Source organism: Lissotriton helveticus, chromosome 5_1 (genome assembly GCF_964261635.1).
Source record: "Lissotriton helveticus chromosome 5_1, aLisHel1.1, whole genome shotgun sequence".
Lineage (NCBI taxonomy): Eukaryota > Metazoa > Chordata > Amphibia > Caudata > Salamandridae > Lissotriton > Lissotriton helveticus.
The window spans coordinates 1914506551-1914647864 of NC_136065.1; the positions used below are offsets into that span (position 1 = coordinate 1914506551).

Consider the following 141314-nt stretch of genomic DNA (forward strand, 5'->3'; position numbering starts at 1 on the left):
TGCTGCTCCTTGGAAAAAACCCCTGCTACTGGAGCGAACACTGGTGGCCGTCCTTGCTTGGCCCCACTCCATCGCCAAAAACTGTGGTGAAGAATCTGGGTGTCTGGCTGGACTCCTCGCTCAATTTTCAGACCCACACAAAGAAAGTGGCAGCTACTTGTGTGGGTCTGCTGAGGAGCCTCAATCCGATACTTGGCTTCTTCGACTCCAAAACGCGCCAACTGATCGTTCAATCCATCATCCTTGCTCGGTTGGACTATGCCAATGTTCTATTCATAGGCACCAATAAAGCAGAAACGGCACGCCTGCAATGGGTACAAAACTCAGCAGCAAGAGCAGTGGTGGGCCTTCCCCGTAGGTGCTCTGCTAGAGCTACCATCCGGAAACTACATTGGCTGCCGATTGAGTCTCGAATTCAATTCAAGACTCTCACCACTGCCTTTAAAATTCTCAGATCAGAATGTCCTGGACTCCTACGCCCACTCCTGGTACCCTACACTCCCCAGCGTGCCCTGCGCTCCTTAGGACAGCACCTTGTGTCTGTCCCTCGAACTAGGCTTAGCAGAATGGGTGGCCGATCTTTCAAGGTTTTGGGGGCGAAACTTTGGAACTCCCTGCCGCTCCACATTCGCTCCATGACCAACTTGACGGCCTTTCGCAAGGCAATTAAAACCCATCTGTTCGCCCTGATCTAAACTCCTGTTGTTTCACCCTCTTCCCTCAGGTGTCTTTTATGGTTCAGCGCCGGGACGCCCCGTTGCCGGGGCAGCTGTTTTGCGCTATAACAAATTTTTAACATAACATAACATATCTTTCTGAATTTCTGCGGACACCCCCTTGTGCTATATGTCACCAATTCTGCCGCCATATAGAGGTCATGACTCCTCCTCCATTCTTTGAGGGACGGTATTTTTGAGCACCCCAATATTTTGCTATGTCCCGTTTGGCCACGACTAACCCGAAGTTGGCTAATAGGAGTTTGCGTCTTGAGATATCCACATCTGTGGGAATCCCCAGAAGAAGAAACCGTGGCTCCAATTCTAATTGGACTTCAAGGATATTATTAAGTTCCCTCACAATCTTTCCCCTGTATACCTGAATATTTGTACATTTCCACAAGGTATGTATGAACGCCCCATTTGCTACCTGACACATAATGCATTTTGGACTTTCAGCCCTCCCTATTTTATGCAATCGTGCCCCATCAAAGTAAATGTGATGTAGAATCTTATATTGGATAAGACATAGGCGAAGTTTGATTGCCACTTCTCTTGGATGCATGAGGGCTGTTTCCCAGTCAATATCTTCCAGCACCCCGGTGCACCACTCCAGGGATTCCTCAGGGCCGCCACAGCACAGCTGATCAGGGCGCGTCGCAGCTCTGGTGAAAGGCGCCTCGAGTGAAGGGCACCTCAGCTTCCGCTTCGCTCAGTATGTGGCAGCCCCTTCGGGGACAGCCCCTCCGCTCTGGCTCATCGTTCCGAGTGCAGCGCCCCGGCCGTCATCTTGAGAGACCGCGCGCTGCGGGCCGAAAAGGTCTCGATCGCCGGCTAAGCCTAACTCTCAGTCTCACAGTGGGCACTCCAGCACCCGCCCGTTCCTTCCGATCAGCGGCGGAATGTTTTGTTGGCAAAGAGTACCAGGATTAGTGCAGGATTTAATATCGAGCCAGCGGAGCTAGAGTTGGACGCAGCTACCCAGCCAGGCTATTAGCCACGCCCTGCCGATGTTCTGATATTCTTGACACAATATTATTGTATCACAATCTCTTTTTCCCGATATTCTCTCCAAACACCCCAGATGTTAGTTCCTCGTAATAACCCTTCCAAATATATAAAAACTGCAAACTCTTGATATAGCGAGTTTCCAGTGCCGCAGGGAGAGGTAGTATACACAATGGGTAACTATATAATATGACCCATACATTGCCATACATTTATTCTGGTGATATAATAAAGCATGAGGCCAAAGTTAATATCAAAACACATTCCACAAATTGTGTATTTCACCATTGATTTAGAAATTGCAGAAGGTAAAGACAGATATCCACTTACTTCACAGTCTGTATCCATGCGACCTAGTACCAATAAAAATGTAGAAACAGTGTGTGTTTGAAGTTCCTACAAAGTTCATAAGGTCAGGCTTCACAACAACTTCACTCCTTGTGGAGGATTCTATGAAATGAGTGTGAAACACTGAGGAGAGACAGAAATGGGTTAAAAAATGTAAGTGAGAGGAGGGAAATAGAAACTGTGAATATTATGCAATGTGTATTTGTATAGTCTACAACTCACCTGAGAGGGTATCCTGGCGCTGAAGCAGGAGCTGTTTAGGCCGAGCCATGGTCAGGGCTAGGTGAAGAACCAGGCCTTCAGTTTCTTGTGGAATTCAAGAACTAAGAAGGAAGCTGTGATGTGCCGGGGGCAGGTTAGGACAGACATCAGGCCCAAGGTAGGAGAAGGGATGATTGACGGGCATTGTTGTGCACATGAGGGGGGGTGAGAAGGACTTCTGTTGAGCTGAGCTGCTGGTGGGTTTGTGGAAGTTTATGCGGTTGTACTGGTATTTGGGGCCAATGTTGAGTAAAGCTTTATATGTGTTCATGAGGAATTTGAAGAGTGCTCGTTTGTGGATTGGGAGCCAGTGGAGCTCTGAGGAGCGGAGTGATGTGAGTATGGGGTTCGAGGTTGAGGGTGAGCCTAGGTGCTGATTTTGTAAGGTCTGGAGTCTTCTTTTCAGTTTAGCATTGTATGTTGCCATAGTCAAACTTGCTGACTATTTGGACTTGTGTGATGGCTCTGTGAGTTCTGGTGGGGAACGGTTTAAAGATCTTCTTGATTGTGTGGAAGCTGGCAAGAGAGACTGCATTCACTTGCCTAGTCATGGCGAACTGTTTATCAATAAGGTATTTATTTATCTTGAGTTTTCCATTCTGAGGTTCTTTGCATGAGTTGCTGGGAGAGGTGTGTGTGAGATTTCGACAAGCTACCAGGTGGAGTCCCAGACTAAGGTATCTTTGCCGCAGATTACTACTTTCAACATTGCTGTTTAACTTGAGGCAGTTGTTTTTCATCCATCTGGCGAATTCAGTCATTCAGGCAGAGAAATTGGCTTGGGTGCTTGGCATCTCTTCGGAGCGGAGGAGAATGAGATGGGTTTCATCAGCATAGGATTCCGGGTGCATGGATGATGCTGGTGAGAGGGGTCATTGTGGTATTCCATGACATGTCATGTAGAACCATGACATGTCATGTAGAATTCATGATGTCAGTAGAATCTGTGTGTGTGTTCGAGGCATTAGTTCTGGGTGGCTGTTGGAAGAAGACGTGCCTTTTCCTGTGGATGTTAAGCTGTTCTGCCATCCATTAAATCTACACGCTGGAACCCATATACTCTTGTGTTGATTTATAACACAATTACTGGCGACGATCGGGATCAGCTATTCCGCATGTGTATGGAAGCGGAATCACGGCGGAACAGCGTTCACGTGAAGCTACCACCTTCAACAGAAATTGACGGCTTTTCGCCGGTTTCGGTAACGTACTGCCACTCAACTGTTAATTTTTTTTCTCTTTTACTCGGCCTGCTTAGCGGAGTTTGTAAGATTTCCCTCGTACTGTTCACCCGCTCACCTGTTTGCCGTTTAGCCATTCAAATCGGCTGAGCGTTCCAGTGCGACTCGAGGAAGTCTCCCAGCCCGTCATTGTTTGACGCGCGCCTCTCTTCCCGCAGTAACAAGACGCAAGGCATTGTGGGCCATCACCTTCAACCCCAGTGACGCGCTGACGTCACAAGCGTACCACCATCTTGGAATTCTTCGAAATTCATCGGAGTACAGGGAAATTCTCCGACATCACAAGTTTTTGCATATTTGCGTGTTTTACTCACAGTTCGAGTGGGCAGTTACTCAACAACAATTTGAAGGTATTAAATACATATCTATATATTTACATATTTATAGAATCCGTATCATAAATTTTATTTTTGGAAAAAGAAATGTCGAACATTGCTGCTCCCCCTCATTTTTTACAAACAGCAGGAGATCCTAACATCGAATGGGACTTATGGTTTCCCATGTTCATAGCTTATGTAGATGTCCTGGAAAAGGAGGGGTGTTCTGCCAAACGCAAACTAGCTCTTTTACGACATTGTTTAGGAGGGGCAGGAATTAAAGAATTTGACAATCTTCCTCCAATTGAAGATGCTGGTGACATTGACGTTTTTGAAAAAGCAACTAGGCAAATGAAAATCCGTTTTGGCAGGAAAATAAACACTGTCATGGAGAGGTTCAAGTTTTACTCTCGCATTCAAAAACAGGATGAGTCCATAGAAGACTATGTTTCGGCACTACGCTCTTTAGCCTGTTATTGTTCATTCGAAACAATTTCCTACGAACAGGTTCTTAGAGACCAGATCATGATGCGAACAAAGAGCAAGAAAATTCAGGAGAGACTTTGGCTTGGAACAGAAACCACGCTTAACCACTTGGATGCTAAGGCATGCCGATCATGCCCATTGACTTTCCATTGAAATCAATGGAAACTCCATGACGAGTTACCCTTGTCATTAGCGCTGAAGGGGTTAATGCTGTTATTAACATAGCCAAGGGTATAGAACAGTCAGAGTTGTTTGTATCAGAAATTAGAGGTGCAAATGTCAAATCCTCGGTTCCCGAGCCTGAAGTTGCCTTAGTTAAAAACCAATCTAACCCCAATTTTTCTTCCAGGAACGTTTTGAGGAAAGATAGCGAAAAAAAATCCAGTGAAGTCAAAACCTATCCAGATAACAGATTTGGCCAAAGAAAAAACATTTCATGCTACCGTTGTTGTAGTCCCAACCATGTTGGCAATTATAAAGGTTGCCCTGCCTGGGATAGAGTTTGTGTGAAGTGTAAACGTAAAGGTCATTTTGGAAATGTCTGTCGTTCAACACAAAGAGTGAATTATATTTCGCAAGAAGAGGAGGAAGTTCTCAATAGTTTCAATTGCATCCTTTCAGTGGATGAGGTTGAACAAGATGAATTTCCCTCTTATCCCATTCTGGTTGATGGCATGTCCATTGAGCTAATGATGGATTCGTGTTCACGATACTCCATCATTGGGTTAGATTTGTTTAAAAACTTCTGGGACAATAGGGAACTCTGTATTCCGGATATTCATCCTGGAGGTTACTCAGGCAAGAAAATAGAATTGGAAGGGTACTTCTGGGCCAAACTTCAAGTTAAAGATCGTGTCACAAATGGGAAGGTGTATGTAGCCACTAAAGGAGTAGCTATTTTAGGATGGCCACACCAACGTGAATTAGGCATCAAACTAGATCCTAATGCCAATCCTCCTGTGTGTTTTATTGACCCTGAGGTGAATTTACTTTCTGATATGAATGATTCTTGTTTCATTAGCAATATCAAAAATAAGTTTCCAAATGTCTTTAGAGATACCCTTGGCAAGTACACAGACTTCAAACATAGAATAATTCTCAATGAGAATGCTGTGCCAGTTAGACACAGGGTAAGGAATGTCCTGTTAGCTTACAGAGATAAGCTCAAAGGAATTTTGGATGATCTTGTTTTAAAGCATATCATCGAACCTATTGAGTCTTCTCCTTGGGTTTCCCCCGTTGTTCTATCCCTCAAGAGTTCTGGGGATCTCCGTCTCTGTGTGGACCTTCGTAGCCTGAACCAGGAAATATGGGTTGATAAACATCCCTTACCGAATATTCATGAATTGATTTAATCTTTGTCTGGTGCCACTGTGTTCTCTACGATAGACTTGGCGAGTGCATATCACCAAGTGGAGCTCCATGAAGATTCCAGGAAATTGACAGCATTTGTGACTCCAGAGGGCATGTATCAATACTTGAGGATGCCCTTTGGACTGGCCAGTGCTGCATCCGTCTTTCAAAGACTCATGCGAGATGTACTAAAGAACTGCAGTGGTGCAGTGGCTTTCCAAGATGATATTTTGATTTTCGGAAAGGATTGTGAAGAGCATGATTTGAACTTGTATTCTGTTCTTAATTGTATTCAAGAGAAAGGTTTAACCTTAAAGTTTTCAAAATGTAAATTTAGACAGTTTAAAGTCGAATACTTAGGCCATGAGATTTCAGAGAGTGGTATTAAGCCCAAACTCAGCCATGTCAAAAGTATTCTGTCTGCTCCTATCCCTACTTCCAAGGAACAGTTACTATCCTTTCTAGGTCTTACAGAATTTTATGGGAAATTTGTTCAGAATTACTCCATGTTAGTACACTCTTTACGCTCCTTACTCAAGAAACAAGCAAAATTTGAATGGGGAAAAGACCAGCAGGAGTCTTTTGATACTCTTAAAAGGAAAATTGTAAGTGCTCCTTTTCTCAAACCTTTTTCAGTTAACAAGGAATGTATAATTTGTGTGGATGCCAGTAATGTGGGCCTTGGCGCAGTGTTAATGCAAAAAGATAATTCAGGTGAATATGTTGTCTCCTATGCTTCAAGGTCTCTTCGTGGTTCTGAAGTCAATTATTCCACGATAGAGAGGGAGTTACTTGCATGTACCTGGGCCACCCAACATTTCCGTCAGTTTATTTGGGGTACCAGATTTTCACTAAGGACTGACCACAAGCCTCTGGTCACTATGCTATCGGCTGGAGGTGGTAGGACTCTTACTGCTCGTTTAGCGAGGCTTGCTGCAAAGTTGCAGGAATATCGATGTGTTGTCACCTATGTTCCGGGTCGCCTAAATGTCCATGCAGATTGCATGTCTCGTTTTCCAGTTAAGGATAGTCCAGCTGTGGATCATTCTGAAGAATGCGATGTGGCTTTTACCATGTGTGATATAAACATCATTGTTAATGACAATCAGTCCAAACTGATTTCTCAGGCTGCTTGGACTAAAGCTTGGGATCAGGATGATGTTCTCAAGGATGTAAGGTTGTTTTTAAACAAAGGTTGGCCCGAAGAGAGGAAACTTAGTGGTGAACTAGCTTCTTTCTTTAAGGTGAAGGATGAGTTGATGGATGATGGTACTATGATCTTTAGGGATGATAAAATCATTCCCCCCTTGGGCATACGAGATATGATTTGTGATCTGGCTCATGAAGGTCATTTAGGGATGCCTTCCACTAAGAGAAGGATCAGAGAATTTTATTGGTGGCCTAGTATGGACAACATGATTGACACATGGGTAAGGAATTGTTTCCCTTGTTCGTTGAGTGACAAATCCGTGAAACCTATTTCTGTGAGTCCTACTCCTGTCGAGTTTGTTCAAGGTCCGTGGCGCAAACTTGGTGTAGACATCATTGGCCCCTTTAGTTATCAGTCGGGCAAAGAGATGTTTGCCATTGTTCTGGTAGATTATTTTTCCAAGTGGCCGGAATTGAAAATTGTGGAGAAGGTAAGTTCTGATGTTATTGTCGACTTCCTTAATGAAGTCTTTTCCAGAGAAGGTCTGCCTGAAGAACTTGTTACTGATAATGGTCCACAATTTGTTAGCGAATTTTTTTCATCATTCCTCTCCAGTTGTGGTATCAAACATAAAAGAGTTTCCAACTATTTTCCTCAAGCCAACGGACAAGTGGAACGCTTTAATAGAGTAATTAAAGAATCTTGTCAGTTGGCTTTGCGTAGTGGTTTGAAGTGGAGGAAAGCTCTCCAAGCAACTTTATTGACATATCGTTTTTCCCCCAATACTGTGACTGGATTGTCACCTTTTGAGATGTTGCGCTGTAGAAAACCTGATTCGAAGCTTATGCCTTGGTGGTTGCGTACTGAAAAAGGTGACTATCTAGAATTAGATTTGAAGGCTGTCAGAGAGAGAGTCAATAAATACCAAGCTAAGGTGTCTAGTGTTCCAGCACGTAATATGGGTCTACCCAAATTGAGTGTTGGTGACTTCGTGAGAGTGAAGTTTGGTGGACAAGTCCGTAAAGGTTCCCCTAGATGGTCTGGTCCTCTTCGAATCATTGAACTCTTCAGCAAAGCTGTTAGGGTGGAAGATGGGAAAATTTGGAATTTGAGACGCATATCTGTGTGTAGATCTGATGACCTGAGAAACTTCTCTGAACATAAGTCCACTGATTCTAATTCTTTCCCTTTACATTCTGGCGTTTCTCCTTCTAACGACTCACCTGTTGTGAATGAAAGTTCTGAGCTTTGTGGTACTCATGAAGCCTTTGATCATTTGTCTGTGAATAAGAATGTTAATGTTAACAATTTTACCAATGATGATGTCCTCAATGGTTCTACTTTTTGTGAAGATGCAACCAAGAATGTTATTCCTGTGAATGTTGATCAGGATATTGTTGCAGACAACTTGGTTAATATGGACCTTTCTGATTGTGTTCTTCCTGCCTGTGATCAAAGGTCAACTGCTTCACGGCGTAGTTCACGTGTCAGATGTTTTCCTATGAAATTTAAGGATTTTGTTCGGTTCTGATTTTTTTTTATTTTTTTTTCTCTTCCCTCTTCTCTCTATTTTTTTTTTCTGTTTTTTTTTGTTGTGTTTTTCTTTCGGTTAGTTTTTTTTGAAGGGGGGGAGGTGTGTGGTATTCCATGACATGTCATGTAGAACCATGACATGTCATGTAGAATTCATGATGTCAGTAGAATCTGTGTGTGTGTTCGAGGCATTAGTTCTGGGCGGCTGTTGGAAGAAGACGTGCCTTTTCCTGTGGATGTTAAGCTGTTCTGCCATCCATTAAATCTACACGCTGGAACCCATATACTCTCTTGTGTTGATTTATAACAGTCATGTAGACATTGAACAGAATGGGGAAGAATGTACTCATTGTGAAACTCTGCATGTAAATTTGACAGTACCCGAAGTAAAGGTTACCAGACCGACTGGGTGCGGCCCGTCAGGAAGGAGAAAACGCCGCAAAAAGTAGAACCGTAGATGCCAGCTTCATGCAGTCATTGAATAAGGATGGGGTAGGAGATGATGTCAAAGGCTGCAGAAAGATACGGTGGGAGGGGAGTCGTGGTGTAAACCTGTTCATCTGGTTTTAATCTGTGACAGTGGTGAGGGCAGTCTCTGTCCAATGGTTGGCCCTGAATCAAGATTGAGTGGGTTAAGGAGATGTTTTTTAGTGAGGTGAGTGGCTAGCCATTTGTTTATCATCTTTTCAATTATTGTTTATCATGTTTTCAATTACTTTTTTCAGTAGGATAGCAGGGAGATAGGTCTGTAGTTGGCTTGTGTCTTTGGGTCTGCTGAGCGTATCTTGAGTTGGCGGAATATTGTGGCCTGTTAACAGATGTCCGCGTAGGTAACTTTGATGATCGAGTCATGCAGGGTGAGGGTTGCACTGATGGGGTCCAGTCCCTCTGGTGAAGAATGGTGAGGGCTGTGTCCGAGGGTGCTCAGGAGTGTATTGATTGCATGGTCTTTGCAGTGAATGAGAGAGAAAGGTAAAAAAGAAAACCATGGAGGGCAAAACAAAGATAGATGGATAGACATAAAGGCAAAAAATAAGGCTAGAAGGAAGGGTGAAATGAAGGAAAACTGAAAGGAAGGAAACAAGGAAGAAAAGAGGTGTGAAAACAAGAAAGGGTGAAATGAAAGTAGGAAGTGTAAAAGTAAGGGTGACAAGAAGGAAGGGTAAAGGGGAAGAAGGTTGAAAAGGGAATTAACAGTGAGAATGGATGGAAAGTTCAAAGTATATATTAAAGGATGAAATGATCATTTTGTCAAAGATGGATGAATAAAAAGGTGAAAGGACAGATGGATAGGCAAAAGGATGGATAGATGGAGGGACAGGTGGATGAATAAATAGATGCATAGATGGCTGAAAGGTTGAATAGGTGTATAGATCCATGGATGGGTGAAATAATTGATGGATGGGAGACTAGGTTTATCGATGTATGGAAAGGTAAAGAGATGAATGGATGGATGGATGGATGGATGGAAGGATGGATGGATGGATGGAAGGATGAATGGATAGATCTTGTGTGAATGTAAGGATTAAACAAGCTCTTCTAGAAATGTTTAAATATGCTCACTTGGAACCATCAGTCCCATTAGTGGTGAGGGTTTAAGTAGATATATTCTAATTTTTTAGCTACCCCCTTAAGCCATATTCTCTGTCCATCTATCTTCTACAAAGCTATGGGTTGCCGCACAGAGTGTAGGAGTTAGTGAAGAAATCCCTTATGTTTAGGGGTGTGTGAAATCCGTGCAATTTCCATATGCCTAATTACATAACTTTTAGGAACATTACGTGAAATTACGCAAAATGTGAAATAGTAATTATCACTAGTGCCAGCCTAGTTTTAATACAATTCTCTGATATCTGGTTCCATTGTCTAAGTGTTTGGAGGGCAATCGGCCTGCTTGAATGTTGCTGTCCCCTGTCCCTCCACTTACGTTGGTGTTGGGAAGAAACTATTAGCCAATGGTTGGAAATTGCATCCAACACCTAGCTGCGCATGGACGTCACCTGTGACCGGTCTACTGAGACACAGGCTTTGCAAATTAGCCCTTGGGGCCACTGGGAAACCACAGAGGAGACTTAAGACACACTATTTAGAACCCCCAATGGATATGGCCTAACATCATGGACAATACATGCTGCATTGTACCAATCAAATATATCTGGAGGCGGGGTTTGGTGGCTCAGTAGAGTAATGCATACACTCCAGAGATCAGCGTTTGTCTCCATGATCACAAGTTTGAACCACAAAGGGAACTCTCATCCTTTCAGCCTTCTAAGGTTGATTAAAACCACTGAGTTAGGCTAAAATACAATCTGTCAATAGCGCCAAGAAATCATCTTTTGGGGTGAATATGCACTATACAACTATGCCTGTTATGTAAACAAGTGTAGGATGCAGCTGTGCATTACAAACCCTCAAAATAAATGTAAAATGTCAGTAAAGGAGAAAGAAAGGGAGGAATATCAAGCACAGTATACAGGGATATATTCCAGTGTAGGGGTGCTGCTAGTCTAAGCCACCACAAGATCAGACGTGTCCAGTGAGGCTCTAAGTAATAAGCATTTGTAATGCAATAGGTCTTGCATTAGGAAAGTTTGAGCTATTGGTATTGTAAATGACAAATTTTTTATTTATGTTTTGTTTTTGAAACTAGCGAAATTAATAGCTTTTTCATTTACAATGCCAATAGTTATGACTTTCGCAAATGTGACACCTATAGCATTTGTAATATAATATGTGTTGTATTTACGTGACTTACATGTATTGATATTACAATAGCCTTTAATTTTTTTAAATAATTAATACTTAAATACAAATTATTGTAATTTATAATGGCAATAGCTTAAACTTTTGTCAATAACTTTTGTGAAGATTATGTTCAGTGTATCCAAGAACAAAAGTGAAATATTAACATCTTCTTGTTACATTTGTAATAAAGCTTGAAATATTGAGAGAACATTTTTGAACCAGTTGTTGTTGAATGGTTGCACAGATTGATGCTGTGGTGGCGCTGAGTGATGTGATGGCGAACGAGTGATGCTGTAGCGTTCAGTGATGCTGTGGTAGCGCATAGTGATGTTGTGGTGCCCCCGAGTGATGTTGTATGCTATGCTATGCTTTGTTTTGCTATGCTATGTTTCGTTGTGTTTTATTATGCTATGCTTTGTTTTGCTATGCTATGTTTCGTTATGCTATGCTTTGTTATGCTATGTTTTGTTATGCTATGCTATGCTAAGCTTTGTTTTGTTATGCTATGCTATGTTGTGTTTTGTTATGTTATGCTATGTTTTGTTATGCTATGCTATGATTTGCTATGCTTTGCTATGCTATGTTTTGTTATGTATGCTATGTTTTGTTGTGTTTTGCTATGTTTTGTTATGCTATGCTATGTTTTGTTATGTTATCACCTTGCGTGCTGGTTACGGAACCACTCCGTCACCAGCCACGGACGTGCTGTGCTGGTGACGGAGTTGTTCTGTCACTGCCCGGCCGCCGCCCCTGCGCTGCTGTGGAAAATGACAATGTATATGTACATAAGCGGCGTTCATTTATGTTCACCCTCGCCACTGTTTAAAGTAAAGCGAAAGTCACGAAACAGTGGCCACGCCATCTTGTCCCCTTTTTAGGCCCCATCACGAACATAGATAGCAGCCATTTTGTGTGTCATGACCTCTCTGCCCACTGCCAATAGCCTGCGCGTCTCTCCCCGTCACTCCCCAGCCTCGCAAGTATTCCCCCGTGCCCTGACAGCCCCCGGTCTCTCCTGCTTGGGTCATAAACGCACCTCTAAACACGACCCTGTCTCAGAGCCACATCCCGTGCTGAAACCCCTGCCCCCTCGCTCTTTCATCCCACCCTTAGAACAGGCCCTTTGATAACCCCTTCCTCCTTGCCCGATTGTCCGGCCTGATCCCAGGCCATCACTTAGCCCAACAGATGCAGTTTATTGCCCCTACAGTAGGACCTCGCCTCACTTCAAAGAAACGGGGATTAATCAATGCCCTCACACCCTTAGATCCGACCGATCACCCGCATTTCTGTTCCCAGCGGAATGTCCAGCTGCGCGATAGCCATCATGCTGAGATTAGGGGCGGGGACTCCTACTGTAGATATGTGTGGGAACGGGCCTGAACCGGGGATTCCAAAGATGCCTTTTCCGTACTTCAAAGCAATACCACGGATGTCACAAATGTAATAAAGCCATAAAACTGTGTATAAGAGGCCAGGCCTCAGAGATGTGGTTAGAGCACCTCGAGAAGATACCCTGTTGTCTGATTTGACGTGTTCTGCTCTGTCGGAATAAACTCCTGTTTCCTGTCTTCCAGTCTCCAGCGCCTGCCTCTTTATTTGGTAACAGTAAGTTGGGTGAGAGGCGGCTAACGCCGGGCAAATCTTGAAAAGGGGTAATCGACCTGATCTGCCTGACCCTTTTTCATCAATTGGCGTCCCAAACGTGGGGCCCATCAGCGACACGTGGATCCAGTGGGAGAGGTCCCAACGACAGAGTGAACGACTGCAACGATCGGGAAGAGCTCCTGCCCGATAGACCCTTGTCTGGCAGCCGATCATCCGAACTTCACTGGTTCCGAGCAGAGCTCTCTCGAGTGATCTACGGTCCTGACTGGGAACCATCAGGAGTGCCACAGCAATTACGGAGAATAGAGGACGATCGGGCGCTGGAAGCGGAAGACGAGAAACTGTCCATACGGTCCGGGTAAGGTCGTGTAACACGACGAATTGCGAATTGATTGTTTGATTGTCATTGGAAAATACTAGTATTACGCATTTGATTGTTTTGTCCTGAGAGATTCTCTGTCTACAAACGGGGAAGGATAGGAGTATTCTCCCTTTGCAGATAGTGAAGGGTGGGTAGCGCAGGCTTTTGCCCCCGTTGTAACCCGTCGCGCCTACTTCCCTCTCCATTTGATTGATTGTTATCCAAGCATTTATTGTTTTGGAATTGGTTCTCTTTGGATCATTCTCTATTTGCAAACAAGCACAGAGTCGCAACACTCTGTTTAGTCTTTGCAGATAGTGAAGGATAGGTAACGGAGGCTTTTGCCCCCGTTGTAATCCGTCGTGCCTATTTTTATCCCTCATTGATTGATTGTTTGATCGAACATTGATCGTTCGGAATTGGTTCTCTGAAAGGATCTTCTCTGCCTACAAACAGGGAGGAACAGGAAGATCTCTCTCTTTGCAGATAGTGAAGGGTAGGTAGCGCAGGCTTTTGCCCCCGTTGTAACCCGTCGTGCCTATTTTTATTCCTCATATTGATTGATTGATTATTTGTCCGAACACTGACTGTTTGGAATTGGTTCTCTCTTTGGGTATTCCCTATTTGCGAATACTGTAGAATAGAAATAGTCTACCTAGTCTCCGCAAAGTAGTGAAGGATAGGTAGTGCAGACTTTTGTCCCCGTTGTAACCCGTCATGCCTATCTTCTCCCCATTGTTCAGTAGTTGGTTCAGCCCGGACCATTTATTAGAGGTAGATCATCTGGCTCCACCGGAGGACACCCCTAATAAAAAGGACATATAAAAAAAAAAAAATTGCGGATTAACCGCTGTATCGTGCTAGCAAACAATAACATAAAAATCGTTAGGAAAAACAAAAGGAATCGAGCAAAATCAGTAGGCCACTGATGAGATCTCCCTTTTTTTGACCTCGCTGAAATAGAAACATTAGGAACAACCCCTCAGGAGAAATATGAAACTAGTGAGAAGAGCCGAACTCAACGCCATGATGACTGCAAGACAGCCCGGCTCCACCGCCCACCCCGCCCAAATAACGACAAACCCTACGCAAATATTATAAATATACAACACTCCAGCAAAGTAACATGTTAAAACGTTTTCTTGTACAACTATATATTAAGCAACTATTTACATGGCAAACGGCTGCAACAACAAACCCACAATGCATTTCGCCGTCTGCTTGACGCCGTTCCTGTCCCTCCTTCCTCAAAGTAGCAATGTTGCGCTACTTTGGGCTACTTTTTAGTAGTTTTTTGGGCGTTAGAAAGTCTACAATAGCCATCAGCTGGCGAGGTAGCGTCGGTGGCGGCCTGGGGTGGAGGACCATTGCGCAAATAGCCCGGAGGCGACACCACGCGCCGAGGCCTGCCCCCAGGATATATCAGCGTTCCGCTCGACGAGCCCCGCGGTTGGCTGACCGGGGGACCCGCTCCTGTGGCCGTGGCAAAGAGCGGCTGGCCGCCATCGGCCGGAGAAGTCGTGGGGTGAATGGCCCGGCCCGGAATGTACTGGTTTTCCCATTCCCTTCTTCTTCCGGCGCCTTGCAGGCCACGGGGGGGGGGATGTCTTGCTTATGCCTCCGACCCCCCCCCCCTCTTTCATCGCCTGGTCCAGCCATAACGAATGTCAGCGAGACGGCGTGGGGTGCACTGGGAGGAAGAGGCGGCGCGGACGAGCCTCTCCCATCTCCTCAGGTGGAGGCCCCTCAGCTGCACCCCCAACGCTCCACTCACCCGACAAGGGTTCGTCCACTCTTGCAGTACAGCGACGCTCCACTCACCCAGCAGGGTCTCGTCCACTGTGGCGGTGCAACAACGCTTCGCCCGACAGGCTGGAGTCCGTCTGCTCTTGCGACCCAGTGACTGCCGGTAGCTGCAGAACTCCTAAAAATGGCGGTCGACTCTGCAGGAATGGGCCTGGCGTGAAAAGATGGCCTGGTCGCCTGTCAACCAGAAAATGGGCCCCCGTCCAGAAGCGTTCTCCTCAGCTTTGAAGATTCTATGAGAACTGCAGGGGCCCCAGGCCCCCCGATGGGGAACGACTGCCATGATTGCCCGCAGAACGACCAAGACGTAGCCACGAGACGTTGGCGCCCTCATGCTGACGCCAGCCTCAGTTTGAATGACCAAAAATACTGCAGACTACCGATTTGTTCAGTTCCGGTGGAACACCAGTATGACCCGGTAGGAAAGATTGTTGCCCCCCACCCCTTTTTTTTGATTGATGGTTCATGTCACCGGTCCCTTCTGTTGTCCTTTAACGAAACTTTTGGACTGCCGAAAGAGGCTCTGGTCCAACCATGAGTTGGTGGAGACATTTTGACTATACATAGACCTGCCTGACCCCACCCAAAATGGCGCCGGTACAAACGAAACTCGCAACTCCCTGTTGTGTTCCGGATGCTCAGCCTTGATATCATGGGATATGTATGCAGTTTTTGAAGCGCATGGCGGGAGGGGATGGTTACTGATTGAACATTCGGACAATGAATTGATATTAAGTTCTGACGTGTCATTGATTACAGTATTATTGAAAGTTCGAATTTCCGACACTTATGGTACTTGCCCACAATGAATTTTCGATATGATATTATTGCACTTATCGTACCTTAATGAAATCAACGACTACCGACTCCGTTACGTTTTCCTCAAATAAATATGCCCTCATGTACAGTTCCAGTCTGCTCCGTGGCCGGCCCACGTGGTTGTAGGCCCGCATTTGTACGCCAACACTTTTAAATAAAAGTTTTTTTGTGAAAAGCAAACATAGTTGTAGCACTTGGATTGGTAAGTTTCGAATAAATGGCCATTGTTTCCGATATACGTAAAATACAGGTGAAATAAAGCAATTCGATTACTTAAAGGTTAAAAAAAGCAAAGTACACAGAAATATTGCAAATGTGAATGGTCCAGGTTTGTTGCGTGTGTTTTTTATTTTGCTTTTGTGCAACGTAAAGCAATCGATAAAGGACCCGGTATTTAGCCTTTACTTTATATGCCACATATATCAGGGAAGTTGTTTCAGATGCCCCTAAGCCACTCCGAAGGAATGCTACCTAGCCCCTCTAGTTTCCGTGCACCCCCACTTTACACTGACTGCCCTTTTGTTTTGACCCTCCCCTACACACGATCCGCAATACCACACTTGGGCGATCTATGCAATACACAGTCCATCAATGATTATCTCTCCCGCACTACCAGTCCCTCTGGGCTTAAAACGCCGAGATGAAAGGGACTGCATCCCGTGGGGATAGGTCGAGTATGTGGTAAGTAAAAGCCTTTTCGGGTTTATGTGTGCGGATGTGTTTTAAAACGCTGCCCCCACCCCTTCTTTTCCCCTTCTTTCTGCAGGTCACATCGGAACATCGATTAAAGAATGGAGAAGACCTAAACAACACGCCATGGTTCCGCGGGAAAAATTATATATTATCCATGGAGACTGCCCCTGAGAACGTGACGAATTTGTGTGATATGAATGCACGCGTGTATGCCCGGATGTGTATAACTCGACTGGATACACGTTGCACACGTTTGACTTGATAAGAAAGATATTTTTGAGTGATGATCGAACGGCCGATGGAATGGGGAAAAGGGGTCTAAACATGGTGCCTATACACGACGAACAAACAAAGATATAACACTCCCTTACTTCGAAACGACTGTCTCTCTCTCTCTCTCTGAACCCAGCGACTGGAAGGGTGGCCTGAAGCAGAAACTTGGCGAGTTATTGCAGTATGGCAAAAATATGACTCCAACCGGCACCCCAAATAATGCAACCAAGAATGACGTGCACCTATGAGTAGATTCATACGGTAACTAAATAGGGGAAGGTTCAGGAATATTCCGGGGTGAGGTTTACCCAAGTACCCTCCTCCTGGAAGACTAGGAATATTGCCAATGCTTAAGATTTACCACCTCCTTCTTGCACCCTCATAGATGTGAAACTCAAAGCTGCCCATTGTTCTCCTGACTGACACCCTCCGTTGCCTCAGCCTGGATACCCATTCGCTAAAAACGATTAGAAGATCCCACCGTGAGTATTAGCCCGACCAGGTTAGTTCCCGAACAATTGACAAAGGTGTAAGTATTTGCAACCGAGGTCAACAGCAAAAGAGAGCCAGGTGAATTAAATAGGATACTAAGGATGCGCAGCATGCAGGAGGAAATCTCTTTGGCCAAGTACTGTTCTATGTTGTGTCTTGGGTTTTTGTATATAATACATGTACTACCCCCCCGCCTGAATTCATGTGTACGTAGTGTATGGATTTACGTCGTCCCTCAGTCTGTGTTTCTATATAACATGACCCCTACTGTTTTGTGTTGTGTGCGCACTAAATGGCCTATTATTGTACACGTTTCTCTCTCTCTTTCTCTCTCTCCATGTTGTACGTGTACCGAATAGGTCATTTAAAATGCGGACGACTCTCCCTCCGAGGGTCCCCCTGTTCCCTCTTCCTTTGTGTGGTAACGTTGTGCCCCGCCGGCACGAGCCTAATTGGTTTTCGAACACAAAGGTGTTCGGCAAATTGACAGAAACTAAAACAATTTTAATTTGCCATATTACTACCCCTCCTTTCTGTAAAATGATGGAACTTGAATTGGCTATGAAGGAAAGGACAGGTAAGACGACTGATGTCCCCTAATCTGGCCTTTTTATAGGAGGACTATATGTCAGTGGCTTTCTGTTCTCAGTTCGTTAGAAACATGATCCCCAATGCCCAGATTGCCCCACCTCTCTGCACCCAAACACGGATGTCCAAAACGTCCCCGTTTCTCCCGATTGACCCCAGCTCCATATCCTGAAGTATAACTGATGGCCCTGATTAACTGTTGCCCCCCGAGAAAAGAATGTTTAGCCTCTACCCCTCTCTCATGATGATGGAAGACTGCCAGGGCTTGGGTTAGAGAGACGAGTCTCTACCGAAGGATCCAATTTCGAGTTTGAGGGAATACACAGTTGATAGGAGTCTGACCTCTCTCCCTATACGTCATGAATGAACGCCAAATAGACTTAGTATGAGCTCAGTAGACATGCCTGTATACATGCTCCACAGTGGTAACTTCTGACCGTGACCGATGAACGTACCCCCAACTACTTAGATTTGGGGCGGAATTGAAATGTATAAATGTCCTCTCCTGCCAGTTCTCTAAAACCTGTTTTTTTACCCATTCAAAGATACACAGTCACCGGAGGAGAGGGGCCGGACGTGACGCACAACCTGGCCGCAGATCATGAGGCACGTGTGACCTCGACCTAAGGTGGAGCCGCAGAGCAACGGGACGCGGGACGAGGCACCACTCCCAAACGGGGAAAATGAAAGGATGGAGGGCTGCCTTGAAGCCCTCTGCTTGTTGACCCATGCGTGCCAGAAGTCCCCGCCCCTTCGAGCCCGATTGATGGACCTGCCTGCTCATCACCCTTTGCTCCCTTGGTTTGTCTCGAAGATCTGGTCCCACTCCGCCCTCTCTTCCCTCGATTATCCGACAAACGCCCCCCCTTTTTTCTTTTCACGTGGATTTTGACTCAGAGAAGAAGAACAGCATTTAGGTAGAGTAGGGTTTGCCGCGGAAGGAGAAAGAAATGCAGGTGCTCAGCATGAGGCACCCATAAAAAGATTAGTTAGGAAACAGGACTGTGGTCTAACAGCAGAGGACAGATCGCACCCTGCGACGTGTAAAGAAGGATCCAAGCTGGACCTATAGCTCCACCGCCGGTGCTCAACAGCGCCAACGGAAGAAAACGAACTACCAGAGCCTACCAGTGATGGCTCGCTACTAAAAAGACACTGTGGCGAAGACCCCCCCCCCCTTTCTGAACTTTCTACCCCCCTTTCTGACTAATTGCTTGTATTGGACAAAATCCCTCCCTCAACCACTTTTGTTGCCTTCAAAATGTTTCATCGGTCACTTTTAAACACAACAAATGTAAATTCATATGTATTCCACCTTGTATGTCGCATCGGCTACACATAGTTATATGCAATCCACCAGTACTGACAAACGCTATCTCATTGACCACACACGACTATATGTACACCCCGTTAGTTATGATAAACACGGAAATGAACTGACTTATGTTAAAAAGCGGCGACTGTGGAAAATGACAATGTATATGTACATAAGCGGCGTTCATTTATGTTCACCCTCGCCACTGTTGAAAGTAAAGCGAAAGTCACGAAACAGTGGCCCGCCATCTTGTCCCCTTTTTAGGCCCCATCACGAACATAGATAGCAGCCATTTTGTGTGTCATGACCTCTCTGCCCACTGCCAATAGCCTGCGCGTCTCTCCCCCTCACTCCCCAGCCTCGCAAGTATTCCCCGCGCCCTGACAGCCCCCGGTCTCTCCTGCTTGGGTCATAAACGCACCTCTAAACACGACCCTGTCTCAGAGCCACATCCCGTGCTGAAACCCCTGCCCCCTCGCTCTTTCATCCCACCCTTAGAACAGGCCCTTTTATAACCCCTTCCTCCTTGCCCGATTGTCCGGCCTGATCCCAGGCCATCACTTAGCCCAACAGATGCAGTTTATTGCCCCTACAGTAGGACCTCGCCTCACTTCAAAGGAACGGGGATTAATCAATGCCCTCACACCCTTAGATCCGACCGATCACCCGCATTTCTGTTCCCAGCGGAATGTCCAGCTGCGCGATAGCCATCATGCTGAGATTAGGGGTGGGGACTCCTACTGTAGATATGTGTGGGAACGGGCCTGAACCGGGGATTCCAAAGATGCCTTTTCCGTACTTCAAAGCAATACCACGGATGTCACAAATGTAATAAAGCCATAAAACTGTGTATAAGAGGCCAGGCCTCAGAGATGTGGTTAGAGCACCTCGAGAAGATACCCTGTTGTCTGATTTGACGTGTTCTGCTCCGTCGGAATAAACTCCTGTTTCCTGTCTTCCAGTCTCCAACGCCTGCCTCTTTATTTGGTAACAGTAAGTTGGGTGAGAGGCGGCTAACGCCGGGCAAATCTTGAAAAGGGGTAATCGACCTGATCTGCCTTACCCTTTTTCATCAATGCATCAATTTCGCGCCTGCGTGGCGTGTTCTATTGAGCGGGTGGGGCCGTGACGGAACCACTCCGTCACAAGCACAGCACACCCGTGGCTCGTGACGGAGTGGTTCCGTCACGAGCATGGCAGCGCCGCGACGGCCCCCCACTCCCCCCAGCGCCGCAGCGGAATTACCGCCGCGGCCAAGGGGTTAAGCTATGTTTTGTTATGTTATGCTATGTTTTGTTCTGCTATGTTTTGTTGTTTTTGTTATGCTATGCTATGTTTTGTTATACTATGCTAAGTTTTGTTTTGCTATGCTTTGTTATGTTATGCTATGCTTTTTTTTGTTATGCTATGTTTTCTTATGTTATGCTATGTTTTGTTGTGTTTAGTTTAGCTATGCTATGCTTTGTTGTGTTTTGCTATGCTATGTTTTGTTTTGTTATGCTATGTTTTGCTTTGCTATCCTATACTTTGTTTTGCTATGCTATGCTATGTTTTGCTATCCTATGCTTTTTTGTTATTCTATGCTATGCTGTGTTTTGTTATGCTATGCTATGTTTTGTTATGCTATGCTGGTGCTGGTGTGTGAGGGTGTGTGAGGGTGTATGAGGGTGAGTGAGGGTGAGGGTGTGTGAGGGTGAGGGTGTGTGAGGGTGAGAGGGTTGTGAGGGTGAGGTGTGTGAGGGTGTGGGTGTGAGGGTGAGTGAGGGTGTGTGAGGGTGAGGGGGTGTGAGGGTGAGGGGGTGTGAGGGTGAGGGGGGTGAGGGTGTGTGAGGGTGAGGGGGTGTGTGGGTGAAGGGGTGTGAGGGTGAGTGAGGATGAGGGGGTGTGAGGGTGAGGGTGTGTGAGGGTATGAGGGTGTGTGAGGGTGAGGGGGGTGAGGGGGTGTGAGGGTGAGTGAGGATGAAGGGGTGTGAGGGTGAGGGTGTGTGAGGGTGGGTGAGAGGGTGTGTGAGGTTGAGGGTGAGAGGGTGCATGAGGGTGAGAGGGTGTGAGGGTGTGTGAGGGTGAGGGGGTGTGAGGGTGTATGAGGGTGAGGGGGGTGAGGGGGTGAGGGTGTGTGAGGGTGAGGGTGTGTGAGGGTGAGGGGGTGTGAGGGTGAGTGAGGATGAGGGGGTGTGAGGGTGAGGGGGTGTGAGGGTGAGGGGGTGTGAGGTTGAGGGTGTGAGGGTGAGTGAGGGTGTGTGAGGGTGAGGGTGTGAGGGTGAGGGGGGTGAGGGGGTGTGAGGGTGAGGGGGGGTGTGAGGGTGAGGGGGTGTGAGGGCGAGGGTGTGAGGGTGTGTGAGGATGAGGGGGTGTGAGGGTGTGTGAGGGTGAGGGTGGGTGAGAGGGTGTGTGAGGGTGAGAGGGTGCGTGAGGGTAAGAGGGTGTGTGAGGGTGAGAGGGTGTGTGAGGGTGGGAGGTTGGGTGAGGGTGGGTGAGAGGGTGAGTGAGGGTGCAGGGGTGTGAGGGTGAGGGGGTGTGAGGGTGAGGGGGTGTGAGGGGTGAGGGTGAGGGTGTGAGGGAGGGTGAGGGGATGTGAGGGTGAGGGAATGTGAGGGGGTGTGAGGGTGAGGTTGTGTGAGGGTGTGTGGGGGTGTGTGAGGGTGAGGGTGTGTGAGGGTGTGAGGGTGAGAGAGGGTGAGGGTGTATGAGGGTGAGGGGGGTGAGGGTGAAAGGGTGAGTGAGGGTGTGTGAGGGTGAGGGGTGAGAGTGAGGCTGTGTGAGGGGGAGGGTGTGAGGGTGAGGATGTGAGGGTGAGTGAGGTTGTGAGGGTGAGTGAGGTTGGGCCACGGTGTCTCTGAAAACAGTTGTTTTCATTTACTTGGCGTGGGTTCAGGTCCGATAGAATGAAATGATACGGGCTAGGCGCATTCCTCCGCCGTGAAGCCATAAAAAAGCCGTTTTAAAGTTAACAGGAGAATTAACCCCATGCTGTTCTCATCTGTTATTCCGCAAGACGTCTGTTCTCCGAGCGCTCACTCCGTATATTCCTACACATTCGGGATTGCAAAATGTTATGTTTCCGTTCACACGGTAAGAGCACGCTGTCAATTAGGCACCTCTTGCTTGCACAACTCTTCCCCCCCACAAAAAAAGGTTTCTTGCGTGCCGTGATGTGACACATTGAACTTCCACCTAGCAAAAGCATTGTTGTTGTCATAGTGACTTTTAACATTTCACAATTCGTGCTCAAATTAAGTTATATTTTTTTGTAGCAAGTAGGATTTACGATTTTTTAAATGGTTGCTGCAAAATGACGTCACAGAAACTTTTCTTGATTCTTGAGACCAATTTTCTCACAGAGAGTTTTCGCCGCCAATTTCATCCGAAAAAGCTGTACTACTATTTAGGCACATGCATTGTCCACTTTAAATCAAAACAGTGTGAAATTTACCTTAAAATACTTTTAGACATGTTACAGTCAATGAACGCATTTTGCGTTTCCAGACCGAATTAAAGTGAAAGTGTCAGTGAAGCTCTTGGCAGTGCGTGGCGGGGGGGCGGGGTGTGTGTGTGTGTCTGTGGGCTGGGTTAAAGATGAGAGCTGAGTAAAATTAATGAAAAGAGCGTTATAGTGGAGAAGCCTGTGTTAGGGAGCAGGGAAAATGCACTCAGAGATAGGTGGTCAGGACTAGGTCATAACAAGCTCTCGGCATTGCGTGGGGGGGTCTTCCTTTGAAGTCTGATGCGGGGGGTGGGGGAGCGGCTACCTTTGAAGTCTGATGCTGAGGCTCCGACAGATGCTGTGCGATGTGGATGGGATGTGCACGCGCCTGGCTCACATGAACTGTACCTGATCCGCAGGCAGTTTGGGTAGACTTTTGAAAGCCCTTACTATAATGTTGACAAACAAGCATTGCTAAAGCAATGCTGTAGGTCGAGACCTAAAAAATAAGTCGTTCTTAGAAAAGATGATGATTGTGTGGGAATACAGAGTTGTACATAATTGTAACATTTTTTAAATAGAATTATGGCAGACTCATGGGAAGGATCATTTTCTCCCTCCGGCCTCCTCACCCCTTCCCCAGCAAAGAGAAAGCTGGAGACTGAGGTCACGAAGTATTTATCTATGAGTGTATTCCGAGAACCATAGTACACTCCCAACACACCATGTATGACCACCACGCCTCCTGAAGAGCTCCAGGTCGTTTTAGTTTGTCCCTGCTTTTTGCAATCAATGCCCATGTGTCCATATTTGTAACAACAAACAAAACCTGCATATAAGAGGGTTGTATTGAGAACCAAAAGTAACCCTTGAATATAAAGCCTCATGTTGCACCAAGCGAGAAAACCAAGCAAGCTGGACCTTCAGCCAGGGACTGTAAGTGGAAGTAATGCTGCCCTTTCACAAGAAGGACAATGACACACAGCCAATGGCAAAAATGGGCTGACCCACTGTCCCATGCTGTATGCTGTATGGACGGAAGAAAAATGTGAATGACACACAACAGACCCATGGATAAAGACAAGCTGAAAGCTCCTATAAGTATATTATCCAAAGGGTTTCAACGGGTAAAGATGTCACTCATCTATGTGGGCAGTGGCCCTTCAACACGGATCCTAAGGTGGGCGAGGGAAGTTTTTGAAATTCCATGCCTGTGGTGTAGGACCCACCCGCGGTTATGGACAGGTCCTCCTCTCCTTGTCCCATAACGAAAATGTACTCTAATAACTTCATACTTTGTACCCTCAGGAGCGGGGAATCCAAATAACAACTTTTGTTTTTGATGTATGTATATAAAATCTCAAAAATAAAATAAATTAAAAAAAAGTGTACCCTAGTGCCTCATTTGTAATGGAATGAGTGCCGGTGCCCAAAGCTGTGCTCTGAAACTCACAGACAGTTCAATTAAAGGTCGGTGCACCGAATACCAAGGTTGCATAGTCTTGAATTCACCTCAGGTCACTTAAATCCACTACCAAACTGTCCCTTCATCTTACGCTAGCAGGCGCCTCCTTTCTCCCTTTAGGACTGTGTTTCCGTCATTATCCTCCTCTACCTATCCGCTTTGTTTGTTTTAACATCTCTTATTCTCTTTTGCAGAAATATAAGTGCCTGTCTCCAAAAATAAGTGCTGGTCACCCCACTAGCCACCACCTGCTCAAATTAAGCACTGGAGGACCCTCACCTGTGATATAAGGAGACTAATCTGGCCAGAAAGATCATGGTGTATGAACTAGGAAGCAGTAGCATAGCAAGGTGGACAAGGGTTCTAATACTTGCAATGAACATGGATACTATGCTCTGGTCATGCAGTAAAAGACAACTACAACTGGGGCGCAATGGACCCTTCACACGCCTGTGGCCCCAGCGACACTACATCAGCAGCAGAAGTGATAGCTACTCCCCTGCTAAAAACCTCCAAATCTGAACAGTGGAAAGCCATTTGTTGTCTGTTGAGGGCCTTTGCAAAGCTGTAGTAAGTGGGCCTTCCTCTATGATGTCAGCTCCCACCACTATAAAGGGTCTAATATACATTTATATTAAGAAGCTCCTTATCAATGCAGTATGAGCCCTCGTCAATGACTTAAATGGCCCATCACCTGTGGTGCCTGTGATGTCACAAAGTGGTCTTCATTTGTGGTGTACAGGCTCTTATGTGAAGGAAGGGTCCGCCATGCTTGACATAAGAACATGTGCATCTGTGTAGAATGGGCCAGCTCACTTACGCAGTAAGAAGTGGTCCCTCTGTAGTGTTAGCAACACCTTATCTGCTGATGTAATAACGTAGCACCCTCATCTCTGGTGGATGGGTGTCACATCTGTGCAGTACCAATCTGCCATTTGTGATGTAATGGCCTTCCAGTGTGCAGTGCCAAGCCTTCATCTGTGGTGTAAGGGCTATCGCATCCATGCAGTAAGTGGTTCTTCTTCTGTGTAATATGTAAATGCATGTGATCGTCACAGTTTTAGGGCTAATCGGCGCCCTGACTTGCACCTGTATAGTCTGCACTCCCTCCTGGTTCCACTGGGTGAATCTGTAGTTCTGGGTTCGTTTCACCTGTAATTCAGCGCCTCTTGAAGTTTTCAGCTGTTTTGAACAACCAGACGCCTTTCGGGCCTCTTGATTCTGATAGGCCCATCGGAATTAGCAGGGTCAGGCCTGTGCATGTACCACGGACACATTTCATACTCACTTCAGATCAGCACGTGTTTCCAAAAGCTTGTCAAACCAGGTTTTTAGGAAACCACATGCAAATGTGGTTAGAACACAACATTATGTGTACTGTTAAACCACATTTGTGGGTTTGCTTTTGGATATTCACAAATGTTTTCCAAGACATTTCAATACTTAACTTCGCACGTAATGTACTCTAAACAGTGCAGGTAAAAAAAGCTCTGCAAAAACAAGTCACTGTGCTGAAGCTGGAAAGTTCTCGCTGCCATTCAATGGAACAGGTGCAATGCTAGGCCGCCAGTCATCATGGCTTCTAGCTGCAACGGTGGAAGTCCCAGGGCAGGATATCTGGCAGTTTGGAAATTAATCAACATGACTTCTATGTGACAGCTATAGTGTTTATCTGCTACTCATGGCTATGGTGGTTCTAAGTGACACACATAACATACAGCCTGATTTCCTGTTCATTCTGGGTGGAGAATCCAACTTCACAAGTTGGTTCAAACGAAAGTTTGGACTTAATGAAGTTCTTCAACTTTGCCCCATTTTATGGGCATAGAATTCAACTTCACCCGAGATCGTATATATGTAGAAAATCTGCTTTTCCTTCATGGTCACCCCAGATTGTCCCCTTCTGCTGGACCTTATTTTTGCTGTGCTGGCTTTAGAACTCTGCACTTTACTGATATTAACCAGTAATAGATTGCATGTGCACTCACTTTGAACACAGTGAGGGCCAGATGTAGGAGCCCTAATACCGGTCGGAAATGGCCGATTTTGGCCGTTTCGGACCGGTATTAGGGTTTTCAGATGTAGGGCATGCATTTACAGAATCGGTATTTTACCGATTCTGTATTTACCGATTCGGTAAAATTACCGAATCGGTAAATACAGACTCGGTAAAATACCGATTCTGTAAATGCAGATGTAGCTGGCACATGTCAGAGTGCCACAGGGCTTTAAGAATCGGTATTTTACCACCCAATCCAATTGGGTGGTAAAATACCGAATCCAGGTGTGCATGCACATGTGTGCACGCACACCTGTGCCATGTGACACACAAACATGCCCTTAGGGCATGTCTGTGTGCCACATGGCGCACATGCCTATTTGTGGGGGGCCAGAGGGTGTCAAAGTGACACCCCCTGCACCCTTGCTGAATTCGGTATTTACCGAATCTGTAAATACCGATTCGGTAATGCCCATTGATTCCTATGGGCTTCAATGCCCATAGGAATCAATGGGCATTACCGATTCGGTATTTACAGAATCGGTAAATACCAAATCTTAACGATTCGGTATTTACCGAATCTGAAATACCTACATCTCCCCTCCTCTTTTTTACCACTTCTTAAATACCGATTCGGTATGAATCGGTATTTAAGAAGTGGTAAAAAAGATTTACCTACATCGGGCCCTTAACCTGGATTATCCTTGATTGGCACATTTAATTTGCCCGTATGAGTCTCTAGTATATGGTGTATAAAATGCACCCAGGGCCTGGAAGGTAAATGTCAATTATGGACTGTAGTAACTACAAATGAGCAACCCAATATACCCTTGAGGGTTGTGGCAAAGGATATGGTAGGGTAGAGGTACCTTCAAGGGGTTTTGTTATTATATAATTCACATAGAATTTCAAACAGTACTTGAGGGCCTTATATATATAAGACCAATAGTGCAAAGCAACAATCTCAGATATTCAATCAATATATATAGGTCACTTCAAGTGATCCAAATAGAGAGGGAGAAGGTGTGTATGAAAAAAGTTTGTATTTAATACTCCAAAGATAAATTTAAAAAAAGGGTACAGAAATCTAACAATGTTATAGGAGGAATAATTCAGAAATAACAATCAAAAGAAAACTCTCTATAACAATTGTATGCGCTTGTCTGCTTCTTCACAGTTGATCGATTAATTAAACAGACAAAGCGTACATGTCGGCGTTTCGGTCTCTAGTCTTGAGTTGAAGAGACCATCCTCAGGACATATAAATCATATCTGGAAAACCCTAAAAAGACAGAGTTGTAATTAAAAAACAATCTCAATCGCCTATACTGGGACACATTTTTTTTTTATTAATCTTGTATACATATCACACCAAACCTCTCTATGTTGAAAGACAATCGTTCGACGTCTAACTAAATTCAAATGTGCATTGAACCAGCAATTTATACATTTGTTTTAAATTTGTTTTGGAGCTTCGATTCAAAATACATCTTAGTTTCGGAAAACTATACATTTATCACATATTTACATCACATACTGGGCGTGTCTATCCTAACACTGCTTTGTGTATCAACCCTCTTTTAATATTCATATATCTAAACATTATGTTAACAGGGTGTATTTACTTGTTTTGTGAACACTAGTGACTTATATGTTGCTACATAATCACTTTTATCTTACGCGAGCAGTCACCCACTGGAATTTCTACTTGAAAAGGCTTTTAACTCAGTAGCACAGATGTTGAAGAAGAATTTGTACATCTTGCATATAATGTGGTCTTGATCGCATTCTCTATGTATCTATTTGCACAACATTCTGGCAACTCTAAAGGGGGGGGGCTGAATGAAAAGTTGGACTTATGTCATGTCCCATTTTCAATGAGAAAGTCTTGGTATCCTAACACTCACTTTCCTTCGAAGTTTTCAGTTCAATTAACTATATAAGCAGGTATAAAAATTGTAAGATATACCTATTGTTAGCCAAATGCTAAAATCTCCAAACATTTAGATCAATATACCTGATAAGGTGAAGTCTTGTAGCCTCCAAATATACTCTATTGGTGATTAAAAAGGCGATCAATAGTGCCCTGTGTAGGAATTAGAACGACTCGATTAGCACTGTTAGAATTTCAGAGGTGCTTGAGTTGAAGATTAACTTAATTATGTTCATACCTACTATACAGTGAGTGGCATGTAAAATCTTCCGCTTGAGTAAATTTCGGTTGGTTCAGCTCAAAGTGCTCTCAAAGTTTAATGCGGATGATTGATAATTGTTAACCTGTGTAGAGAAAGTACCTGTGTCAATGCTATTTATAATATAGGGACAACTGGTTTTCTGAACTACTTGGTTGGTCAATACCTACTGCGCAAAATGATGTCGCACAACGTCTTCCCCTGTACTTTAATTCTTTATGGAAGACGAAAGATCTGTAAATTCAGAACAACAGAGATCTATAAAAATTATGTTGCAGCGTGCATATTGCCTGGTATGGCTAAGTCTTATTTCAAGCTCTCACCTGCATGAAGAACTCAGTGGGTCGTCAGCGTAGCTGCATGCATCCGAAATGAAGCAAGGATCAAGTGCAGCAAAGTGCTATGGTTATAGAGCCCGTCGTTTGGAGATCGAAACAGGACTAACGTTATATCATTCTTATGCCTCTCAAGTAGATAGGGCGAATTCGGCTGCCATCTTGGAGTGGGCAAGTTATTATGGCTTACTTAGGAATTAGATCTTAATGTAAATGTGTGTGTCTTGTAAAGCGCACTGCTACCCGGAGGCGTCCTGGCGCTATAGACCGCTGGGGAACCCGTCCTGGCTTTCCCTGTGAGATGTTCCCTACTGGGTATCTCCAAGGTGAAACCAGGCATCCCCGGCGTTTGTGGGGGGGCCGTTGTGGAGATGAGGCAAGCTAATGCCCAGAGTTGCCTGGTTCACGACCCTGCCGCGTCGGGAATTGAACCCTGGTCCCGGGCCGTCCTCTGCTTCCGGGTCTGCTGCCTCTAACCAGTGAGCCACACCACTCCACTCCCTAGTTCCAATCTTTATTGATCTTGTTATGTCATCTGAGATAGAACTCATGTTTACCATTGGTGTGTGTTGCATCATTAAATTCAGCTCCCTAGTTCCAATCTATTCATGTATTTATCATTCGCATATTATAAGATGTTTATATCCATTTTAACAGACACAAGCATGAATAGATTGGAACTAGGGAGTGGAGTGGTGTGGCTCACTGGTTAGAGGCAGCAGACTGGACTGAGGTGGCATGGTGTGCAAAATAATGGTTTGGCATGCGGCCGGATTAATTACCAGTGGCTGAGATTAATCTAAGCATGCCATCCATCACTTTTTTGTACGTGGGACGGGTATGTCCAGACGTGGGTCCCGTGTACATTGTGTCACAGGAACCAAGCAATATCTATCTAATGAGGCCTAATCAGGGCCTCTGTTGCTTGTGTTCTGGTCCAGGGTGGACCTGCCATGGCAGTTCAGGCTGAGCTGTTCCCACTGGAGCAGGGTCAAGACTGCTTTGCATATAGCTGGGTCCAAACTGAGGTGGCATGGTGTGCAAAATAATGATTAATTCAAGCATTCCATCCATTCCTTTTTTGTATACTTTAGTGAATCGAAAAATTTCAAGCAGGACCGTAAGAGGAATTTGGTTGAATGTGGCTGAAACGTCATGGGTGACAGTGAGATTAATAAGGGTCTGGCAATTAGTTAGAAAACAGGGGAGTCAGTGAGAAATACAGAAGGTTCTATCAAGATAATCTGCTTACTTAGGAGAGACCAGTAGGCATCTGTCATGTGAAGGCAGAAAGAGCCTACCGCTCCTACTACAATATTTTGCCGGCACCACTGCTAGTCACTTACAGTCCAATGAAAGGACAATAGTTACTCTAGAGGATCCCCTGCAAACTCAGGGCCATGCACTGGGGTCTAAGTGGCAGTTTGCAAATATGTTTACGTTCTTAGATAAAATGTTGCAAAATTATAATGATTTATGCAAATTATGATTTCAGAACAAAAACAATGTGGTTTGCCAGAATCTCGTACGACTTTGTTTGGGTGAGTGTGCAGGAAACTGGCTTAAGCAGAAACTGTCTACTGTCCATATCAGTGCACAACCCAGAGCTAAAGAGAGAGTACAGGTGGAAAGCTGGTAGGGTGCCAAGTGCACCTTTGCACATACACACACACACCCATAAACACACACATACACTCTATAATTTCTCCAGATGCTCGCAGCTTCCTGGAGCCAACAGGCATTAAAGAATAGTCCTTGGAGGTGTTGAAATGAATGCACAGGAGGAACTTAAATTAATAAAAACAACCCTTCGAGTGCAAAGACAAACATGGGGGCAGATTTACAAGCCCCTGCGCCTCTTTTACGCCACCGTTGCGTCACTTTTGTGACGCAGCGGTGGCGCAAAAGATGCGCCATTGTGCGGGGTATTTACAATGTGACGCATCTCCGAGATGCGTCATGTTGTAAAGCCCTGCGTCAGAAGGAGGCTTTCCATCGCATGGGGTTGGGGGGGCGTTCTGGCACAGGAACGCCTCCAAAAGTGGCTGAGTGAAATCTACAAGATTTCACTCGGTCACTTTTGGGCCCAAGCTGTGTCAAACCCTGCGCCTGCTTGAAGCAGGCGTAAGGATTGACGCAGCATTGTGGAGATAGGGCCCCCCAAAGCATTGCTGGAGCTGCGTCACGCTTGCGACACAACTCCAGCAATGCGCTGCTTTTACGACACAGATGAGTGACGCATCTGTACCGTTTTTGCCGAATGGTGCGCCGCATTGTAAATACGAGGCATCCAGGGTGGCGGAGCTGCGGCGCAATATAACTGGCGCATCCCTGCTGATATGCAGGATGCACCAGTTATTGTAAATCTGCCCCATGCAGTATATACGGGCACTTCCATCAACAAAATAAAGTCGATGCACAAAAAATTAATTACTCAAGTAGGAGTATCACAGAAGCAGTTTCAAAAGAAAGAGTTTAGGATTATCCTACCTGAACCCCCTGATTCTAATCACAAAAGGGTCTTTAGCCGTTTTCCTTACAATCAGTTACTCAGTCACAATAAAACCGGTCTTTGAGAGCAGATAGTGACTGCTTTCTGTTTGTAATCGGGTGTTTCGAAACTGAGGAGCACGGTGACTACTAGGTCTGGCCAAAGTTGTATACATTAGTTAGCAATATTCAACTTCAAGGAGTTTCTACAAAATGTTGTAAAGTGAGCAAACTATGTGGGAAGTGGGAAAAAACACGTGGCAAATGGTAAGTTTTAGTGGGCGAGAAAGCCAATCTAAAAATAGTTTGGGGAAATTTTGTTTTTGCTAAGTGGGCAGAGTTTGTAATTTTGGGAATTAGAATTGTTATGTACTTTGTCAGTTCAGCAGATGAAATTGAACGTTTCCCCTCGCTAGTGACTTTTAGGGCAAACTTTATGAAATTCAGAAAAGTATCAAGTTTGTCACCTTTTCGAAACTTGACAAAAACCACATTTCTTATTTTACAAAAACTGTGAGCACTCGCTTCACCTAAATTGTGGCTATCTGCACCCACTGGTTTCTAACATCACTTGGATACAAATTTCCAACATTGCACAATTCACAAAAGTTTTCAGGTTGTACAGAAATCCGTTTAACATATAAAATAGACAGTTATCTCTTTGCATGAGAAAATGGGGCATGAAACTGTAAATGCACCTGCTAACTTTTTTCTGTTCTGGAAAACATTTTTCAATATAGAAAAACTCCTGCGCCTCCACATATTTTATGGTCGTCTTTTTTTACCTTTCTCACCATTGAAATAGTTTTACTCTTACTCTTGACAGAAGTGCATCTCTAACCTATTGGAGGGTGGGAAGTGGCTGAATGCCATAACTGCAATTGTTGGGTGTTCATAAATTCACATGGCATTCATACCATGTAATGCCCACACCTTCCACCGCCCCTGCCCCATCCCCACCTTTGTTCGTAGATATACTCAAACGTTTTGTGAATTATTATTTTTATGAGTGTGCACAAATAACTTTTGGAAATAGCAAAGTACTTTGCACCTGTAAACACAAAATGCATTATCTTGCAAAAGGTTTCGAGAATCATACCCTACCCGAGGAGTAAATGTATACATATTTTTTTTTTTACGGAGTTTTATATAGCGCGACTTGTCTCAGTATCGGGTATCAGAGCACTTTATATAGCACCAGTTGCATTACATGAGGACACATTCATTTTTGATAGGCACGGGGAGATTCCCCAGATTCGAGGTCAACCGCCCTAGCCGTTAGGCCATCTCCTCTCCCCTTATGCTAAACTATGTTGTTAATGTGAAACATATATGCCAACAAATTATCGCAAAAGTTACCATGTTTCCTCAATGTAACAAAGGAAATAAATTAACAACTGGGTAAAGTTCTCCATTTCTTTCTAGACCTTCGTAAAATTTCACAACTTTACACCAACTTAACAGAATAGGTATTATGTATCAGTGTATAAATCAGTGATAGTCTCAGATCAGTCATTCTGGACACTCGGGGCATATTATCAAGGGGGTTTATCTCCGCTTTTTTGGCTTTAAAAGCCAAGAAAGCGGAGATAAAATTATCTCCCTATTACCTAGCTGTCGCTAACACCAGTTAGCCACAGCTAGTAGTAGATAGCGACCATCTTGGGTCCCACTTTGCATGTCAGTGATATTTATCACTAATGACATGCAAAGTGGGCGTGCCAAGATGTTAGCGACTGGAAACAGTCGCTAACATCGCTATCTCCTACTACCAACTTTTGGAGATATTCGCGCTAAGCCCGAATATCTCCAAAAACTAACACCTGCCCTGAGCAGTTCTTAGCCATGCTATCCAATGGGAGGTGGATAACATGGCTAAGAGCATTAGCTCGGTAATGCATGAATATCGCTGACTTTTCAGCGATATTCATGCATTGCGGCCGTTTTTTATCGCATTTGCGATAAACCTTGATAATAGCAAGGTTTATCTGCGATAATTTCTGACGATGCTTAGCGTTAAAAAATTCGTTGCTAAGCATCGTTAGCGATAACTATCGCTTAACGTTGGTAATATGCCCCTCAATCTCTTTTTTCCACCAAGAAATTGAACGAATAACAAAAGGGTGTTCTGAACATGAGGAGCCTTATTAAATATTACCGGTGAACTCAATATGCACTTTTGATGTTTGGATAAGAAACTCCATTTTTGATCGTGAGAGCATAGTTTTTAAAACAACATAGAGTGCTTAAAATATATCTATCTATGAATCAAAGCTCGTTTTAGAGCCAGGGCTGTAATTATCACATAGCAGCTTCTACAGGTCACCCCTGAGGCAAGGAGTGTTATTTATGTTCCACTTCTTGGAAGGGCTCACATTACCTGAAGCAGAAAGGTATGAGTCCGCAGTGCCCCCGGGGTGCTTCATGTTCTCGCCTCCCGCATAGAGCGCGCTTAAGCATTGGGTGAGACTGTCACACTAGAGTAAATTAAAGAAGGAAGAATGGTAAAGTCGGCACATGTTTGTGTGGCAAGTGAACTGCAATGCTTTGTCAAAGCCTTAACTGGGTTGTAGAAGCTATGTGGGAACAAAAGCGCCATGTATGAGAACACAGGCCAGAAAAAACTCCCCCCCTCTCCCCCACCCCTCTGCAGACGGTTCAAGTTCTAAAACCCATGCAGGCTCTGATGATGAGGGGGTTGGCTGGAAGAAGAGGTTTGGAAACCTCAACTTCATGTGTGGACAGGAGCTGATTACGTCAATAGACAGTAAAACACTGGATGGTAGATTTTCAAAGTAAACAAAGAACAGGAATTCTCATGTAGTCACCAAGGTTGCCATACCTATACACCGTCATACTAGTTTGCAAATTAAAGGGCCAGCCAACCTAAAGTGTGTGCTTTTAAAAGTGTGATTGAAATAAAATGTGAAATGGACACATTAAAAGGTTAAACAACAAACGAGAGAGTGAGGGATTTATCACCTATCAATGTGATTTGAGAACTCCTGGTCCCCAGAATTAATTACAAAAACAATGGAGGAGTATCTACTCAAACAGAGAGAACAAAAAAGTGGGTTCCTCTGAATACGGGCTCAAGTGCTCAATTCAGCATCATGTGCCTCAGCCTGTTTCAGGATAATGCATATCCTTTTAGAAGACCCCTCACTCACCAACCTAGTTGGTGACATGCTTCATCATCGGGGTCCCACCCCATAGGCCGAGTGCCTACAGGGTGTGCTGCGACACCTGATTACAGTGGAGCGGGTTCGTTTTTCTTTTATATATACAGGGCGATCAAACAAGTGATTTAAAAAGGGCCAACACTACTCACTGCAAGTTATTTATTCTTGAGTGCTTGAACCCTTGATTAAAAACGTGTTGCACCTATGCCTAATTAGGTAGGCTCCGGTGATATGATTAGTGTTTGATAAAAATAGCTAAGTGTGCTATGTGAAGTGTGATAAATACTATAGGTTAAAAAGGTCTACATGTTTCAACCATTGTATCATTTATTGGTTTTCGTCAGGACCGTGATGTTGAACTGGGTGGTCCACACACGCTAAGGTGCGTCCTGCCCTAGTCCAAAGTTAGAGTGCACAAATTGTGGACTCGTGTAAAAGAAGTGCTTTTCTTTAGTTCAAAGAAAAAACCTGTAAAAACAGGGAAACAAAGAACAAACAGGGCGGGGTCACATACAGGGGTAGACAGTACACATATGCCACATTTAACATATAAAGTCATACCAAGTCAGTAGTTGATGATAATCCTAGGTTGTGAAACAGAGGGATTCATCTAGTTGTGCTATATTGCTACAGTGCTATTACAAGACTGTGGCTGGTCGCTACTTGAATAATGCCAAAGAAGTGGTGTCGGCCTGGTTTTGGCATTTAGTAAATAGCTGGTGACAAATAATTTTCGGCGTGCTATGAGTGAGTGATCTCTATTTGTGATCACGAAGTGAACGGCTGCTGAAATTTGTGAGCAGTCGTGACGTCGCTGTTTGTGAATTGCGACGGGTATGATGTTTTGCTTACGCTTCCTTGCGGTATTTGCCGCTACATGGGCACCTGCACTTCCAAGACGGCAAGAGTCCGTCTCCTTAAAGTTGTTACGTAGCAAAAAGGAGAAAAAGAGAAAAGGTTTGCCCGGTTTTAGTTACCTGGCCGTTTGTACATGTGACATTGCCAGCGGGCTTTTTATTCAGAAATGCGAGGAACCACTTGTTCCTTCTTTCAAACGATCGCGCATCACTTACTTGCTGCTTCTGTTCGTCAGGCGGTAAACCTACTTGGTTCCGGCTGGTGGTGCCCCGAGGAGTGACCGGAGCTCACTGAGGCTACCGGTAAAGTACCGTTTGGGGCGCTTCCTGGTTGGGCGTGGCCGCATCACGTGGTGTAATCACGTGACCTGCCGTATGGCCAATCAGGTATCTCCGTGGGCGGCGCTCCCAAATGATGTCAGCGGTCTCTAGTAGAAACGGCGGGGGCAAGACTCTTGTTTACGTTTCTATGGAGACCAATCGCGTTTTGGTATAGAATCGTTTTCTATGTGTTTAGAAGGGCATTTCTTCATTTCCAAGACCAATTATGTATTTTAAAAGGGCTTTTCTTCATTTCCAAGACCAGTTTGGGATATGAAATTAACGGATCAGCGGGCAGGGTCAGATTTAAACTTTAATAAATGTATAGTATTGAAGTCTTTGCTAGTTATTGACGCAATTTATGAGCACAGCATGAAATGGTTTATAGATCGATATTTATGTCAGTACACTGTTCCATGGAATATTGTAGTTCAAGCCAGACTTGTGGGTAGACAATCTGTACACCCATCTTTGCTCCTTTTCAAAGAGTCGTTTAGTCAGATTAGTTCCTGGCTTAACTTGCTCAATAATAGTCCATTCCAAGTCATTTGGTGTATGGCCTTTTGATAGAAAATGTTCAGTGAGTCTCGTGTTAGTCTTTTGGCACCTGATAGTATAATAAGGAAGCACTGGAATATCCTAAATACTGGCAACTTGAGGTGGGAAAAACCCTTGTTCTCTTTTAAAAAAGCACAGAGCATAAAGGACAAGGTGGTCAACACAAGACCAAAAAAGACAATCCCAGAAAGGGAAACACAAACAACTCTATGGGATTTACCGAAAGTGACAGGCCACTATAAATGTGGAACCTGTAGTGTCTGCCCCTTCACAAAGAACACAAAAACACTGCAATTGGAACCAAATAAAACTTGGACTATCAGGAGTCATACAAATTGCAATAGTGAGAATGTTGTCTACATGCTCACATGCCCGTGTGACCTAAGATACGTGGGTATGACGAGCCGGAAGATAAAACTCCGGATAGGTGAGCATAGAAGCACTATCAGGTGCCAAAAGACTAACACGAGACTCACTGAACATTTTCTATCAAAAGGCCATACACCAAATGACTTGGAATGGACTATTATTGAGCAAGTTAAGCCAGGAACTAATCTGACTAAACGACTCTTTGAAAAGGAGCAAAGATGGGTGTACAGATTGTCTACCCACAAGTCTGGCTTGAACGACAATATTCCATGGAACAGTGTACTGACATAAATATCGATCTATAAACCATTTCATGCTGTGCTCATAAATTGCGTCAATAACTAGCAAAGACTTCAATACTATACATTTATTAAAGTTTAATTCTGACCCTGCCCGCTGATCCGTTAATTTCATATCCCAAACTGGTCTTGGAAATGAAGAAAAGCCCTTTTAAAATACATAATTGGTCTTGGAAATGAAGAAATGCCCTTCTAAACACATAGAAAACGATTCTATACCAAAACGCGATTGGTCTCCATAGAAACGTAAACAAGAGTCTTGCCCCCGCCGTTTCTACTAGAGACCGCTGACATCATTTGGGAGCGCCGCCCACGGAGATACCTGATTGGCCATACGGCAGGTCACGTGATTACACCACGTGATGCGGCCACGCCCAACCAGGAAGCGCCCCAAACGGTACTTTACCGGTAGCCTCAGTGAGCTCCGGTCACTCCTCGGGGCACACCAGCCGGAACCAAGTAGGTTTACCGCCTGACGAACAGAAGCAGCAAGTAAGTGATGCGCGATCGTTTGAAAGAAGGAACAAGTGGTTCCTCGCATTTCTGAATAAAAAGCCCGCTGGCAATGTCACATGTACAAACGGCCAGGTAACTAAAACCGGGCAAACCTTTTCTCTTTTTCTCCTTTTTGCTACGTAACAACTTTAAGGAGACGGACTCTTGCCGTCTTGGAAGTGCAGGTGCCCATGTAGCGGCAAATACCGCAAGGAAGCGTAAGCAAAACATCATACCCGTTGCAATTCACAAACAGCGACGTCACGACTGCTCACAAATTTCAGCAGCCGTTCACTTCGTGATCACAAATAGAGATCACTCACTCATAGCACGCCGAAAATTATTTGTCACCAGCTATTTACTAAATGCCAAAACCAGGCCGACACCACTTCTTTGGCATTATTCAAGTAGCGACCAGCCACAGTCTTGTAATAGCACTGTAGCAATATAGCACAACTAGATGAATCCCTCTGTTTCACAACCTAGGATTATCATCAACTACTGACTTGGTATGACTTTATATGTTAAATGTGGCATATGTGTACTGTCTACCCCTGTATGTGACCCCGCCCTGTTTGTTCTTTGTTTCCCTGTTTTTACAGGTTTTTTCTTTGAACTAAAGAAAAGCACTTCTTTTACACGAGTCCACAATCTGTGCACTCTAACTTTGGACTAGGGCAGGACGCACCTTAGCGTGTGTGGACCACCCAGTTCAACATCACGGTCCTGACGAAAACCAATAAATGATACAATGGTTGAAACATGTAGACCTTTTTAACCTATAGTATTTATCACACTTCACATAGCACACTTAGCTATTTTTATCAAACACTAATCATATCACCGGAGCCTACCTAATTAGGCATAGGTGCAACACGTTTTTAATCAAGGGTTCAAGCACTCAAGAATAAATAACTTGCAGTGAGTAGTGTTGGCCCTTTTTAAATCACTTGTTTGATCGCCCTGTATATATAAAAGAAAAACGAACCCGCTCCACTGTAATCAGGTGTCGCAGCACACCCTGTAGGCACTCGGCCTATGGGGTGGGACCCCGATGATGAAGCATGTCACCAACTAGGTTGGTGAGTGAGGGGTCTTCTAAAAGGATATGCATTATCCTGAAACAGGCTGAGGCACACATTAAAAGGTTCTCAAGTTTCAATAGTGATAGGCTGCACTTGAAAATGAGAATCTTTTGCCAGTGACGGCATGAAATCACTCTAGCAAAGGCGGCAAAGACTCCCCACTTCGCCTGACTTCTCCAAGGTGAAGTTTAACTGGGCCGGTCCCCTACACTAAGTTGATTGGCAGCCATCTTGCAGCTGGAATCATCATGAAAGCTATAGCGGGGGCAGCAGCAATGACTGATGTACTGGAAACTAAAATCAGCCCAGTAAAAAATGATCAAACTAGACACTGGCTGCCAGAAACTGGGACTAGAATTGAAAAACGGGCAAGACTGTGTTATGGAATTCTATCCTGCTTTGGAAGCAGCCACGACTTGCTAGCCTAACAGGAAAATGCCAGGAAGGGCCTGCCCTACACTAGTGATGGTGCAGTGGCTGAAGGATAAGAGGCAGCTTGAGCTTTATAGACCAGTGCGTGGATTCAGATAACAGGAACTTTCAGAAAGATCTTTTGAATTCACAAGACACTTCCTGTAATAATATTACTCTGAACAATTTTAGGATGAAGCATAGAAAGAGAATGAACATCAGAAGCAGTGGGGATGTGACCTCCACTATACCAAATATAATTTTTGCATTGCTATTGGTGCTTTACCTATTCCCATGTAAGCCTGGGTACTCTAATGGGACCTACAGAGCTGATCAAATCTGCCAGCTTACTGAAAACCATAAACTGCGGGTCTATTTCTCACACTGCACCATCCAGCACACTGCTAAGTGATAACTGCACCACAGTGGTCACAGTGGTCATCACATGCGACATGGAAACACATCTCACATAGGATTAAACCAAGACAACACACTTCTAAACACACACCCTACGCATAATACTTTGCTACAATTGTATCTCGGAACCACACAGGCATTTATCACACCTGTATGAATAACGCAGTCTGAACCACCAATACGTCTTTATAACGCATTCTTTACCACGCAACCCAATACAACAACTTGCCCTAGGGAAAGCGCTGGAGTTAGAATAGTATAATTTACTATTCCAACTCCAGCGTGCGCAACAGGAGGGAAAGTGTTGGATTTAAAGTCCAACATCAGTCCAACAAGTCGTTGTAATGACTTGCATGGTAAAAGAATGCCTTATAAAGACGTGTTCGTGGTTCGGACTGCATTGTTTAGGCACAGCGTGGTTTGAGCCGTATTGTAAATGCTGTTTCCCCTTTGCTACCCATGTAAGCAAGGGATTCAGTATTCTACATAGAGGGAGTAAATGCTACAGATATGCTACAATACAGTATTCTTTCAAGATAGCCCGAAAGTAACATTTTGAACAATGGACTCTATCACACAAATGTATCCTCAGGAGGAAAGTCACTAAATGACCGATTTGATGGGTTGCGTTAGTTTAAGGATCGTGAGTGATAACATTTCAGAAGTGCTTTTATTTAGGAGAACATGTAATTGTTTTTTTCATTGAATGCCATAGTTCATGAATTTGTCTTTATAAGAAATAAAGTTTTTCATCTTCACACACGAGCAGCACTTTAGTTTATCCCCCGAGGGTTTTCTGGCTGTGTTAGAGCCAACCCCTAGCTTGGAAGTAGATGCCATTTTTTGGTGGGCAATCTAGCTTCCAGCGTCGCGACCAGCACACTATTTAATGCAGCTTGGTGCACGGACACGGACTTCGCAGGATCTTGTATGATAATATTTCAGAAGTGCTTTTATTCAGGAGAACGTGTAATTGTTTAATTCATTTAATGCCATAGTTTATGAATTTGTCTTTTAAGAATGAACGTTTTTTATTTTCATGCACGAGCAGTACTTGGTTTATTAGGTCTCGCCTAGGCAGTGCATGCGCTGTCTTGTTGAGACATGCGGTATACAGTATAGCGTGGAAGCTTTGTTTAAGCTCTGCCCACTCTCTGCCCATCTTTTGGATTGGCTTAGATCCTAAATGCTGCCTTGTGATTACTTTTTGGCTTGTTAGTCCCTCCTCCTGATGGCCATGTTGTCATTTGTGTCCTTCCCTGGCTATTGGCCCCTTTACTACAACACTATTTTCTGCCCTGTGTTCCCTCGCCCCCTCCCGCAGTCTATGACTTCTTGCCCCACACCCCTCATCACCCCCCACTCCCGTTCATGCCTTCTTGGATGCCTGCCCTTCCGTTTCCAATGCAATAGGTCTCGCGTAAATACGAGTCCTATTGCATTGAAAATGCTTTTTTTTCGTGGGATTGGCTGGGGAAATTCGTACTCTTTTATCTTACACATGCACAGTGGATGCCTCTCCTCCCACAGGCAGTCTGGCCCCCTTTATGTTATACTTTTTCACGAGCCTCCTCCTCCTATATATCTGACTCTATCTGTACAGATTTTAGTTGGAAAAATGGGTCACATACGTGTGAAACATACAGATACGTTTCCTGCTCAAGGGCCCTTTGTTCGAAAGGAAAGGGTTCCCTCTGTATTTTGGCATCCATGGCAACGCATTCCGTTGACACTTAGCTGACCGCAGCCTGTCCTCTTTCTCTTTCCATAAGTGGGCAGTTCTGCCTGCCGCCTGCAGCGTGCTACTGTTTGTTGTGTACAGGTCTTGCTTTCACGTCTGTAAGAGAAGAGCGCAGCGCAGAGGCTCCCGAATGGCTCCTTAATATCGCATACCAACAGTCTTCACCACTGGAGCCCTCTACCAATCTCACACCTACACTGCCCTCTGCCATATCTGTGCAGGTAGCTGCCCTTGGTGCCCCAATGCCACCGGAACCGGTGTCCAGAGCCTCTCCCGCTGCCAAGCCACTGCTCAAGTCCATCCTGGCTATGACACACGCACTGTCTAAGCCACCCCCACGGACCAGTCCTGCACCCCCAATCTCCCCCACCAAGCCATCGCCCGCTATGCTGCTGCTGCCCCCGGGGAGCAAAGGCGCCTAAATGCGTGTATTACTTTCCAGATGGTGCTATTAACATCTGCCCTCGGACACGTACCCATTCAGCTCCGACCACAGTCCCAGCCCAATGGCCCGGCGAATCCCTCTGGGGGCACCCCCCATTTTACAGCACTCAAACACCCACCTCACTGCTGTAGCATTGCACGTAGAGCACAAGCACATAATCGCCTTTCTAGGTGACACCTGTGGCCATCTGCATAAGGTATGTGGGCTGTCCTTTACCGTGGCTAAACCCCTGTTCTCTTCTCAGAGCTGAGGGATAATTGTGCAAGCATATTTATAAATGCATTATAGGATAATCGTACAGCACTATTGTCTCCAAATGCTGCTTCAAAGCGCTTGGTCTGTTTTGATGTCCTGTCCCTGTGCATAACTATAGACAATAAACGTGTAATTCCTGCAATGTCGGCGTGTACCTGCAGGGAATAAAGAGCACTTATATATTGCTTTGTATAGCACACCCTATTTGAGCTCAGTGCATCACTACAAAAGGTTGAATGGTATCACAGTCTTCTGCACCGGGAACAGGTTATCATGTGGCAATGATGTTCTTGTGATCAGCTGTTCCGCTGCACATGGTTCAATGCATGCCCGGTCAGTGGTCGTGTGCATCTTGGTAGCTGTCCAGGCTGGCTCTGAGTTGGTTCTGTCTTCCATTTGCAGTTAGGTGTGAGGTGGCTACTGAGGTGGCAGAAGGGTTTGTGACGTGGGTGGCCCCATCATCAGTTTTGCAGATATCTGTAAGGCAGTGAAGGTTTGTCTTTGGCAAAGTGTCTAAATTCACATCACAAGCACACCCAAGAAGCCTTGCCTTGGTGTCAACAGGCCCCTTTACTCAACCGTTTGTCACGTCGAGAGTAAAGGCTATGCCAGGGTCTCAGGAATTATGTGATTGTGCAGCCACATAATAAAAGATTTGCCGTATTTGCCATATAGTCCATCATTTGCCACATAATATGCTCAAATTGAAAAATTAAGTAATACTTAAAAAATATATGCTACATTACATGGCATGAATTGTTTTTTCTTGCCGCATAATTCACTCAACCCTTACGCATATTTTGGTCCTGCGTAAGGTGTGACGCATTATGTTAGAGATTGGCTGGGATCGAACAGTGCTGGAGTTGCGTCGCGCCCGTGCTGTGCCAACCTTACACTGGCAGATGCGACCCAGTGCTTAATTTGTAAAATATTAAGTGCCAGGGCTCTGACCAGGAGGCCACTGCAGCTTGCACCACCCATCGCCCTTGTCATTGCTGCCAAAACAACTACTAACCATCTCTCTAGCATGTAAATGCGACATTTCAGATCATTTCAGGTCCCCAAAGCTAAAGGAATGGCTGGGGAGGCAGGTATTAGCAATTTTTTAATGTATGTTGTTTCCCTAAACAACTGTTGTTCTACTTGTCTCTCAATTATATGAGCAGTGCCACCTTGTGGCAGACTGCCATAAGTGTGATGTTGACAATTAGTTGCTGTTGCCGAACACCGGAAACGAATTAAGTGCTGGTGCTCAGCACCTGAAAGCACTGGCTCAAATTAAGCACCTGACACGCATCTGTTTATCCTTGCGCCATGATGCGCCGCATTGTAAATGCGGTAAAAAAGGGGGTGGTGATGGACGGAGCATCTGAACCAATCAAACACTCACACCCAGTCAAAAGATCTGGGTTTAATCCATCACCGTTCTTTAGCCCACTCTGCCACCCCAGTTCAGACATGGCCATATGCAAATCATTATGACCCTGTGCCTCATGGGAACAGTCCAGCCTGAACTGTCAAGCCATGACTTCCCTGGACCGGAAACAAGCTTCCTAGGACCAGTTTCTGGCATTTCAGCCTTCTTCAGCCAGGCTTGCTTGAATCCAGTGGCAAAGTGAGCAAGGGACTCACGTCTGAGCATACCCTGCCAACTTATGGCGAACAAAGCGGTACAAAAGGGGGTGGTGATGGACGGAGCATCTGAACCAATCAAACACTCACACCCAGTCAAAAGATCTGAGTTTAAACCATCACCGTTCTTTAGCCCACTCTGCCACCCCAGTTCAGACATGGCTATATGCAAATCAGGATCAAGTGCACAAAATCTGACTGATAGTCTTTCTGTAGAGCATCACCCCCATTGGGCACACCTTGAGATGTGCCTGCATTCCTATTGTGCTGCTAGAAGGAGCATGGGTTACACCTTTTGTGAAACAAAACGCCCACTGTACATCCAGACAGAACAAAGTCAGTCTAAATAACCACCCCTGCTCCTGGTGTTTGGTTTGGTATTAACAGGGCTCTGACCGGCTAGCAGGGTACAGCAGGGGGCACATCACATGAGGTGTGTGGGGTGGCCCAGGCCCAGGCCTATCGTCACTGACTGTCACTCACTGCCCAACTGGAAGGAAGAAAGAAAAAGGCAAGCTTTAGCCTGGTGGTGCACCCGCCTGAAGAGGGCCGTGTTTTCGTTTGTGCCACTAAAAAAACTGAAAGCAATCAATGGTTCTGAATCTGATGATCAGACCAGTTCATTTGTGTGCCACTGCACTGCCACATCATTTTTAACTTACTTTGTTCATGCAGTTTTCATCAATCATATTAATAAATAATGTATATAATATTATTTCTCTCTCTCACCGTTCCAAATTTGAAGGGGAGAGTGGTGACTGACTGTGAGCGAGAAGACGGCGCTCGCGAATCGCGCCGGGCCCGGCGTCGATATCATCAAACAAAAGATACTACTGCCGGTGGTCGTCTCTGATGTCGTCGTATGAATTCTTTATTCTCACGACGCAGTCCGCACCGCGCACGCACGCACTCACTCACTCCCTGGCGGGCGCGTGACCGCCGTGACGCGCTCAGAGGCAGGTGCGCACTGCGCACAGCGCGGGGGCTGTCCCAGGGCCGTAATTGGTAGCGCTAATAGATTGACGGCCCTGGGACCCAAAATGCTGCTACAATTCGAATAGCCGGCCCGTGCATCGCCTATCAAATTCGGGCGATGCGATGTTTTTCATTACAAAAAACTGCACACGTTGACTAGTGTAAGGTGTACCGGCGTTAACTGAGGGGTCATTTCAATCAGTGTCCAGGAGTGTTTGCTAATGTGATACTGCTACTGCACACCCCATGAATGGTGGCAGGCAGCGTGGACTCGCTCTCGGGAACTACTTTAGTTGGTAGGTACTAGAGCGCCTGGCTGTTTCACAGTATGGCGTGCGTGGGTGCTTGCGTGCTTGCCTTAACAGTGAAATATTCAAGTGACAGTCCCCCAGCCTGTAGTGTGTATCGGAAATAAATGCGCCACGTTTGGCAACTCCAAGTACCGTAAACGTACTGCGTTCATTAAAAAATGTCAACTACGTTTTCACGATGTGCAGGAGTGAAATATTCCGAGTCCCAGCCTGCAGTGTATCGGAAATAAATGCGAATGCGCTACGTTTGGCAACCAACTCCAAGTACCGTAAATGTACTGCCTACATGCATCCATCGTCATTAAAATAAATGTCAACTAAGTTTTCACGATGTGCATTGTGCAGGCAGTCGTTCTCTCAATTCAGTTCTGCCAGACAGTGAGTGTGCCCTGTGCCAGCTTCAGCTTGAGCTTGCAGTCCTGTCCAGTCAGTGGGTACGTCGCGCCGCATCCGCATCGCACCACCAGACACCAGTGACCGTGACGATCATTATCATCACAACATGATCTGGTCAGGTGGGTGCGGTGCGTGCGTGGCGGCGCGGGGTGGTGCGTCCGCTGGCTTGTACTACTAAAGCAGCTAGTCTGTGGCTAGGCAGCTGGTGTCACCCCCTAGATGGGGTGACACCCGGTGCGGTCCGCACCCCCCGCGCCCCCCTAGTGACGCCAATGGTCCAGCCCCAATTGCCAAGCCATGCCTTCCCTGGACTGGAAACAAGCTTCCTAGGACCGGTTTCTGGCATTTCAGCCGTCTTCAGCCAGGCTTGCTTGAATCCAGTGGCAAAGTTTGCAAGGGACTCACGTCTGAGCGTACCCTGCCAACTTATGACGAACAAAGCGGTACAAAAGGGGATGGTGATGGACGGTGCATCTGAACCAATCAAACACTAACACCCAGTCAAGATATCTGGGTTTAATCCATCACCGTTCTTTAGCGCACTCTCCCACCCCAGTTCAGACATGGCCATAAGCAAATCAGTCTGACCCTGTGCCTCATGGGAACAGTCCAGCCCGAACTGCCAAGCCATGCCTTCCCGGGACCGGAAACAAGCTTCCTAGGACCGATTTCCGGTATTTCAGCCGTCTTCAGCCAGGCTTGCTTGAATCCAGTGGCAAAGTGAGCAAGGGACTCACGTCTGAGCATACCCTGCCAACTTATGGCGAACAAAGCGGTACAAAAGGGGGTGGTGATGGATGGAGTATCTGAACCAATCAAACACTCACACCCAGTCAAAAGATCTGGGTTTAATCGATCACCGTTCTTTAGCCCACTCTGCCACCCCAGTTCAGACATGGCCATATGCAAATCAGTATGACCCTGTGCCTCATGGGAACAGTACTGCCCGAACTGCCAAGCCATGCCTTCCCTGGACCGGAAACAAGCTTCCTAGGACCGGTTTCTGGCATTTCAGCCGTCTTCAGCCAGGCTTGCTTGAATCCAGTGCAAAGTGATCAAGGGACTCACGTCTGAGCATACCCTGCCAACTTATGGTGAACAAAGCGGTACAAAAGGGGGTGGTGATGGACGTAGCATCTGAACCTATCAAACACTCACACCCAGTCAAAAGATCTGGGTTTAATCCATCACCATTCTTTAGCCCACTCTGCCACCCCAGTTCAGACATGGCGATATGCAAATCAGTCTGACCCTGTGCCTCATGGGAACATTCCAGCCCGAACTGCCAAGCCATGCCTTCCCTGGACCGAGCAGCACTTTAGTTTATTGCCTGAGGGTTTTCTGGCTGCGTTAGAGCTAACCCCCAGCATGGAAGTTGACACCTTTATTTGGTTGGCGCTCTAGCTTCCAATGTCGCGACACACTATTTAATGCGGCCAGATGCACGGATTCGGCGCAGGTGTACCAAAGGCAAACTCATCTGCACCCGACCGGAGCCGGCCGGGGCTTGGGGCCAGGACCCCTGCCCCTTGTCACTTAGCTCCGAGGCATCACTGTGCTGATTCACTAAAAAGATTTAACTGATCAACCAAGAAACCCAGTCAACACAGAATGGAGCCAGATATCTGGCCCCGTGAGTGCCCTTGGTGCGAACAGTGGTTTGACCCCTTTAAAGCAGACTTAGGTGGGGTCGAGAATTCACTAGGAAAGAGTCAGCTAATTGGAAAAGATATGCTATTCCAGATTAATGCTGTAAAAACTATGTTCACTATCAATTGTGGGTCTTTGCCTAAACACAGAGAGCAGCTGTTTACCCTACTTGAGGATCAACAACTAGCTGCTATCTTTTTAACAGAGACGTAGCTTCACGCTAGTAGTGGGCCAGACATCGCAGTCACCCTCACTTCAGGTTGCGCAATCAGAAGAAATGATTGTGGGAGAGGTGTGGCGCCGCGGCCAGGGCGACTGACGCTGGAATCTGGGGACCACGGTTCGATCCCCGGCTCCGGCGGCAGGTCAGCCCAGCACCATGTGACTCAGGGCAATAGCTCGCTTAATCTTCCCGACGGCCCCCAGCGCCTAGAGATCCTTACGGGTGATTGTGCGCTTTACAAATGTGGACTTTATTTTACTTTTATTGAGCAATTAAAAAAGGAGGCAGTGTCGCCAATATTTTTAGAGAAAACCTGGAGTGCAAATCAGACTAAATACCAGTAACAGGATGTGAGGGCTTACTATTTTCTTTTTTTGTTTTTGTTTTTGTGCATCCACAGCCCCCACTGCTTCTCAGTGAACTCTGTGGCCTGAGATCTGTGCAGCCACATTCCCCACTGCTTCTCAGTGAAATCTGGGGCCTGAGATCTGTGCATCCACAGCCCCCACTGCTTCTCAGTGAACTCTGGGGCCTGAGATCTGTGCAGCCAAAGGCCCCACTGCTTCTCCGTGAACTCTGGGGCCTGAGATCTGTGCAGCCACAGCCCCCACTGCTACTATTTTTCTTTAATGGGGACCTTGCAACTCTGTTTGGATATATATTTTTTTAAACAATTCTTTATTGAAGTTTTTTACAGTTTAATTCCGCCCCCCCAAAATAAAATACTCCCCCCCATACAGGCACCATTGGATACTAGGCGCGTTCGTCCTCTTGATGTTAATCCAAACAAGATTATTTTCAATAAGGCAAATAAAATAAGAAACAGTAAACACGAAACGAGAAGAAAAAAAAAACAGAGGAAAAGGGAAAGATAAAAAAAAAAGAGCACAAGTAAAAAGAAAAACATTTCCATTACAGTAATTAAACTGCATTACACTTCCGGTCTCCCTATCCACTGTGTGAGAGGATGCCATATTTCTAATCCTTTTTTTTTCCTCTTTAAACCCTTCTGGCTATATATGGCTATTTCCAGGCTATATGTGGCTAAAAGTCGTGCCCGCCATTACTGAAATGTAGGTGGATACGGGTCTAACCAAGCAGATGTCAAACAAATTCTAAGTACAGCCATTGAGATAAACAGCATACCCTGCAGGTTAGCGGGTTTAGCATTACTATCTACCCCTAGTATCATTTCAGTCGTAGTTATCTCAATGTTGTTCTCAAAGGTTCCAGATAAAAACGTAGAAATTTCTCGGCTGATAGTACTTAGGGTTTGGCATGTGGCCAGCATATGTATCAGATCTGCTTCGGACATTGCACATCTAGGACATAATGTGCCTTTGCCGGTGCTCCATTTAGATATCCTATCTGGGGTATAGTATAGTTGAAAGAATGTCTTGTAAAATTGGGCTTGTAGTTTGGTTGACATTAATGAGGAATTTGATATTTCTAGTGCTTTTTGCGTTAGAGTCTCTGATATGTCAAGTTTGTTTTGCCAGTTAAGAATGTGTTTTTCTAAATCGTCTGGAAGACTTGCAACTAGATCCTTATATATTTCACCAATTTTAACCCTGTCCGTTTGCACCACTGTTTCAATAGCTAGAGTTTTCTCCATGGCCACGCTGCCACCCCCCTTTTTTAAAATAAAATCCCTAACATGTAGATATTTATAAAAATCACGAAATTCTAACCCAAATTTAGTTTTTAAGGAATCGAATGAACGTAAGCCCGTAGAATCATACAGCGAGCCGAATTGTGAAATTCCCAATCTGACCCATCGCATCATACAAGGATCGGTAAAGATATCCGGAAGATTAGTATTTCTATCTAGAGTAGTATAATAGGAGAACCTACCAAGCACCAAGAGTTTTCGCACGTGGTTCCAGACGATATATATACCTTTAAGTGTTTTAAAGCGCACTTTTTTAAAATGACAGTCGTATGTTAACCTCCACAAATGATCACTTGTCTCATTACGAAGAATGAGTTCCTGTGGGGTTGGGACTGATCAATCTGGATTAGACTCTTGCTTGGGGGTTAAGAGCGCTCTACTATATTTAAGAATAGTAGCCCACCAATAAATTTTAAAGTTGGGCAACGCTAGATCACCTCTTTCCCTTGGTAGGGTAATGAATCTTTGGGCTCTACGTGTTCTTCCATATCCCCAGATAAAATGAGTAAAGATATTATCTATAGCTTTAAATATCGCTGGGTCAAAGTTTAAACAAATTGTGCGAAAAAGTATAAAACTGTAGGGAAAAATAACATTTTAATAAGGTTACATCTTCCTATAATCGTTAAATGTAGGTTATGCAAACTGTTTAACCCCTTCCGTGCTCATGACGAGCTCAGCTCGTCATGCAGTACACTGCTCGTGTGCTCATGATGAGCTGAGCTCGTCATGAACAATGGGATTTACAGACCCCTCAGCACAGCAGGGGAAAAGTCAAAGCACCCAAGGTGTTAAACTTTTTTCTGACTGTTTTAAGAGTGGATTCAAGTTAAGGCTCACAAAATTATTTAAATTTGAGGTAATATTGACGCCGAGATATAGGGCATTATCTACAACCCTTTCGTCCGAGTAGTTGATTTGACTATTGATTATAATCTGGGTTTTGGTTTCGTTCAATTTATACCCTGATATCTCACCAAACTTTTTCGCTTCTTCTTCCATTAGCTTAACTGCCTGCCTTGGATCGGCTGTAACAATTGCAATATCATCTGCAAAAGCCAAGGTCTTAGTTTCACCATTGGTGGTCTTCATGGGTTGTATAAATTGGTTTGTTTCTAGCCTCAAAATAAATGGATCTATAAAAATAGCAAACAGTAGGGGGGAGCAAGGGCAGCACTGCCTTGTACCTCTAGTCACTTTGATGGTATCGGATATGTCCCCATTGACCATGACCACCGCTTCAGGGGTGGCATACATCACCCGAACAGCTTTGATGAAATGGTCCCCATTCCCACTTTTTGACATGGCTGTCCATAGATACTGCCAGGAGACCCTATCGAATGCTTTTTCTGCATCTAGCAGTATCAGGGCCATAGGGTCTCCTGCTACTTCTGCCATGTCAAAAAGCGTGATCACCCTCTGAATATGGTCGGTGGTTGATCTCCCTGGGACAAATCCATGTTGCCTAACAGATATAATTTTGTGAATTAATGGTGAGAGTCTACTAGCTAACAGTTTAGAATATATTTTTGAATCTTGTTTATTAATGTAATTGGGCGATACGCACCTAGTTCTGTAGGGTCTTTATTTTTTGGGGGGAAAACAATAATTTGTGCCCGGGCCCAAGATGCCGGAGGGCGTCCACCCTGAAAAACATCAATCATTAAATTAGTTAGGATGTCTTTCAGTGTGGTGGTAAATCGGACATAAAATTCCACGGGAATTCCATCTAGGCCTGTTGCTTTTCCCGAAGGAAGGCTATTTATCGCGAGTAGAATTTCTACCCAATCCGGAGTATCTGAGAGAATATCTTGATCTGATTGAGATAAGCGGGCCGTGTAACTAGATCTCGATATTCATCAATTTTAGCCTGGCTATTATCTATCTCGGTATAGAGATCCGAGTAATACCACTTGAAAGCTTCCCTGATTTCTTTGGGGTCGTGGGTTAATCCAAGGATTGGGTCTCTAATTGCTTTAATCGTTTTTTCTGAGTTCTGCTGTCTTGTGCGGATAGCCAGTTGATGCCCCACCCGCTCACTCAATTCGTAAGTTTTCTCCTTATTCATTGTAGCCTTACCGATTGCTTTGGTTGTAAACATTTCAGATATTAGATTCCTTCCTATAGCTACCTCCCTTACAGCCCTTTCTACATTGTTTCCACCTTGCACTGCTCTAACTAGATCTTCTTCCTTTCTTTCTAAATTTCCTTGTAGTTTTATTAACTTTTGTTTTTCCTCTTTATTATTGTTTATTGAAAATCTAAGAGTTTCACCCTTTAAACCTGCTTTCAGTGCGTCCCAGACCACCTCCAACTGGGCACTACCCATATTAAACTTTAAAAATTCTGGTATCCAATTCTCCATATGTATACGGTATTTTTCGTTAAGCAATAATGCTCTTTCGAAGGTCCTAATCCTACGATCAGATTGTATCGTCCCCATATCCATGTTTATAATTAGAGGATTGTGGTCAGAAAGAACCCTAGGTAGCCGCTCTATAGAACAGCTATACAAATATATAGTCCAGTCTGGCTAGTTTTTGATGGTGTGATGTATTCCTATAGGTTCTGAATCGATCCCCCTATTCCTGACCCTATTCTGGTTAAAACAAACCAACAAGTTAACTAGCAGTCAGCCCATGAGGCAGAAAACCCCCATGATGCAGATACCGTTATCTGACGCAGTCACACTACGGCACAGGAACGTGTTATCTGATTAGGTCATAACGCTTGCGATCTAATTAGACAAGCGATATTCCTCCAGCCCCTGATAAGGCATACGGAGTTCTCATAACAAATCAAACCTATGACAACCTGGGCAAAACCCTGCGGCCATTGTTTTGATTTCACCGAGAACTTCAGCAAAAGAATGTGCTAACGAGCAAATCGTATGACATCCTTATTGACGTATCTATGTCCATCCTTACGTCAATCTCGGCACCTTAAAGGTATAAATATTACCGATATTGCCCTATGCAAACACACGCGGTGGTGACGAGGACGGAGCAGCCAGACTTGCCGAAGCCCAGAGCAGAGCAGACCCCGCTGGCGCAGCCCCGCCTTCCTGACGCGCTGAGAACGAGACGCGCTGCTTTCTCCTGCTGAGAAATCCAGCACCGGCGCTTCCGGGTAGCCCTCGCAGGCAGCCTGGAATATCGAGACCAGAGAGAGAGATACCATCCCTCATTCAACCTAGATTCCAGGTACAGAACTGAATAACCCCTCACAGAGTATTCTTTAGTTATTCACTTGGCAAAAACAAACTTAACTTAAACTGTAACTTTCTATTCCCGCCCACGTATTAGACTTAGGTCAGGTACACGGGGTAGGCGTATTTAGAAACACCAGTTGAGTACGTTTAGTCAAATGTATATGTGTATGTAATATATTTTATTCATTTTAAAACATCTTATGGCTTAGAAACCATATCAATGTTTTTACAGTATTATTTTATACTATTGCTTTTAATGTATGCACTTTACTTAGCTATAAGTATTGCAATAATATCGATCCATTACTCTTGTATGAGAAAAGAGACTGATCAATAAATAACACCTTTTTATTGAACACGCCCGTCTCTTCCTTTTCTCTACAATCTGATGAGACTAAGAATGCACGTACTGACTGAGTAAAATAAATTGCCTTTTGTTCACACGACTCTCGAGATATACTCTTGATTAGGGGAGAGCAAAGTTGTCATGTTCTATGGTTGTCAGAAACTAAATCCCTTCTTGTCTAATCAGGGAAGTTAAGTCCTTCCTGAACATTCGAGAAAGTTTCTAGTGAACTCTGAGCTAAGCTGGCAAACCCAAAACTTTAAGTCTAATATCGACAGTAGTAGACCTAGTTAACATCTGGTCTAGGCCTATACTATTGAAGGTATTATTCCAATGCGCAGAGCCTATTGGGATGATAGGAACTACACTACATGGCGCCCAACGCGTTTGGAAAGGGCGATAAAACTAACGTAAGACATTTAGAGTAACTCAGTCGTGCTTTCTCACTCAGACCCCTTTTCCCAAAATACTCCAAAGACGTCTGGAGTGGGTGAAAGGTTATATCCGCCAGACCTCGCAGGAGGGAACTCCTATGTATGGTTCTTGGTATAAGTCAACGTTGAAGGATACACTGTTCCAAAATATTGTGCATCTAATCTTTGTTTCCATAAGAAACCTGATCTGCAAACAAAAGACATAACCTTCCTGTCGGTAAAATGGGAGACAGTGATGAAGAAAGAGAGGCAGTTAGATTAGCAACTGAACTCGCAGAAGCTGATGCTACCATGCAGGAAGCGGACCCGAATATAATACTCATTCCGGTCATCAAAAGGAAATCTATAACCATAAAACTTATAGAAAATGGACTGACACCTAGAGGTGGTACAGTCATATTCGTAATTGAGGCACACGAATATCGGCAGACAGAGGTATACTATTCATGGATAAATTTTCCAGCAGCAAATCCTGTAACAAAGTACTTCCACTATTACAAAATAGAGGAACCTCCTGAAATGTACACTCCTTTCGAGGAGGTGGAAGTACGACTTAAATTTCAAGAGCATTTGCTCTTATTTAATGGCGCCCTAATACACAATAATCACATCACCAGGCTCGGTCCTTTAGGTAGACCAGGAGCAACGTGGCCGGTCCTAGCCGGATACACACCACATCCAGACATCGATGGGATGTCTGCACCACACCTGTTAACACAGCTAAAACAATTAATAAAAATACATAGACAATTAGTCCAGTATGTGATGCGGACTTCAACAATTCAGCCAGCGATTAAACTCCCACAGCTGACCCCTCACCAGGGGAACACAAATAAAATTACACCACAGAACATCCAGTCCTGCCTAGGTAAAGTACCGGCTAAACGGGAACAAATACCATTCTGGCTAGCGCAGAAAATCACCCAAATAGAGGCAGTGTTTCCAGACACCACCCCGCTAGAAAAGCACAGGATTCTGACTATCTGTCTCCCAATGGGAATCGCACCACACATTGAGGACTGTGACACTTGGGGTACAGTCTTTGCTTCCATCTACACAAAAACGCACGGTTTTCCATCCATTTCGGTAATACCAGATGTGCTAAAACAAATTCAAGACGAATACGGTCCAGAACCCGCTTTAACTCTTGGTAAGAAATTACTAAAAGACTTCAAGCAGGTCTCGGCTATATTATTAGCCAACATAAAGGGAGAAGCAGCAAACGTGGCGATCCGCCAGAGGTTAAAAGAGACAGATATAGCAGACCAACCAGCTGAAATTGCCAGAATCATAGAAAAATCCTATGAGGAACAAGGTAGAGATAGTTTAGGTGGAATACCAGTAAAACCACAACTAATTGAAAGTCCTGAAAAAATATTTTTTAATAATAATTCAACATCACCAAAAAAGAACTGGGATGGAAATAAACAATCCAGTCCTAAAGAAAAGAAATTTCAGTCCAGAGGAAGGTCTCCTAGGCGAAGAGAAAAATCTCTGAACCAAAGACACAGGTCACCGCAGAGTGACCCCTCTGGGAAAAGATATAACCTTAGAAATAGGGATAATATTAAGAAACCTGATAGATATCAAGACATTGATACATGTCCCTCTCAATCTTTTCAGACTTCCTCGCAGAAATCGGAAAGAAGAGGACGATCAGAACAAAGAGAAGAGCACGCCAAGTCCAAAGACAAGGAACCTGCTCATCTAAAAAAGAAATTACAATTTCCAAAAAAGAAGGTAGCCAGTATCAAGGTAGTTAACAATGCCGAGAATACTGAGGACACAACTGAAAAACGGAGAATGGGCTCAGACAATGCTAAACAGCGCAGCAGAAGTGAGCATAGCTCGCAAAGTCCTTATGAATCATCTGGAGACAGTGGACACGAATGAATATCTTCAAGTGGAAACTGCAGACACCAGAGTTAGCAAACCTCACAAAATATACGAAATAACATTACGTATAGAGGGAGATAAGACTAGAAAAATAAGGGGACTATTTTGGGATAATCTCTCCAAGGGCTATGATATCCTTCTAGCTGAAAAAGACTGGCCAACAGAGTTTGTCAGGGAGTGCCCTCATGGCGAAGAAATAATTATGCCTGCCTTCTCAAATCATATCCCAATTCATAAAAAATACACACTTGCTAGAAAGTGGGCAGTGGCTCTAGCTCCTGCTTTATATAAAAATCACGTGGGATGGGATGAGGACTCTCCTCCTCACAAAATCCAGTTAAAATCACAACCTGCTGCACAAAGGCAGTACCCAATTAAGCAAGAAGCTAAAAAACAGGTAAAGGAAATACTAGATCAGCTAGAATACCAGGGGGTGATTGAAACTTGCACCTCACAAATGAACAACCCTTTGTTTCCGGTCTCCAAACCAGACAATTCATATCGTCTAGTTTTGGATTACCGACACCTTAACACATGTTGCAAAACTTTTGCAGTGCAAAACTCACATAGTGCTGCACTAATGAATAACATAGTGCGCAAAAAATACAAAACAACATTAGACATCTCTAATGGATTCTTTTGTCAAAACATAGCACCAGAGAGCAGATATTTAACTGCATTCTCAATAAATGGCACGCAAAAACAATTCTGTCGGTTAGCCCAGGTGTACAAGAACAGCCCGGGAGTATTCTCAGCGAGAGTAACAGAATTACTACAAATATATGATGATGAAGCATTATCTTATGTCGATGACATTTACTTAACAGATGATGACTTGGAGACTCACTTGAAAAGAGTGAACACCATAATACTTGGGTTCGCAGCAGAGGGTTACAAATTCAACTTTAAAAGATCCAGAATTGCCCATCTGACAGTCCTGTTCTTAGGATATGAATTATCAAGTATAGCCTGGCTGACAATTTTCTAGAACTAGAAGAAATGGAAAATTTAGAATATGAAAGAACATTCCCTCTGCCAATCGACATTCTGCCTTTACGACATTACGCCTGTGTAATTTATACAGACGGACATGCTCAAACCCCCGTTTGGGGAGAACAGGCATACAACCCCACATGTGGGATTACAAAAGAAGTGTGGCGCGGAGGTAAACTAAAACCTCTATTAACAAAAACACACTCAGTAGAAACTAATTCAGAACAACAGACTGAAATAATAGCATTGAAAATGGCGCTAGATAATGCAGATCGCGAATTCCCGACACTTATAGTGTCAGATTCATATTACTGCGTCAAATCATATAACAAGGATTTACAGACATGGATTCAAAACGGTTACAAAGATGACACAGATGCACCAATAAAGCAGAAACTGCTCTGGGAACAAATAGCTCTTTTACAGAAAGAGCTACCAAAGACTCACGTGACACACTCACTGAGTCATCAGCGTGATGGCGTTCACGTTGCAGGGAATTCATTGGCTGAGACAGCCACAGCGGCAGCCACTAAATCGGCTCCCGTAGTTCGAAAAAAGCGTACATTAAAATACATTGACGGTGAAACAGTGCTGGCGGTGAAAACGTCATCAAAAGGCGACCGCTCAGCATTACCGATCAACTATCCACTCAATTATACATACATAATCGATGCAAACTCCGTCCCTTTTGCTCGAATCCCTGGAGTGGGGGATAGAGTGATTCCAAACATGGACAGGAGAAACTTGTTAATCGCAGACGCACATATGGGCGAGGGTCTCAGACACCTCAAACTAAAAGATTCTCTGGAAGAATTACAATCACGGTACTGGTGGCCAGGCATGAGCTTGCGTCACACCATGTTTGTAAAAAACTGCCCAAACTGCAACAGAGATCGCAGTGGGGAGAGAAACAGTTTAATACCTCGTCGTTTTACTCCAGAAAAAATCAAGAGTAAAAAGGAAGGGTTGCGATTAACATATACAGGCTAGTTTCCACTTATAATGTAGATCACCAGCACTCGGCTGACGTCTGGACTGTTATACAAAGATTTGCGAGTCTAAATGGCATATACGCTAAGAGCATGCTACGTTTGACCATTGTCTTCACTCTAGCCCTCCAGCCTGAGGGGAAACATGACCAAATGAGCATAGCCCAGCGGGAATCTTCTCACTTCCTTCCTGAGGGTACGGGATGGTGTAAAGAAAAAACCAAGACATAAAGCAATCTATAACGGCAAAGGTATTAGGTTCGGGAGCTGGGTGGGTCAAACATCTAATAAGTGTCCAACGTAGTCTAAATAACTTGCCAAGAAATTCTCTGAAGGGATTCAGTGCGTACGAATTATTATTTGGAACTAGGATGTTGATCTCTGACATTGATAGTCAGACTTCAGTGGTGAAAGAAAAAAGCTTTGATATCAAAGACCGTTTGGCTATTTTGCAGGACTTAAACAAAACAAGAAAAGACCTGAGCAACATAAAGTTGAAACAACAGCCAACAACCACTGAAGAACCACCACCTGTCCCAGCAAGACCTGTCTGGATTCCAAAAGTCGGGGATCTAGTCAGGGAAAAGATCGCGGTAAAGAAGGAATTTGGGCCTTCTTACAGAAAAGCAGTTCCTGTCTTGTCTGTCAACGGGACAAGATCAGTTGTACTACCGCCACTTGCTGGTAAAAAGGAGAACCGAGTTGTATCCATCGACCTGGTAAAACCACAATCATGTGGCCGATAACCAACAGTAGGCCAAGTGGACTCCCAATAAGTAGCAGAACACCAAGGTTTGCTACCAATACAGAGGTCCTAACAAAGAGGCTCATCACATTCGAAACGCCTACAGAAGAACAACAAGGACTATGCAACAATGCAATAGAACTCAGACCTCTGAAAACCCAAATAAAAACATTTAGCAGAGACACCCCAATCTATAATGAAGTACCAAGTGAAAATGCAAGAAACAGAAATCCTGAAGCAATTGGAACAATTGACAGAACTGCATCCGGCTACTTCATAAACTTCGATGATTCCTCTGAAGGCTTCAGTGAATCAAAGACACAGCCATCATCAAAAACCTTTAAAGATAAAGCTAATGAACTTTTAAAACAACTGAAAGAAACATATCTGATTTCTCCATGGATCGAATTTTGGGTGGGTTTTGGTGCATTTATCCTCATACTTTGGCTCATCATGGTACTAACTTTGGGACGCTTCATTGAGGGAAAATATGCTAAAATGGACACAGCAAGTCAGAAAATCAACTTGATCCTCAAACCACACACATCTTCACACGTCGAGAAAAGAGAACTTTCTTCAGTCAACTTCACAGCCATTCCTATACCTGGTGGGGTAGCCTGGGACAACACTGACTATGAAATTTATGGTCCGGTCGAAATCCTGAAATATCCACACCAAATTAAGATCTCATTGAGTGACTTTGCAAAACCAAGCTCATTTGCTGATGATTGGGACTTCGAAAGCATTAATAATATGATGTCTGACTTAGTAATGTCTGCTAAATTTACCAAACATGATTATTTGCAGGGTTCTACAAATTATGATAGTATGTACTGTTATAACCACTATGGTAACCATTTTTTACATAGATCTGCACAACCTAGAAATGTTTTAAATTATAATCAATGGGAACATTGTGCAACCCCTCCAAAAGGAAGCTCAAGAACCTTCTATGACAAATATTCATACTTTTCAGGTTTTAACACAAGTAATGCTGAAGCATTTTATTTCAAATTGTCAAACAAGACAGGGACAAAGACCATGATAACCAACACAAAATTGATATATTCAGACTCATTTTTTGAACAATTGAATACTTTTGGTTTTGATTATTGGGACAAAAATGTTGAATTGAAAAGTGTTTGGGGCACAAAAGAATGGCAAGTGCAGGGTATAGAATCTTTGTTTAGAGCCTGCATGATCCCAGAACAAATGATATTTTTAAATGACACTGTTCAACAAACTACCTGTCTTGGCTTAGCCAAAATCAAAGAATTAAATAAACCGTCTATTCCAAAGCCAACAATGCTCAGCAATAGCTCTACAGATGAAGAGATAGACGTAAATTATGTATTAAACCAAAACAGAACACATCCTGATTGGAAACAGTGGTTGATCTGGCCCACAGATACTAATAACTGTCAAGACAGATTCCTGAACAAAACACAGGGGTTCAAAATGACCAGGCCAGACCCTAGATATTCCCAAAGACATCACCCAGGAATAATAACCACCTACAGTGTGGGCAAATTGTGCCTTCAATGGCTACAAACTTCCACACTGACAGAAATTAAACAACACCTAACTTTACTTACTGATGGTGCTGACTTGCGTGATTTCATTATGGGACCGCGCAAACAGCGTCAAAAACGTTTCATAGCAGCCTCTGTATATGCAGCATACAATGAGGCCTGGAAGGTTACTCAAATTGAAACAGCAGAGAGAATACGGGAAATTGACCGTATTAATTTGGAAAAATCACTTTCTGTAGTCGACAATGGGTTAATGACTCTGTCCTCCAGAATTTTTTCTTTGGACAGCATTGTGTCTTCAGCAATCGACATATTATCGCAAGACTTACTGTTGCTACAACACGGTCAGTCTCAATTGCGTTCTATTGTACAGCTTGGCTGGACGTTACAAAATCTGCGTTCAGGCTATGTGCCTTGGCGTTTAATCAACACAACGTCACTATTCCAAATCTTTAACCTTACTGATAGACAAATCAGTATGGCACAAAAGGGTGCTGATTATACAATCTTGAGCATTGAAAAACTCGAAAGATTACCAGTGACAATGTCAGAACGACCTGTCAGTGAATGGATAATACATGGGATAATAAATATTCCAATCTCAACCTTCAGGTTTCAATACTGCCAAAAATATATACAGGCTGGCATGTACGAGAAATTGGGAAAGGGGTACATTAAAACAACATGGAACCTGCCCTATTCACATGCATGTGTCAGTAATAAAGGACAGAAAGTGTTTCTTAGTGGCAATAATTGTGCGATGTCACTAAGCGGCACGCTTCTGTGTAACGGAATTAGTTTGCATGGAGCCTGTGAAGGGAATTCATACAACCTTTCATGTCACCAGCAAGGCGCACCTGCAACAGAAATAGAACCATTCTTTCAAAGACTCTATAATGGGAGTTACATTCTAATTGTAGACCGCAGATGTTGTAGTCTTATGCCCGGGACTCCTTATCTCGTAACTACGACTGCGAAGGTCAAGTGCTGTGGACGCTCATTGTTCCCCAGCTCCTTTCCAGACAGGGAGGCAAGGGCATGGCCCAATTTGAAAATTACTTCTATTCGAATAGATACTTTAAGCAGAATGAAAACAGTGCTTCTTCAGATGCCTACAAGGCTCACGTCATCAAAAGAAACGTATGATCTACAAGTCGCAAGGACGACTGCAGAGATACATTCATTGTTATCAACTAATTCCCCCATACATTTCGCAGAAATCCTGAATGAAATCTTAAATATTTCTGATACCAATGGGGTCTCAAAGGTATTTAAGACAGTATTTTCGATGGCATTAACACCATTCAAAGCCATACTGGGTATTTTTCCAGATTTCGTCCATTCGATTTTTGGCGGACTTCCCCTGATCTTGGGACTATTTGCAGGAATCCTATTCTTAGTCCTTATTTTTCGTTATGGCAACCCATGTCACAGACAAAACTCTTGCGACAAGGGAAGAAACAATCCTAGCCATTGGATACCGGGACCGGATATCAAAAATCCTGGGACTCTCCCGGCTTAGAGACCTGAACATGACTTGGTTTCTATCATTTCGACCAATGTGGCAAAGATGTGTTTTACCTGTATTAAGGTGTCTGCTATGCGGAGAAGAATGCGTGTTAGACACCTGTCTGACGCTACAATCGGATGCGCCAATGGATGCAGAAACATTGTTGAGCCCGATCAAGGTTCACGCTTTGTGCTGCCCTCAAAGGCTACCAATCCTGATGACGGCATTCGTGGAAGCTTCACCACTACGATTGATGGGTAGTGAAGTTCAAGATGAAAGCAGCATCGATCAGGTACGACCTTCTGTCAGCAATGAGAATCAGAATGTCAATGGAGACAATCATGCGCACGAATGCATGGTTACACCTATTTCCGAGTTAGTGGAACTCTCCCAGGAAGCTGTTGACAACTTTTTCGAAAGCCTAAATGATATGATGTTCTCACCAGAGCAGAAATAGAGACTTTTGAACAAACTCGTACACGGCGTTCCCTGAATTCGGCCTTCAACTTTAAAAATAAAGTCACATGAACAATTTTCCTCCAGTTCACGGACAGCAATTTTTCAGCAGCCCCAAAATATTTTTGCATATTTTTCGGGACACTATCTTCTGCTTAAAGTAAGAACTATTCTTAGAGAACTAAGGTTTCTAAATTTTAGATAGCTTATAGACATTAGCTGCCCGCTGGTATGTTCATAAATATTTTATTCTGTGATGGAATGGTCTCGAACTTTTTTTCTGTATTAAGAGCCATTTCATGTGTAATTCTCATATACCAAATAGCAATAATGTATACAAATGTGATTACTTTGGCATTATTCTACGGCTTGAGTGCATACAATACATATGACTGCAATTTTTCAGTATATTTGATAATTTCAAAATGCATTAATGTATTTTGGGGTGGTAAGGTATACACTATACTCTATAGTATGTTTTACTATGCATAGATTAGTAAATATGTCCATAGTTAGCGTGGAGTGGGTGTGATGTATTCCTATAGGTTCTGAATCGATCCCCCTATTCCTGACCCTATTCTGGTTAAAACAAACCAACAAGTTAACTAGCAGTCAGCCCATGAGGCAGAAAACCCCCATGATGCAGATACGGTTATCTGACGCAGTCACACTACGGCACAGGAACGTGTTATCTGATTAGGTCATAACGCTTGCGATCTAATTAGACAAGCGATATTCCTCCAGCCCCTGATAAGGCATACGGAGTTCTCATAACAAATCAAACCTACGACAACCTGGGCAAAACCCTGCGGCCATTGTTTTGATTTCACCGAGAACTTCAGCAAAAGAATGTGCTAACGAGCAAATCGTATGACATCCTTATTGACGTATCTATGTCCATCCTTACGTCAATCTCGGCACCTTAAAGGTATAAATATTACCGATATTGCCCTATGCAAACACACGCGGTGGTGACGAGGACGGAGCAGCCAGACTTGCCGAAGCCCAGAGCAGAGCAGACCCCGCTGGCGCAGCCCCGCCTTCCTGACGCGCTGAGAACGAGACGCGCTGCTTTCTCCTGCCGAGAAATCCAGCACCGGCGCTTCCGGGTAGCCCTCGCAGGCAGCCTGGAATATCGAGACCAGAGAGAGAGATACCATCCCTCATTCAACCTAGATTCCAGGTACAGAACTGAATAACCCCTCACAGAGAATTCTTTAGTTATTCACTTGGCAAAAACAAACTTAACTTAAACTGTAACTTTCTATTCCCGCCCACGTATTAGACTTAGGTCAGGTACACGGGGTAGGCGTATTTAGAAACACCAGTTGAGTACGTTTAGTCAAATGTATATGTGTATGTAATATATTTTATTCATTTTAAAACATCTTATGGCTTAGAAACCATATCAATGTTTTTACAGTATTATTTTATACTATTGCTTTTAATGTATGCACTTTACTTAGCTATAAGTATTGCAATAATATCGATCCATTTCTCTTGTATGAGAAAAGAGACTGATCAATAAATAACACCTTTTTATTGAACACGCCCGTCTCTTCCTTTTCTCTACAATCTGATGAGACTAAGAAAGCACGTACTGACTGAGTAAAATAAATTGCCTTTTGTTCACACGACTCTCGAGATATACTCTTGATTAGGGGAGAGCAAAGTTGTCATGTTTTATGGTTGTCAGAAACTAAATCCCTTCTTGTCTAATCAGGGAAGTTAAGTCCTTCCTGAACATTCGAGAAAGTTTCTAGTGAACTCGGAGCTAAGCTGGCAAACCCAAAACTTTAAGTCTAATATCGACAGTAGTAGACCTAGTTAACGTCTGGTCTAGGCCTATACTATTGAAGGTATTATTCCAATGTGCAGAGCCTATTGGGATGATAGGAACTACACTACAATGGGGGTGGGAAAAAAAAGTATAGCCGGGGTACTTCATCTCCCAACAATCTACTAACCCGTGGGTATAACAAAGCGCTTCCAGGGCTTTAAAAGTTTTTGGTTTCCTTCCTTGATAATTGAAGTTATGACCAGAAAACCAGTTAGATGGAAGGTTAAGCTTAAAATCGCCCCACACAATCATGGGTACTGGCCAATGTGCTAGTTCATTAGATAAAAACAGCAATAATTCCGGATCGTCGATAACACACCCTGAGCAAATCATGAATTTTTCCCCATAGCACATTGGCTCTCTGTGATTGCCCATCTGCCACATGAGTCTGCAGCAGATCTTGTGAAACGGAATCCACCACCACGTGCCAAAATAGCCACCCCACATGTTTTGTTCACCTGTGTTGTAGTGACAACTAATCTATATCCCAGATTTTTCAATAGCTGTTTTTGGGAGCCCTCGACATGGGTCTCCTGGATACAAACAATATCCGCCCCAATTGATTGGAGACCAATTGCTATTTTTTGAGATCATTAAGCCCGCATATGTTGATAGTCCAAATTTTTAGTTTAGCCATTAGATGTAAAAAAACAATTTTTTGTATATTTTGGAAGATGCTCTTTTTAATCGACGAAGTACCCGTTTTTCTTTCTTACTTATACGCCAAGACATAAATTCTGACCTGATTTTTTGCCTGTATGGTTGCCCCCTCCCCCTAAAACCCCTCTGCTACCCCCCCCCCCTACACCCCATCTTCCCCTCCACCATCTAGTGAGGCTACCTGGTTCCCAAGGAACCAGGTTGTGGGCATCATGTGATCCGTAGGCAGCTGGTATCTCCACATCCTAACCCCTGTGGCTATTGGGAGTGGAGATATAGTTATTCTTGGGCAATAAATGTTCTTATATTCATAATGCACAAACATAACATCTGTCTATGCTACCTATATTACCCCCCTCCTCTCCCTTTCTCTAAATGTCCTTCACCTCATGCCGCTGGTGACCTATTGATTAGCTTTTAGTTACAAACTATTTGGTATGCTTTTTTCATTTTTTACATTTATCTTTGTCTTTGCTGTTTTCTGTAATCTCCTCTAGATATATTTGCGCCTGGATTTCACTGATGAAACTTCTGGTGACGCCATTAAAGATGATCTTCAGTCTGGCAGGATTCTGTAAAAATAAGCTGGCTCCCAACTGTTCAAAAGGGGTAAAAAGTTGCCGCAGCCGCCATCTTCTTTCCACCATCGCGTGGGCAAAGTCGGGTCTACTAAAAAACATATACCCTTTGTGCTCTCTTTTGTGGGTTGGACGTGCCAGGTCAAAGATTGCTTCCCGTAGGAGAAAGTTGCCAAAATAAACCAACATTGCTCTTGGGTATTTCTCCGATGAGAGCGACCGTTTGTTGAGGATAAGAGGAAAATGATGAGCCCGCTGGACCTCTTTATCCCAATCCCAAGTGGTTAGTTCGGGGAATGATTCTTTAAAAAGGGATATCATATAACCCCTAGAGCCGTTCCCCTCGACTCTCTCAGGGATTCCCAGGAGGCATACGTTATTTCTCCGGGCCCTGTTTTCCTGGTCCTCCACTTTCATCATCAAGTCTGGCACAATTCCTTAATGTTCTTTTCCTTGTTTCTGGAGGACGGAAACATCCTTTTCAAGGTTCTCTGTCCGTAGCTCAACCGAGGCCATTCTATCTGAGATTTCTAGACAAGTTTGGCCCACCTTGTTGATTGCTCCATGAAGTTTCTTATTGTCAAGTTTCACATCTTCTTGACATTTCATAATTGAGTTGAATACATCACCCAAGGAAGGCTCTGTTTGACCTCCCCCTTCGCCAGATAGTTCATGCTCGGTCATATTTACATCTCTAAGCAGATTGTAATTTGGATCGGACATTGATGTAGCTAGTGAAGATGGATTCCTATGTCGATGATCCATCCGATCTGTATTGCTTCCTTGATCGGTGGTGTCTTCATCGATAAGTTTATTTTGTCTCCTGTGTCTTCTTTTATTTTGTTCCTGCCTTTTTCTTGCACTGTTATCTTTAGGGGAATCATTCGTCTTTTTAGATTTAAGGTTAAAATTGGAATCAGAAGGTTCCCTCCTGGACGCCTGACCCGACATCACACCATCTTAGCGCGCTGTAGGGCGAGCTATTCACTAACGCGGTAGCTTTTTTTTAAAATCCCCGTTTGTTATTTGTGTTCATTTATTTTTCCTTTACCTTGTTTTTAGGCAGTGTTGCGTTCCCTCGCCTGCACTATAATTGTATTTTCACCGCGCTTTGTGGGTCCCTGTCTCACATCAGGTTTGGCCACCATCTTGGGTGAGTCTTCTTCCACGCCTGGCCATTTCCGGGTAGCAGACCAGCTGTCACAAGGACACGCTGACCTGCATATAAAGCAGCCATTCTACGCGCAGCGTTTGCGCACAGCGTTTCGCCGTAGTGACGCCGGAGTCACGCCAGAGTCCAGCCCGTCTGCGTCCCGGAGGCGAGCGGAGCGGCGGGCGGGGCTGACCCATTGTGACTAACTCCATCTAGTGTCATTATGGTCTGTTATACATCTGTGGAACTGCGGTCCTTCCAAAAGGTTTCCTGTGCGTGCTATAAAGTGTTTCCTGGCCGGCACAGGGGTAAGAGGAGATGTCAGGGTTGTGGCTGGTTTCCAGCCAACAGCCCGTCTTCGTTAACCAACCGGGAGACGGGCAGGGTGAAGCATCTCTGCCTGCTTTTAAACACCAGATCAGTGCGAAGTCATGCTCAGGAGCTCTTTGATCTCCTGTCCACTGAAAAGCCGCTGTGTCTGATGCTGACAGAGACCTGGTTAGGAGTCTCATCTAATCCCGATATCGCCATAGCGATTCCCCCTGAATACAATTTTTATAGGCAAGATAGATCGGAAGGGAGGGGCGGAGGCGTGGCACTCGTAGTGAGTAAATCTGTTGTCTGCTCGATTATCCCGACGGAGGCTACAGGGTCTGAATCCCTTGCTTTTTCCTTGTCATTGGTTCCGCATCAATCGGTTAAAGAGCTGTTAGTTTATAGGCCCCCGGGCCCGGCTGGCTCTTTCTTTGATGAGCTGCAGTCTGTAATGTCAGCGTTGGTCCTGAGAACCGATCACTGTATCTTGGCTGGGGACTTTAATGTCCACATGGACGAGGGTTCGGACCCAGATGCGATCAAATTGATCGATATTACGGCCCCTTTGGGCCTAGTCCCCTATCTTTTTGAACCAACGCATGATAAAAGCCATACTTTGGATCAGGTCTTCTCGACGTCCCCTATAGAGGTGACGGCACTTTTACCGGTCCTCTGGACAGACCATCGGCTGATTAGTTTTCATGTATTGGGTACTAAGAAGCCTTCGAGCATGGCCCTCAGACAGCGGGGATTAGCGCCGAGAGCGTACCATCGGGTGACCCCAGATATGCTGGCTCAGGCATCCTATGATCATCCTTGCCCCCTCCCTCACGGGGGATTTGGATAGGGATCTGGAGTCTCTGCAGACGTGGCTTCTGGACAGGCTGAATGATCTTGCCCCTGCGATGGCCCCCCGCTCGGTATCTAAACGGGTTTCTGCCCCGTGGTTCACTGAAGTGTTGGTGGCCTCTCGTAGGCAGTGCAAGGTGGCTGAAAGGGCTTGGCGTGCTCAGTACGACTCTGCCGCCAGGCTCGCGTATAGAACTATGGTCAAAGCCTATCATCGGGATATCCACCTAGAGAAGAAAGGCTATTTTGCTAGGAGGATTGAGGCTGCTTCTAATTCTTGCAAGGAGATTTTCACGATTGTTAGGGAGTTTACGGCCCCGCGGTTGAATTCGATCAAGACCGCCCCTACTGAGGCTTGGGTTTCTGATCTCGGCAACTTCTTTACTACGAAGATAAAGCTGATTCAGGACTCTTTTCCATTAAGGCAGGTTGTAATCTCTCCTAGCTCTGATGACGGGCCAGTTACATCGGTCCCTCTAGGGCCAGTACTGTCAGACTTCCCGCCTATTTCAGCCCCTTCGTCATTGACACTTATGGCCAATCTTAAATTGGGCTCGCCGCTTGATCCATGCCCGGCCAAATTTCTGGCGAAGATGGCGGCAGTGGTTAACCCGTTGGCGAATCCCCTCCTGAATCTCTCTTTGAACCGGGGGGTGGTCCCTCAGGCATGGAAGCAGGCAATGGTCATCCCCTCATTAAGAAGCCTGGTCTTGATCCCGAGGTCTTGGCCAATTATAGGCCCATTTCTCTCCTCCCTGCGTTGGCCAAAATCTTGGAGAAGCATGTGCACATTGTGCTTTCCAATTTCTTGGAATCGCACGATCTGCTTCACTCCACTCAATCTGGCTTCCGCCCTAACCTTAGTACTGAGACGGCGCTGCTGGAGGTCTTTGAAGCCATCAAGGAGGCACTGGATTCGGACGGCAAAGCCATGCTGATAATGCTTGACTTGTCGGCGGCCTTTGACACCGTCCCCCACGAGGGTCTGCTCGTCAGACTTCATGAGATCGGTCGGAGGGGGACGGTGCTTAGCTGGTTTAGATCGTTTCTAGCGGGCCGTCGACAAACGGTCTGGGCCTCATCCAGCTCGGCTGAGATGCCGCCTTTGGGAGTCAGAGTCCCGCAGGGCTCGGTGCTGAGCCCGACTCTATTTAACATCTTTATGACCCCTCTGGCGGCATTGGCTGAATCTTTTGGGGCCCAGATCGTATCCTATGCCGACGATACCCAGCTCCTCTTTACCTGCAGTAAAGGAGAGGATTTTGATGGAGAGAGTATCCGTGAGTGCCTTGGGGCTGTTTTTAAATGGTTCCAGCTGAACAGCCTCATGTGCAACTCAGATAAATCGGAGGTACTCTTCTTCGGTTGTCAATCCGATCCAGACTGGCAGGAATGGTGGCCCGCCGATATGTCCCCTCCAGCTCGCTCGTCTCAGCTGGCTAAGAACTTGGGGATCAAGATAGACAATGGTCTGACTTTAAGATCTCAGATCCTTGCCCTTACTGGCACCTGCTTTGCCCTCCTCAGGATGCTTCTGAAGTTTCTTCCTCTGCTCTCTGAGGATCACAGGAGGACGATGGTACATGCCTTAATTGGCTCAAGATTGGACTATTCCAACGTCCTATACTTGGGCCTGCCGTAGTAGCTCTTGCAACGGCTGCAGGTAGTCCAGAATACGGCCGCGCGAGCCATTTTTGGCCTTCACAGGCAAGCCCGAGCCTCCGGTCTCTTGCAGTCTCTCCATTGGCTGCCTATCCGGAAGCGGATAGCTTTTAAGGCCTTGACCCTGGTCCATAAGGCTCTCCACGCATCTGGGGCTAAGTATTTGCAAAGGCGGCTCGCATTTTACCATCCGGCACGATCTCTGAGATCAGAATCGATGTTTCTTGCCTTGGTCCCTCGTGTGAAGAAGGCCCGCATTGGAGGTCGCTCCTTTAGGCTGTGGGCTCCACAGGTCTGGAACACGATGCCTCTGGCATTGCGCAGCACTTCGAATCTGTTGGCCTTCAGGAAGGGCCTTAAAACCTGGCTCTTTGCCCTTTAGACTCCCCTTTTTTTTTTAGCTGATTCCGTCTTTTATCTTTGTGTTGTGTTTGTCTTTTTTAGGTGTCAATAAAGCGCCGGGACACTCTTCCTGAGTAGCCGCGCGCTATAAAAGACAAAATTAACATAACATAACATAACATCTGCTTATATCTCAGTCTATGTGGTGCACTTGAAGTAGACATCCCAGTCTCATATATTTCAGACTCCGCCTCTGACTCGGATTCAGATCCAGGCCTGTCTGAAAATGGAGCTATATTGCTAGGGTTTAAATCAAGAAATCGAGAATATTCGTTTTTTTCAAGCTCTGCATTAGTCGAGCTTGGAGTTGGTGGTATTAGGGAGGTTGAAACAATTAGGTTAGCTGTCTGTACAGATTCTTCGAGTGATACTGCTGTCTGATCCTCTGTAGGTTCTTTAGGTTCTTTAGGCTCAACTGTTGTAGAGCTGCTCGCCATAGTCGCTGGTTCGGTGGTGGATTTCTCACTTATGGCTACCGGGTGCTTACTCCGATTACCAGGTATTTTGGACAGATTACTGGAATTACTATCAGTTTCTGCTAGCCTCACCTAGTCGGGTTGCCCTTTAATTACTGAGGTAAAGATGGTTGAGATCCGCGGTTGAGCATCGTTAGACTGGCTGCTAGTTTTAGCAGCAGACGTTAGGTTTTTAATGGCCTGTAGCCGCTTGGCTTTCTTTGCCAATAGTTCCATTTTAGCTGATGCCTGCAAACTATCAGGACCCACTTCTATATCATGTTCCTTGTCTTTGTATTTATCTTTTGCCTTGTCTCTCTCCTTATCCCTCTCCTTATCCTTCTGTTCCTTCTGTTTCTCTTTGTCCTTGTCCTTATCAATGTTTTTAGATTTTTCTTCCTTATTTTTTGCCCCCCTTGTCTCGGGCTGCCTCGTTGGGTTTACCGGGGCTTGTATGTTTACATCCTCAAGATGGTTTCCTGCCCCCTGTGTGCCTGTCATGGTTATCTCGCTCTGAGCGCTCTCAAAACATCGTTCGCGCTGTACATAGCCGGCACTGAACCCCTCCACTCCAGCCATGCTGGCCACCTTCTTCTCCGTTGATCTATGGCTCTGGCTCTGCTGTAGTCTCTCTTGGCCCGCTGTACATCGGCAGGGGCAGGTGAAGGAGCAGACAGTTTTCCCCACAATTCTGAATATCTGCCTACACTTCTTTGTCCTCGATGGATACCAGCATAATGACCAGCAAAAGAGCCGCTTCAAAGAGCTTTCATACCCCGAGCGGGACACAAACCTTAGGAGTGTTACCCACGGGCAACCAGAACAGCCGGGAGCGCAGCCTGAATTGAAGCACACTGAGCCTGAGCCTGTTCGAGGATTCCGAGTTTGGACGATCTGCATTGGGTGCTTGCAGCGTCTCCTTGACAACGGCAACGAAGGGCCGGGAGAGCAGCGGAGCGTCGAGTCGATGTGTCAGTCGATCTGCCTCGAGGTTTTGCTTGGACGAAATCAGTACGAATCTGCGGTCACAGACGGGATCCTCCGCAGATTCAGAGCACCCATAACTTCGGGGGTTTTCTAGCGCCCAGCAGCGAAAATAATGGCCCAAGAGCTGTGATCCAGAGCTGTGTAGCCGTGAGCTGTGAGTTGCGAGCCGCCGTAGAACTGCAGAGCCGTGGAGCCGTGGAGCCGTGGAGCCACAGGGCCGCAGAGCCCCGCAGAGCCTGCTTAGTCCGGAAGTATGCCAAAAAAAATCCAGAACCTTTATGACAGCGCCCGGACTATCGCACGAGCATCAACAAGTATCCAGTCCAGAGCAGTGCAGGTATGAGTATGAGTATGAGTACGGGTACAGGTACAGGTACGGGCACGATTGGTATGGTTGGTATGATTCCGCTTTCGTCCAGGTCTACTTTCTGACCACTGCTGTTCTGCCCGTTTCGCCGCTTCTTCCGTTTCGCCGTTACTTGGCTTGTAGGTCTGTCGGCCCGGTAACTTTGTTGAGATTTTTGAGATTGTCCGCCTCTGAGATTGTCTGTCTCTATCAGGGGTCCATCATCGACACTTTTCTGTGATCACCATGATCCTGACCAGAGGGTCACAGGATTCAGCAATAGATGACATCCATTGATATCCGATAACATTCATTGACATCCATTGCACTGTACGGCACAGCTCAGCATTAGACAGAGTACAGAGCACAGGGGTCAGGGCCTCGCGGAGCTCAGCTTACTGCTCCGATCACACCGACGCCATCTTGCCTCTCGGACTCTGTTACTATTTTCTATTAAGATTTTACATTCCTTTACTTTTTCAGGCCTGCTGCTTTACAGGCCCCTAGGTCCGACTTCAGACTTTCTGCAGCATATCCCAGATATTATTGTCTCCCATAGCCTTCAACTTCATGCTTCTAGGAGATCTGAATATCCAGTTAGGTGGCATTATCTGTAGACAGTCAAAAACCTTCTACACAGCCTGCCCGATATTCAGCTTGAACAGCTAGGAAAATCCCCAACCCGCTATAAGGGACATACTCGATATAATCTTTTCAAACATACCTAATATAACAGTAAGTAACCCACAATCTTTACTATGGTCAGACCATTTTTTGATTGAATTCAGGATTAATAAGATGGATAGGGTCAGCCCACACATAGTAAACACAGTAGAGACCGTTCCCAGATTAAGACCAAATCATCAAAAATGAGCTGCCCAGTGATTTTTGGGCATCTCACAAAAAGTGATAGACTGGCATCACACTCCACCCGGAGTCATGCTTCATCATCTGCCAGTCCTCGCCCTCCAAAAACCGAGTTTGATGGAGGGCGGGCATGCACCTGGAGACAGGAATGCACTTCTAAGTGAGTGGGGGCCCAGAAAGAAAAAGTGAATTAAAAAGCCATCATAGTGCACCCATTAATCCTTTATTCACAGGGGAGACTGTGTGGAGTTTAAAATCAAGAGTGCGGTGAGTAAGGATTCTATCTTCCCATCACCGCTGTGAATTTTTTAGAGGGATGGTCAACATGTTTCTGCCTATTGTCCATATGGGTACATGGCATTCTTCAGGACCAAGTGTAAAAGAGGGGGGGCTCCAAGCTTACCAACTATTTTGGCAGTGCCACTCGGTGGGAGTATTCCTTATTACTCTCCACTGGGTGGGTCCATAGACCTAAATATGACATAGAGGTGGAGAAAAGTACATTTATTATGACTGATCCCAATTCATGCATTTAGTCTATAGTTATTTTAATTGATAAAAAATGTACTCAAATAATAACGTTTGATAGCTGAGGAAGACTCAAGAGAAGTGTCTTACCCCGCAATGAGGTTGACTTGCCCCATGGGAGGGGGAGTTTTCTCAGGGGATCCCTGTCGTCACACTAAATCAAGGAGAATGACAAAACTAAGTTTTTAGCGGCCACAGAGTTGTGGTTTGGGAGATCGTTATGAGATTGCAAATCTCCAGCCTATAATAGCATTGCTGGATTTGTATTTCTGGTAGTATAGCTGGGCTCACCAGTAGTCACGGAAGGTCCCGTGGGTACACCTACAATGCGCGTTTCTCCACCTCCCCGTAGATAATACGGTTGGACCGAGCTCAGTTTATATAGTCGTGCGTTCGATTTAAATTGTAAAACGAGCCGCACCTGTGTATAAGCGCGCGGTGTAATGACGTAGGATTTCCTGTGTCCAAGGGAGACCCGAAATGTGATTCGATATCACGCCTGACCCTGGGCGTGAGATCAAAGCGAAACTTTTATTTGCAGTATATCACAAGATATTGTCTCAGACAAAGTCCGGTGTCACATACCTGTTTGTCTGACGTGCGCGGGTACAAGTGTGATTGTTGCTGGTTGGTTGGCTGGTGTCACATGTTAGCGCTCGCGTACCTATCATGCAAGCGCTTGCCTGATAGATGCTCGATCGTGTGCTGTCATACCCAATTGGTCAGTCAGTGTCACATGGTGAAACTCGCGTTTCTGCTCATAGTGAGGCCTGCTGCCTGAATACAATAGGCTCAGAGGATTAAAAGGGGTGTGTAAGGGTCTGACGTCATCCTGTATGGGATGTTAGTAAACAATGTCACGTTAGTTCTAATATTACCGAAGAAATATATTAAGTTCTCAGTGGGTATTAGGACGTACTTGATTCTATGGCAGTCCACGGAGGCTCAAATAATGCTTCTCTAACTTTACTGACACAAACAGCAGCAAAGAGTTAACTTTAAACGAGCATGACCCGGAAGAACAGCCCCCTCCAGGTATGCACCAATAGCATTACAGTAAACCATACATAATGTCCCAATGACGTAAGCACTTCCTCTTTCTTTGCTGCTGCAGCAGCGAGATAAGTGTTTTTCTATTCTTTTATGGTATTATTGATGTTTACTATGTATTTGCTGTAGCGCGCTGCGCCTTACTCGTCAGACGCGACCTTCGCGTCTTCTTTTGCCGGCGTGTGTGTTTCTTAACTGCCGGTTTTTGTCTTTCCGTCCTGCTTTCACGGACGGGGTGTTTTCCGACTGCGCACTTCATTGTGAGCGCGTTGCGCTCTCTCGCGCATGCATTATTCTATGTGCCTTGCTTGAAGTTGAGGCTTCGGTGCCCCTTCGGCTCCTTTGTGTTGTGGGCTTGTGGCGAGGGAGCGGAGTTGCGCACTTCGGTGCGTCCAGGGACCAGGCTTTGTGTTAGCCCCGCCTTCGCGTGTCTGCGCATGCGCAAACAGCCGGTGACTGGATTTCTTCACAGGCTCTTCGCGCATTAACTCACGCTGTGCCTGAGATATCCCTGGCTCCAATATAACGCTGACTGGAGCGTTTTCCAGACATAGTGCTTGGCATTAGGGGAATTGTTTTGGGCTTGCTCCTGCCACTTTTGAATTAATTATTTTAGACCCAGTTTCAGTGTTTTTTCCAATTTTTTCTGTCTGTGGTCTTTCAGCCCTTGGGTTCTTCCCCCCCAATTTGAACTCCTTCAACCCTCCTATTATAATAATGGCGTACTACGCTGAGGAGGAAGATAAGTGGGTAGATTTTAATGAGTATGAAGAGTATGTGGAGCCATACAATGACAATATGGAGGAGCAGTTTTCTGAAACCCGGGATACCCACGACCGGGGGTCTATGAATAAGGCGCTTCTCAAGGCGCTAAAGCCTTTATCGAAGTCTCTGACTTCAAAGAAACGAAAGTCTAAGTCTAAAAGCACCTCTTCAACTTCTTCTCGTGCTTCGGCGGAAGCCTTGTTAACAGCTGCTAAGAGTGTGTTGCTAGACCATGGTTCCTTGGTTGATAAAAAGGCAAAACAGGATTCTACGACAAGTTCCTCTTCTACTACTTCAGATTCTGATGATTCCGATTCACCTAAGAAGAAGGTAAAAAAGACAAAACATACCTTCTATGATGCTCAGGCTGAGGTTCAACCGAAGAATTTATTGTTCAATCCACAGAATTTAATACATCCACGGTCCACAGAATGGCAACCCTGTATGGAAGTTGCGCATTACGTCCAGAATAATATCCGTCAAGGCTTTGAAAATCAGGTCAGGGCTACACTTAGATCTGAGTGCCCTCGACCTTCCTTACTTGGTAAAGTTACGGATACACCAGATTTGGATCCAAATATGGCAACGTTTATGCGTAAATTTGCAAAGGACCCAAAAAAGGGTTTAGATAGAGCCTGGAAAGGTTGCCAGGATAAACTTTTAGATATTTCTGGCCCTCTGACCAAGATTTTGGATGCCGCGGTGGTGGCTAAAGATAAAGGTACACCTCTCGACCCTTCGGATGTCATGGAATGGGCACAACGTGCCATGTGCTTTTTGGGGAATGCAAATGTGGCTTTGTCTACCGAGAGGAGACGTTCATTTTTGATGCGGATAGATCCGCAATTAGCAGAGATGGCTACCACAGAGCCTGGTTCCCTGGCCAATGGCATGCTTTTTGGTGAGGACTTTGTCAGAAAAATGGGAAAATATGTAGCGACTTTCTCTGCTCTGGATAAAGCGCAAGCTAATATTAAGAAAGTATTCCATACTGGTGTTTTTTCCAGGGCCGGCCGCTTTAGAGGTCGCGGTTCCGGCCGTGGAGGACAACAGACCTCTAGAGGTTCTGAGCAAAGGGGCAGAGGCTCTACCCAAAGGTCCAAATTCTACCCCTCCAAAAGTAGAGGCGACAGAGGCCGTGGTCAGCGAGGCAGTTATCGGGGTCAGCAGTACCAGTCAGGAGACTCCTCATATTCAGGTACCCATTTTACATTTCGGGGATCACATGGTGGGAGGTCGTCTGTCTCAATTCTTTCCCAGATGGGAGGCCCTGTCTTCGGATCCTTGGATCCTTCAAACTGTTCAGGGTTTCCAGATAGAGTTTTATTCCACTCCTTCTCAGACGATGCTTCCTCGTCCACTAAGTTTTTCCCCCATAGAGATGAGTTTCATCGACGAGGAGATTCAGTCTTTGTTGCTCAAAGGGGCTATTGTGCACACAACGCTGCATCCACACGGTTTTGTGAGCACGATTTTCCTTGTGCCCAAGAAAGATCTGGGTTTCCGGCTTGTTCTCAATCTAAAAGACTTCAACGTGAGCGTAGTGTATCGCCATTTCAAAATGGAGGGCATTCATCTCTTACGAGACATGTTGTTGAGTCACGATTGGATGGTTCGGCTAGACCTGAAGGATGCTTACCTGACGGTGGCCATTTTTCCTCCTCATCGTCGTTTTTTCCAGTTTCAGTGGCGCAATCAATGGTTCGAGTTTACGGCCATGCCCTTCGGGCTGTCGTCCGCTCCATGGTGTTTCACGAAACTCATGCGACCAGTGGTGCAGTGGTTAAGAGAGAGAGGTGTGAGACTCATTATTTATCTGGACGACATTCTGATTATGGGTCAGTCTGTCGAGATAGTACAGTTGCACCTGTCTTGGACTATAACTCTCCTTCAGGAGTTGGGTTTCCTCCTCAATGTTCCCAAGTCTCTACTAATTCCCTCTCAGGTGATCGAATTCTTGGGTTTTCAGGTCAATTCGGTGACGTCTCAACTTCTCTTGCCTCTCAAGAAGAGGTCTGCTATCAAGAAGGACTTGAGGAGAGCACTTGCCTCTCCGACAATATCGTTGAGGACATTAGCCCGCCTTGTAGGACTGTTGGCAGCATCCATTCAAGCGATATTTCCAGGTCCCCTTCATTACAGGGCTTTACAGAGGTTGAAGATCTTACATCTTCGCAAGGGGCTGCATTATGCGGAACAGATTGCACTCTCTCTGGAGGCGCGTCTGGAAATGGATTGGTGGTTACAACACATGGATGCTTGGAATGGCAAGGCCATTTTTGCGGCAATCCCGGACGCCATCATAGAGTCCGACGCCAGTCGTTGGGGCTGGGGGGCTCGGTGCGGGAATGTGGAAACCGGTGGTCGGTGGTCCCAGGAGGAACTACGTCTGCACATCAATTGCCTGGAGCTCCTTGCGGGCTCTTTTGCTATTCGGACACTCTCTCCTCAGAAGGCAAGTTGTTGTATTCTTCTGCGCATGGACAATGTGTCAGCGGTACGCTACATCAATCGTCTGGGGGGTACCAGATCCCGTCTTCTAGTAGAAATAGCCAAGGATTTTGGGCATTTTTGTCTAGACCATCACATTTCTGTGACCGCGGAGTACATTCCAGGTTCCCTGAATGTGGTAGCGGACTGGAATTCCAGATTCCTACGGGACTCAAGCGACTGGAAACTGCATCCGTGTGTGTTCCACGCTCTGAACTCCAAATGGGGCCCGTGTGTTCTGGATCTCTTTGCCTCTCGACTCAACAGGCAACTTCCCCTGTTTTACAGTTGGCGTCCGGATCCGTTAGCGATCAGTTCGGACGCCTTCCTTCAATCATGGATGACGGGCATTCTATATGCATTTCCACCGTTCGTAATGATTCCGAGATTATTGGCCCACACTCGTCGACAGAGGGCGGAAATAATCCTTGTCTCACCTTGTTGGAAAGCTCAAGCGTGGTTTCCAGGAGCAATGATTTTGTCATGTGCTCCTCCAATTCGGATCAAGCCCTTTCCGGAATTATTGACCAATCCTGTCGGTCTTCTTCATCCGTTGATCATGCAGGGCCAATTGCCTCTCATGGCATGGAGACTTTCCGGCGACGTTGGCAAGTGCCGGGAGTTTCGCAAGACGCTCTCTTTTTCCTCTCCCAATCATGGGCACCTTCCACTCACAAACGTTATGAGTCCGCTTGGCGGCGATGGGTGCGTTGGTGTGGTCAACAACAGAGTGATCCTTTGGGATCCAGTATCTCTGTAATTGTCAATTTTTTGTCCGAATTAGCCAAATCTGGTATGGCTTTCAGGACAGTAAATAATTTTAGATCTGCTCTTTCAGCAGGTCATCCTCATATTGATGGTAAACCAGTTGGTGAACACCCTTTGGTTTGTAAAATTCTTCGAGGTATCAGGTTGGTAAATCCTCCGCAACCCAAATATCATACCTTATGGGATGTTTCTATTGTGCTCAGATTCTTGCAGTCTTGGCCAACTAATGATGGTTTGTCGCGCAAACAATTATCGGCCAAATTGACTTTGTTACTGTGTCTTATATCTTGTAGACGTGTATCTGATGTGCGTGCACTGGATTTAGCAGGTAGAGTATTTACTCCCTCCGGAGTTTCTTTTACCATTTCTCGTCGTACAAAGACAAATTCAAGATGTGTTTCTTATCCTGCCTTTCCACATCATAGTAAACTTTGTGTGGTGCAATGTTTGAAGGTCTATGAAGACTGTACTAGAGAATTCAGAAATGACGTGGCAGGTCAATTGTTAATTTCTCTTCAGAGACCTTTCCGCCCAGTCTCTTCAGCTACTCTAGCCAGGTGGGTTACTTGGCTTTTGGCTTTGGCTGGCATAGATTCCTCTGTTTTTGGTGCTCATTCTGTTCGAGGATCCATGGCTTCTAAGGCCCTTCTCACTGGGTCTAGGTTACAAGATATCATGACTGCGGCAGATTGGTCATCTGAGTCCACTTTCAAGACCTTTTACCACAAACCTATTGTGGATATTGCGTCAGTAATTGTGGAGCAACTTTAAACTAGCATTATTTGAGCCTCCGTGGACTGCCATAGAATGAAAAATTGTCTAGCATTCGCGACAAATAATTTTCAATTCTATTAAGGACACGGAGGCGAGAATAATCCCACCCAGGATGTTTTATTATATTCAGTGTATTTTGTTTACAACTGTTTTATATTGAATGCATTGTTTGATGCTTTGCTTAAATTCTTGTTTTTTCCCCACCCATTTCTATTTTGTGACTGTTTTATTTTCAGTCCGACATGGGTATTATGGCTATGTTTTCTTTTTTCAGGTGATCAAAACATCCAATCATGATGATTCAGCTATCCTGATGTTGTTTACCAGTCCTCTGCGTTCCTGGAGGTTTCCTGATGTGTTCCATTCTAGTTCCTTTGGATCTGAATTCTTTTACTTATGGACTTTGCAAAGAAAGAGGAAGTGCTTACGTCATTGGGACATTATGTATGGTTTACTGTAATGCTATTGGTGCATACCTGGAGGGGGCTGTTCTTCCGGGTCATGCTCGTTTAAAGTTAACTCTTTGCTGCTGTTTGTGTCAGTAAAGTTAGAGAAGCATTATTCTCGCCTCCGTGTCCTTAATAGAATTGAAAATTATTTGTCGCGAATGCTAGACAATTTTTCATTGTTATTTAAAGACGCCCTACATGAGATCGTGTCCTATTGTTCTTAATGAGGAGCGTGATATTTTAAAACACACAGTGTGTTCTTTTTTAACTTGATTAAGGTTTTAAAACAGTAATACCTGGGGAGGCACAGCACGTTTTTTGTCAGAGGGTTATATAGTATGTATAATTTTCAGAATCCAAGGCAGTAGATATTGTCAGTCAAGTAGCATAGAAACACATGTCGTCCAGCTACTCAATAGCAAGATGGGTGCGTGTAGAGCTATGTGAAGATAAAATAATTTTTGGGGGAAGTTTCTATATTAATATTGATAGAGGTATGCATTTAGGACAAAGGAGGTGGAGCTATTGCATGATAGGTCGCACATTTACTGTATCATGCTAAGCAGACCCTAAAGTTACTATTGCATTATAGTCACGTTTTTTGGTTCATCTCATGACAATTTTTAGGACAAAACGTCTATAGATCCAGAGACTAGAAAATTCTTGATTGGACCTCATCAACTTGCAAGACCTTATTCACCATGATCATTCTCAGGTCATTTGAAGCCAGGGTATGTCATCATTGAGGCCAGTCTTTGAGGTATTAAGTCTATAGACCCATCATTGTTCTCTTATATGAAGGGCATGAGTCAGATTTGTTTCTCTTCTGTGTAGTACCTCAAGGACTGTCCATTTTTAGTCACACTCAGTGTGTGCCTTCTCCAATAAGTGTCTAGTGAGCTTGGTGTTATCTTTTTTGCACCTAGATGTACTGGGGTGCTCATTGATACGAATCCTGACTTTCCTTGTGGTCATGCCCACATAAATTTTTTTGCATGGGCATGTCAGCAAATAAATAACATTTTCAGTGTTACAATTACTGAAGCCCACACATACCCTGCCATAAAGTAAATAGGCAATTGTCTAAAATTAACATACCTCAATGCATAAAATCTCTTCAGGACCTAGGGTGCTCACAAGAAGGAGTTGTCAATGCTGTCTACAAGGCATTTGAGGACTGGGTAGAATAATCGCTGGAGACTCGCGCTTAAAAAAAATGTTGCTGTCTCATAATATCACGCCAAATGTCATTTGGTTTACACCGGAATTCAGAGACTTAAAGAAACTTTGTAAAAGGGCGGAAAGGATTTGGAGACAAAACTATGAGCTTGACAAAAAAGAAATGTATTAAAAAAATGGTGTAAAGGTATCAACAGGCTAATAACGTAAGGCCAGACTAACAGATATTGCTGAGAGAAGTACACTGTCTTCACAGGCCTCAAGGGAAATCTATAACAAAGTGAACTCCTTCTTGAAATCTAAAGTCACAGGGTCAGGTCCCTCCCCCTCTAACGAGCACTGTGAAGAGTTTGCTTGCCACTTTGTTAATAAGGTAAGCCTCATTCATGACTCTTTAGGGAACAACACATTGCAGAAGATGACTCACATCACCAAAGAAGATCATAATCCAGCTAGCCCAGTCCCTCAAATCTTGAATATGTTCTCTCAACTAAAAATTAACCTCCTAACTGAAGATATATAGTAAAGACAGTCAAGTCAGTTTTTCCTCTAGATCCCACCCCATCAACATCTTGACATCTTAATGAAAGGAGGTGATATAATTTTATCAGCTCTGACCAATTATTTAGTTCCAATATTTTATTGTTTTGAAGACAAGCGTTAATACATACATAATAATACACAATACAACCTAAAGATGTGATCCATAAATAGTTGAAAATTGAATAAATACAAATATATTATATATTATAAGTAGTGTACATAAAAGATCATGAATTCTGGGTAGGTGGATACTAAAAAATAAACAGCACCTACAATTAGTTGCATTGCTTAGAAAAAGAGAACAACCAAATAAAAGAAAGAGGGAAAGGAAAAGAAAGAGTAGCAAATAGTAAAGTAGGAAAAAAGAAAAAAAAATGAAAGAGAAGAGAGGACAATTGATAGAGAGATGGGGACAACTGCTTCACGGAAACAGACAAATTAAGAAGTAGAGACAAAGGGATACTGAGCTACTAACCCCTGAGAAGTCAAATTCATATACTTATCCAGTGACCGCCAGACAGTCTTAGAAATAGAAGGAGTATAATGCTTCTCCTCAACAAAAGTATGGTCTTGACGAAGATACGACTCCCATGTCCACCAAGTATGATAAGATAGCAGATTAAAGGATTTACGATCATTTAATATGACTTTAACAACAATTGATATAAGGAGATCTAATAGCTGAATATCAATATCATCAAGGGGTAAAGGAATTGGTGCAGCCCATGGCCCCAATAAAATTATAGGTAAAGAGAGCTCCAATGAGAAAATAAAAATTTGTGATAAATGTTTCTGAAGCAATTTCCAAAAGGATTTTAGCAAAGAGCATTCTAAAAACATGTGTTGATTGGTGCCGGAACCAAATTGCAATTCCAAAAGAGATCGTCATCCCTAAGCTTTAGCTTGTGCAAGCACACTGGGGTCCAGTGGAGAAGATTTAATGTAAAGAATTTAGATTGAATAAGGGAAGGAGCAATCTTGTTCCGAAGAGAAAGCTTCCCAATCAACAGCCATGTCTCTTGTGAGATATGTTTGAAAATATCTTTATCTGACCAATTTTTTTAACCTCTCCTAGGAAAAAGGTCAGGTTCCCAATCGGTGGAAACACGCGATCATCCATCCACTACTGAAGAAACTCTCCTTAGATCCTATTAAGACAGAGAATTGCAAACCTATCTCTCTTCTTCCGGGTGCTCAGCTGCGCTCATCCTTTTAGATCTGAGCGCAGCCTTTGACACTGTCTCCCACCTGATACTGCAAAGCAGGCTGGAGATGTTAGGAATCAAGGAAAAAGCATTGAGATGGCTGGTCTCCTTTCTGGAAAACAGAAGCTTTCAAGTCCTGGAGGGACAGTGTCTGTCAGAAGTACATCAGCTTAAGTGTGGCGGTCCTCAAGGCTCGTCTTTGAGCCCTACTTTTTTAAACGTATATATGTGTCCTTTAGCTGATAGCAGGGTTTGTGGTGATCTCGTAAGCAGACGACACACACATCGTCGTCCTCTCTCTCTCCTCCAATATTAAACAAACCAAGGCCAAGTTGATGGACTGCATGGAGCAGGTACAAAAGTGGATGAAGAGCAGCCACCTTAAACTAAATGGTGACAAAACAGAGATTACCCAGGTAGAAAATAATCCCGCCCTCTGGAGTATTATCTCAAGGCCGCTAGGTTTGGGTAAACGACCCACCCCAAAAGACGAGATCAAAAGCCAGTGAATAGTACTTGATGAGAATCTTACCATGGCAGCACAAACCAGGAAATTGGCTGGATCATGCTTTGGTCTTCGAAGAGCCCTTAGGAAGACTATTAAATGACTACCCATTGATGCCTGCAGAATTGTCATCCAATCATGTGTTCTCTAGATTATGGTAACTCTCTCTATTTTGGGAGCCATATGTTTGTCCCAAGAAAATTACAGGTGATAGAAAATGCCGCAGCTAGAGTCCTGCTGAATATCCCTAAATCTCATCCTGCACGTCCCGCGCTCAGAAGCCTCCATTGGCTGCGTATACAGAAGAGAATTAAGTTTAAGTCTCTTTGTATAGTCTATAAAGTAAGACATGTTCAGAGGCCACATATCCTGAAGCAACTCCTTGTTCCACACCAGAGTGTATGGGACTTACGATCAAACAACCAATCTCTCTTGACCATACCAAGAATAAAAACAGCAAGAAGGATGCTCCTTTGCTTACCTGGCCTCGAAGCTCTGGAATTCACTCCCGCTAAGTCTAAGATCTAATGACAACTTGCTTAGGTTCAGGAAACAACTGAAAACCTAGTTGTTCTCCTGAATTGTTTACAATCCTCCTCATTCAGGTCTCCTGCTAGCGCTGAGAAGCTTGTGCTCGGGTAGCCACATGCTTTATAAGAACCTTGAAATGAAATGAAACGGTAAGAATTGTTCTATTTACATTCTATCTCATCCTCTTCTTGTGATACCCAAGAAACAAACCTTTCCCCTTGCACTGAGACAGGCTTACCGAAGTCAGAGTTTCCTGCTGCAGGTCTGTTGCAGGGAGCAATAGTGCAGTCTATTTTATGTGAGTATCCAAATGAATTTACATCTGCCACATTTCCACCTGATCCAGTCATACAACACGGAGAAGGTGCTGGGTGGAGGTGCTATTAGAGCCACATGCTGTCCTTTGTAGGTCTTTTCAGACAGAAGGACAAAAGAAACAATCTTGAAAGGACCAAAAAGACTTATATATTTCTAGTTGCTGTCTTTCAGAGAGTTGGAGGTTAAGAACACAGTAGAGCAGCAGTTCACTGGTACCCAAGGGCGTGAAGGACCCATGGCAGTTCTACCGCAAATAAGGCTGTTATTTATGAATCAACAGTATTCCTTGCCTGTAAGTGGGCCCTTGCTACACCACAGGCTGTGTGGAGGACTTTGGTCCATGTGGTGCTGTGCCTTCAAGGCTCATTGGCTATCAGTATAACTATAACCGATAGTTCAAAGATGGATATGTTAAACAATATGGACTTTGTTCCTGACATTGGGTAACATCACTGTCCTTCCAAAGAACCGACCTGGTGTCTTCACAAAAACTTGTCCGCAGTGACTACTGAATCCATTCAAGCACAGAAGGCATCTTTCTATCCGGTGCACCTTCAAAACTCATATAAGGAAGGTGCTGAATGTTTCACGGCAGGCGCATGAGAAGGGTCATTGCAGAGCCAGCACCTATCATAAAACAGGATGCATCTGGAGTGAAGATTCAAGGGGAGGTTGCTTCCATGGTAAACCAGAAGCAAACCATGGGGTGATAAAATATCTGCTTTCTTCATCCAGGTGTTTATGTTATGTTATGTTATTTATGTTTTTTATATAGCGCAACGGATACTCAAAAAGAGTGTCCCGGCGCTTTGAGTAAGGGGAACAGATTCAGAATAACATAACGCAATTAAAAAAGAAAAAGAAAACACCACACACGCAGAGAACAAGGAAGAGCGGCTAGGGAGGCCTACTGGGTAAACAACCAGGTTTTAAGACCTCTCCTAAAGTCCAAAAGACTGGTCGCTCCCCGAAGTGAGAGTGGAAGCGCATTCCACATCTGTGGGGCCAGCAGACTGAAAGAGCGGCCGCCCAAACGAGCTCTCTTAATACGAGGGACGGCCGCCATAAACAACGATTCAGACCGCAGAGAGCGGCCCGGCTGGTAAAAGACCACTCTCTTTTGGAGATGTTTTGCTCCTACTGCGTGGAGTGCCTTATAGGCCAATATCATGGCCTTAAAAGCGATCCGTTTACGGATCGGTAGCCAATGCAAAGTCCTCATTAGCCCGGAGGCGCTGGCACGTCTGTTTAGACCAAAAATGGCCCTGGCCGCCGCGTTCTGCGCAACCTGAAGCCGCTGCAGCAGGTACTCAGGTAGGCCCAGGTAAAGAATGTTGGCGTAATCCAACCTGGAGCCTATCAGGGCCTGCACTGTCAGCCTCCTATGCTCCTCCGACAAAAGAGGCAGGAACCTCCGCAGCATTTTTAAAAGACCGAAGCAGGTGCCGGTCACCCCAAAAATCTGGGCTTTCATTGACAGTCCCCCATCCATCTTAACCCCCAAGTTCTTAGCCATAGGGGAAGAACCGGACGGAGGGAACATGTCAATGGGCCACCAGGCCTGCCAGCTAGGCTCCGCATCGCACCCGAAAAAGAGTACCTCGGACTTATCGGAATTGCACTTGAGGCTGTGCAGTTGGAACCATGAAAACACAGCCCCAAGGCAATTCCGGATACTCTCCCCGTCAAAGTCGGCCCCTCTCTCGCAAGAGAAGAGGAGCTGGGTGTCGTCGGCATATGACACGATCCGGACACCGAAAGACTCCACGACCGCCGCCAAGGGGGTCAGAAAGATGTTAAAGAGGGTCGGGCTCAAAATAGAGCCCTGAGGGACCCCGACTCCCAATGGCGGCATCACAGCGGTGTCAGGCGGCGTCCAGATCGTTTGCCGGCGGTCGGCAAGAAAGGATGAAAACCATTTGAGCACCGTCCCCCGCAGGCCAATCTCATAGAGTCTTGCGAGAAGGCCATCATGGGGGACGGTGTCAAAAGCCGCCGACAAGTCCAACAACACCAGCATGACTTTACCCCCGGTATCCAACACTCCCTTGATGGTTTCAGAAACCTCAAGGAGCGCGGTTTCGGTGCTACGATTTGTACGGAAGCCAGACTGGGAGTCGTGCAAGATCTCATGAGACTCCAGGAAATTGGAGAGCACCGACTGGACGTGCTTCTCCAGGATTTTAACGAGGGCCGGCAACAGCGAAATCGGTCTATGATTGGCTGGGACCTTCGGGTCGAGCCCCGGTTTCTTTAGCAGCGGAATGACCATTGCCTGCTTCCATCCTGGCGGAACCACTCCCTGACTCAACGAAAGATTGAGAAGAGGGTTCGCCAGTGGGTTAACCACCTCCGCCAACTTACCCAAAAGCTTAGCTGGGCATGGGTCAAGTGGCGACCCAGATTTTAAATTGCCCATAAGTGCTAAGGAGGCAGAGGCCGGCAAAGATGGAAACTCGGCCAAGACGGCGCCCTGCCAAACGGGAGGGGAAAGGCCAGCCGCGGGAGTAGGCGATGTTTCCTCAGGCGCTCCCGATGGAAAAGAGTCCTGTATAAGCTTTATCTTGGCCGTAAAAAAACAGGCAAGATCCGCCGCCCAGGACTCTAAGGGCACCTCATCCGACGTGACGGTCCGAGGAGAAATAAATTCTCTCACAATAGTAAGGATCTCCTTACTAGAGTTCGAGGCTGCGTCAATTCTACCCGCAAGATAGATTTTCTTTGCGAGGCGGATATCCCGATGGTAGGCATTCACCACGAGTTTATAGGCAGACCTGTCCACACTGTCATAGTGTGCCCGCCAGGCCCTTTCGGCTACCTTGCACTGCTGCCGCGTAGCCCGCAGTGCTGCAGTAAACCAAGGGGCCGAGACCCGCTTTGATGTTAAGCGGGGAGGCAGCACCGGGGCCAGATCATCAAGCCTATCCACAAGCCACTCCTGCAGGGACTCCAAGTCTCTCTCCAGGTCCCCGACAAGAGGACAGGGGTGATCCACAGCGGCCTGAGCTAACATCTCAGGGGTCACTCTAATAAAAGCTCTGGCAGCACCTACCCGTTGCTGAGGGACAGGGATGGACGACCTGACAATGCCACTGATAGAAAATTTGGCGAGGCAGTGATCCGACCACAAGCCCGGAAGAATCTCTTTCACCACCAAAGGTGAAGTGGAAAAGACCTGATCCAGCGTGTGCCCCTTAGCATGAGTCGGCCCCTTCAAGTAGGGGATAAAACCCAGCGGAGTCAAGGTGTCGGAAAGCTTTATAGCAGCGGGGTCAGACGGATCGTCCATCCGGATGTTAAAGTCCCCCGCTACTATGCAGTGCTCCGCTCTCAGGGCCAGTCCCAGCAACACCGAATCGAGATCAGCAAAGAACGTACCGGGCGGACCTGGTGGTCGATAGACCAGGAGTCCTTTCACTGATTGGTGCGGCGCTAGCATGATAGAAAAAGCAAGCGACTCCGAGCCACGGATATCCTCCGTTATAACATGATAGCATTAATACATTTATTTATGAGATGATTGAATGCCTTCTTCATCCATGTGTTCTATTCCAGCTGCCTTACAGAGAAAAATATCACATTAAAGCTATAGGTGAGAGATAAAATTGCGTGCTAGTGAGATATGCCCCCTCATGTGACTGCATTATTACACTTGCACATGATGCAGTCACATTTTGCATATCTCTCCTGTTCTCTTCATATGACTGTCATTTTTTCGGTATTTGATGTCACTATTTTGCAAAAAGAAATCAAGCTTTATTGAGTTTTAGTGTAACATTACATTCAGAAATTCCTTCTGTGCATAATTGTGCAGAATGCAATTAAGAGATCAATAACTGATATTGCCACACTATTGTAACGACAGCTACAATTTCAGAATCTTTTCTTCTTGTACATGGATAAATGTATATGGTCCAACATTATGCTGCAGTGAGGGCGTTATGTTAGGATCTGGTGTGTAGGGGATCTTTATTAACAGTATCCTGATAATGTCTGTTTTCAGCTAGCTTGCACCAAATATACCTATGTAGGAGCCGATCATGAGCCATCAGCTCTCTAATAAGTGGTCAATCAAACTAAAACAGTACAAGAAACAACAACATAAAATCCCAGGTAGGTGCTCATTCTCGACGTGAGGTCAGGGAGGACCAAAGCAAAGGCTGCGGTGGGCGTGGGGTGATCCCTAGGGACCAATGGGAGGTCACCCACAAAGGTTACTTAGTAAAGCCTGTCTGAGGCATAATAATTCATCATGAGAAAGTCCCTTGTAGTGAGTTGATATTCCAGTTTCCTCTCATTAGAGAGCAGTCTAGTCCACAGAGATCCCATATTGGGTACTTTTGAACAGCAAAGCATCCCAGACTTGGGCCCTCTCTGCATCCACAATACCCCTCGTTTGTCTATATGTAATGCTTCTACCTTAAACTTGGCCCATATAATCACCTCTGCTTTCCATAGATTTGCTGGGGCAGGGGGAAGGTTGATACCCTCCCACTGCATGATAAGACAACATTTAGCTTTAAGCAGTGGCAGGTCCAGGAAACCTATGTTGGCTTTTGTTGGGATTTATCTATGCTTGATGTTCCATCTGTGCATGTTCTCCGTGTTCTCTTTGTGTGTGTTCCCTGCGTGGAATGTACACTAAGATTCCCAGCTCGGCAGTTGCTGCCGGGGACTTGTTGAGGTTGGAACAGAATAAACCAGCTCCTGACATACCTTTTCGATCAGTGTACTTCCTTTCGGTGGTGACGATTGGGCGATTGCTTCTCCAGCCTCGGCATCCCCATTGTTGTTGTCGCCGTGATTTTGCCTGTCTCCTACCATCAAGCTGTTCGGCGTGCGAGGTTCTGCAAGTGCCGTCGCATCCGCGCTATTCAGCTAAATTTGATGTGCTGCGTTGTGGTGTCCTCACCCTGTTTACTGCTTCCACCAAAAGCTGCTCTTACAACATAAGGTACTGTTTGGGGTGTTACGTTTCGTGTTGAGGACACTGGCGAAAGTATCGCGCCACGGCTTGTTGGAGGGTGCGCGTGGCACAAGTGACGTCTTCCTTTCTTGTTGGACGGCTGTCTCCGGTGACGTCACAGCGTCACGTCAATCCGTTGATCTTTCTTCCACACACCGTCGCGTTGAATGCAGCCTGTTGCTATGGTTACAACATGGCATTTCTTCAACGCGCTGATGCGCACAGCTTAATCTACCGTGTTAACAGTGAACTTTCACAGCAGTCCATATTTATTTAACGCGCTGATGCGCACAGCTTTGCTTTGAAGTGTTGACAGTGGATAGTGGACTTCTGCAAAAGAACCCTTATTGTGTGCTCTGTGTCAATTTCTTCTCTGATGCACACAGCTTTATTCTTCATTCAATGTTTTCAACTATGTGTTACAATGTAATTTGACCCATGTGCATGCATTTATTATAAATATTCCATTGTAAAAGTATCTTGCCTTTTGCTGTGTGTGGCAGCAACTCACCCACGCAATGGATCGCATTTTGGCCCCTCCGCCCTTTTTGCAAAATGCAGGTACACCACCCAAGCTATGGGAACAGTGGAAAGACACTTTTGAGGCCTACTTAGAGGCGATTGATGGCAACACTGTTACCTCTTAGAAGAAAAAACTTTATTGACTTACAATCTTGGCGCAGAAGGTAGAAACATCTTAAAAACATTAACTCTTGAGGTGGTCAGCACTACCTTAAGTGGTGGTGATTCTGGTGATTCACTCCTGATTGATGAATATGCCTCGTTGATAAAAACTCTTGGCAAAAGATTTTCTCCAAAGAGGAATGTCGTTCTTGAGCGTCATAAGTTTCTTCAACGTGCGCAAACGCATGGCGAATCTATTGACGATTTTGTAGCTGCTCTTCGCATATTGGCTATTAATTGTAACTACAGAGAATTTAGGGACGAAATCATAAGGGACCAACTCATTGAAAGAACTTCCAATAAGGAAATTCAGGAAAAGCTGCTTGCTTCTGGTGATCCTGACTTGGAGACTGCTCTTACTCTGGCCAAAAGTATTGAACATTCTCAGTTCTGTGTTAAAGAAATTAGCTCATCCTCCTCATCCACGTCTTCTGCTTCGGTAGAAGTTAAACTTTTAAATTCTAAACCTCCTTCTAAACCCAAAACAAGTGTACCCATGGTCAATATCACACATCCTTCTCCAGTCAGTGCCCCCTCTAGATTAAAAACTGTACAAAATGATTTGATATGTTTTCGTTGTGGTAGCAAATCACATCTGGGTTCGGCGAAGTTTTGTTTTGCCCTCAACCAGACCTGCTACAAGTGCGGGAACAAAGGTCATTATTCCCGAATATGCAAAGCTTCCTCTTCGAAAAAGCCCATCCACTCTGTAAATAACATTTCAGGGGATTCTGATGAAGAGTGTTACGACTTATTAATGTTGTCTTCTTCCCAAGAAGCCGGAGTAGTTGAGTTGTTTTCCTTATCTGGTCTCCGGAAAAAGGAAATCCCCTTCGTGTTCAATAATAGTGAATGGAGTTGTCTGCAAGTTTTTAGCGGATTCTGGTTCTCCATTCACCTTATTGAATTTTACGGATTTTAGTAAACTTTCAGATGTGCTTTTAGAACCTTTTAACATAAAGATTTTTGCTTATGGTGGAAAAAGTGTAGAAGTTTTGGGAAGGGGTTCTGCAAACTTGGGTTTTCATGACGACTGCACCACTGCTGGGGTATTTGTAGTCAGGGATGGTGCAAATTTGTTGGGGTGGGATAAGCAGGGCGATTTGAACATAATTTTGGATCCCAACCATCCTGACATGGTGGTATCCCGCAGCGCTTTAGGGGAGTCTTATTCTTCTTCTGCCCTTAGTGCTAGTGCGCAATTTGTGTCACAAGTGTCAAACACTAAGTGGAGGCTAATGTTTCCTGAAGTATTTAGTGGGGAATTGGGCAAACTCAAGGGTTTTCAGCATCGCATAATTTTGAAGGAAAATGCTAAGCCCGTTGCCCACAAGGTGCGCAAGGTGCCCCTGAGTCTACATTCAGAATTGAAGAAGGAGTTAGAACGTTTGTGTGCTGCAGGAGTTATTGAGGCGATCGAGGGTTCTGAGTGGCTCGCCCCCATAGTTTTGGCACGCAAATCGGACAAGTGTTTGAGGATGTGTGTTGATTTGCGCGACCTTAATGCCAACATCTGGATCGACCGTCAACCACTCCCAAACATCAACGAGATGTTAGCTACCCTTGGTGGTGCCAAATTTTTCACCTCTCTTGACATCTCTTCCGCATATCATCAGATCGAGCTGTGTTCCAACTCCAGGCACCTTACCTCTTTTGTAACCCCAGAGGGTGCGTATCGTTACATCCGCATGCCATTTGGGTTGGCCTCAGCTTCGGCTGTTTTTCAGAGATTGATGAACAACTTATTTAAGGACGTTCCTGGGGTCGTCTTTTTCCGGGACGATATATTAGTCTATGGAGAAACTGAGATTGAGCATGATGAACGTGTTAAGCTAATTTTAAGTATCCTAAGATCCAGGGGGCTAACCTTGAGGGAGGACAAGTGCAAATTTCTTCAGGAAGGGGTAGATTATCTTGGTCACCACATTTCTCACAAGGGGGTGGAACCCAAGGTCAAGATCATTGATGCCATTCAAAATGCCCCTGTCTCTGTAAACAAAGACCAGTTACGCTCATACCTTGGGTTGGTGGAGTATTACTCCAAATTTGTTAAGAATTTCTCCTCCAAGACTGCTGCTATGCGTGGACTGCTCAAGAAAAATGTCAAGTTTGTCTGGGATGATGATTGTAGTATGAATTTCAACGTTATTAAGAAAGAAATTGTAGAGGCTCGCCCACTGAAACTGTTTAACATTAATGATTTATGTGTTCTTTCCACTGATGCCAGCAATGTGGGTCTGGGTGCTGTTCTCATGCAGAGGAGGAGTAATGGATGTGAAGAAACCATTACCTTCGCGTCCAGGACGTTGAGGGGTGCTGAGGGGACGTACTCCACCATAGAGAAGGAAGCTTTGGCAATGTGGTGGGGTGTTCTTCACTTTAAAAGTTTTCTCTGGGGGAACAGATGCATCTTAAGAACTGACCATAAGCATTTGGTTGATTTGTTCACAACTAAAGGGGGTGGTAGGTCAACCCCGCGCATCTCCAAATGGCAGTTTAGGTTGCAGGAGTTCCAGTATCAACTGGAGTATGTAGCCGGTGCAAAGAACCTAGTAGCTGATTGCTTGTCGAGACTTCCTCTTTCTAATAATGATGACAATGTTGAGTGCGATGATTTAAAGGTGGTTTGTGCAGTCGGGTCATTGTGTGACCCTGTCGGGTGTGCCCTTTCTGAGCAGGAGTGGTTGGAAGGGATTGCCATGGATGTAGATATGCAAGTAGTCATCGACCTTCTGTCCAAGGTTTGGCCCATCGAAAAAGATTGTTCTCCCAGTATTATTCCTTATTTGAGAGTTAAGGATGAATTGTCCCTTGTTGATGGAATATTAAGGAGGGGAAGTTTGCTGGTTGTTCCTGCTTCTATATGTTGCAAAATCTTGAGTCTTGCTCACGAAGGTCATCTTGGGATTCGTTCCATGAAGCATAGGGTGAGGCAGGATTTTTGGTGGCCGTCGGTGGACAAAGATGTCAAACATTGTGTTCGCAACTGCTGCGAATGTGTAGTTAGTGACAAATCGCAAGTCACTCATCCTTTGCCTGTTGAGCCCGTGGTGGTGAGGAATGTTCCCCTAGTCCAAATTGGCTTTGGACATTGCAGGACCATTTGGTCTCATTAGCTCCACTCCTAAATATGTTCTGGTGCTGATTGATTACATGACTAAATGGCCTGAGGTCAGGTTTGTGGACTCAATTAGTTCTTCTGTAGTGATAACATTTTTACGCAATATTTTTAGCAGGGAGAGATTTCCTGAGTAAATGGTGTCTGATAACGGTATGCAGTTGGTTTCTGCGGAGATGTCATCCTTCTTCAAGGAAGTTGGTATCAAACACATTTGTACGTCTCTCTATCATCCTCGCAGCAACGGTTTGGTTGAGCGTTTCAACCGTACAGTCAAAGAACACCTTCAGTTAGCTTTGGTAAATGGTTTACATTGGCGTGAGGCAGTGTGTGACATGTTATGGGCTGTTAGAACCACTCCACACGTTTCGACGGAAGTTGCTCCTTTTACGTTATTACGGGGAAGAGTTGCTGGTACCAAATTGAACAAAGAATGGATGGGTAGGAAAGTTGTGGACGCTGCACGTTTAGCTGTTGTAGCTGATGTTAGGGCTTCAGTTCAGGAAAAGTATGACACACGTTTGGACGTTTCTTCTGCTCCTAGGGTGAAAGTTGGTGACTGGGTAAGGATAAAAAGACCTGGTTTTCTCCGCAAGGGTGAGTCCCGGTTTTCTCCTCCTCAGAGGGTGACTGTGGTGAAGGATAATGTTGTAGTTTTGGACGATGTCAAAGTATGGAGTAAGAGTATGATTTCAGTTGTGCCTGATTCCATGTCTGGGTGCGTCAGAAGGCGATTTGGGGTCGACGGATCTTCCGTTGGTCCAGGTGAGTGGGATGTGGGTGTAAGGCGTTCCAATACTTCTGGTGTCCTTGTTTCTAATCCTCAGAGTGAAGCCTCCTCCAGAGTCAGATCTGTTCCTGTGAAATTTCATGACTATGTGATGGGGTAATGTAGTGTTTCATGACTATATGATGGGGTAACGCTGTATTCTGGTGGGTTACCTTCTGTTTCTTTTAGTGACCCTATATTCCTAGCATTCCTTTTTAGGTCTCGGCCGAGACCTATTGCAGCCGAATTCGCACTCAAGGGAGGACAGAGCGGTGCACGAGCCTACCAGGGTCTGTGGACGAGCACACACACAGGCAGGCAGGCAGGCACGTGCCACGCACACACACACACACACACCCTCCCTCTTTGCCCACTCCCTCTCTGCCGCCCCCCTCTACCCCACTCACCGGGCTCTTTCCCTCCGCAGCGGGTCAGTCACGGCAGCAGGCAGACTCGGTGTCTTCTCCGGCGATTTTCAGCTGATGTGCACGCCCACGCTGCGTCTCGTGCGCGCCCACCACGCTATTTCGCGCCCGTTGATCCTCAGCTTGTGATTACTACTCCTTCTAACCCGGACGGGGGCTCCTCGTCCTCTCAGGCAGGGGCTGCGCACTGCTGTGCACGTGTGCACGCCCCTGGCGACGTGCGCGCCCCTCACGCCCGACCCCAGGTCTGCCCAGTGGAACGGCGCTCACTTCATCCCTCTGTGAGGCAGAAGGTGAGTGCAGAGTGCGCAGAGTGTGAAGTAGTGAGTGCAGAGTGAGTGTGCATAGTGTGAGTGCAGAGTTGTGAGTGCAGAGTGAGTGTGCAGAGTAGTGAGTGCAGAGTGAGTGTGCATAGTGTGAGTGCAGAGTGCAGGGTTGTGAGTGCAGAGTGAGTGTGCAGAGTAGTGAGTAGTGAGTGCAGAGTGCGCAGAGTGTCAAGTAGTGAGTGCAGAGTGCAGAGTAGTGAGTGCAGAGTGAGTGTGCATAGTGTGAGTGCAGAGTTGTGAGTGCAGAGTAGTGAGTGCAGAGTAGTGAGTGCAGAGTGCAGAGTAGTGAGTGCAGAGTAGTGAGTGCAGAGCGCAGAGTGTGAAGTAGTGAGTGCAGAGTGCAGAGTAGTGAGTAGTGAGTGCAGAGTAGTGAGTAGTGAGTGCAGAGTAGTGAGTGCAGAGTAGTGAGTGCAGAGTGCAGAGTAGTGAGTGCAGAGTAGTGAGTGCAGAGTAGTGAGTGCAGAGTAGTGAGTGCAGAGTAGTGAGTGTAGACTAGTGAGTGCGGAGTGTGAGTGCAGAGTAGTGAGTGCAGAGTAGTGAGTGCAGAGTAGTGAGTGCAGAGTAGTGAGTGCAGAGTAGTGAGTGCAGAGTGCAGAGTAGTGAGTGCAGAGTACAGAGTAGTGAGTGCAGAGTGCAGACTAGTGAGTGCAGACTAGTGAGTGCAGAGTGCAGAGTAGTGAGTCCAGAGTAGTGAGTGCAGAGTAGTGAGTGCAGAGCAGTGAGTGCAGAGTGCAGAGTAGTGAGTGCAGAGTGTGAGTAGTGAGTGCAGAGTGCAGAGTAGTGAGTGCACAGTGCAGAGTAGTGAGTGCAGAGTGCAGAGTGAGTGTGCAGAGTAGTGAGTGCAGAGTAGTGAGTGCAGAGTGCAGAGTGAGTGTGCAGAGTAGTGAGTGCAGAGTAGTGAGTGCAGAGTAGTGAGTAGTGAGTGCAGAGTAGTGAGCAGTCAGTGCAGAGTAGTGAGTAGTCAGTGCAGAGTAGTGAATAGTGAGTGCAGAGTAGTGAGTGCAAAGTAGTGAGTGCAGAGTAGTGAGTAGTGAGTGTACAGTAGTGAGTGCAGAGTAGTGAGTGCAGAGTAGTGAGTAGTGAGTGCAGAGTGCAGAGTAGTGAGTGCAGAGTGCAGAGTAGTGAGTGCAGAGTGCAGAGTAGTGAGTGCAGAGTGCAGAGTAGTGAGTGCAGAGTGCGGAGTAGTGAGTGCAGAGTAGTGAGTGCAGAGTGCAGAGTAGTGAGTGCAGAGTGCAGAGTAGTGAGTGCAGAGTGCAGAGTGCAGAGTAGTGAGTGCAGAGTAGTGAGTGCAGAGTAGTGAGTGCAGAGTAGTGAGTGCAAAGTAGTGAGTGCAGAGTAGTGAGTGCAGAGTAGTGAGTGCAGAGTAGTGAGTGCAGAGTAGTGAGTGCAGAGTAGTGAGTGCAGAGTAGTGAGTGCAGAGTGCAGAGTAGTGAGTGCAGAGTAGCGAGTGCAGCGTGCAGAGTAGTGAGTGCAGAGTAGTGAGTGCAGAGTAGTGAGTAGTGAGTGCAGAGTAGTGAGTAGTGAGTGCAGAGTAGTGAGTGCAGAGTAGTGAGTGTAGAGTAGTGAGTAGTGAGTGCAGAGTAGTGAGCAGTGAGTGCAGAGTAGTGAGCAGTGAGTAGTGAGTAGTCAGTGCAGATTAGTGAGTAGTCAGTGCAGAGTAGTGAGTGCAGAGCAGTGAGTGCAGAGTAGTGAGTAGTGAGTGTAGAGTAGTGAGTGCAGAGTACTGAGTAGTGAGTGCAGAGTAGTGAGTGCAGAGTAGTGAGTGCAGAGTAGTGAGTGCAGAGTAGTGAGTAGTGAGTATTGAGTAGTGAGTGCAGAGTAGTGAGTAGTGAGTGCAGAGTAGTGAGTAGTGAGTAGTGAGTAGTGAGCAGTGAGTGCAGAGTAGTGAGTAGTGAGTAGTGAGTGCAGAGTAGTGAGTAGTGAGTGCAGAGTAGTGAGCAGTGAGTGAGGAGTAGTGAGCAGTGAGTGCAGAGTAGTGAGTAGTGAGTAGTCAGTGCAGAGTAATGAGTAGTGAGTGCAGAGTAGTGAGTGCAGAGTAGTGAGTGCAGAGTAGTGAGTAGTGAGTGCAGAGTAGTGAGTGCAGAGTAGTGAGTGCAGAGTAGTGAGTAGTGAGTAGTGAGTGCAGAGTAGTGAGTGCAGAGTAGTGAGTAGTGAGTAGTGAGTGCAAAGTAGTGAGTAGTGAGTAGTGAGTGCAGAGTAGTGAGTAGTGAGTGCAGAGTAGTGAGTAGTGAGTGCAGAGTAGTGAGTAGTGAGTGCAGAGTAGTGAACAGTGAGTGAAGAGTAGTGACTAGTGAGCAGTGAGTGAAGAGTAGTGAGTAGTGAGTAGTGAGTGCAGAGTAGTGAGTAGTGAGTGCAGAGTAGTGAGTAGTGAGTGCAGAGTAGTGAGTGCAGAGTAGTGAGTGCAGAGTAGTATGTGCAGAGTAGTGAGTGCAGAGTGCAGAGTAGTGAGTACAAAGTAGTGAGTAGTGAGTAGTGAGTGCAGAGTAGTGAGTAGTCAGTGCAGAGTAGTGGGTAGTGAGTGCAGAGTAGTGAGTGCAGAGTAGTGAGTAGTGAGTGCAGAGTAGTGAGTGCAGAGTAGTGAGTAGTGAGTGCAGAGTAGTGAGTAGTGAGTAGTGAGTGCAGAGTAGTGAGTAGTGAGTGCAGAGTAGTGAGTGCAGAGTGCAGAGTGAGTGTGCAGAGTAGTGAGTGCAGAGTAGTGAGTGCAGAGTAGTGAGTAGTGAGTGCAGAGTAGTGAGTGCAGAGTAGGTAGTAGTGAGTGCAGAGTAGTGAGTGCAGAGTAGTGAGTAGTGAGTGCAGAGTAGTGAGCAGTGAGTGCAGAGTAGTGAGCAGTGAGTAGTCAGTGCAGAGTAGTGAGTAGTTAGTGCAGAGTAGTGAGTAGTGAGTAGTGAGTGCAGAGTAGTGAGTAGTGAGTGCAGAGTCGTGAGTAGTGAGTGCAGAGTAGTGAGTGTAGAGTAGTGAGTGCAGAGTGCAGAGTAGTGAGTGCAGAGTGCAGAGTAGTGAGTGCAGAGTGCAGAGTAGTGAGTGCACAGTGCAGAGTAGTGAGTGCGGAGTGCAGAGTGAGTGTGCAGAATAGTGAGTGCAGAGTAGTGAGTGCAGAGTAGTGAGTAGTGAGTGCAGAGTAGTGAGCAGTAAGTGCAGAGTAGTGAGTAGTCAGTGCAGAGTAGTGAATAGTGAGTGCAGAGTAGTGAGTGCAAAGTAGTGAGTGCAGAGTAGTTAGTAGTGAGTGCAGAGTAGTGAGTGCAGAGTAGTGAGTGCAGAGTAGTGAGTGCATAGTAGTGAGTGCAGAGTAGTGAGTAGTGAGTGCAGAGTGCAGAGTAGTGAGTGCAGAGTGCAGAGTAGTGAGTGCAGAGTGCAGAGTAGTGAGTGCAGAGTGCAGAGTAGTGAGTGCAGAGTAGTGAGTGCAGAGTGCAGAGTAGTGAGTGCAGAGTGCAGAGTAGTGAGTGCAGAGTGCAGTGTGCAGAGTAGTGAGTGCAGAGTAGTGAGTGCAGAGTAGTAAGTGCAGAGTAGTGAGTGCAGAGTAGTGAGTGCAAAGTAGTGAGTGCAAAGTAGTGAGTGCAGAGTAGTGAGTGCAGAGTAGTGAGTGCAGAGTAGTGAGTAGTGAGTGCAGAGTAGTGAGTGCAGAGTAGTGAGTGCAGAGTAGTGAGTGCAGAGTAGTGAGTAGTGAGTGCAGAGTAGTGAGTGCAGAGTAGTGAGTGCAGAGTAGTGAGTGCAGAGTAGTGAGTGCAGAGTAGTGAGTGCAGAATTCAGAGTAGTGAGTGCAGAGTAGCGAGTGCAGCGTGCAGAGAAGTGATTGCAGAGTAGTGAGTAGTGAGTAGTGAGTGCAGAGTAGTGAGTAGTGAGTGCAGAGTAGTGAGTGCAGAGTAGTGAGTGCAGAGTAGTGAGTAGTGAGTGCAGAGTAGTGAGTGCAGAGTAGTGAGTGCAGAGTAGTGAGTAGTGAGTAGTGAGTGCAGAGTAGTGAGTGCAGAGTAGTGAGTAGTGAGTAGTGAGTGCAGAGTAGTGAGTAGTGAGTAGTGAGTGCAGAGTAGTGAGTAGTGAGTGCAGAGTAGTGAGTAGTGAGTGCAGAGTAGTGAGTAGTGAGTGCAGAGTAGTGAGTAGTGAGTGCAGAGTAGTGAATAGTGAGTGAAGAGTAGTGAGTAGTGAGCAGTGAGTGAAGAGTAGTGAGTAGTTAGTAGTGAGTGCAGAGTAGTGAGTAGTGAGTGCAGAGTAGTGAGTAGTGAGTGCAGAGTAGTGAGTGCAGAGTAGTGAGTGCAGAGTAGTATGTGCAGAGTAGTGAGTGCAGAGTGCAGAGTGCAGAGTAGTGAGTACAAAGTAGTGAGTAGTGAGTAGTGAGTGCAGAGTAGTGAGTAGTCAGTGCAGAGTAGTGGGTAGTGAGTGCAGAGTAGTGAGTAGTGAGTGCAGAGTAGTGAGTAGTGAGTGCAGAGTAGTGAGTGCAGAGTGCAGAGTGAGTGTGCAGAGTAGTGAGTGCAGAGTAGTGAGTGCAGAGTAGTGAGTAGTGAGTGCAGAGTAGTGAGTGCAGAGTAGGTAGTAGTGAGTGCAGAGTAGTGAGTGCAGAGTAGTGAGTAGTGAGTGCAGAGTAGTGAGCAGTGAGTGCAGAGTAGTGAGCAGTGAGTAGTCAGTGCAGAGTAGTGAGTAGTGAGTAGTGAGTGCAGAGTAGTGAGTAGTGAGTGCAGAGTCGTGAGTAGTGAGTGCAGAGTAGTGAGTGCAGAGTGCAGAGTAGTGAGTGCAGAGTGCAGAGTAGTGAGTGCAGAGTGCAGAGTAGTGAGTGCACAGTGCAGAGTAGTGAGTGCAGAGTGCAGAGTGAGTGTGCAGAATAGTGAGTGCAGAGTAGTGAGTGCAGAGTAGTGAGTAGTGAGTGCAGAGTAGTGAGCAGTAAGTGCAGAGTAGTGAGTAGTCAGTGCAGAGTAGTGAATAGTGAGTGCAGAGTAGTGAGTGCAAAGTAGTGAGTGCAGAGTAGTTAGTAGTGAGTGCAGAGTAGTGAGTGCAGAGTAGTGAGTGCAGAGTAGTGAGTGCATAGTAGTGAGTGCAGAGTAGTGAGTAGTGAGTGCAGAGTGCAGAGTAGTGAGTGCAGAGTGCAGAGTAGTGAGTGCAGAGTGCAGAGTAGTGAGTGCAGAGTGCAGAGTAGTGAGTGCAGAGTAGTGAGTGCAGAGTGCAGAGTAGTGAGTGCAGAGTGCAGAGTAGTGAGTGCAGAGTGCAGAGTGCAGAGTAGTGAGTGCAGAGTAGTGAGTGCAGAGTAGTGAGTGCAGAGTAGTGAGTGCAGAGTAGTGAGTGCAAAGTAGTGAGTGCAAAGTAGTGAGTGCAGAGTAGTGAGTGCAGAGTAGTGAGTGCAGAGTAGTGAGTAGTGAGTGCAGAGTAGTGAGTGCAGAGTAGTGAGTGCAGATTAGTGAGTGCAGAGTAGTGAGTAGTGAGTAGTGAGTGCAGAGTAGTGAGTGCAGAGTAGTGAGTGCAGAGTAGTGAGTGCAGAGTAGTGAGTGCAGAGTAGTGAGTGCAGAATTCAGAGTAGTGAGTGCAGAGTAGCGAGTGCAGCGTGCAGAGTAGTGATTGCAGAGTAGTGAGTAGTGAGTGCAGAGTAGTGAGTAGTGAGTGCAGAGTAGTGAGTGCAGAGTAGTGAGTGCAGAGTAGTGAGTAGTGAGTGCAGAGTAGTGAGCAGTGAGTGCAGAGTAGTGAGCAGTGAGTAGTGAGTAGTGAGTAGTCAGTGCAGATTAGTGAGTAGTCAGTGCAGAGTAGTGAGTGCAGAGTAGTGAGTGCAGAGCAGTGAGTGCAGAGTAGTGAGTAGTAAGTGTAGAGTAGTGAGTGCAGAGTAGTGAGTAGGGAGTGCAGAGTAGTGAGTGCAGAGTAGTGAGTGCAGAGTAGTGAGTAGTGAGTATTGTGTAGTGAGTAGTGAGTGCAGAGTAGTGAGTAGTGAGTGCAGAGTAGTGAGTAGCGAGTAGTGAGTAGTGAGTAGTGAGTAGTGAGCAGTGAGTGCAGAGTAGTGAGTAGTGAGTGCAGAGTAGTGAGTAGTGAGTGCAGAGTAGTGAGTAGTGAGTAGTGAGTGCAGAGTAGTGAGCAGTGAGTGAAGAGTAGTGAGCACTGAGTGCAGAGTAGTGAGTAGTGAGTAGTCAGTGCAGAGTAATGAGTAGTGAGTGCAGAGTAGTGAGTGCAGAGTAGTGAGTGCAGAGTAGTGAGTAGTGAGTGCAGAGTAGTGAGTGCAGAGTAGTGAGTGCAGAGTAGTGACTAGTGAGTGCAGAGTAGTGAGTGCAGAGTAGTGAGTAGTGAGTAGTGAGTGCAGAGTAGTGAGTAGTGAGTGCAGAGTAGTGAGTAGTGAGTGCAGAGTAGTGAGTAGTGAGTGCAGAGTAGTGAGCAGTGAGTGAAGAGTAGTGAGTAGTGAGCAGTGAGTGAAGAGTAGTGAGTAGTGAGTGCAGAGTAGTGAGTAGTGAGTGCACAGTAGTGAGTAGTGAGTGCACAGTAGTGAGTGCAGAGTAGTGAGTGCAGAGTAGTGAGTAGTGAGTGCAGAGTAGTGAGTGCAGAGTAGTGAGTGCAGAGTAGTGAGTGCAGAGTAGTATGTGCAGAGTAGTGAGTGCAGAGTGCAGAGTAGTGAGTGCAAAGTAGTGAGTAGTGAGTGCAGAGTAGTGAGTAGTCAGTGCAGAGTAGTGGGTAGTGAGTGCAGAGTAGTGAGTAGTGAGTGCAGAGTAGTGAGTAGTGAGTGCAGAGTAGTGAGTGCAGAGTAGTGAGTAGTGAGTGCAGAGTAGTGAGTAGTGAGTAGTGAGTGCAGAGTAGTGAGTAGTGAGTGCAGAGTAGTGAGTGCAGAGTGCAGAGTGAGTGTGCAGAGTAGTGAGTGCAGAGTAGTGAGTGCAGAGTAGTGAGTAGTGAGTGCAGAGTAGTGAGTGCAGAGTAGGTAGTAGTGAGTGCAGAGTAGTGAGTGCAGAGTAGTGAGTAGTGAGTGCAGAGTAGTGAGCAGTGAGTGCAGAGTAGTGAGCAGTGAGTAGTCAGTGCAGAGTAGTGAGTAGTTAGTGCAGAGTAGTGAGTAGTGAGTGCAGAGTAGTGAGTAGTGAGTGCAGAGTAGTGAGTAGTGAGTGCAGAGTAGTGAGTGCAGAGTATTGAGTGCAGAGTGCAGAGTAGTGAGTGCAGAGTGCAGAGTAGTGAGTGCAGAGTGCAGAGTAGTGAGTGCACAGTGCAGAGTAGTGAGTGCAGAGTGCAGAGTGAGTGTGCAGAATAGTGAGTGCAGAGTAGTGAGCGCAGAGTAGTGAGTGCAGAGTAGTGAGTAGTGAGTGCAGAGTAGTGAGTAGTGAGTGCAGAGTAGTGAGCAGTAAGTGCAGAGTAGTGAGTAGTGAGTAGTCAGTGCAGAGTAGTGAGTAGTGAGTGCAGAGTAGTGAGTTCAGAGTAGTGAGTGCAGAGTAGTGAGTAGTGAGTGCAGAGTAGTGAGTGCAGAGTAGTGAGTGCAGAGTAGTGAGTGCAGAGTAGTGAGTGCAGAGTAGTGAGTAGTGAGTGCAGAGTAGTGAGTGCAGAGTAGTGAGTAGTGAGTGCAGAGTAGTGAGTGCAGAGTAGTGAGTAGTGAGTGCAGAGTAGTGAGCAGTAAGTGCAGAGTAGTGAGTAGTGAGTAGTCAGTGCAGAGTAGTGAGTAGTGAGTGCAGAGTAGTAAGATCAGAGTAGTGAGTGCAGAGTAGTGAGTAGTGAGTGCAGAGTAGTGATTGCAGAGTAGTGAGTGCAGAGTAGTGAGTGCAGAGTAGTGAGTGCAGAGTAGTGAGTAGTGAGTGCAGAGTAGTGAGTGCAGAGTAGTGAGTGCCGAGTGCAGAGTAGTGAGTGCAGAGTGCAGAGTAGTGAGTGCAGAGTGCAGAGTGCAGAGTGCAGAGTAGTGAGTGCAGAGTGCAGAGTAGTGAGTGCAGAGTGCAGAGTAGTGAGTGCAGAGTAGTGAGTGCAGAGTGCAGAGTAGTGAGTGCAGAGTAGTGAGTGCAGAGTAATGAGTGCAGAGTAGTGAGTGCAGAGTAGTGAGTAGTGAGTGCAGAGTAGTGAGCAGTAAGTGCAGAGTAGTGAGTAGTGAGTAGTCAGTGCAGAGTAGTGAGTAGTGAGTGCAGAGTAGTGAGTGCAGAGTAGTGAGTGCAGAGTAGTGAGTAGTGAGTGCAGAGTAGTGATTGCAGAGTAGTGAGTGCAGAGTAGTGAGTGCAGAGTAGTGAGTGCAGAGTAGTGAGTAGTGAGTGCAGAGTAGTGAGTGCAGAGTAGTGAGTGCAGAGTGCAGAGTAGTGAGTGCAGAGTGCAGAGTAGTGAGTGCAGAGTGCAGAGTGCAGAGTAGTGAGTGCAGAGTGCAGAGTAGTGAGTGCAGAGTGCAGAGTAGTGAGTGCAGAGTAGTGAGTGCAGAGTAGTGAGTGCAGAGTGCAGAGTAGTGAGTGCAGAGTAGTGAGTGCAGAGTAATGAGTGCAGAGTAGTGAGTGCAGAGTAGTGAGTGCAGAATAGTGAGTGCAGAGTAGTGAGTGCAGAGTAGTGAGTGCAGAGTAGTGAGTAGTGAGTGTAGAGTAGTGAGTGCAGAGTAGTGAGTGCAGAGTAGTGAGTGCAGAGTAGTGAGTGCAGAGTAGGGAGTGCAGAGTAGTGAGTGCAGAGTGCAGAGTACTGAGTGCAGAGTAGCGAGTGCAGCGTGCAGAGTAGTGAGTGCAGAGTAGTGAGTGCAGAGTAGTGAGTGCAGAGTAGTGAGTAGTGAGTACAGAGTAGTGAGTAGTGAGTGCAGAGTAGTGAGTGCAGAGTAGTGAGTGCAGAGTAGTGAGTAGTTACTGCAGAGTAGTGAGCAGTGAGTGCAGAGTATTGAGCAGTGAGTAGTGAGTAGTCAGTGCAGAGTAGTGAGTAGTGAGTGCAGAGTAGTGAGTAGTCAGTGCAGAGTAGTGGGTAGTGAGTGCAGAGTAGTGAGTAGTGAGTGCAGAGTAGTGAGTAGTGAGTGCAGAGTAGTGAGTGCAGAGTAGTGAGTAGTGAGTGCAGAGTAGTGAGTAGTGAGTAGTGAGTGCAGAGTAGTGAGTAGTGAGTGCAGAGTAGTGAGTGCAGAGTGCAGAGTGAGTGTGCAGAATAGTGAGTGCAGAGTAGTGAGTGCAGAGTAGTGAGTAGTGAGTGCAGAGTAGTGAGTGCAGAGTAGGTAGTAGTGAGTGCAGAGTAGTGAGTGCAGAGTAGTGAGTAGTGAGTGCAGAGTAGTGAGCAGTGAGTGCAGAGTAGTGAGCAGTGAGTAGTCAGTGCAGAGTAGTGAGTAGTTAGTGCAGAGTAGTGAGTAGTGAGTGCAGAGTAGTGAGTAGTGAGTGCAGAGTAGTGAGTAGTGAGTGCAGAGTAGTGAGTGCAGAGTAGTGAGTGCAGAGTGCAGAGTAGTGATTGCAGAGTGCAGAGTAGTGAGTGCAGAGTGCAGAGTAGTGAGTGCACAGTGCAGAGTAGTGAGTGCAGAGTGCAGAGTGAGTGTGCAGAATAGTGAGTGCAGAGTAGTGAGTGCAGAGTAGTGAGTGCAGAGTAGTGAGTAGTGAGTGCAGAGTAGTGAGTAGTGAGTGCAGAGTAGTGAGCAGTAAGTGCAGAGTACTGAGTAGTGAGTAGTCAGTGCAGAGTAGTGAGTAGTGAGTGCAGAGTAGTGAGTTCAGAGTAGTGAGTGCAGAGTAGTGAGTAGTGAGTGCAGAGTAGTGAGTGCAGAGTAGTGAGTGCAGAGTAGTGAGTGCAGAGTAGTGAGTGCAGAGTAGTGAGTAGTGAGTGCAGAGTAGTGAGTGCAGAGTAGTGAGTAGTGAGTGCAGAGTAGTGAGTGCAGAGTAGTGAGTAGTGAGTGCAGAGTAGTGAGCAGTAAGTGCAGAGTAGTGAGTAGTGAGTAGTCAGTGCAGAGTAGTGAGTAGTGAGTGCAGAGTAGTAAGATGAGAGTAGTGAGTGCAGAGTAGTGAGTAGTGAGTGCAGAGTAGTGATTGCAGAGTAGTGAGTGCAGAGTAGTGAGTGCAGAGTAGTGAGTGCAGAGTAGTGAGTAGTGAGTGCAGAGTAGTGAGTGCCGAGTGCAGAGTAGTGAGTGCAGAGTGCAGAGTAGTGAGTGCAGAGTGCAGAGTGCAGAGTGCAGAGTAGTGAGTGCAGAGTGCAGAGTAGTGAGTGCAGAGTGCAGAGTAGTGAGTGCAGAGTAGTGAGTGCAGAGTAGTGAGTGCAGAGTGCAGAGTAGTGAGTGCAGAGTAGTGAGTGCAGAGTAATGAGTGCAGAGTAGTGAGTGCAGAGTAGTGAGTAGTGAGTGCAGAGTAGTGAGCAGTAAGTGCAGAGTAGTGAGTAGTGAGTAGTCAGTGCAGAGTAGTGAGTAGTGAGTGCAGAGTAGTGAGTGCAGAGTAGTGAGTGCAGAGTAGTGAGTAGTGAGTGCAGAGTAGTGATTGCAGAGTAGTGAGTGCAGAGTAGTGAGTGCAGAGTAGTGAGTGCAGAGTAGTGAGTAGTGAGTGCAGAGTAGTGAGTGCAGAGTAGTGAGTGCAGAGTGCAGAGTAGTGAGTGCAGAGTGCAGAGTAGTGAGTGCAGAGTGCAGAGTGCAGAGTAGTGAGTGCAGAGTGCAGAGTAGTGAGTGCAGAGTGTAGAGTAGTGAGTGCAGAGTAGTGAGTGCAGAGTAGTGAGTGCAGAGTGCAGAGTAGTGAGTGCAGAGTAGTGAGTGCAGAGTAATGAGTGCAGAGTAGTGAGTGCAGAGTAGTGAGTGCAGAATAGTGAGTGCAGAGTAGTGAGTGCAGAGTAGTGAGGGCAGAGTAGTGAGTAGTGAGTGTAGAGTAGTGAGTGCAGAGTAGTGAGTGCAGAGTAGTGAGTGCAGAGTAGTGAGTGCAGAGTAGGGAGTGCAGAGTAGTGAGTGCAGAGTGCAGAGTAGTGAGTGCAGAGTAGCGAGTGCAGCGTGCAGAGTAGTGAGTGCAGAGTAGTGAGTGCAGAGTAGTGAGTGCAGAGTAGTGAGTAGTGAGTGCAGAGTAGTGAGTAGTGAGTGCAGAGTAGTGAGTGCAGAGTAGTGAGTGCAGAGTAGTGAGTAGTTACTGCAGAGTAGTGAGCAGTGAGTGCAGAGTATTGAGCAGTGAGTAGTGAGTAGTCAGTGCAGAGTAGTGAGTAGTGAGTGCAGAGTAGTGAGTGCAGAGTAGTGAGTGCAGAGTAGTGAGTGCAGAGTAGTGAGTGCAGAGCAGTGAGTGCAGAGCAGTGAGTAGTGAGTATTGAGTAGTGAGTGCAGAGTAGTGAGTGCAGAGTAGTGAGTAGTGAGTGCAGAGTAGTGAGTAGTGAGTAGTGAGTAGTGAGCAGTGAGTGCAGAGTAGTGAGTAGTGACTAGTGAGTAGTGAGTGCAGAGTAGTGAGTAGTGAGTGCAGAGTAGTGAGCAGTGAGTGCAGAGTAGTGAGCAGTGAGTGCAGAGTAGTGAGTAGTGAGTAGTCAGTGCAGAGTAATGAGTAGTGAGTGCAGAGTAGTGAGTGCAGAGTAGTGAGTGCAGAGTAGTGAGAAGTGAGTGCAGAGTAGTGAGAAGTGAGTGCAGAGTAGTGAGTGCAGAGTAGTGAGTGCAGAGCAGTGAGTGCAGAGTAGTGAGTGCAGAGTAGTGAGTAGTGAGTGCAGAGTAGTGAGTGCAGAGTAGTGAGTAGTGAGTGCAGAGTAGTGAGTAGTGAGTAGTGAGTGCAGAGTAGTGAGCAGTGAGTGAAGAGTAGTGAGTAGTGAGTGAAGAGTAGTGAGTAGTGAGTGCACAGTAGTGAGTAGTGAGTGCAGAGTAGTGAGTAGTGAGTGCAGAGTAGTGAGTGCAGAGTAGTGAGTGCAGAGTAGTGAGTGCAGAGTAGTGAGAAGTGAGTGCAGAGTAGTGAGAAGTGAGTGCAGAGTAGTGAGAGCAGAGTAGTGAGTGCAGAGCAGTGAGTGCAGAGTAGTGAGTGCAGAGTAGTGAGTAGTGAGTGCAGAGTAGTGAGTGCAGAGTAGTGAGTAGTGAGTGCAGAGTAGTGAGTAGTGAGTAGTGAGTGCAGAGTAGTGAGCAGTGAGTGAAGAGTAGTGAGTAGTGAGTGAAGAGTAGTGAGTAGTGAGTGCAGAGTAGTGAGTAGTGAGTGCAGAGTAGTGAGTAGTGAGTGCAGAGTAGTGAGTGCAGAGTAGTGAGTGCAGAGTAGTGAGTAGTGAGTGCTGAGTAGTGAGTGGAGAGTAGTGAGTGCAGAGTAGTGAGTGCAGAGTAGTGAGTGCGGAGTAGTGAGTGCAGAGTAGTGCGTGCAGAGTAGTGAGTGCAGAGTAGTATGTGCAGAGTAGTGAGTGCAGAGTGCAGAATAGTGAGTAGTGAGTAGTGAGTGCAGAGAAGTGAGTAGTGAGTAGTGAGTGCAGAGTAGTGAGTGCAGAGCAGTGAGTGCAGAGTAGTGAGTGCAGAGTAGTGAGTAGTGAGAAGTGAGTGCAGAGTAGTGAGTGCAGAGTAGTGAGTAGTGAGTGCAGAGTAGTGAGTAGTGAGTGCAGAGTAGTGAGCAGTGAGTGAAGAGTAGTGAGTAGTGAGCAGTGAGTGAAGAGTAGTGAGTAGTGAGTGCACAGTAGTGAGTGGTGAGTGCAGAGTAGTGAGTAGTGAGTGCAGAGTAGTGAGTGCAGAGTAGTGAGTGCAGAGTAGTGAGTGCAGAGTAGTGAGTAGTGAGTGCAGAGTAGTGAGTAGTGAGTGCAGAGTAGTGAGTGCAGAGTAGTGAGTGCAGAGTAGTGAGTGCAGAGTAGTGAGTGCAGAGTAGTGAGTGCAGAGTAGTGCGTGCAGAGTAGTGAGTGCAGAGTAGTATGTGCAGAGTAGTAAGTGCAGACTGCAGAGTAGTGAGTAGTGAGTAGTGAGTGCAGAGAAGTGAGTAGTGAGTAGTGAGTGCAGAGTAGTGAGTAGTGAGTGCAGAGTAGTGAGTAGTGAGTGCAGAGTAGTGAGTAGTGAGTGCAGAGTAGTGAGTAGTGAGTGCAGAGTAGTGAGTGCAGAGTAGTGAGTGCAGAGTAGTGAGTGCAGAGTAGTGAGTAGTGAGTGCAGAGTAGTGAGTGCAGAGTAGTGAGTGCAGAGTGCAGAGTAGTGAGTGCAGAGTGCAGAGTAGTGAGTGCAGAGTGCAGAGTGCAGAGTAGTGAGTGCAGAGTGCAGAGTAGTGAGTGCAGAGTGCAGAGTAGTGAGTGCAGAGTAGTGAGTGCAGAGTAGTGAGTGCAGAGTAGTGAGTGCAGAGTGCAGAGTAGTGAGTGCAGAGTAGTGAGTGCAGAGTAGTGAGTGCAGAGTAGTGAGTGCAGAGTAGTGAGTGCAGAATAGTGAGTGCAGAGTAGTGAGTGCAGAGTAGTGAGTGCAGAGTAGTGAGTAGTGAGTAGTGAGTGCAGAGTAGTGAGTGCAGAGTAGTGAGTGCAGAGTAGTGAGTGCAGAGTAGGGAGTGCAGAGTAGTGAGTGCAGAGTGCAGAGTAGTGAGTGCAGTGTAGCGAGTGCAGCGTGCAGAGTAGTGAGTGCAGAGTAGTGAGTGCAGAGTAGTGAGTAGTGAGTGCAGAGTAGTGAGTAGTGAGTGCAGAGTAGTGAGTGCAGAGTAGTGAGTGCAGAGTAGTGAGTAGTTACTGCAGAGTAGTGAGCAGTGAGTGCAGAGTAGTGAGCAGTGAGTAGTGAGTAGTCAGTGCAGAGTAGTGAGTAGTGAGTGCAGAGTAGTGAGTGCAGAGTAGTGAGTGCAGAGTAGTGAGTAGTGAGTGCAGAGTAGTGAGTGCAGAGTAGTGAGTAGTGAGTGCAGAGTAGTGAGTGCAGAGTAGTGAGTGCAGAGTAGTGAGTGCAGAGCAGTGAGTGCAGAGCAGTGAGTAGTGAGTATTGAGTAGTGAGTGCAGAGTAGTGAGTGCAGAGTAGTGAGTAGTGAGTAGTGAGTAGTGAGTTGTGAGTAGTGAGTAGTGAGTAGTGAGTAGTGAGCAGTGAGTGCAGAGTAGTGAGTAGTGACTAGTGAGTAGTGAGTGCAGAGTAGGGAGTAGTGAGTGCAGAGTAGTGAGCAGTGAGTGCAGAGTAGTGAGCAGTGAGTGCAGAGTAGTGAGCAGTGAGTGCAGAGTAGTGAGTAGTCAGTGCAGAGTAATGAGTAGTGAGTGCAGAGTAGTGAGTGCAGAGTAGTGAGTGCAGAGTAGTGAGTGCAGAGTAGTGAGTGCAGAGTAGTGAGTGCAGAATTCAGAGTAGTGAGTGCAGAGTAGCGAGTGCAGCGTGCAGAGAAGTGATTGCAGAGTAGTGAGTAGTGAGTAGTGAGTGCAGAGTAGTGAGTAGTGAGTGCAGAGTAGTGAGTGCAGAGTAGTGAGTGCAGAGTAGTGAGTAGTGAGTGCAGAGTAGTGAGTGCAGAGTAGTGAGTGCAGAGCAGTGAGTGCAGAGTAGTGAGTGCAGAGTAGTGAGTGCAGAGTGCAGAGTAGTGAGTGCAGAGTAGTGAGTGCAGAGTAGTGAGTGCAGAGTAGTGAGTGCAGAGTAGTGAGTGCAGAATAGTGAGTGCAGAGTAGTGAGTGCAGAGTAGTGAGTGCAGAGTAGTGAGTAGTGAGTAGTGAGTGCAGAGCAGTGAGTGCAGAGTAGTGAGTGCAGAGTAGTGAGTGCAGAGTAGGGAGTGCAGAGTAGTGAGTGCAGAGTGCAGAGTAGTGAGTGCAGAGTAGCGAGTGCAGCGTGCAGAGTAGTGAGTGCAGAGTAGTGAGTGCAGAGTAGTGAGTAGTGAGTGCAGAGTAGTGAGTAGTGAGTGCAGAGTAGTGAGTGCAGAGTAGTGAGTGCAGAGTAGTGAGTAGTTACTGCAGAGTAGTGAGCAGTGAGTGCAGAGTAGTGAGCAGTGAGTAGTGAGTAGTCAGTGCAGAGTAGTGAGTAGTGAGTGCAGAGTAGTGAGTGCAGAGTAGTGAGTGCAGAGTAGTGAGTGCAGAGTAGTGAGTAGTGAGTGCAGAGTAGTGAGTGCAGAGTAGTGAGTAGTGAGTGCAGAGTAGTGAGTGCAGAGTAGTGAGTGCAGAGTAGTGAGTGCAGAGCAGTGAGTGCAGAGCAGTGAGTAGTGAGTATTGAGTAGTGAGTGCAGAGTAGTGAGTGCAGAGTAGTGAGTAGTGAGTAGTGAGTAGTGAGTAGTGAGTAGTGAGTGGTGAGTAGTGAGTAGTGAGTAGTGAGTAGTGAGCAGTGAGTGCAGAGTAGTGAGTAGTGACTAGTGAGTAGTGAGTGCAGAGTAGGGAGTAGTGAGTGCAGAGTAGTGAGCAGTGAGTGCAGAGTAGTGAGCAGTGAGTGCAGAGTAGTGAGCAGTGAGTGCAGAGTAGTGAGTAGTGAGTAGTCAGTGCAGAGTAATGAGTAGTGAGTGCAGAGTAGTGAGTGCAGAGTAGTGAGTGCAGAGTAGTGAGTGCAGAGTAGTGAGTGCAGAGTAGTGAGAAGTGAGTGCAGAGTAGTGAGTGCAGAGTAGTGAGTGCAGAGCAGTGAGTGCAGAGTAGTGAGTGCAGAGTAGTGAGTAGTGAGTGCAGAGTAGTGAGTGCAGAGTAGTGAGTAGCGAGTGCAGAGTAGTGAGTAGTGAGTGCAGGGTAGTGAGCAGTGAGTGAAGAGTAGTGAGTAGTGAGCAGTGAGTGAAGAGTAGTGAGTAGTGAGTGCACAGTAGTGAGTAGTGAGTGCAGAGTAGTGAGTAGTGAGTGCAGAGTAGTGAGTGCAGAGTAGTGAGTGCAGAGTAGTGAGTGCAGAGTAGTGAGTAGTGAGTGCAGAGTAGTGAGTAGTGAGTGCTGAGTAGTAACTGGAGAGTAGTGAGTGCAGAGTAGTGAGTGCAGAGTAGTGAGTGCGGAGTAGTGAGTGCAGAGTAGTGCGTGCAGAGTAGTGAGTGCAGAATAGTATGTGCAGAGTAGTGAGTGCAGAGTGCAGAATAGTGAGTAGTGAGTAGTGAGTGCAGAGAAGTGAGTAGTGAGTAGTGAGTGCAGAGTAGTGAGTAGTGAGTGCAGAGTAGTGAGTAGTGAGTGCAGAGTAGTAAGTAGTGAGTGCAGAGTAGTGAGTAGTGAGTGCTGAGTAGTGAGTGGAGAGTAGTGAGTGCAGAGTAGTGAGTGCAGAGTAGTGAGTGCGGAGTAGTGAGTGCAGAGTAGTGCGTGCAGAGTAGTGAGTGCAGAGTAGTATGTGCAGAGTAGTGAGTGCAGAGTGCAGAATAGTGAGTAGTGAGTAGTGAGTGCAGAGAAGTGAGTAGTGAGTAGTGAGTGCAGAGTAGTGAGTGCAGAGCAGTGAGTGCAGAGTAGTGAGTGCAGAGTAGTGAGTAGTGAGTAGTGAGTGCAGAGTAGTGAGTGCAGAGTAGTGAGTAGTGAGTGCAGAGTAGTGAGTAGTGAGTGCAGAGGAGTGAGCAGTGAGTGAAGAGTAGTGAGTAGTGAGCAGTGAGTGAAGAGTAGTGAGTAGTGAGTGCACAGTAGTGAGTGGTGAGTGCAGAGTAGTGAGTAGTGAGTGCAGAGTAGTGAGTGCAGAGTAGTGAGTGCAGAGTAGTGAGTGCAGAGTAGTGAGTAGTGAGTGCAGAGTAGTGAGTAGTGAGTGCAGAGTAGTGAGTGCAGAGTAGTGAGTGCAGAGTAGTGAGTGCAGAGTAGTGAGTGCAGAGTAGTGAGTGCAGAGTAGTGCGTGCAGAGTAGTGAGTGCAGAGTAGTATGTGCAGAGTAGTAAGTGCAGACTGCAGAGTAGTGAGTAGTGAGTAGTGAGTGCAGAGAAGTGAGTAGTGAGTAGTGAGTGCAGAGTAGTGAGTAGTGAGTGCAGAGTAGTGAGTAGTGAGTGCAGAGTAGTGAGTAGTGAGTGCAGAGTAGTGAGTGCAGAGTAGTGAGTGCAGAGTAGTGACTAGTGAGTGCAGAGTAGTGAGTGCAGAGTAGTGAGTAGTGAGTAGTGAGTGCAGAGTAGTGAGTGCGGAGTAGTGAGGGCAGAGTAGTGCGTGCAGAGTAGTGAGTGCAGAGTAGTATGTGCAGAGTAGTGAGTGCAGAGTGCAGAATAGTGAGTAGTGAGTAGTGAGTGCAGAGAAGTGAGTAGTGAGTAGTGAGTGCAGAGTAGTGAGTGCAGAGCAGTGAGTGCAGAGTAGTGAGTGCAGAGTAGTGAGTAGTGAGTGCAGAGTAGTGAGTGCAGAGTAGTGAGTAGTGAGTGCAGAGTAGTGAGTAGTGAGTGCAGAGTAGTGAGCAGTGAGTGAAGAGTAGTGAGTAGTGAGTGCACAGTAGTGAGTGGTGAGTGCAGAGTAGTGAGTAGTGAGTGCAGAGTAGTGAGTGCAGAGTAGTGAGTGCAGAGTAGTGAGTAGTGAGTGGAGAGTAGTGAGTAGTGAGTGCAGAGTAGTGAGTGCAGAGTAGTGAGTGCAGAGTAGTGAGTAGTGAGTGCAGAGTAGTGAGTGCAGCGTAGTGAGTAGTGAGTGCAGAGTAGTGAGTGCAGAGTAGTGAGTAGTGAGTGCAGAGTAGTGAGCAGTGAGTGCAGAGTAGTGAGCAGTGGGTGCAGAGTAGTGAGTAGTGAGTAGTGAGTGCAGAGTAGTGAGTGCAGAGTAGTGAGTGCAGAGTAGTGAGTGCAGAGTAGTGAGTGCAGAGTACTGAGCAGTGAGTGCAGAGTAGTGAGTAGTGAGTAGTGAGTAGTGAGTGCAGAGTAGTGAGTGCAGAGTAGTGAGTAGTGACTAGTGAGTGCAGAGTAGTGAGTAGTGAGTGCAGAGTAGTGAGTGCAGAGTAGTGAGTGCAGAGTAGTGAGTGCAGAGTAGTGAGTGCAGAGTAGTGAGTGCAGAGTAGTATGTGCAGAGTAGTGAGTGCAGAGTGCAGAGTAGTGAGTAGTGAGTAGTGAGTAGTGAGTGCAGAGTAGTGAGTGCAGAGTAGTGAGTAGTGACTAGTGAGTGCAGAGTAGTGAGTAGTGAGTGCAGAGTAGTGAGTGCAGAGTAGTGAGTGCAGAGCAGTGAGTGTAGAGTAGTGGGTAGTGAGTGCAGAGCAGTGAGTAGTGAGTGCAGAGTAGTGAGTGCAGAGTAGTGAGAAGTGGGTGCAGAGTAGTGAGTAGTGAGTGCAGAGTAGTGAGTGCAGAGTAGTGAGTGCAGAGTAGTGAGTGCAGAGTGCAGAGTAGTGAGTGCAGAGTAGTGAGTATTGAGTGCAGAGTAGTGAGCAGTGAGTAGTGAGTAGTGAGTGCAGAGTAGTGAGTATTGAGTGCAGAGTAGTGAGCTTTGAGTAGTGAGTAGTGAGTGCAGAGTAGTGAGTAGTGAGTAGTGAGTGCAGAGTAGTGAGTAGTGAGTGCAGAGTAGTGAGTAGTGAGTGCAGAGTAGTAAGTAGTGAGTGCAGAGTAGTGAGTGCAGAGTAGTGAGCAGTGAGTAGTGAGTAGTGAGTGCAGAGTAGTGAGTGCAGAGTAGTGAGTGCAGAGTAGTGAGTAGTGAGTAGTGAGTACAGAGTAGTGAGCAGTGAGTGAAGAGTAGTGAGTAGTGAGCAGTGAGTGAAGAGTAGTGAGTAGTGAGTGCACAGTAGTGAGTAGTGAGTGCAGAGTAGTGAGTAGTGAGTGCAGAGTAGTGAGTGCAGAGTAGTGAGTGCAGAGTAGTGAGTGCAGAGTAGTGAGTAGTGAGTGCAGAGTAGTGAGTAGTGAGTGCAGAGTAGTGAGTAGTGAGTGGAGAGTAGTGAGTGCAGAGAAGTGAGTGCAGAGTAGTGAGTGCGGAGTAGTGAGTGCAGAGTAGTGCGTGCAGAGTAGTGAGTGCAGAGTAGTATGTGCAGAGTAGTGAGTGCAGAGTGCAGAATAGTGAGTAGTGAGTAGTGAGTGCAGAGAAGTGAGTAGTGAGTGCAGAGTAGTGAGTGCAGAGCAGTGAGTGCAGAGTAGTGAGTAGTGAGTAGTGAGTGCAGAGTAGTGAGTGCATAGTAGTGAGTAGTGAGTGCAGAGTAGTGAGTAGTGAGTGCAGAGTAGTGAGCAGTGAGTGAAGAGTAGTGAGAAGTGAGCAGTGAGTGAAGAGTAGTGAGTAGTGAGTGCACAGTAGTGAGTGGTGAGTGCAGAGTAGTGAGTAGTGAGTGCAGAGTAGTGAGTGCAGAGTAGTGAGTGCAGAGTAGTGAGTGCAGAGTAGTGAGTAGTGAGTGCAGAGTAGTGAGTAGTGAGTGCAGAGTAGTGAGTGCAGAGTAGTGAGTGCAGAGTAGTGAGTGCAGAGTAGTGCGTGCAGAGTAGTGCGTGCAGAGTAGTGAGTGCAGAGTAGTATGTGCAGAGTAGGAAGTGCAGAGTGCAGAGTAGTGAGTAGTGAGTAGTGAGTGCAGAGAAGTGAGTAGTGAGTAGTGAGTGCAGAGTAGTGAGTAGTGAGTGCAGAGTAGTGAGTAGTGAGTGCAGAGTAGTGAGTGCAGAGTAGTGAGTAGTGAGTGCAGAGTAGTGAGTAGTGAGTGCAGAGTAGTGAGTAGTGAGTGCAGAGTAGTGAGTGCAGAGTGCAGAGTGAGTGTGCAGAGTAGTGAGTGCAGAGTAGTGAGTAGTGAGTGCAGAGTAGTGAGTGCAGCGTAGTGAGTAGTGAGTGCAGAGTAGTGAGTGCAGAGTAGTGAGTAGTGAGTGCAGAGTAGTGAGCAGTGAGTGCAGAGTAGTGAGCAGTGGGTGCAGAGTAGTGAGTAGTGAGTAGTGAGTAGTAAGTGCAGAGTAGTGAGTGCAGAGTAGTGAGTGCAGAGTAGTGAGTGCAGAGTAGTGAGTGCAGAGTAGTGAGTGCAGAGTAGTGAGTGCAGAGTACTGAGCAGTGAGTGCAGAGTAGTGAGTAGTGAGTAGTGAGTAGTGAGTAGTGAGTGCAGAGTAGTGAGTGCAGAGTAGTGAGTAGTGACTAGTGAGTGCAGAGTAGTGAGTAGTGAGTGCAGATTAGTGAGTGCAGAGTAGTGAGTGCAGAGTAGTGAGTGCAGAGTAGTGGGTAGTGAGTGCAGAGTAGTGAGTAGTGAGTGCAGAGTAGTGAGTGCAGAGTAGTGAGAAGTGGGTGCAGAGTAGTGAGTAGTGAGTGCAGAGTAGTGAGTGCAGAGTGCAGAGTAGTGAGTGCAGAGTAGTGAGTATTGAGTGCAGAGTAGTGAGCAGTGGGTAGTGAGTAGTGAGTGCAGAGTAGTGAGTATTGAGTGCAGAGTAGTGAGCAGTGAGTAGTGAGTAGTGAGTGCAGAGTAGTGAGTAGTGAGTAGTGAGTGCAGAGTAGTGAGTATTGAGTGCAGAGTAGTGAGTAGTGAGTGCAGAGTAGTAAGTAGTGAGTGCAGAGTAGTGAGTGCAGAGTAGTGAGCAGTGAGTAGTGAGTAGTGAGTGCAGAGTAGTGAGTGCAGAGTAGTGAGTGCAGAGTAGTGAGTAGTGAGTAGTGAGTGCAGAGTAGTGAGTAGTGAGTGCAGAGTAGTGAGTAGTGAGTGCAGAGTAGTGAGTAGTGAGTGCAGAGTAGTGAGTAGTGAGTAGTGAGTGCAGAGTAGTGAGTAGTGAGTGCAGAGTAGTGAGTAGTGAGTGCAGAGTAGTGAGTAGTGAGTGCAGAGTAGTGAGTGCAGAGTAGTGAGTAGTGAGTGCAGAGTAGTGAGTGCAGAGTAGTGAGTACAGAGTAGCGAGTGCAGAGTAGTGAGTAGTGAGTGCAGAGTAGTGAGTGCAGAGTAGTGAGTGCAGAGTAGTTAGTAGTGAGTAGTGAGTGCAGAGTAGTGAGTAGTGAGTAGTGAGTGCAGAGTAGTGAGTGCAGAATAGTGAGTGCAGAATAGTGAGCAGTGAGTAGTGAGTAGTGAGTGCAGAGTAGTGAGTAGTGAGTGGAGAATAGTGAGTGCAGAGTAGTGAGTGCAGAGTAGTGAGTAGTGAGTGCAGAGTAGTGAGTGCAGAGTAGTGAGTGCAGAGTAGTGAGTAGTGAGTGCAGAGTAGTGAGTAGTGAGTGCAGAGTAGTGAGTAGTGAGTAGTGAGTGCAGAGTAGTGAGTAGTGAGTGCAGAGTAGTGAGTAGTGAGTGCAGAGTAGTGAGTAGTGAGTAGTGAGTGCAGAGTAGTGAGTAGTGAGTGCAGAGTAGTGAGTTGTGAGTGCAGAGTAGTGAGTGCAGAGTAGTGAGTAGTGAGTGCAGAGTAGTGAGTGCAGAGTAGTGAGTGCAGAGTAGTGAGTAGTGAGTGCAGAGTAGTGAGTAGTGAGTAGTGAATGCAGAGTATTGAGTGCAGAGTAGTGAGTGCAGAGTAGTGAGTGCAGAGTAGTGAGTAGTGAGTGCCGAGTAGTGAGTGCAGAGTAGTGAGTAGTGAGTAGTGAGTGCAGAGTAGTGAGTGCAGAGTAGTGAGTAGTGAGTGCAGAGTAGTGAGTAGTGAGTGCAGAGTAGTGAGTGCAGAGTAGTGAGTGCAGAGTAGTGAGTGCAGAGTGCAGAGAAGTGAGTGCAGAGTAGTGAGTGCAGAGTAGTGAGTGCAGAGTAGTGAGTGCAGAGTAGTGAGTGCAGAGTAGTGAGTAGTGAGTGCAGAGTAGTGAGTAGTGAGTGCAGAGTAGTGAGTGCAGAGTAGTGAGTAGTGAGTGCAGAGTAGTGAGTGCAGAGTAGTGAGTAGTGAGTGCAGAGTAGTGAGAAGTGAGTGCAGAGTAGTGAGTGCAGAGCAGTGAGTAGTGAGTGCAGAGTAGTGAGTAGTGAGTGCAGAGTAGTGAGTAGTGAGTGCCGAGTAGTGAGCAGTGAGTACAGAGCAGTGAGTACAGAGCAGTGAGTGCAGAGCAGTGAGTGCAGAGCAGTGAGTGCAGAGCAGTGAATAGTGAGTAGTGAGTAGTGAGTAGTGAGTAGTGAGTAGTGAGTAGTGAGTGCAGAGTAGTGAGTAGTGAGTAGTGAGTGCAGAGTAGTGAGTGCAGAGTAGTGAGTGCAGAGTAGTGAGTGCAGAGTAGTGAGTAGTGAGTGCAGAGTAGTGAGCAGTGAGTGCAGAGTAGTGAGCAGTGAGTGCAGAGTAGTGAGTGCAGAGCAGTGAGTAGTGAGTGCAGAGTAGTGAGTAGTGAGTGCAGAGTAGTGAGTAGTGAGTAGTGAGTTGTGAGTAGTGAGTGCAGAGTAGTGAGTAGTGAGTGCAGAGTAGTGAGTGCAGAGTAGTGAGTGCAGAGTAGTGAGTGCAGAGTAGTGAGTAGTGAGTGCAGAGTAGTGAGTAGTGAGTAGTGAGTGCAGAGTAGTGAGTAGTGAGTGCAGAGTAGTGAGTGCAGAGTAGCGAGTGCAGAGTAGTGAGTGCAGAGTAGTGAGTGCAGAGTAGTGAGTGCAGAGTAGTGAGTGCAGAGTAGTGAGTAGTGAGTGCAGAGTAGTGAGTGCAGAGTAGTGAGTGCAGAGTAGTGAGTAGCGAGTAGTGAGTGCAGAGTAGCGAGTAGTGAGTGCAGAGTAGTGAGTAGTGAGTAGTGAGTAGTGAGTGCAGAGTAGTGAGTGCAGAGTAGTGAGTAGTGAGTGCAGAGTAGTGAGTAGTGAGTGCAGACTAGTGAGTAGTGAGTAGTGAGTGCAGAGTAGTGAGTGCAGAGTAGTGAGTAGTGAGTGCAGAGTAGTGAGTGCAGAGTAGTGAGTGCAGAGTAGTGAGTAGTGAGTGCAGAGTAGTGAGTAGTGAGTAGTGAATGCAGAGTAGTGAGTGCAGAGTAGTGAGTGCAGAGTAGTGAGTGCAGAGTAGTGAGTAGTGAGTGCCGAGTAGTGAGTGCAGAGTAGTGAGTAGTGAGTAGTGAGTGCAGAGTAGTGAGTGCAGAGTAGTGAGTAGTGAGTGCAGAGTAGTGAGTAGTGAGTGCAGAGTAGTGAGTGCAGAGTAGTGAGTGCAGAGTAGTGAGTGCAGAGTGCAGAGAAGTGAGTGCAGAGTAGTGAGTGCAGAGTAGTGAGTGCAGAGTAGTGAGTGCAGAGTAGTGAGTGCAGAGTAGTGAGTGCAGAGTAGTGAGTAGTGAGTGCAGAGTAGTGAGTAGTGAGTGCAGAGTAGTGAGTGCAGAGTAGTGAGTAGTGAGTGCAGAGTAGTGAGTGCAGAGTAGTGAGTAGTGAGTGCAGAGTAGTGAGAAGTGAGTGCAGAGTAGTGAGTGCAGAGCAGTGAGTATTGAGTGCAGAGTAGTGAGTAGTGAGTGCAGAGTAGTGAGTAGTGAGTGCCGAGTAGTGAGCAGTGAGTACAGAGCAGTGAGTACAGAGCAGTGAGTGCAGAGCAGTGAGTGCAGAGCAGTGAGTGCAGAGCAGTGAATAGTGAGTAGTGAGTAGTGAGTAGTGAGTAGTGAGTAGTGAGTAGTGAGTGCAGAGTAGTGAGTAGTGAGTAGTGAGTGCAGAGTAGTGAGTGCAGAGTAGTGAGTGCAGAGTAGTGAGTGCAGAGTAGTGAGTAGTGAGTGCAGAGTAGTGAGCAGTGAGTGCAGAGTAGTGAGCAGTGAGTGCAGAGTAGTGAGTGCAGAGCAGTGAGTAGTGAGTGCAGAGTAGTGAGTAGTGAGTGCAGAGTAGTGAGTAGTGAGTAGTGAGTGCAGAGTAGTGAGTAGTGAGTAGTGAGTGCAGAGTAGTGAGTGCAGAGTAGTGAGTGCAGAGTAGTGAGTGCAGAGTAGTGAGTAGTGAGTGCAGAGTAGTGAGTAGTGAGTAGTGAGTGCAGAGTAGTGAGTAGTGAGTGCAGAGTAGTGAGTGCAGAGTAGCGAGTGCAGAGTAGTGAGTGCAGAGTAGTGAGTGCAGAGTAGTGAGTGCAGAGTAGTGAGTGCAGAGTAGTGAGTAGTGAGTGCAGAGTAGTGAGTGCAGAGTAGTGAGTGCAGAGTAGTGAGTAGCGAGTAGTGAGTGCAGAGTAGCGAGTAGTGAGTGCAGAGTAGTGAGTAGTGAGTAGTGAGTGCAGAGTAGTGAGTGCAGAGTAGTGAGTAGTGAGTGCAGAGTAGTGAGTAGTGAGTGCAGACTAGTGAGTAGTGAGTAGTGAGTGCAGAGTAGTGAGTGCAGAGTAGTGAGTAGTGAGTACAGAGTAGTGAGTGCAGCGTAGTGAGTAGTGAGTGCAGAGTAGTGAGTGCAGAGTAGTGAGTAGTGAGTGCAGAGTAGTGAGCAGTGAGTGCAGAGTAGTGAGCAGTGGGTGCAGAGTAGTGAGTAGTGAGTAGTGAGTGCAGAGTAGTGAGTGCAGAGTAGTGAGTGCAGAGTAGTGAGTGCAGAGTAGTGAGTGCAGAGTAGTGAGTGCAGAGTACTGAGCAGTGAGTGCAGAGTAGTGAGTAGTGAGTAGTGAGTAGTGAGTGCAGAGTAGTGAGTGCAGAGTAGTGAGTAGTGACTAGTGAGTGCAGAGTAGTGAGTAGTGAGTGCAGAGTAGTGAGTGCAGAGTAGTGAGTGCAGAGTAGTGAGTGCAGAGTAGTGAGTGCAGAGTAGTATGTGCAGAGTAGTGAGTGCAGAGTGCAGAGTAGTGAGTAGTGAGTAGTGAGTAGTGAGTAGTGAGTGCAGAGTAGTGAGTGCAGAGTAGTGAGTAGTGACTAGTGAGTGCAGAGTAGTGAGTAGTGAGTGCAGAGTAGTGAGTGCAGAGTAGTGAGTGCAGAGTAGTGAGTGCAGAGTAGTGGGTAGTGAGTGCAGAGCAGTGAGTAGTGAGTTCAGAGTAGTGAGTGCAGAGTAGTGAGAAGTGGGTGCAGAGTAGTGAGTAGTGAGTGCAGAGTAGTGAGTGCAGAGTAGTGAGTGCAGAGTAGTGAGTGCAGAGTGCAGAGTAGTGAGTGCAGAGTAGTGAGTATTGAGTGCAGAGTAGTGAGCAGTGAGTAGTGAGTAGTGAGTGCAGAGTAGTGAGTATTGAGTGCAGAGTAGTGAGCTTTGAGTAGTGAGTAGTGAGTGCAGAGTAGTGAGCTTTGAGTAGTGAGTAGTGAGTGCAGAGTAGTGAGTAGTGAGTAGTGAGTGCAGAGTAGTGAGTAGTGAGTGCAGAGTAGTGAGTAGTGAGTGCAGAGTAGTAAGTAGTGAGTGCAGAGTAGTGAGTGCAGAGTAGTGAGCAGTGAGTAGTGAGTAGTGAGTGCAGAGTAGTGAGTGCAGAGTAGTGAGTGCAGAGTAGTGAGTAGTGAGTAGTGAGTGCAGAGTAGTGAGCAGTGAGTGAAGAGTAGTGAGTAGTGAGCAGTGAGTGAAGAGTAGTGAGTAGTGAGTGCACAGTAGTGAGTAGTGAGTGCAGAGTAGTGAGTAGTGAGTGCAGAGTAGTGAGTGCAGAGTAGTGAGTGCAGAGTAGTGAGTGCAGAGTAGTGAGTAGTGAGTGCAGAGTAGTGAGTAGTGAGTGCAGAGTAGTGAGTAGTGAGTGGAGAGTAGTGAGTGCAGAGAAGTGAGTGCAGAGTAGTGAGTGCGGAGTAGTGAGTGCAGAGTAGTGCGTGCAGAGTAGTGAGTGCAGAGTAGTATGTGCAGAGTAGTGAGTGCAGAGTGCAGAATAGTGAGTAGTGAGTAGTGAGTGCAGAGAAGTGAGTAGTGAGTAGTGAGTGCAGAGTAGTGAGTGCAGAGCAGTGAGTGCAGAGTAGTGAGTAGTGAGTAGTGAGTGCAGAGTAGTGAGTGCATAGTAGTGAGTAGTGAGTGCAGAGTAGTGAGTAGTGAGTGCAGAGTAGTGAGCAGTGAGTGAAGAGTAGTGAGTAGTGAGCAGTGAGTGAAGAGTAGTGAGTAGTGAGTGCACAGTAGTGAGTGGTGAGTGCAGAGTAGTGAGTAGTGAGTGCAGAGTAGTGAGTGCAGAGTAGTGAGTGCAGAGTAGTGAGTGCAGAGTAGTGAGTAGTGAGTGCAGAGTAGTGAGTAGTGAGTGCAGAGTAGTGAGTGCAGAGTAGTGAGTGCAGAGTAGTGAGTGCAGAGTAGTGCGTGCAGAGTAGTGCGTGCAGAGTAGTGAGTGCAGAGTAGTATGTGCAGAGTAGGAAGTGCAGAGTGCAGAGTAGTGAGTAGTGAGTAGTGAGTGCAGAGAAGTGAGTAGTGAGTAGTGAGTGCAGAGTAGTGAGTAGTGAGTGCAGAGTAGTGAGTAGTGAGTGCAGAGTAGTGAGTGCAGAGTAGTGAGTAGTGAGTGCAGAGTAGTGAGTAGTGAGTGCAGAGTAGTGAGTAGTGAGTGCAGAGTAGTGAGTGCAGAGTGCAGAGTGAGTGTGCAGAGTAGTGAGTGCAGAGTAGTGAGTAGTGAGTGCAGAGTAGTGAGTGCAGCGTAGTGAGTAGTGAGTGCAGAGTAGTGAGTGCAGAGTAGTGAGTAGTGAGTGCAGAGTAGTGAGCAGTGAGTGCAGAGTAGTGAGCAGTGGGTGCAGAGTAGTGAGTAGTGAGTAGTGAGTAGTAAGTGCAGAGTAGTGAGTGCAGAGTAGTGAGTGCAGAGTAGTGAGTGCAGAGTAGTGAGTGCAGAGTAGTGAGTGCAGAGTAGTGAGTGCAGAGTACTGAGCAGTGAGTGCAGAGTAGTGAGTAGTGAGTAGTGAGTAGTGAGTAGTGAGTGCAGAGTAGTGAGTGCAGAGTAGTGAGTAGTGACTAGTGAGTGCAGAGTAGTGAGTAGTGAGTGCAGATTAGTGAGTGCAGAGTAGTGAGTGCAGAGTAGTGAGTGCAGAGTAGTGAGTGCAGAGTAGTGGGTAGTGAGTGCAGAGTAGTGAGTAGTGAGTGCAGAGTAGTGAGTGCAGAGTAGTGAGAAGTGGGTGCAGAGTAGTGAGTAGTGAGTGCAGAGTAGTGAGTGCAGAGTGCAGAGTAGTGAGTGCAGAGTAGTGAGTATTGAGTGCAGAGTAGTGAGCAGTGGGTAGTGAGTAGTGAGTGCAGAGTAGTGAGTATTGAGTGCAGAGTAGTGAGCAGTGAGTAGTGAGTAGTGAGTGCAGAGTAGTGAGTAGTGAGTAGTGAGTGCAGAGTAGTGAGTATTGAGTGCAGAGTAGTGAGTAGTGAGTGCAGAGTAGTAAGTAGTGAGTGCAGAGTAGTGAGTGCAGAGTAGTGAGCAGTGAGTAGTGAGTAGTGAGTGCAGAGTAGTGAGTGCAGAGTAGTGAGTGCAGAGTAGTGAGTAGTGAGTGCAGAGTAGTGAGTAGTGAGTGCAGAGTAGTGAGTAGTGAGTGCAGAGTAGTGAGTAGTGAGTGCAGAGTAGTGAGTAGTGAGTAGTGAGTGCAGAGTAGTGAGTAGTGAGTGCAGAGTAGTGAGTAGTGAGTGCAGAGTAGTGAGTAGTGAGTGCAGAGTAGTGAGTGCAGAGTAGTGAGTAGTGAGTGCAGAGTAGTGAGTGCAGAGTAGTGAGTACAGAGTAGCGAGTGCAGAGTAGTGAGTAGTGAGTACAGAGTAGTGAGTGCAGAGTAGTGAGTGCAGAGTAGTTAGTAGTGAGTGCAGAGTAGTGAGTAGTGAGTAGTGAGTGCAGAGTAGTGAGTGCAGAATAGTGAGTGCAGAATAGTGAGCAGTGAGTAGTGAGTAGTGAGTGCAGACTAGTGAGTAGTGAGTAGTGAGTGCAGAGTAGTGAGTGCAGAGTAGTGAGTAGTGAGTGCAGAGTAGTGAGTGCAGAGTAGTGAGTAGTGAGTGCAGAGTAGTGAGTAGTGAGTAGTGAATGCAGAGTAGTGAGTGCAGAGTAGTGAGTGCAGAGTAGTGAGTGCAGAGTAGTGAGTAGTGAGTGCCGAGTAGTGAGTGCAGAGTAGTGAGTAGTGAGTAGTGAGTGCAGAGTAGTGAGTGCAGAGTAGTGAGTAGTGAGTGCAGAGTAGTGAGTAGTGAGTGCAGAGTAGTGAGTGCAGAGTAGTGAGTGCAGAGTAGTGAGTGCAGAGTGCAGAGAAGTGAGTGCAGAGTAGTGAGTGCAGAGTAGTGAGTGCAGAGTAGTGAGTGCAGAGTAGTGAGTGCAGAGTAGTGAGTGCAGAGTAGTGAGTAGTGAGTGCAGAGTAGTGAGTAGTGAGTGCAGAGTAGTGAGTGCAGAGTAGTGAGTAGTGAGTGCAGAGTAGTGAGTGCAGAGTAGTGAGTAGTGAGTGCAGAGTAGTGAGAAGTGAGTGCAGAGTAGTGAGTGCAGAGCAGTGAGTAGTGAGTGCAGAGTAGTGAGTAGTGAGTGCAGAGTAGTGAGTAGTGAGTGCCGAGTAGTGAGCAGTGAGTACAGAGCAGTGAGTACAGAGCAGTGAGTGCAGAGCAGTGAGTGCAGAGCAGTGAGTGCAGAGCAGTGAATAGTGAGTAGTGAGTAGTGAGTAGTGAGTAGTGAGTAGTGAGTAGTGAGTGCAGAGTAGTGAGTAGTGAGTAGTGAGTGCAGAGTAGTGAGTGCAGAGTAGTGAGTGCAGAGTAGTGAGTGCAGAGTAGTGAGTAGTGAGTGCAGAGTAGTGAGCAGTGAGTGCAGAGTAGTGAGCAGTGAGTGCAGAGTAGTGAGTGCAGAGCAGTGAGTAGTGAGTGCAGAGTAGTGAGTAGTGAGTGCAGAGTAGTGAGTAGTGAGTAGTGAGTGCAGAGTAGTGAGTAGTGAGTAGTGAGTGCAGAGTAGTGAGTGCAGAGTAGTGAGTGCAGAGTAGTGAGTGCAGAGTAGTGAGTAGTGAGTGCAGAGTAGTGAGTAGTGAGTAGTGAGTGCAGAGTAGTGAGTAGTGAGTGCAGAGTAGTGAGTGCAGAGTAGCGAGTGCAGAGTAGTGAGTGCAGAGTAGTGAGTGCAGAGTAGTGAGTGCAGAGTAGTGAGTGCAGAGTAGTGAGTAGTGAGTGCAGAGTAGTGAGTGCAGAGTAGTGAGTGCAGAGTAGTGAGTAGCGAGTAGTGAGTGCAGAGTAGCGAGTAGTGAGTGCAGAGTAGTGAGTAGTGAGTAGTGAGTGCAGAGTAGTGAGTGCAGAGTAGTGAGTAGTGAGTGCAGAGTAGTGAGTAGTGAGTGCAGACTAGTGAGTAGTGAGTAGTGAGTGCAGAGTAGTGAGTGCAGAGTAGTGAGTAGTGAGTACAGAGTAGTGAGTGCAGCGTAGTGAGTAGTGAGTGCAGAGTAGTGAGTGCAGAGTAGTGAGTAGTGAGTGCAGAGTAGTGAGCAGTGAGTGCAGAGTAGTGAGCAGTGGGTGCAGAGTAGTGAGTAGTGAGTAGTGAGTGCAGAGTAGTGAGTGCAGAGTAGTGAGTGCAGAGTAGTGAGTGCAGAGTAGTGAGTGCAGAGTAGTGAGTGCAGAGTACTGAGCAGTGAGTGCAGAGTAGTGAGTAGTGAGTAGTGAGTAGTGAGTGCAGAGTAGTGAGTGCAGAGTAGTGAGTAGTGACTAGTGAGTGCAGAGTAGTGAGTAGTGAGTGCAGAGTAGTGAGTGCAGAGTAGTGAGTGCAGAGTAGTGAGTGCAGAGTAGTGAGTGCAGAGTAGTATGTGCAGAGTAGTGAGTGCAGAGTGCAGAGTAGTGAGTAGTGAGTAGTGAGTAGTGAGTAGTGAGTGCAGAGTAGTGAGTGCAGAGTAGTGAGTAGTGACTAGTGAGTGCAGAGTAGTGAGTAGTGAGTGCAGAGTAGTGAGTGCAGAGTAGTGAGTGCAGAGTAGTGAGTGCAGAGTAGTGGGTAGTGAGTGCAGAGCAGTGAGTAGTGAGTTCAGAGTAGTGAGTGCAGAGTAGTGAGAAGTGGGTGCAGAGTAGTGAGTAGTGAGTGCAGAGTAGTGAGTGCAGAGTAGTGAGTGCAGAGTAGTGAGTGCAGAGTGCAGAGTAGTGAGTGCAGAGTAGTGAGTATTGAGTGCAGAGTAGTGAGCAGTGAGTAGTGAGTAGTGAGTGCAGAGTAGTGAGTATTGAGTGCAGAGTAGTGAGCTTTGAGTAGTGAGTAGTGAGTGCAGAGTAGTGAGCTTTGAGTAGTGAGTAGTGAGTGCAGAGTAGTGAGTAGTGAGTAGTGAGTGCAGAGTAGTGAGTAGTGAGTGCAGAGTAGTGAGTAGTGAGTGCAGAGTAGTAAGTAGTGAGTGCAGAGTAGTGAGTGCAGAGTAGTGAGCAGTGAGTAGTGAGTAGTGAGTGCAGAGTAGTGAGTGCAGAGTAGTGAGTGCAGAGTAGTGAGTAGTGAGTAGTGAGTGCAGAGTAGTGAGCAGTGAGTGAAGAGTAGTGAGTAGTGAGCAGTGAGTGAAGAGTAGTGAGTAGTGAGTGCACAGTAGTGAGTAGTGAGTGCAGAGTAGTGAGTAGTGAGTGCAGAGTAGTGAGTGCAGAGTAGTGAGTGCAGAGTAGTGAGTGCAGAGTAGTGAGTAGTGAGTGCAGAGTAGTGAGTAGTGAGTGCAGAGTAGTGAGTAGTGAGTGGAGAGTAGTGAGTGCAGAGAAGTGAGTGCAGAGTAGTGAGTGCGGAGTAGTGAGTGCAGAGTAGTGCGTGCAGAGTAGTGAGTGCAGAGTAGTATGTGCAGAGTAGTGAGTGCAGAGTGCAGAATAGTGAGTAGTGAGTAGTGAGTGCAGAGAAGTGAGTAGTGAGTAGTGAGTGCAGAGTAGTGAGTGCAGAGCAGTGAGTGCAGAGTAGTGAGTAGTGAGTAGTGAGTGCAGAGTAGTGAGTGCATAGTAGTGAGTAGTGAGTGCAGAGTAGTGAGTAGTGAGTGCAGAGTAGTGAGCAGTGAGTGAAGAGTAGTGAGTAGTGAGCAGTGAGTGAAGAGTAGTGAGTAGTGAGTGCACAGTAGTGAGTGGTGAGTGCAGAGTAGTGAGTAGTGAGTGCAGAGTAGTGAGTGCAGAGTAGTGAGTGCAGAGTAGTGAGTGCAGAGTAGTGAGTAGTGAGTGCAGAGTAGTGAGTAGTGAGTGCAGAGTAGTGAGTGCAGAGTAGTGAGTGCAGAGTAGTGAGTGCAGAGTAGTGCGTGCAGAGTAGTGCGTGCAGAGTAGTGAGTGCAGAGTAGTATGTGCAGAGTAGGAAGTGCAGAGTGCAGAGTAGTGAGTAGTGAGTAGTGAGTGCAGAGAAGTGAGTAGTGAGTAGTGAGTGCAGAGTAGTGAGTAGTGAGTGCAGAGTAGTGAGTAGTGAGTGCAGAGTAGTGAGTGCAGAGTAGTGAGTAGTGAGTGCAGAGTAGTGAGTAGTGAGTGCAGAGTAGTGAGTAGTGAGTGCAGAGTAGTGAGTGCAGAGTGCAGAGTGAGTGTGCAGAGTAGTGAGTGCAGAGTAGTGAGTAGTGAGTGCAGAGTAGTGAGTGCAGCGTAGTGAGTAGTGAGTGCAGAGTAGTGAGTGCAGAGTAGTGAGTAGTGAGTGCAGAGTAGTGAGCAGTGAGTGCAGAGTAGTGAGCAGTGGGTGCAGAGTAGTGAGTAGTGAGTAGTGAGTAGTAAGTGCAGAGTAGTGAGTGCAGAGTAGTGAGTGCAGAGTAGTGAGTGCAGAGTAGTGAGTGCAGAGTAGTGAGTGCAGAGTAGTGAGTGCAGAGTACTGAGCAGTGAGTGCAGAGTAGTGAGTAGTGAGTAGTGAGTAGTGAGTAGTGAGTGCAGAGTAGTGAGTGCAGAGTAGTGAGTAGTGACTAGTGAGTGCAGAGTAGTGAGTAGTGAGTGCAGATTAGTGAGTGCAGAGTAGTGAGTGCAGAGTAGTGAGTGCAGAGTAGTGAGTGCAGAGTAGTGGGTAGTGAGTGCAGAGTAGTGAGTAGTGAGTGCAGAGTAGTGAGTGCAGAGTAGTGAGAAGTGGGTGCAGAGTAGTGAGTAGTGAGTGCAGAGTAGTGAGTGCAGAGTGCAGAGTAGTGAGTGCAGAGTAGTGAGTATTGAGTGCAGAGTAGTGAGCAGTGGGTAGTGAGTAGTGAGTGCAGAGTAGTGAGTATTGAGTGCAGAGTAGTGAGCAGTGAGTAGTGAGTAGTGAGTGCAGAGTAGTGAGTAGTGAGTAGTGAGTGCAGAGTAGTGAGTATTGAGTGCAGAGTAGTGAGTAGTGAGTGCAGAGTAGTAAGTAGTGAGTGCAGAGTAGTGAGTGCAGAGTAGTGAGCAGTGAGTAGTGAGTAGTGAGTGCAGAGTAGTGAGTGCAGAGTAGTGAGTGCAGAGTAGTGAGTAGTGAGTGCAGAGTAGTGAGTAGTGAGTGCAGAGTAGTGAGTAGTGAGTGCAGAGTAGTGAGTAGTGAGTGCAGAGTAGTGAGTAGTGAGTAGTGAGTGCAGAGTAGTGAGTAGTGAGTGCAGAGTAGTGAGTAGTGAGTGCAGAGTAGTGAGTAGTGAGTGCAGAGTAGTGAGTGCAGAGTAGTGAGTAGTGAGTGCAGAGTAGTGAGTGCAGAGTAGTGAGTACAGAGTAGCGAGTGCAGAGTAGTGAGTAGTGAGTACAGAGTAGTGAGTGCAGAGTAGTGAGTGCAGAGTAGTTAGTAGTGAGTGCAGAGTAGTGAGTAGTGAGTAGTGAGTGCAGAGTAGTGAGTGCAGAATAGTGAGTGCAGAATAGTGAGCAGTGAGTAGTGAGTAGTGAGTGCAGAGTAGTGAGTAGTGAGTGCAGAGTAGTGAGTGCAGAGTAGTGATTGCAGAGTAGTGAGTAGTGAGTGCAGAGTAGTGAGTGCAGAGTAGTGAGTGCAGAGTAGTGAGTAGTGAGTGCAGAGTAGTGAGTAGTGAGTGCAGAGTAGTGAGTAGTGAGTAGTGAGTGCAGAGTAGTGAGTAGTGAGTGCAGAGTAGTGAGTAGTGAGTGCAGAGTAGTGAGTAGTGAGTAGTGAGTGCAGAGTAGTGAGTAGTGAGTGCAGAGTAGTGAGTAGTGAGTGCAGAGTAGTGAGTAGTGAGTGCCGAGTAGTGAGCAGTGAGTACAGAGCAGTGAGTGCAGAGCAGTGAGTGCAGAGCAGTGAGTGCAGAGCAGTGAATAGTGAGTAGTGAGTAGTGAGTAGTGAGTAGTGAGTAGTGAGTAGTGAGTGCAGAGTAGTGAGTAGTGAGTAGTGAGTGCAGAGTAGTGAGTGCAGAGTAGTGAGTGCAGAGTAGTGAGTGCAGAGTAGTGAGTAGTGAGTGCAGAGTAGTGAGCAGTGAGTGCAGAGTAGTGAGCAGTGAGTGCAGAGTAGTGAGTGCAGAGCAGTGAGTAGTGAGTGCAGAGTAGTGAGTAGTGAGTGCAGAGTAGTGAGTAGTGAGTAGTGAGTTGTGAGTAGTGAGTGCAGAGTAGTGAGTAGTGAGTGCAGAGTAGTGAGTGCAGAGTAGTGAGTGCAGAGTAGTGAGTGCAGAGTAGTGAGTAGTGAGTGCAGAGTAGTGAGTGCAGAGTAGTGAGTACAGAGTAGCGAGTGCAGAGTAGTGAGTAGTGAGTGCAGAGTAGTGAGTGCAGAGTAGTGAGTGCAGAGTAGTTAGTAGTGAGTAGTGAGTGCAGAGTAGTGAGTAGTGAGTAGTGAGTGCAGAGTAGTGAGTGCAGAATAGTGAGTGCAGAATAGTGAGCAGTGAGTAGTGAGTAGTGAGTGCAGAGTAGTGAGTAGTGAGTGCAGAGTAGTGAGTGCAGAGTAGTGAGTGCAGAGTAGTGAGTAGTGAGTGCAGAGTAGTGAGTGCAGAGTAGTGAGTGCAGAGTAGTGAGTAGTGAGTGCAGAGTAGTGAGTAGTGAGTGCAGAGTAGTGAGTAGTGAGTAGTGAGTGCAGAGTAGTGAGTAGTGAGTGCAGAGTAGTGAGTAGTGAGTGCAGAGTAGTGAGTAGTGAGTAGTGAGTGCAGAGTAGTGAGTAGTGAGTGCAGAGTAGTGAGTAGTGAGTGCAGAGTAGTGAGTAGTGAGTGCCGAGTAGTGAGCAGTGAGTACAGAGCAGTGAGTACAGAGCAGTGAGTGCAGAGCAGTGAGTGCAGAGCAGTGAGTGCAGAGCAGTGAATAGTGAGTAGTGAGTAGTGAGTAGTGAGTAGTGAGTAGTGAGTGCAGAGTAGTGAGTAGTGAGTAGTGAGTGCAGAGTAGTGAGTGCAGAGTAGTGAGTGCAGAGTAGTGAGTGCAGAGTAGTGAGTAGTGAGTGCAGAGTAGTGAGCAGTGAGTGCAGAGTAGTGAGCAGTGAGTGCAGAGTAGTGAGTGCAGAGCAGTGAGTAGTGAGTGCAGAGTAGTGAGTAGTGAGTGCAGAGTAGTGAGTAGTGAGTAGTGAGTTGTGAGTAGTGAGTGCAGAGTAGTGAGTAGTGAGTGCAGAGTAGTGAGTGCAGAGTAGTGAGTGCAGAGTAGTGAGTGCAGAGTAGTGAGTAGTGAGTGCAGAGTAGTGAGTAGTGAGTAGTGAGTGCAGAGTAGTGAGTAGTGAGTGCAGAGTAGTGAGTGCAGAGTAGCGAGTGCAGAGTAGTGAGTGCAGAGTAGTGAGTGCAGAGTAGTGAGTGCAGAGTAGTGAGTGCAGAGTAGTGAGTAGTGAGTGCAGAGTAGTGAGTGCAGAGTAGTGAGTGCAGAGTAGTGAGTGCAGAGTAGTGAGTAGCGAGTAGTGAGTGCAGAGTAGCGAGTAGTGAGTGCAGAGTAGTGAGTAGTGAGTAGTGAGTGCAGAGTAGTGAGTGCAGAGTAGTGAGTAGTGAGTGCAGAGTAGTGAGTAGTGAGTGCAGACTAGTGAGTAGTGAGTAGTGAGTGCAGAGTAGTGAGTGCAGAGTAGTGAGTAGTGAGTGCAGAGTAGTGAGTGCAGAGTAGTGAGTGCAGAGTAGTGAGTAGTGAGTGCAGAGTAGTGAGTAGTGAGTAGTGAATGCAGAGTAGTGAGTGCAGAGTAGTGAGTGCAGAGTAGTGAGTGCAGAGTAGTGAGTAGTGAGTGCCGAGTAGTGAGTGCAGAGTAGTGAGTAGTGAGTAGTGAGTGCAGAGTAGTGAGTGCAGAGTAGTGAGTAGTGAGTGCAGAGTAGTGAGTAGTGAGTGCAGAGTAGTGAGTGCAGAGTAGTGAGTGCAGAGTAGTGATTGCAGAGTGCAGAGAAGTGAGTGCAGAGTAGTGAGTGCAGAGTAGTGAGTGCAGAGTAGTGAGTGCAGAGTAGTGAGTGCAGAGTAGTGAGTGCAGAGTAGTGAGTAGTGAGTGCAGAGTAGTGAGTAGTGAGTGCAGAGTAGTGAGTGCAGAGTAGTGAGTAGTGAGTGCAGAGTAGTGAGTGCAGAGTAGTGAGTAGTGAGTGCAGAGTAGTGAGAAGTGAGTGCAGAGTAGTGAGTGCAGAGCAGTGAGTAGTGAGTGCAGAGTAGTGAGTAGTGAGTGCAGAGTAGTGAGTAGTGAGTGCCGAGTAGTGAGCAGTGAGTACAGAGCAGTGAGTACAGAGCAGTGAGTGCAGAGCAGTGAGTGCAGAGCAGTGAGTGCAGAGCAGTGAATAGTGAGTAGTGAGTAGTGAGTAGTGAGTAGTGAGTAGTGAGTGCAGAGTAGTGAGTAGTGAGTAGTGAGTGCAGAGTAGTGAGTGCAGAGTAGTGAGTGCAGAGTAGTGAGTAGTGAGTGCAGAGTAGTGAGCAGTGAGTGCAGAGTAGTGAGCAGTGAGTGCAGAGTAGTGAGTGCAGAGCAGTGAGTAGTGAGTGCAGAGTAGTGAGTAGTGAGTGCAGAGTAGTGAGTAGTGAGTAGTGAGTGCAGAGTAGTGAGTGCAGAGTAGTGAGTAGTGAGTAGTGAGTGCAGAGTAGTGAGTGCAGAGTAGTGAGTGCAGAGTAGTGAGTGCAGAGTAGTGAGTAGTGAGTGCAGAGTAGTGAGTAGTGAGTAGTGAGTGCAGAGTAGTGAGTAGTGAGTGCAGAGTAGTGAGTGCAGAGTAGCGAGTGCAGAGTAGTGAGTGCAGAGTAGTGAGTGCAGAGTAGTGAGTGCAGAGTAGTGAGTGCAGAGTAGTGAGTAGTGAGTGCAGAGTAGTGAGTGCAGAGTAGTGAGTGCAGAGTAGTGAGTAGCGAGTAGTGAGTGCAGAGTAGCGAGTAGTGAGTGCAGAGTAGTGAGTAGTGAGTAGTGAGTGCAGAGTAGTGAGTGCAGAGTAGTGAGTAGTGAGTGCAGAGTAGTGAGTAGTGAGTGCAGACTAGTGAGTAGTGAGTAGTGAGTGCAGAGTAGTGAGTGCAGAGTAGTGAGTAGTGAGTACAGAGTAGTGAGTGCAGCGTAGTGAGTAGTGAGTGCAGAGTAGTGAGTGCAGAGTAGTGAGTAGTGAGTGCAGAGTAGTGAGCAGTGAGTGCAGAGTAGTGAGCAGTGGGTGCAGAGTAGTGAGTAGTGAGTAGTGAGTGCAGAGTAGTGAGTGCAGAGTAGTGAGTGCAGAGTAGTGAGTGCAGAGTAGTGAGTGCAGAGTAGTGAGTGCAGAGTACTGAGCAGTGAGTGCAGAGTAGTGAGTAGTGAGTAGTGAGTAGTGAGTGCAGAGTAGTGAGTGCAGAGTAGTGAGTAGTGACTAGTGAGTGCAGAGTAGTGAGTAGTGAGTGCAGAGTAGTGAGTGCAGAGTAGTGAGTGCAGAGTAGTGAGTGCAGAGTAGTGAGTGCAGAGTAGTGAGTGCAGAGTAGTATGTGCAGAGTAGTGAGTGCAGAGTGCAGAGTAGTGAGTAGTGAGTAGTGAGTAGTGAGTAGTGAGTGCAGAGTAGTGAGTGCAGAGTAGTGAGTAGTGACTAGTGAGTGCAGAGTAGTGAGTAGTGAGTGCAGAGTAGTGAGTGCAGAGTAGTGAGTGCAGAGTAGTGAGTGCAGAGTAGTGGGTAGTGAGTGCAGAGCAGTGAGTAGTGAGTTCAGAGTAGTGAGTGCAGAGTAGTGAGAAGTGGGTGCAGAGTAGTGAGTAGTGAGTGCAGAGTAGTGAGTGCAGAGTAGTGAGTGCAGAGTAGTGAGTGCAGAGTGCAGAGTAGTGAGTGCAGAGTAGTGAGTATTGAGTGCAGAGTAGTGAGCAGTGAGTAGTGAGTAGTGAGTGCAGAGTAGTGAGTATTGAGTGCAGAGTAGTGAGCTTTGAGTAGTGAGTAGTGAGTGCAGAGTAGTGAGTAGTGAGTAGTGAGTGCAGAGTAGTGAGTAGTGAGTGCAGAGTAGTGAGTAGTGAGTGCAGAGTAGTAAGTAGTGAGTGCAGAGTAGTGAGTGCAGAGTAGTGAGCAGTGAGTAGTGAGTAGTGAGTGCAGAGTAGTGAGTGCAGAGTAGTGAGTGCAGAGTAGTGAGTAGTGAGTAGTGAGTGCAGAGTAGTGAGCAGTGAGTGAAGAGTAGTGAGTAGTGAGCAGTGAGTGAAGAGTAGTGAGTAGTGAGTGCACAGTAGTGAGTAGTGAGTGCAGAGTAGTGAGTAGTGAGTGCAGAGTAGTGAGTGCAGAGTAGTGAGTGCAGAGTAGTGAGTGCAGAGTAGTGAGTAGTGAGTGCAGAGTAGTGAGTAGTGAGTGCAGAGTAGTGAGTGCAGAGTAGTGAGTGCAGAGTAGTGAGTAGCGAGTAGTGAGTGCAGAGTAGCGAGTAGTGAGTGCAGAGTAGTGAGTAGTGAGTAGTGAGTGCAGAGTAGTGAGTGCAGAGTAGTGAGTAGTGAGTGCAGAGTAGTGAGTAGTGAGTGCAGACTAGTGAGTAGTGAGTAGTGAGTGCAGAGTAGTGAGTGCAGAGTAGTGAGTAGTGAGTACAGAGTAGTGAGTGCAGCGTAGTGAGTAGTGAGTGCAGAGTAGTGAGTGCAGAGTAGTGAGTAGTGAGTGCAGAGTAGTGAGCAGTGAGTGCAGAGTAGTGAGCAGTGGGTGCAGAGTAGTGAGTAGTGAGTAGTGAGTGCAGAGTAGTGAGTGCAGAGTAGTGAGTGCAGAGTAGTGAGTGCAGAGTAGTGAGTGCAGAGTAGTGAGTGCAGAGTACTGAGCAGTGAGTGCAGAGTAGTGAGTAGTGAGTAGTGAGTAGTGAGTGCAGAGTAGTGAGTGCAGAGTAGTGAGTAGTGACTAGTGAGTGCAGAGTAGTGAGTAGTGAGTGCAGAGTAGTGAGTGCAGAGTAGTGAGTGCAGAGTAGTGAGTGCAGAGTAGTGAGTGCAGAGTAGTGAGTGCAGAGTAGTATGTGCAGAGTAGTGAGTGCAGAGTGCAGAGTAGTGAGTAGTGAGTAGTGAGTAGTGAGTAGTGAGTGCAGAGTAGTGAGTGCAGAGTAGTGAGTAGTGACTAGTGAGTGCAGAGTAGTGAGTAGTGAGTGCAGAGTAGTGAGTGCAGAGTAGTGAGTGCAGAGTAGTGAGTGCAGAGTAGTGGGTAGTGAGTGCAGAGCAGTGAGTAGTGAGTTCAGAGTAGTGAGTGCAGAGTAGTGAGAAGTGGGTGCAGAGTAGTGAGTAGTGAGTGCAGAGTAGTGAGTGCAGAGTAGTGAGTGCAGAGTAGTGAGTGCAGAGTGCAGAGTAGTGAGTGCAGAGTAGTGAGTATTGAGTGCAGAGTAGTGAGCAGTGAGTAGTGAGTAGTGAGTGCAGAGTAGTGAGTATTGAGTGCAGAGTAGTGAGCTTTGAGTAGTGAGTAGTGAGTGCAGAGTAGTGAGTAGTGAGTAGTGAGTGCAGAGTAGTGAGTAGTGAGTGCAGAGTAGTGAGTAGTGAGTGCAGAGTAGTAAGTAGTGAGTGCAGAGTAGTGAGTGCAGAGTAGTGAGCAGTGAGTAGTGAGTAGTGAGTGCAGAGTAGTGAGTGCAGAGTAGTGAGTGCAGAGTAGTGAGTAGTGAGTAGTGAGTGCAGAGTAGTGAGCAGTGAGTGAAGAGTAGTGAGTAGTGAGCAGTGAGTGAAGAGTAGTGAGTAGTGAGTGCACAGTAGTGAGTAGTGAGTGCAGAGTAGTGAGTAGTGAGTGCAGAGTAGTGAGTGCAGAGTAGTGAGTGCAGAGTAGTGAGTGCAGAGTAGTGAGTAGTGAGTGCAGAGTAGTGAGTAGTGAGTGCAGAGTAGTGAGTAGTGAGTGGAGAGTAGTGAGTGCAGAGAAGTGAGTGCAGAGTAGTGAGTGCGGAGTAGTGAGTGCAGAGTAGTGCGTGCAGAGTAGTGAGTGCAGAGTAGTATGTGCAGAGTAGTGAGTGCAGAGTGCAGAATAGTGAGTAGTGAGTAGTGAGTGCAGAGAAGTGAGTAGTGAGTAGTGAGTGCAGAGTAGTGAGTGCAGAGCAGTGAGTGCAGAGTAGTGAGTAGTGAGTAGTGAGTGCAGAGTAGTGAGTGCATAGTAGTGAGTAGTGAGTGCAGAGTAGTGAGTAGTGAGTGCAGAGTAGTGAGCAGTGAGTGAAGAGTAGTGAGTAGTGAGCAGTGAGTGAAGAGTAGTGAGTAGTGAGTGCACAGTAGTGAGTGGTGAGTGCAGAGTAGTGAGTAGTGAGTGCAGAGTAGTGAGTGCAGAGTAGTGAGTGCAGAGTAGTGAGTGCAGAGTAGTGAGTAGTGAGTGCAGAGTAGTGAGTAGTGAGTGCAGAGTAGTGAGTGCAGAGTAGTGAGTGCAGAGTAGTGAGTGCAGAGTAGTGCGTGCAGAGTAGTGCGTGCAGAGTAGTGAGTGCAGAGTAGTATGTGCAGAGTAGGAAGTGCAGAGTGCAGAGTAGTGAGTAGTGAGTAGTGAGTGCAGAGAAGTGAGTAGTGAGTAGTGAGTGCAGAGTAGTGAGTAGTGAGTGCAGAGTAGTGAGTAGTGAGTGCAGAGTAGTGAGTGCAGAGTAGTGAGTAGTGAGTGCAGAGTAGTGAGTAGTGAGTGCAGAGTAGTGAGTAGTGAGTGCAGAGTAGTGAGTGCAGAGTGCAGAGTGAGTGTGCAGAGTAGTGAGTGCAGAGTGGTGAGTAGTGAGTGCAGAGTAGTGAGTGCAGCGTAGTGAGTAGTGAGTGCAGAGTAGTGAGTGCAGAGTAGTGAGTAGTGAGTGCAGAGTAGTGAGCAGTGAGTGCAGAGTAGTGAGCAGTGGGTGCAGAGTAGTGAGTAGTGAGTAGTGAGTAGTAAGTGCAGAGTAGTGAGTGCAGAGTAGTGAGTGCAGAGTAGTGAGTGCAGAGTAGTGAGTGCAGAGTAGTGAGTGCAGAGTACTGAGCAGTGAGTGCAGAGTAGTGAGTAGTGAGTAGTGAGTAGTGAGTAGTGAGTGCAGAGTAGTGAGTGCAGAGTAGTGAGTAGTGACTAGTGAGTGCAGAGTAGTGAGTAGTGAGTGCAGATTAGTGAGTGCAGAGTAGTGAGTGCAGAGTAGTGAGTGCAGAGTAGTGAGTGCAGAGTAGTGGGTAGTGAGTGCAGAGTAGTGAGTGCAGAGTAGTGAGTGCAGAGTAGTGAGAAGTGGGTGCAGAGTAGTGAGTAGTGAGTGCAGAGTAGTGAGTGCAGAGTGCAGAGTAGTGAGTGCAGAGTAGTGAGTATTGAGTGCAGAGTAGTGAGCAGTGGGTAGTGAGTAGTGAGTGCAGAGTAGTGAGTATTGAGTGCAGAGTAGTGAGCAGTGAGTAGTGAGTAGTGAGTGCAGAGTAGTGAGTAGTGAGTAGTGAGTGCAGAGTAGTGAGTATTGAGTGCAGAGTAGTGAGTAGTGAGTGCAGAGTAGTAAGTAGTGAGTGCAGAGTAGTGAGTGCAGAGTAGTGAGCAGTGAGTAGTGAGTAGTGAGTGCAGAGTAGTGAGTGCAGAGTAGTGAGTGCAGAGTAGTGAGTAGTGAGTGCAGAGTAGTGAGTAGTGAGTGCAGAGTAGTGAGTAGTGAGTGCAGAGTAGTGAGTAGTGAGTGCAGAGTAGTGAGTAGTGAGTAGTGAGTGCAGAGTAGTGAGTGCAGAGTAGTGAGTAGTGAGTGCAGAGTAGTGAGTAGTGAGTGCAGAGTAGTGAGTGCAGAGTAGTGAGTAGTGAGTGCAGAGTAGTGAGTGCAGAGTAGTGAGTACAGAGTAGCGAGTGCAGAGTAGTGAGTAGTGAGTGCAGAGTAGTGAGTGCAGAGTAGTGAGTGCAGAGTAGTTAGTAGTGAGTAGTGAGTGCAGAGTAGTGAGTAGTGAGTAGTGAGTGCAGAGTAGTGAGTGCAGAATAGTGAGTGCAGAATAGTGAGCAGTGAGTAGTGAGTAGTGAGTGCAGAGTAGTGAGTAGTGAGTGCAGAGTAGTGAGTGCAGAGTAGTGAGTGCAGAGTAGTGAGTAGTGAGTGCAGAGTAGTGAGTGCAGAGTAGTGAGTGCAGAGTAGTGAGTAGTGAGTGCAGAGTAGTGAGTAGTGAGTGCAGAGTAGTGAGTAGTGAGTAGTGAGTGCAGAGTAGTGAGTAGTGAGTGCAGAGTAGTGAGTAGTGAGTGCAGAGTAGTGAGTAGTGAGTAGTGAGTGCAGAGTAGTGAGTAGTGAGTGCAGAGTAGTGAGTTGTGAGTGCAGAGTAGTGAGTGCAGAGTAGTGAGTAGTGAGTGCAGAGTAGTGAGTGCAGAGTAGTGAGTGCAGAGTAGTGAGTAGTGAGTGCAGAGTAGTGAGTAGTGAGTAGTGAATGCAGAGTAGTGAGTGCAGAGTAGTGAGTGCAGAGTAGTGAGTGCAGAGTAGTGAGTAGTGAGTGCCGAGTAGTGAGTGCAGAGTAGTGAGTAGTGAGTAGTGAGTGCAGAGTAGTGAGTGCAGAGTAGTGAGTAGTGAGTGCAGAGTAGTGAGTAGTGAGTGCAGAGTAGTGAGTGCAGAGTAGTGAGTGCAGAGTGCAGAGAAGTGAGTGCAGAGTAGTGAGTGCAGAGTAGTGAGTGCAGAGTAGTGAGTGCAGAGTAGTGAGTGCAGAGTAGTGAGTGCAGAGTAGTGAGTAGTGAGTGCAGAGTAGTGAGTAGTGAGTGCAGAGTAGTGAGTGCAGAGTAGTGAGTAGTGAGTGCAGAGTAGTGAGTGCAGAGTGAGTAGTGAGTGCAGAGTAGTGAGAAGTGAGTGCAGAGTAGTGAGTGCAGAGCAGTGAGTAGTGAGTGCAGAGTAGTGAGTAGTGAGTGCAGAGTAGTGAGTAGTGAGTGCCGAGTAGTGAGCAGTGAGTACAGAGCAGTGAGTACAGAGCAGTGAGTGCAGAGCAGTGAGTGCAGAGCAGTGAGTGCAGAGCAGTGAATAGTGAGTAGTGAGTAGTGAGTAGTGAGTAGTGAGTAGTGAGTAGTGAGTAGTGAGTGCAGAGTAGTGAGTAGTGAGTAGTGAGTGCAGAGTAGTGAGTGCAGAGTAGTGAGTGCAGAGTAGTGAGTGCAGAGTAGTGAGTAGTGAGTGCAGAGTAGTGAGCAGTGAGTGCAGAGTAGTGAGCAGTGAGTGCAGAGTAGTGAGTGCAGAGCAGTGAGTAGTGAGTGCAGAGTAGTGAGTAGTGAGTGCAGAGTAGTGAGTAGTGAGTAGTGAGTTGTGAGTAGTGAGTGCAGAGTAGTGAGTAGTGAGTGCAGAGTAGTGAGTGCAGAGTAGTGAGTGCAGAGTAGTGAGTGCAGAGTAGTGAGTAGTGAGTGCAGAGTAGTGAGTAGTGAGTAGTGAGTGCAGAGTAGTGAGTAGTGAGTGCAGAGTAGTGAGTGCAGAGTAGCGAGTGCAGAGTAGTGAGTGCAGAGTAGTGAGTGCAGAGTAGTGAGTGCAGAGTAGTGAGTGCAGAGTAGTGAGTAGTGAGTGCAGAGTAGTGAGTGCAGAGTAGTGAGTGCAGAGTAGTGAGTAGCGAGTAGTGAGTGCAGAGTAGCGAGTAGTGAGTGCAGAGTAGTGAGTAGTGAGTAGTGAGTGCAGAGTAGTGAGTAGTGAGTGCAGAGTAGTGAGTAGTGAGTGCAGACTAGTGAGTAGTGAGTAGTGAGTGCAGAGTAGTGAGTGCAGAGTAGTGAGTAGTGAGTGCAGAGTAGTGAGTGCAGAGTAGTGAGTGCAGAGTAGTGAGTAGTGAGTGCAGAGTAGTGAGTAGTGAGTAGTGAATGCAGAGTAGTGAGTGCAGAGTAGTGAGTGCAGAGTAGTGAGTAGTGAGTGCCGAGTAGTGAGTGCAGAGTAGTGAGTAGTGAGTAGTGAGTGCAGAGTAGTGAGTGCAGAGTAGTGAGTAGTGAGTGCAGAGTAGTGAGTAGTGAGTGCAGAGTAGTGAGTGCAGAGTGCAGAGTAGTGAGTGCAGAGTAGTGAGTGCAGAGTAGTGAGTGCAGAGTAGTGAGTGCAGAGTAGTGAGTGCAGAGTAGTGAGTAGTGAGTGCAGAGTAGTGAGTAGTGAGTGCAGAGTAGTGAGTGCAGAGTAGTGAGTAGTGAGTGCAGAGTAGTGAGTGCAGAGTAGTGAGTAGTGAGTGCAGAGTAGTGAGAAGTGAGTGCAGAGTAGTGAGTGCAGAGCAGTGAGTAGTGAGTGCAGAGTAGTGAGTAGTGAGTGCAGAGTAGTGAGTAGTGAGTGCCGAGTAGTGAGCAGTGAGTACAGAGCAGTGAGTACAGAGCAGTGAGTGCAGAGCAGTGAGTGCAGAGCAGTGAGTGCAGAGCAGTGAATAGTGAGTAGTGAGTAGTGAGTAGTGAGTAGTGAGTAGTGAGTAGTGAGTAGTGAGTGCAGAGTAGTGAGTAGTGAGTAGTGAGTGCAGAGTAGTGAGTGCAGAGTAGTGAGTGCAGAGTAGTGAGTGCAGAGTAGTGAGCAGTGAGTGCAGAGTAGTGAGCAGTGAGTGCAGAGTAGTGAGTGCAGAGCAGTGAGTAGTGAGTGCAGAGTAGTGAGTCGTGAGTGCAGAGTAGTGAGTAGTGAGTAGTGAGTTGTGAGTAGTGAGTGCAGAGTAGTGAGTAGTGAGTAGTGAGTGCAGAGTAGTGAGTGCAGAGTAGTGAGTGCAGAGTAGTGAGTGCAGAGTAGTGAGTAGTGAGTGCAGAGTAGTGAGTAGTGAGTAGTGAGTGCAGAGTAGTGAGTAGTGAGTGCAGAGTAGTGAGTGCAGAGTAGCGAGTGCAGAGTAGTGAGTGCAGAGTAGTGAGTGCAGAGTAGTGAGTGCAGAGTAGTGAGTGCAGAGTAGTGAGTAGTGAGTGCAGAGTAGTGAGTGCAGAGTAGTGAGTGCAGAGTAGTGAGTAGCGAGTAGTGAGTGCAGAGTAGCGAGTAGTGAGTGCAGAGTAGTGAGTAGTGAGTAGTGAGTGCAGAGTAGTGAGTGCAGAGTAGTGAGTAGTGAGTGCAGAGTAGTGAGTAGTGAGTGCAGACTAGTGAGTAGTGAGTAGTGAGTGCAGAGTAGTGAGTGCAGAGTAGTGAGTAGTGAGTACAGAGTAGTGAGTGCAGAGTAGTGAGTAGTGAGTGGAGAGTAGTGAGTGGAGAGTAGTGAGTGAAGAGTAGTGAGTGAAGAGTAGTGAGTGCAGAGTAGTGAGTGCAGGTGCAGAGTGAGTGTGCAGAGCAGTGAGTGCAGGTGCAGAGCAGTGAGTGCAGGTGCAGAGCGGTGTGTGCTGTTAAGTGCAGAGTGCTGTGTATTGGCAATGTAAATGACAATGCCATTTATTTATGATTTAAAGAAAAAAAAAGAAATGTCATGAGCAATGCCAATAGCTCTACCTTTAATGATGCCGAGACCATTGCATTGTAAATGCTTGTTATTCCTTGTCCTTATCACAATTTTCTCCTTTTCTTCCTGTCTTCTTTTGTTTCTGTTCGAAGAAGGGGAGGTGTGTTGGGATTTATCTATGCTTGATGTTCCATCTGTGCATGTTCTCCATGTTCTCTTTGTGTGTGTTCCCTGCGTGGAATGTACACGAAGATTCCCAGCTCGGCAGTTGCTGCCGGGGACTTGTTGAGGTTGGAACAGAATAAACCAGCTCCTGCCATACCTTTTGGAATAGTGTACTTCCTTTCAGCTTTCCTCTTAGGGTGTGGGGATTAAGTCCAGAAGGAAACATTATGTGTTATGTAAGATTGCTTTACCAAGTAATGTTTTCCAGCAATATCTGCCCAAATCTGAAACATTCTGTGCTAGGGAGCCGATTTACTTTACTTACTCAGTTTGCTGGCAGCTAGGCACCTTCTGAGGAGTATGATGTACTGTAATAGCTAAAACAGCATTTCTTGACACCTTAACCATTTCCTGTTTTCAATCTAGTAACTCATCAGCTACCTCATCATTGTAATTGCTCTTCTCTTTTGATCCTTCAATAGTTTTTTGCTTGTTCATGCTTACTACTAACTTATGCTCATTCTCTCTCTCTTCTGCGTCCTTTCTCCCGTCATTTCAACAACAATCTTCTCCGCCAGTCTAAAGCTGGACAGCGGTGAGGGAGCGGCCCGCATAACTGGGTGCTGAGCACTCCTGGTCTCCACCCCCTCACTAGAGGCCACGTTCGGATTGGCCTAAATGACTTTCAGGTTGGGAACGCCGGAGTCGGAGCTGATGCAAAAGGCACAAAGATACGGAAGATGAGCTTTACAGCCATTTTCAGCAGCCATTCTACGGCTTGCGGGAATCTGATAGCCTGGTTGTTGGAAATGGCCCTTTTTGCAGGGTTATCCCCAAACCTTTTGCTTCTTCCTTCACTTTTTTCCTGACTTGTTTATGTCGGTTTTAGGACTCTGGGCACTTTACCACTGCTAATCACTGCTAAAATGCATATGCTCTCTGTGTAAATTGTGCTATGGTTTGGTGTTCCATGATTGGATATTTGATGTACTTGTTACTTCCTAGTAAAGTGTACTGAGTGTGCCAGGGTCTGTGAATCAAATGCTACTCGTTGGCCTGCAGCACAGATTATGCCACCCATGTGAGGAGCCCGGAAAAGGTACCTCAGACCTGCCATTGCCGAGTCTGCACGCAGTTTGTAACTGTCATGTCGATTTGGCCCATGCACACACTGGCCAGTCCCTAACCTTCCCTTTTCTTACATGTCAGGCACCCCTACGGTAGGCCCAAAGCACCCCTGTGGGCGGGATGCAGTGTATGTGAAAGGTAGGACATGCCCTGGTGTGTGTGGCATGTCCTAATAGTGAATTACAGCCCATTTAGTTTTTCACTATTGCAAGGCAACCTGTTCCCCATAGGACAGAATGGGAAGTTTGTTTATAAAATCTTATAAACGTAACTGGCCCTGGGAACTAGGTGGGAAAATAAAATGTAGTAGGCCTGAACTGAGAATCTAACGCTGCATCTTTTAGTGAAGGTGATTTTTACAATCTGTGTTTGAAAATACCACTTTCAGGAAGTAGGTATTTTTTGGCTCAGTCACCCCGTGTGCCTCTGCTGGAATGTGGATTGCCCGTCTAGGTTTTGCACGACAAATGGCTAGGAAGTAAGGGTGGCTCCCGATAGTCTAGGTAGTTCAGGAAAGGGCTGAAAGGACCTGGGCTGCAATGGGGGAAGAGGGAGAAGATTTCCTCGCACCTCAAGGGGCCTGGTCTGCCTCTGACAATGCCGTCTCCACCCCCTGCCGGGAAATCACACCAGAGAAGGGAGAACTGGTTCTGGCTGGGCACAGACATCCTCTGCATAAAGGTTCAAAGGATTTTTGGATACAAATACTGGGGCCCAGACCCCTGAACTTTAGAACTCTTTTGGATCAAGAAGACGGCCAAGGAGAAGACCTGGAGAAACTGTGTGGAGGGATTACCACTTTGCTGTGTGTTTTGGTGTGTTGGCCTGCAGTGGTAGCTTCTGTCTAGGGCAGTGAAAGGACTGGACTGGACTGAACTTTCTGCAATCTACTTTGGGAGTTTCTCCATGGGCTTGAGGTAGAGCTTGCCCCCTGTTACAGAAGTCTCAGGAACAACAAAGACTTCAAGCTCTTCTGCCCGCAGCACTGGGGACTGTGTGTTTTGTGCTGCAAAAGTGAAAAAGTAACTTGACGAAGTCTACGACGACGCTGCCGTCTCCTTGTCATGACGGCACCGCAGAGAGCACCACTGCACCCCGACCCTGTTCTCACCGTTGACGACTACTGACTCAGTCACCGAGCCGTTGCTCGCACCGCAACCTGTGGGCACGGCACTCTGCACCGCCCCACTTCACGACCACGCCTTGGTCTCCCCAACGACGCCGCTCCATGCCGAAATCGATGTTGCTGCTTGCACCTTTGTTCGAGGACACCGCTCGTACAGTTACACGACGCACCGCCCTCATCCCGCACCGCAGCCTTGGCTTACCGACGCCGGCACCATCGAATCCAGATCATCAGTCGACGACATTGCTTCAGAAACGATGCCGCCGCTGCTTGCACCGTGACCTGCCAGCACCATGACGAGCACCGCCTTCATCTCGCACTGCGACCCTGGTCCCACGACGACACCATCTGACGCTGCCACCGAGCTGCTGTTCTCAGCGCGACCTGAGGGTACAACACCGCTGTACTTCCCACCACAGCACACGACGCCAGCCGACACCAGTGCTCCTGACTCCATTAGAGAGGAGAACGACCTGCAACACATGTGACTTGTAGGGCCCCCAACAACTCCTGCACCGACCGACGGAACCGATGCCTGCGGACGCCGTGTTTTCAGAAGGTCAATGAGAGGTCGCTGACGGCCTGCATTTTTAAAAGGTACTGTTTGCAGGTCTTCCCGACAATGTAGCTGGCCCGCAACGCTGCGGTCAGCCACAACAATTTTGATTTGTTTGCTCAAGAGAACTATTTTTAAAGCATATTTTGATAAGTGAAGATTTTGAAGTACTGTATTGTGGATTTTTATCGTTTTTGGTCTTGTCTTATGTATATAAAAATATTGGATATTTTTCTAAACTGGTGTGGTATCCTTTTGTAGTGCTTACACTGCATTACTGTGGGTTATGTGCGAATGCTTTACACACTGCCTCTAAGATAGGCCTGACTGCTCGTGCCACGCTACCAAGGGGGTGAGCAGGGGTTATTTTTGGAGTGTAACTCCTAAGGGGAGAGGAGTTGGCCTAACGGCTACGGCGCTCGACCTCGGACCTAGAGGAACTGGGTTCGAGTCTCGGTAACGACGCCAAAATCTCCTGTGATTCTGGGCAAATCACTTAATCTCCCCGTGCCTAAAATGAAAGTAACTGGAAAACGTAAAAATGTAACGTAACTGGAAAAATATGTAAAGCGCTCTGATACCTGATTCGGTTCGGGTCTAGTTCGCGCTATATAAAACTCTGCAAAAAAAAAAAAAACTCCCTTATCCTGACTAGAGTGGTGGTTTCTGCCTGGCTTTGGCACATGCCCTACCCTGCCAAAAATCCTATTTCTAACACTGGCAGAGACCTTTGTTTATTTGCATGATGCACGGTGAGCACCAGCTCAGCCTGGGATGGAGCCGCCTGCTAACGCGATCCAGCATGCTTTATAGCATTAGGTAGAAGGAGCAAGAGAGGGATGAGGTGGGGAACCGACGAGTGCCTCACAGAGGTAAGGGGGTCTCTTGTGTCAAGGAGTCGTCACGGCAGGCAATCCCTTCCCAGTGGAAGGTCCGTAGTAAGGTTAATTGCTCACTGTCTACTTTTCCTGTTAGTCCTGACAAGATTAGTACTCTACCAAGGACATTGGCTTCCACAAAAGTATAAAGAACTCATTTGTGGCTGGAAAACAAACCTACATCTTTCTAAGACAAGAGTATGCTGCAGATGGTTCTGAGGGGAGTGGGTGCTTCAGCAGTAAGTACCACACAGGCAAATCAAAAGGCTGAAAGGAAAACAGCACAAGTGCACATTCTTGCTGTAAGGAGGGAGAAACATCTAGCAAATAGAGGTAACGCTTCAGGCAGAACGATGGAGCAAGCATTGCCAGCCTTAGTAGACATATTAGCAGCCCCCATGGTGACTGCACCTCCCCTAGGTACTGCTGCCTCTGCCTTGGCTGGTTCGTTCTTTGCTTTGCTATGGACAGCATGAATGATAATTACAACTTCCAGCAACAGAATAGTAGAGTTCAGGGAGGTGGACTGTCAAATCAATATAGCTACAGTCAGTGGGGAAAAAGGAAAAATCAATGAGAGAGGTTGGCAGAGAGAATAATAAATAATAAAGAAAAAGACTTCCCTTTATTTGAAAAAGAAAATGAAAAATGGGTTCAGAAAGTACGATTGTGCAGACAGAAAGTTCGGAAAAAGTAAAACTTTCTGTGGCATCGGGTCCTGGTGCATTACTAGCTTCAGTCACAGTAGATAGCTTGTTATTATCAAATGCTGCTTCAATGTCTTGAATCTACTGCCGCAAACTACTGAAACACTGCTTTTTGCTAGTGCAGATCAAGAACTGTCAACGAGTGCCAAAAGATCTCATGCTGAAAACCAGGTTTATTCTGCAGACAAGCCAGATGAAGCAGCACAGTAAGGAGGTGGTCAGTTCTAATTCAAAGAAACTTCGATGTACCAGTTTTAGCGATGTCTTTAAACTATTCTAGCCAAAATTAGAGAATGCAAAACCTCTCAGGCGCAGGAAATTGCCTCAGTCCATCAAAGGCTGGAAAAGATTAAGGAAATGGTGCACCAAATTCAAGAACGAATCAGAGAGATTAACCAGAGAGTATCGGATTTGGAGGCTCGCTCTCTAGGCTGGGACAAAGATATCGCTGTTCTTCCCCAAAAAATTACAGGCTTCACAAATCAAAGAGTGAACGAGTGAGCTTATGTATTTTTGAGCTTGTTAAGTATTAGTCACTTTTTGTGCTGTAATTATATAGGTATGCTTCTAAACAAGTCACTTTTTGTTTTTAATATATAGCATGCTGTAGCACTCTGTTGGTGGATCTGAAGCTAACAAAATGCTGGAGGTTAAGTAGCAGATATATTTGTTTTCTGCTAAGCACCAGCCACATAGTTAAAATAACACTTTATGGCACAATAGCACTTTACACTGTGCTTTTTGCTCCAGGGATAAGTTGGGAGCTACTGAGGTATGCTGCTAAGCACTAGTAGTCACTTTAAAAAAACAAGCATTTGCAATGCAAATGGTCTCGCCTTTGGGACCTTATATGTATTTAGCTATGCAGCACCTTAGCCTGGGTGCTGAAACATATACTGTTCTTCAGCATCTCGTGAGAGATGAGTTGCAGATCAGGTAACAGCCGTGCAAGCTTCACCGACTTACACAAAGCCGGTACAATACATTGTGTAGCATGCTTTGTTACACCACAGTGGGCTCCGGCAGCTTTGTGTATGTCGGAGAAGCTTGCATGGCTGCAACCTGAGCTGCAACTGATCTGTCATGAAAGAAGCTTGCAGTCAGCTCTCTTTGTGAACACAGTACCATAACACATCAACAGGTGCTGAAGTTTACAAGGAATAAACATTCCACGCCCATTCAAGCTGGCACGACATATTTTGTTTCTGAATTTCCACATGTAGAGAGTTTTTTGGGAATCGCTCGTTTCAGTACGTTTGTTTGTAATTAGATGCTGCTGGCACACGACGCGGGGATCTGAAAAGGGAGATACCCAGTGGAAACAAACACAGTCCCTTTAAAATAAACATGGCCGAACAAAGCTGCGTTAACATAAACTCCTTGCAGAGGCCAGATCGGTGTGACGG

At 46.3% G+C, this 141314-nt stretch overlaps 1 long non-coding RNA gene across 1 annotated transcript; it reads right to left on the reverse strand.

Annotated features, from left to right (window-relative positions):
• Window positions 1–27046: 27046 nt before the first annotated feature.
• On the reverse strand, window positions 27047–86644 carry LOC144753876 (uncharacterized). The gene is made up of 3 exons (XR_013594584.1): window positions 86360–86644; window positions 33399–33495; window positions 27047–27283 (listed from the first exon to the last, which is right to left on the reverse strand). It is a non-coding gene; the product is annotated as an uncharacterized LOC144753876 (long non-coding RNA).
• Between the last annotated feature and the right edge of the window lie 54670 nt (window positions 86645–141314).